The 126,449-nt window shown below is 36.1% G+C and overlaps 1 protein-coding gene, 2 long non-coding RNA genes and 1 pseudogene across 12 annotated transcripts; 1 reads left to right on the forward strand and 3 right to left on the reverse strand.

Annotated features, from left to right (window-relative positions):
• Nucleotides 1-5,960: 5,960 nt before the first annotated feature.
• LOC130052261 (uncharacterized) lies at nucleotides 5,961-78,206 on the reverse strand. 10 transcript variants are annotated; one of them, XR_008800627.1, is made up of 15 exons: nucleotides 77,865-78,206; nucleotides 77,734-77,774; nucleotides 64,565-64,610; nucleotides 59,461-59,575; nucleotides 47,306-47,386; nucleotides 46,974-47,026; nucleotides 45,255-45,420; nucleotides 33,000-33,114; nucleotides 27,224-27,326; nucleotides 21,388-25,787; nucleotides 13,638-13,754; nucleotides 9,789-9,910; nucleotides 6,791-6,906; nucleotides 6,256-6,665; nucleotides 5,962-6,051 (listed from the first exon to the last, which is right to left on the reverse strand). It is a non-coding gene; the product is annotated as an uncharacterized LOC130052261 (long non-coding RNA). The 10 variants fall into 10 exon arrangements; XR_008800629.1 differs by having other exon boundaries at nucleotides 5,961-6,051; nucleotides 6,810-6,906; nucleotides 13,638-25,787; XR_008800620.1 differs by having other exon boundaries at nucleotides 5,961-6,051; nucleotides 13,638-25,787.
• Nucleotides 78,207-90,688: 12,482 nt separating this feature from the next.
• On the reverse strand, nucleotides 90,689-93,450 carry LOC125655961 (uncharacterized). The gene is made up of 2 exons (XR_007362940.2): nucleotides 92,222-93,450; nucleotides 90,689-90,869 (listed from the first exon to the last, which is right to left on the reverse strand). It is a non-coding gene; the product is annotated as an uncharacterized LOC125655961 (long non-coding RNA).
• Nucleotides 93,451-110,851: 17,401 nt separating this feature from the next.
• Nucleotides 110,852-117,264, reverse strand: LOC130051476 (UDP-glucose 6-dehydrogenase-like; annotated as a pseudogene).
• A 480-nt stretch (nucleotides 117,265-117,744) lies between these two features.
• LOC130052262 (transforming growth factor-beta-induced protein ig-h3-like) lies at nucleotides 117,745-121,919 on the forward strand. Its single transcript, XM_056156706.1, has 6 exons — nucleotides 117,745-118,385; nucleotides 118,586-118,800; nucleotides 120,667-120,856; nucleotides 121,230-121,325; nucleotides 121,420-121,533; nucleotides 121,773-121,919. The coding sequence occupies exons 1-6, from the start codon at nucleotides 118,232-118,234 to the stop codon at nucleotides 121,868-121,870; spliced, it is 867 nt and encodes a 288-aa protein (XP_056012681.1). The 5' UTR covers nucleotides 117,745-118,231; the 3' UTR covers nucleotides 121,871-121,919.
• The last annotated feature ends 4,530 nt before the right edge of the window (nucleotides 121,920-126,449 follow it).

Here is a 126,449-nt window from a genome sequence, read left to right on the forward strand (position 1 = left end):
GACAGCATCTCAAAAATACAACAATATAAGGCCTCAACCATGCACAGCTTTTTGTGCACCGTAAATCGAAGATTTTTTACAAGAGGTGGATCTGTAGCTCTCTGTTCCGTCATTTTTTTTTCCAGAGAGCTACAGTTCTGCAGCTAAGTCCTTCCCTCTTATGCAGCAACTTTGAAATGAAATTTCTTGACTGTGAACATATATAGTCAATTTTAAAGAGACAATTCCTGTCATGCTGAGTGTGTGTTGCACTTAATTCAGCATTGCACAGAGTTTGCCATTATTTTCAATAAAGACGCCAAAACACCTGTTGATAGTAATGTTTACTTTCTCTCTAAAGAGGGATAATCGCGGTTTTTAGAGTGTTCCCAACCTGTTAAATTGGGCATTTTCATACAACTGATTTCATTATCTATCATTTGAGATTTTGATTTTATAAAATATCCTACTATACATATGCCTACTTACACATCTATTTCCTTGAAAGATGGTATTTCTTTCTTCAGCAAGCCTACGTCTTCTACTTTGGATTGAGCCGTTAACCAGCGGAGACCTTTTAAGTTGACTTTCAGCAAACTTTCATGATTAAGATTGCCCAGAGTGCCAAGGTCATTTGCCATCTCCTCGTGATCTGCGATTTCTTCGTCAAAAAAAGTGAGCTAAAGAAGACATGAGTTCAATTACGATATTAGACAGTTGTTCATATTCATAACGTATTCCAAGTTTATGAACTAAACTTCTAGTCCAGTCACAAGTCCTAGAAGGGATGTAATTCTCAGTTGAACTGGGAGAACTGCGATTTGGCGAGACAGTACTGTCACTCGATGACTGAGAAGATTCTCTGACTAAACTGGTTGGTTGAGAATCGCATTCAGTCGAAGACTGAGAACTAGAACTTTCCGTCATGTTTACAAAACGTAAATAACATTGTAGCAGAGCAATACCGAAATCAATTGGGCTATATTAATATAACCAAAATATAGCCAAAGAAAACCAAAAATACACCATTAAATACAGACTCCACCCGAGATGACGACTTTAAGCGTGATAGCATTTTCACAACTTCAAACTATGAAATGTTGTTTTTTTTTATCATGTATGCGATTTAAGGTAGTTCAGCTGAGCACATGCACAACTGCGCAGAATGCTATAACAAAATATCCACTGGTTTAATACTAATCCCTGAGGTGCAAACATATTGCACATTTATTACTGAATCCTATCCAGTTGAAAAATTCGTTGTCAAGTCAATTTTTGAAAAGGTTTGGCAGGGACTATATATTTAGGCAGAAGAATTTACTAAAGTTTTAAATCTTCATAATTTCAGTCAATATATCTTCTTTTTTTTTTGTACCTCTAGGGTGGCAGAGTACAGTTTTTTTGGTTTTTCAACATGTGGGAAGGGGGTATACATCTAAGTCAGGTTATGACAGGTTAATGAAAAATCATACTACCCTGTTTTCTCAATATTTGTATTTCATATTAGGGTAGTTATTAAATTAGGGCCCTATATTAAATGTCATCCATACATGCAGGTGTTGCTGCACAAAACATGCCCTGAGTAGGTGCCCCCTTCTTGCTCTGATTTTCTGTCATTTGGGCTAAATCCGCACCACCCCCACACCACCACAGTACCAAGCGAGGGGATATAGATGCTGTGCACAATCAAGAACCCTGTCTGACCTTCTTAAAAATCTACCTTTTATATGGGGCCATCCACCTCCCTCTGAGCTACCTACCTTTTCCTGGACCCTCTAGGTTTTAGTCTGAATTTCTTCAGCTGCTGACCACGTGTCTTAGTTTCGCATTTGCACCCATCTATATACTAGGCATCATGGTGAGTGACACCTACATGTTGCATATCATTTTTTTCACTAAGCACTCAGCTATACACTTGAAATGTATCCTAAAATTATTCTACACATTTTTACACATGTAATATCACTTCAAATATGGGGTTTCTCCATTGTTTAAGAAACTTGACCAGGCCTATAGTGCGAAACTGTCCCCTGCTACCTTTAAAAATCCAGAGATCCCTTCTGATGGACGTCATCTCATATTTTTGAGAAATTTGACTTGTTCCGAGTGAAACTACACCAACCCTGTCACGTCGACTGCCCTAAATCTGTTCGCAATAAACTTTTTTATAAACCCTACATATCTGTGTCTGATGTTGTCATTTTTGAGTGCTGAGAGTGTTCACGATAAGAGCCCTGTGCCTAACAAATTCTGTTACATGTAAATTGTATCTATGGTATAAGTGACCTAACATGTAGTGCTACATGCTGTACATGTAATCATGAGAGCCTGTGTAGAAGAAGATGGACTACAGAAAGATGAAAGGACAGAACTGCTCTAAAAATCTAGAAAATTTCCAACTTCACTGCCTATATGTTTACATATTCTACATGAATGGACCTGAAATAGGCTCTGATTAAGTGACTTACTCTCCAACAAAACTTTCAATCCATTTCATCTTCCTAAATTCTTTTCTAAGCCCTCCTGATGGTGAAAACAAAAGTAGTATGCACAACAGCTAATGGTCAAAGGGAGGTAATTATCAAACAGACCAGAACTAGTGCTCTCACTCAAACTGATTAATATGCTTATCTGAAGGCCTGACTCTGGGAAATGTGTTTTGAAAAGGACAAGTAATGGACATTCTACCTTATCCAGGGGTCAACATTTACGTTTGTCCGCTTGTCCGGTACCAGTGGAAAAACATTTCGGACAAGTGAATATTGATGGGCACTTGTCCGATTGGACAAGTGCTTTTTTATGTAAAGAAGTCTCCAAACAATTTTGTGAGAAGTTTATTGGTAGTTAAGAGTCGGAAGTACATGTATAATGCATGGAAAATGAACTTCGATTGCTTTGTAAACTAGCTGAGTTAAACTCAATTGGGATTGGTGTTCACTTATTGCGTACTACTTTCAATCACTCATTGCAATCTCTTACCAGAGAGCGTTACGCTACACTCCACAATGTAGCGCGCCCTCTGGTGAGAGAATGCATCCATGGATCTTACGAAGTTATTGATTCAAGATGGGAAGTCTAGATAAAATTTCGTTTTTTGCGTTTGTTGTTTTTATCAAGAGAATAAGATAAAAAAAAAATCAATCAAGCAGGTATAAAAATAGACTATATATTAAGTAAATTAAATACAGTTTTCAAGTTGACGATATAATATCCTTTTTAAAAAAAATTCCGGACAAGTGAAGTTGAAGTTCGGACAAGTAAATATCTTTGTCTCTTGTCCAAATGGACAAGTAGGAAAAAAAGTTAATGTTGAGCCCTGCTTATCTCTTGAACAATATTTATACAACAAGATACCTCCCTAACTCACAACTCTAAACAAGAGGCCCACAGGCCTTATCGGTCACCTGAATACTAGTGAAAAAGTATCACTACTTCCATAGGCTATGAAATTTAGAAAAAATTTCCTGTGCTGAATATCTAAGCTAAATTCTAATGTTCAGCAACAGTATAAAACAAGATGTGTTCTTAAAACTTCACTGCCTTCGAAAGTGCATACACTGATGAAAGGCTTTAAATAATAGGTGTATTAACATTAAAACATCAAAACATATGACTAAATTGAACTCATCCTTAAGTCATAACCCTGGGTTTTGATTGAAATTCACCATTTTCTGTCCAGCCTTTTCTGCTATTCCTAAGTATGCATTTAGATTTAATACAGTATCAGCAAACTTAAACATAAAAACTATATACAAAGTGTTGCACCACCCTGGGGTCAGAACCCTTACTCTGGGGATCATCAAATTTACAATTTTGGTAAAAGACTACCTGCTCTATCCATTTACTTTCAATTTAGTATCAACAGCACTAAAGAAGATGTTATTTAAGTGTTTTACACAGAAACACTACATAACAAGTTTGGCCCTGTCCTGGGGTCAGAACCCCTATCCCGGGGATCACGAAATTTACAATTTTGGTAGAGCCCTTCCTGCTCTCCATCACCATGCATTTAGTTTTTCTTACACATGTGCGGTTCTTGAGAAGAAGATTTTTGAAAATTGGTCAATTTTCGGCAGTTTTTGCCCCGCCCCTAAGGCCCCAGGAATCCTGAAATTTAGTTTATGTCCCCCTTGTTCCAAAGATGCTTCATACCAAATATGAAAAGAATTGGAATGATTGTTATCAAGAAGAAGTTAAAAATGTCTATTGTTCACACATTTAATAACTGACCATTTTGGCCCTACTCTGATACCAAAACACCTACCTCTGGGATCATCAAATTTACAATTTTTGTAAAGGACTACCTGCTCTTTCTAAATATCTATTTAGTTTCAATATAGTATCAACAGCACTAAAGAATATGTTATTTAAGTGTTTTACACATGAACACTATATACCAAGTTTGACCCTGCCCTGTGGTCAGAACCCCTACCTCGGGTATCATGAAATTTACAATTTTGGTAGGCCTTCCTGCTCTCCATCATCACGCATTTAGTTTTTCTTACATGTGTAAGGTCCTTGAGAAGATTTTTGAAAAATGGTCAATTTTGGGCAGTTTTTGCCCCGCCACTATAAGGCCCCAGTGGTGCAGGAATCCTGAAATTTACAATTTATGTCCTCCTTGTTCCAAAGATGCTTCATACCAAATATGAAAAGAATTGGAATGATAATTATCAAGAAGAAGTTAAAAATGTCTATTGTTCACACATTTAATAACTGACCATTTTGGCCCTTGACCCTGATACCAAAACCCCTACCCCTGGGATCATCAAATTTATAATTTTTGTAAAGGACTACCTGCTCTTTCTAAATATCTATTTAGTTTCAATATAGTATCAACAGCACTAAAGAATATGTTATTTAAGTGTTTTACACATGAACACTATATACCAAGTTTGGCCCTGCCCTGGGGTCAGAACCCCTACCCCGGGGATCATGAAATTTACAATTTTGGTAGAGGTCTTCCTGCTCTCCATCATCAAGCATTTAGTTTTTCTTACATGTGTACGGTTCTTGAGAAGATTTTTGAAAAATGGTCAATTTTGGGCAGTTTTTGCCCCGCCACTAAGGCCCCAGTGGTGCAGGAATCCTGAAATTTACAATTTATGTCCTCCTTGTTCCAAAGATGCTTCATACCAAATATGAAAAGAATTGGAATGATAATTATCAAGAAGAAGTTAAAAATGTCTATTGTTCACACATTTAATAACTGACCATTTTGGCCCTTGACCCTGATACCAAAACCCCTACCCCTGGGATCATCAAATTTATAATTTTTGTAAAGGACTACCTGCTCTTTCTAAATATCTATTTAGTTTCAATATAGTATCAACAGCACTAAAGAATATGTTATTTAAGTGTTTTACACATGAACACTATATACCAAGTTTGGCCCTGCCCTGGGGTCAGAACCCCTACCCCGGGGATCATGAAATTTACAATTTTGGTAGAGGCCTTCCTGCTCTCCATCACCATGCATTTAGTTTTTCTTACACATGTGCAGTTCTTAAGAAGATTTTTGAAAATTGGTCAATTTTGGGCAGTTTTTACCCCACCCCTAAGGCCCCAGGGGTGCTGGAGAGCTGAAATTTACAATTTATGTTCCCCCTGTCCCAAAGATACTTCATACCAAATTTGAAAAGAATTAGACTGGTAGTTATCAAGAAGAAGTTAAAAATGTTTAATTGTTAACACACAACGGACGACGCACGACGACGGACGACAACCGATTGCAATAGGTCACCTGAGTTTACTCAGGAGACCTAAAAATACAAGCATCTCCCCCATCTGCACAGCACTTGTAAGAAATTCAAGAATTAAACATGAGGACAACAAACACCTATTGAAGAAACCGAGGCAAAAAACTAAGCTATTTCAAGCCAGGACATACCTATTTCCCTCAGCATTCTGACACCCGAGCTGGTGCCCTCCGAGACGTTGATGCACCTGCTAGTTCGAGTACATGTGACCAAAACACAGAGTGGGACCGTATAAGTCTTGATGAATACTGGGATGTTGTGTGTATGTCCACTGAAGATCTCATCCTCCCAACCAAACTGCGACCTGCCAAGCCTGTAAAATCATGTACATGGAATGACGAAGAGGAAATCAACAGCGAGGAAAACATCATTGCTAACGTACATTCCTTAGGCCTACTTCTACAAAATTCTACAGTTCACCAGTGTGCCAGACCTTCAATCACTCTATCAATTTCTAAGAGGCTAGGACTATGTGTGACTGTCAGAGCCATTTGCTTAAACTGCCATTTCCACTCACCAGACATGCAGCTCTACACAACTGTCAAGAAGACTTGAGGACCGGAATCAAGTGCCCTCAATGATGGACTGGTACTGGCTCTCACCAAGTCTAAGATGGGAGTGTCTGATGCACGTTTCCTTATGTGCTGCCTCAACATAAATCCACCTGACAGCCGTGGTCTGCAGCGGAAACTCAATCAGATGTGTGACAGAGTGGAGGAAATCAACGTAGCCTCGATGATCGACAATCAGCGGTATGTCTGACGTGTCAACCAATTTCTCGGTCGAGGAAACGAAGTCCACATCGAGACTGACACCTCTTACAACAACAGGCCACAGCCAGGATTCGAGGCAGCAACCCAGAGCTTCGGTGGAAAACAACACCTCCCGAAAACTGGTTTTGGCCCTCCAAACTGCCAATAAGTTATGCTGCAAGAGGAATTGTGAAAATCATGAACAATGCAAAGAGAACTAGAACTCTGAAGACACCATTGCTTCCAGTGAATCAAAATTGTTAAGAAAAAATTTGGACTTTATTCAAAATCATAACATACTTCAACCTTGTTCCATTACCAGTGATGCCAGTGCTCAGATCCAAAAGACCATAAGGGACTATTCTAGAGAGAATGAAGTACCAATTCAGCACTGCTTCATCCACAAGCTAAGAACCCTGCAAAAAATGTACGAAACATCCGACTAAAAACCATGTTACCCACTGGACAGGACAGAGATGCCTACATGCAGAGACTGGCCACCTGTATCTGAGCCCGGATCCGATGCGAGCTCGTCAAGATTAGGAAACTGTGCCGGACCGACCAGTCTTTCCAGCACCATGCCGAGAATGCAGTCCCTAATGTTCTGCCATGTTTCTCAGGCCTACACGACAACTGTATGAAAATGTCATTTACCTGCACAGCCCATCTCACGGGCTACAGCACCAAGTTCCTTCCGCACGGAAAACATCTGGGCCTTGACTATGCAGACATGGACAGTATTCAGTCTGTCATCTGTAAACAATTCTGGAGAGGTCTGCCAACTCGCCACAACCAACAAATGTGAGAATCTTCACCAGCGGGTCTTCACTTATGCTCCCAAGAACACAACTGGGGCCAGGAACTTTAACGCCATGTGTCACTCAGCAGTCCACTCAGCATCCCATGGGTCTGGCAGAAGTGTTGTCCTGTTGGCTAAGGAGGTGGGCCTGAAATAGAAATCCAGTGGATCATTTTACAAGAACATGTTCAAGAAAGATCAACAGAACAGGTATCACCGTGAGCGCAAACAAACCAACCAATACCGAGCATCTCGTTACCTGACGAGACGACGAAAAACCAACAAAAAACTCAGAGAACTGTCCCTGTACAACAATGCAAGACACTCCACCTCCAACGAACACTCTTATGGTGTAAATGTGTTACCTCACTGAAAGAGACACGGTCTGTGTGCTCCATGACCAATGCATTGCCCCTCGGCGACACAAGACTTCCGCGAATTGTTTACCGACTGCGGTTCCATGGACAAATGTGGTAACTTTATGCACTGTTTGTTATGGCATAAGTGTGATATGTGCATGTATGTGTCAAAATTATCCATGTTATTAATTTAGAAAATAAATCTGTGAACTGTAACCTTAATTTGTTTTCCTCTAAAACTTGGACGATAAATGCCATAGCCATCCTTGTTGACAGCACCTATCCATAAATGACAAAATGGTCTTAACTGTGTTTTTTGTGTAAAAATGTCTTTAAAATGACTTGTTTCTCTGTCTGTAAGTGCTATTTCATAAATATGTGCCATGGTGTTGTGAATAAGTGTGGTGGTTATGATATTCTGTATTGGAGACCTGTATGAGTAAAATCGGTTAATTACATGTACAACATGTAAATCTACATGTAATCTATATATAAAGTATAGAGGGTATATAAAGTACCTAAAATACCCTTATTTTAACCACTAAGCTGATTTACATGTGACTTTTTGTTACTATGAAACTTGACCAGATTCTGGTTTTCCATACTATATGGCTTAGCTTACCCCCTTGACTTAGTTGACAGCTACTGTGACACTTATGAAATACTTGTATTGAAAAAAAACATGGTATCCAATATGTGATACATTTAACTTTCTAAAATTCATAAATTGGCTGAATTCTAGGGGTTTGAAAAAAATATCATTTTCTTAAAGGTGGCAGAGGACAGTTTTTTGGGGGGGGCGGGGGTTCAACATGTGGGAAGGGGGTATACATCTAAGTCAGGTTATGACAGATTAATGATCAGGATATGGGGCTCACGGCGGATGTGACCGGTCAACAGGGGATGCTTACTCCTCCTAGGCACCTGATCCCACCTCTGGTGTGTCCAGGGGTCCGAGTTTGCCCAACTATCTATTTTGTACTGCTTGTAGGAGTTATGAGATTGATCACTGTTCGTTATCTTCACCTTGCATTAATGAAAAATCATACTACCCTGTTTTCTCAATATTTGTATTTCATATTAGGGTAGTTATTAAATTAGGGCCCTATATTAAATGTCATCCATACATGCAGGTGTTGCTGCACAAAACATGCCCTGAGTAGGTGCCCCCTTCTTGCTCTGATTTTCTGTCATTTGGGCTAAATCCGCACCACCCCCACACCACCACAGTACCAAGCGAGGGGATATAGATGCTGTGCACAATCAAGAACCCTGTCTGACCTTCTTAAAAATCTACCTTTTATATGGGGCCATCCACCTTCCCTCTGAGCTACCTACCATTTCCTGGACCCTCTAGGTTTTAGTCTAAATTTCTTCAGCTGCTGACCACGTGTCTTAGTTTCGTATTTGCACCCATCTATATACTAGGCATCATGGTGACACCTACATGTTGAATATCATAATTTTTACTAAGCATTCAGCTACACTTGAAATGTATCCTAAAATTATTCTACACATTTTTACACATGTAATATCACTTCAAATATGGGGTTTCTCCATTTTTTAAGAAACTTGATCGCGCCTATAGTGCGAAACTGTCCCCTGCTACCTAGGCCTACGTGTATTTCATTTTTCATGGCAAAAGTCATTGAGACTTGGAACTATAGTTCAAATGTTGTAATTTATTAATTCGGTTGATATATATATTTTTCCAAACAGAACACAGTGATTCTTAAAAAAAAAAGATAACATACTTTAAATTTTGTATTAAAATTCAGTATCTTGTCCTATAATTTAAAAATTTGATTTATAACCTATGGGGGCATACTTCTGCCTCCTATTTGCAAGTTATTTTTCTATAGATTATGTCGACGTGTAAGATAATTATGTCAACATATGTGCATGCATGCAACGTAAATACAAATATATTTATTGATGCATATTTATTTATTGGCACAAACACATTTAGATTTCTAGATGTTCCGTCCCATTATCAATCTTATCTTAGTCGATTCGATCGTCCCATTACCGATCCGTCCCTAGACTAACCGTTCCCTAGTTAATACATCCCCTAGTCAATCCGGCCCAGAAAAAATAACTATGTCTACGTTTTTGAACTATTTTTCCAAGTGTTATTTACAGTACTGAATTGGTTTAATTCATCTGCATATTTCCTCTTCATTGTGTGTGCCTCTGACGTCTTCTGACATCAGGTGGTAATCCTTTTGATATGCTCTCTGGTATTCATGGCTTGACTGCAGACTATAAGATAACATACTTCATGATGAAACAACCATAACGTTATTAAAGCAAGGAAATATAAATAAAATGGTAAACCTTTGTTGCAGGTACGATTGCCATTTTTTCACTTTTCAAACTCTAATGCTTGTTGCCATGTACAGGGTCGCACCTCCCGGTGACAGTACTGGTATGGAAACTCCATTGTCAGAATGACGGGCGTGCCACTTTGAAGATTGGCTTTACGTAGCTCACTACACTAAAGCTTATACTCTGTATGACACCACGTCACAAGATGGTGATTTAAATGTTTTGTGAAATTATTTGTATTAATCGATTTGTTTGTCTATCATCGTAGCTTAGTGGTTATAGCATTGGGCTGGTGAACCGCAGATCTCAAGTTGAAATTCCCCAGACGTTTTCAATCATGTGTTGAAATAATTTGTTTGAAAATCATGTTTTTTTCCAAATTTGTATATTTTTTGCCTTTTTGGCAAATATACTTATTGTATATCATCTTTTATAATTTAATCAATTGGTACTAATTTGAGAAACTATTTCTGGGTGTAGTGAGCAACCTTGAGGTAATCCTTTATTTTGGTAGATCAAAAAATATTCCTACGCTCTGAGCAATTTTTTGAACTTCTGGAGTTTTGTTAATTTAAAAAAACTTCTAATAGTTAGCAGTGTTTGAAATTAACCATAGACCGAGAGACAATGCCTATATGTCAAATGACACTGGTCTATGCCAATTGTAAGTTAGATAGACCAAATTGTGTATGCCGATTTCTAGATTTAAGCAATTATATCCCATAGGACCCAGCATGGTCAGACGACATCTGATAAACGTTATGAGGAAAGGAAATTCTATGCCAATTTGATGATGTCTATGTCATCTTGTTTTGGCATAGACCTGTGGTCTATACCAGTTTTAAACCAATTTCTAACACTGAGTTAGGTTACTGTAAGCTCGCAATTAATGATCGAAGATTGCACAACAATGCAGTTACATTACAATTGTGTATATAAACTCTAAAATTGTTTTCACTCAGATATGTTTTCATAATGATTAATGCATGGACACACTTTTACATTGATTGCTGTACTAACTTAAATAACAAAGTCTTTACCATAATTAATGAGCACACTTTTTCATAACCAATTGTACTGCATGGTTATCGCACTTCAAACAACAATTATAAAGCCTAAGGGTTGAATTGTACAATTTTATTTACATACCGAACTCCCACAGTTATTTTAATAGTTTGATAACTAACTGCAATATGCATGCAAAACTTCCCTTTTTTTTCTTAATTAAGTAATTAATTATTTATTATATCTTTGATAAAAAAAATTTGGAGGAGCCGGATCGACTAGGCAAAATGGGACAAATCGACCAGGGCACAGACCATCTAAGGACTATAGGGATGGACCGACCGTGGAATGGATCAACCTGATGCCACACATTTACAATAATTGGCAAAGGCCCATTGAACATCATTAGATAATGTTTACATAAATATGTCAACATGAAGAAAAATGTAATCAGATTTTCCAAAATTATCAAATATCACCCACATGACTTGCAACATGGTAGATGCAACTTATATGCTGCGGTGGCCTAGTGGTTAGAGTGTTCTCCCCACATGAGGAAGGCCAGGGTTTGAATCCAGGTCAAGACAGACGTAAGTCGTTAAAACAGGTAGTGACAGTTCCATCGCCAAATGCTCGGCATCGCAGGTGTGAATGTCACAGGTCCTCGGAGATTACCTTAAAAATGGATGCCCCATGTCACAGTAGGTGTGGCACGCTAAAGAACCCTCACTGCTCAATGGCCGTAAGCACCAAGCACATAAGGCCTAAATTTGAAGCCCTTCAATGGTCTTGGTGACGTCTCTAAATGAGTGAAAAATTTTCGAGAGGGACGTAAACAAGATACAATCAATCGATTTGCAACTTATTTATGTTGACGGTGCAACTTATTCTGATGGAGACCAGCAGTTCCTTCCAGACACGGTCAAAAACACCCACGATAACAAGACCAGAGGTTGGCTATGTGACTAGCCTCATCTGCATGGTCCAGGTTGTTTTGAAGGAAAGGACAATTGTGTGTCCGCCAATAGAACATTCCAGGACACCTGGTACTGATCTAGTAGCTCTCTGAAAACAACTGAAAAGACTCAGCTACTAAACAATTCCATTTACAGCATTAGCGCTACTTAATTGTATAGTATAGGGGACTGGTGTTTCATATTACAAATGTAACAGGAAGGGAGAAAATGCAACGGACCAGACCAGGATTCGAACCCGGGCCCCCTGAATTCTCTAGTCAGGTGCTCTACCAACTGAGCTAACTGGCCACCGGCGATCGAACACAGCTGACCGCTACATTCCTCCCTCCTTAAATGTCTTCACACCTGAAGACATCAACCCAGGATCTTTATCCCTTGGCAGGCATTTTCACCTGTCAGTTCTAGGGACTGGTCTACGGCACCAATTTGAAATTAGAATAGGAGAGAGGAAAAAATCTTTGGCTGGACCGGGAATCCAACCCGGGACCCCTGCATTACTAGTCAGGTGCTCTAACCACTGAGCTATCCAGGCCGATATCCACAGTCCATTTAGCCCTCTTTACTACATTCCTCCCTCCTTAAGTTGTCTTCGCCCTCGAAGACACACACAACCCAGGTTCTTTTCGCCCTTGACAGGACCTTCACCTGCAAGACCAGGGGTGGTCAACGGCACCAAATGTAACAGGAAGGGAGAGAATGCAACAGACCAGACCGGGATTCGATCGCCGGTGGCCAGTTAGCTCAGTTGGTAGAGCACCTGACTAGAGATTCAGGGGGCCCGGGTTCGAATCCCAGTCTGGTCCGTTGCATTTTCTCCCTTCCTGTTACACTCAAATGATATAATGTCCTGTAATGTTAATATAATGTTCACTATAACAAAGTAAACTATCACCACATGCTATCTGTCAACATGTATGTAAACGAAGTGGTTGAACTGCTAGAATATCATACATAAACATTTCAATATCAAACGCTCAATATGACAAATTTTACTAGCAAAATGGTTCTGAATCAGATATTTGAATATATCGTAAATACATGTTTTAAACGCTCAACACAACAAATTCAATAATATTGAATATATATACCATAAATACACATTTGAATATCTAACGCTCAACACGACATATTCAATGGCATAATGGTTCAAATGTTGGAGTATCATAAATACATGTGTAGCGGTCAGCCGGGTTCGATTGCCAGTGACCAGATATCTCAGTTGGTAGAGCACCTGACTAGAGATTCAGGGGGCCTGGGTTCGAATCCCGGTCTGGTCTGTTGCATTTTCTCCCTGTTACATTTGGTGCTGTGACCAGCCCCTGGAACTCACAGGTGAAAATGCCTGCCAGGGGTTGATGTCTTCTGGTATGAAGACATTTAAGGATGGAGGAATGTAGCGGTCAGCCAGTTTCGATCGCTGGTGGCCAGATATCTCAGTTGGTAGAGCACCTGACTAGAGATTCATGGGGCCCGGTCTGGTCCGTTGTTCTCCCCGTTACACATGTGTAAATACTAAATTCTCAACACAACATTTTTCAAAATATGACAAGAAGTATACAGTATATCATCACGTTTGCAAATATTGCAAAAATGCTGGATTTACCTGCGATGCTAATATCATGTAACCGAGGTATTACATGATGTAATGGTAAACACAAGGCATAAAAATAATGCCTTACCTTAAATGTGGCAAAGCTTCAACCAAAAAACATAGAAAACAGGTAAACATCTTGACAGGTACAGTGCAGTAGGCCGACTGCTGGACAGGTAGGTAGACAAGGCTGTGTGAGCTGGAGCTGGAAATTGAAAACTTTCAAATTTATTATATTCAGTAACCCCCTATGCAGTTTTAGTAAAAAGTAATCTGGGGGAAAAAAATTAAAATCCTAACTCATGGACTTGAACTCACAATTAAAGGCATAATTAAAACAGAAATTAGCAACTTCCCCCAATTTGATATTATGGCAAAACATTGCAGATACAATATTTTTAGATGTTTCACTTCAAGGTAAAATGAAAATGAAGTTTCAAAAGGTGACACATAAGTCAATTTAAACTATTTCAGAAAATGTTTACAATTAATTTGCCTATTTTTTTTGTTAATATATTTTTTTGTTAATATAAGTATATTTGTTGATCAAAACTTGTTACACATGTATGCTAGGTTAAATTCCAATTTATGATAGGAGTGAAATAAACTTAAATCAACAACAACTTCATTATCAAACCAATAAATAGGAATTAAGAATTTATAGGTGGGACCGTCACATATTTAAAGTTGTAAACATGCCACTGTAGGAGTTGCTTATCCCTGTTTATATATGTATCTGTCGCAATCTACAGATCAGCAGTCGATCGACACATCAACTGACTGAGCTATACCCAGCTTAAGGCAAAATTTTAAAGGAATATAGTATTACAAATATTGCTGATGTTTACATTTTCATTCATGTTTAAAAGATCAGTCAGCCATTATGATGCTGTAGTATACTTCTTAAAGATCTGGGTTAGAATAGGTCCTTAGTACCCCCTTGCTTGTCATAAGAGGCGACTAAATGGGGTGGTCCTTCGGATGATATCGCAAAAACCAAAGTCCTGTATCACAGCAGGTGTGGCACCATAGAGATGGTGATGTCTCCATATGAATGAAAATATTCTCAAGCGGGACATCAAACAATATACATTCATCCTTTCAGAAATGGTTTCAACTACAGATGGACAGACTGACAGAAAGTACCAAAACAATATGCCAAATATAATATATTTACAGTATAGGACTGCCAGAAAATGGCCATTTTCTGGAAGGAGTTATAAACTTGATGAAAAGTTGTACAGAAACATGACAGACACCTGACAACAAACAGTAGAAACACTAAAATCAGCATCATAAAATAACAAAATATTTTTAAAGAATATAATACTTGTAAGTTCAGGTGAACTGAATATGTGGTTTTGTTTTACTAACATTGATCGATACCATGGACACTTTTGGCCATGAGTCCCCCAGCAGCAGGAAACATTAAGCCATTTAAAATTTACGATTAACAAAATAAGTACTAGTATACCATTTTTCTATTTTGTGTGCAAACCATTTGACAACTAACATTTAAAGTAGTTCCATCCTCATGGAACATCAATAGATTTAAGCATGATAAGAACATAAATTTTGTTCAGTCCTTTCTGATAGGTATTGTAAAAAAAAATCTTGTTAAACATCTAAAAATTCTAAGTTATATCCTATATGATATATGGTTCAAAATATTGAATCCAAGGGCAATAACTCTGTTTTCATTCATTCCTTTATCAAGTCCATTATGTGATAGATTTTATTTATTTTTCAGAAACATTCTTAAAAAATATTTTTGAAAAGAAATAGTTTCATGAAATTGATATGAATAATATCATATATATTATTACCACTTTTTATAAAATTTTGAAAATGCTATTTAAGGATAATTACAATTTTCTGATGTTGATATTTACGATTCTGTTTAGGCCACATTTAAAAGAATTCTGTTTTCCCTCCCCCGGCTCTACATATTATGTAGTTTGTATAACAGCTAGACCTGCAGGTAATGTTTTTTTCAACTGGATGTTTGCTAATAATATGGATGTATATGCTTCGACATGATCACACTATCTAAATAGATTTTTTATGCTATCATCAAATTGAATGCATTTAGATCATGAACCCTTTTGCTTTCAAGTGCTACTGTCCAAGAGTAGACTTGTATCATATTATGCTGCATTATGTATGTCTCACATCTTAAAAAGTGCAATAACCTATATATTTTCTTTGACAATTTATTAGTTTTAAAGAGACACTACAGCTCATTTTCCACATTTTAATAAAGTGTTTTTAAAACCATGTATTGATAAAATGATAAATTTCATATCGATACTGACAATTTTGAACAATTGGGATGCATCAATTTACTCTCAACTGCGCTTTGAAGATCGTTCGGAATTCAAAGGTTTCTTCATGCTGATTCGGACTTTTGAATGCTTATTTACATCACGTGGTTTTGAATGACAGCAAAGGTGTTCTGTATAGGAAATTATTTAAATTCCCCTTCAAGGGGGTCCACACTCACCTTTCAAGTATAAGATTATTCCCTGCTCCTTATAATAAGTAATTATAAATCATTATTTCAACAGAAACCTTCCATGTTCCCACTGACCGATGTTTTTACAACTAACACGTGTCGTGTTCAGATAAAAATAGCACTTACTTTTAAACGTGGTGTCTTCGCAGCTAGTCTCAATGGCAGATTTAGGGGGCCAGGATCCCCCTCCCTTTTTACCCCACAGATTGTGAATGAAAATCCAAATTTTGCACTAGAATGGCCGATTACTTTGGCTAATCTTTGACTTTCACACCCCTCTTCGGAAATCCTAGATCCGCCACTGAGTTACATGTGTTTCTCCGAGCTCTTTGTTTTCCAACGGTCAAACTGATACCAAGGTAAATTTTATTTCACGTATGAGTTTTATCTCATTCTAATTTTACCTCTTTTCTCACAGAATCTGTCAAAATTCTAGATCTATCAACTACACTTTCTCTCTCTGGAGGACATGCTGCACTGTTTACTGTCTATGCGCATGCGTCTGAAGATTGAAAGGAGGAGACTCGATATTTTGTGTATAGGCCATCAAAAAGTATTAATTTTTACGTTAAAACGATAATTTTTAACTTTAGATAAGTGCTATTTTCGCAAAGTTCATACTTTCAACAATGCAACAAAAATTGAGAAAGCGCTGGGAAAATTGTCATTTCATGATTTTTGCGCAAAATGAGCTGTAGTGTCTCTTTAACCAAATACAAATAAATTCTATACTTTTATCAGGCAAGTATGGAGTTACCTTAAGGATTCTTTAATTACTAGGTTTTGTTTAAGTGTACACCTTGACAAATATTTGTAGTGTAGAAAAGTGATGAATATTGGACTATGTGAACAGATGTGGATTACTAAGTTTCCTCAATTTAAAAATAATCTGCATGGTATTGTAATCCATTTCCTCATTATATTTCATAATTATGTTTTTTAATATCTATTTATCAATGCAAAAAAGCTTTCCCACATTTTTAAAAAAAATCTTATATGATTTTCATATTCTATAAATAGTCTCTAAATATTTAAACTAACAATTGCTTTATAACGTAAACCCTTTTTCAAATATATTGATACCTAAATTTGCACAAATTCAGTGATATATATAATTACTTTAACATTTGATCTCCAATCAAATCTAATATTAGGTATCAACTAATTGGAAGTTTCCATCAACTGTATTATCTGCTCTTAGGCAGGGGTTTCACCCAGAACCTCTGGGCTCATTGTAGCTCATTTTAAAGTATCCATGTACAGTTACATAATTGCATGGTACATTATAATGAGTAATATAAAATGTGTACTGTACAGAAACTTTACAAACATTGGTAAAAACCTTATCTTCTCACAATATAACTTTAACAAGATTAGTTAAACTTTCACATGACTAATAAATCTTTCCTTCTTAAAATCATTCTCAAACAGTACACATTATGATTCCTTTAACTTAAATTGCTAATCTAATATTAAATAGATGTTTTGGCATGGCACGAATTGCCTCACCTGCAGTAAATTCAAATGTAGGAAATTCATCAAAGTATAGCATTGAATGTGGTATTCAGATTGTATGTTACACACATTTAGTGAAATGAAGATTTCAACAATAAGCCTTAAATTCATATGTTTTAACAGTCATAAAATAAATTAATTAATTTTTCTAGGTTAAAGGGGCACCACTCCATCAAAACCAATGAAAAGGAACAAAACTCAAACTTGATCTGTAACTCAGTAATACACATCTGCATGCAGGCATACAAAAAATCAGTTCAATATCTCACAGCATATAGAAAAAAGTCTAAAAATTTTAAGTTCAAGGGGCACTACTCCATCAAAAATCAACGAACCGGAGCAAAACTCACACTTGATCTGTAACTCGACATCAATATACACCTGCATACAAAACATCAGTTCAATATCTCAAGGCATTTAGAAAAATTTCAGAAAACTGGTCCTAACATTAATTTTTCAAACAGGGCACAACTCCATCAACAAGAGACCCACAAGCCTTATCGGTCAACTGATTACTTGTCTAGTTAAAAGTATCTCTAGTCCCAAGGGATATGAAATCTAAAAACAAAATCCTGTTCTGAATATCTAAGCTAAATTCTAATAGCAACAGTATAAAATAAAATGTGTTCTTAAATCCTCAATGCCCTCAAAAGTGTATACACTGATGAAAGGCTTTACATAATACAAGAGGTCCAAGGGCCACATCGCTCACCTGAGTCACCTTGGCCCATATTTAAAGATTTTCCCTATATATTCGCATATACAACTTTGATCCCTATTGTGGCCCCATCCTACCACCAGGGGCCATGATTTTACAAACTTGAATCTGCACTATGTCAGGAAGCTTTCATGTAAATTTGTACTTTCCTAGCCCAGTGGTTCTTGAGAAGATTTTTAAAGATTTTCCCTATTTATTCCCATGTGAAACTTTGATCCCCTATTGAGGCCCCAACCTACCCCTGGGGGCCATGATTTGAACAAAATTGAATCTGCACTGTGTCAGGAAGTTTTCATGTAAATTTCAGCTCCTCTGGCTCAGTGGTTCTTGAGAAGATTTTTAAATGATGCCACCCTATTTTTGCATTTTTGTGATTATCTCCCCTTCGAAGGGGGCATGGTCCTTCGTTTGAGCAAACTTGAAAGCCCTTCACCCAAGGATGTTTTTGGCCAATTATGGTTGGAATTGGCCCAGTGGTTCTGGAGAAGAAGACGAAAATGTGAAAAGTTTACAGATGGACAGACAGATGACAGAAAATAGGCGATCAGAAAAGCTCACTTGAGCTTTCAGCTCAGATGAGTTAATAATATGCTAGATGAAATCCCTTGCAAACGCGGGAAATCACAATTAAATAATATTGCATAAAGGAAGGACCATATGCATGCTTGAATTGTTGTGCACATGAAATGAATAAACACTATATACTACGTTTGGCCCCACCTTGGGGTCAGAACCTACCCTGGGGATCATGAAATTTACAATTTTGGTAGAAACCTTCCTGCTTTATATCTTTATGCATTTAGTTTTTCGTTAGTACGTGTGGTTCTAGAGAAGAAGATTTTTGAAAATTGGTCAGTTTTGGGCAGTTCTTACCCTGCCTCTAAGGTCCCAGGGGTGCATGCAGGTATCCTGAAATTTACAACTTATGTCTCCCTTGTTCCAAAGATGATTCATACCAAATTTGAAAATTATTAGAATGATAGTTATCAAGAAGAAGTTAAAAATGTCTATTGTTCACCCAATTTAACAACTGACCATTTTGGCCCTACTCTGATACCAAAACCCCTACCTCTGGGATCATCAAATTTACAATTTTGGTAAAGGACTACCTGTTCTTTCTAAATATCCATTTAGTTTCAATAAAGTATCAATAGCACTAAAGAAAATGTTATTTAAGTGTTTTACACATTAAACACTATATGCCAATTTTGGTCAAAACCCCTACCCTGGGGATCATGAAATTTACAATTTTGGTAGAGGCCTTCCTGCTCTACATCATCATGCATTTAGTTTTTCTTACACATGTGCGGTTCTTGAGAAGAAGTTTTTTTTTAAATTGGTCAATTTGGGCAGTTTTTATCCCGTCCCTAAGGCCCCAGGGGTGCTGGAGTCCTGAAATTTACAATTTATGTCCCCCTTGTCCCAAAGACGCTTCAAACCAAATTTGAAAAGAATTGCACTGGTAGTTACCAAGAAGAAGTTAAAAATGTTCAATTGTTAACACACGATGGACGACAAACAATTGCAATAAAAAAGTCCAGAAAACTGGTTGTAAGAGTAATTTTTCTAAGTTAAGGGGGCACAACTCCATCAAAAATCTAGGAACCAGAACAAAACTCAAACTAAATCTGTAACTCATCAATTTACACCTGCACACTAAAAATCAATTCAATATCTCTAGGCATTTAGAAAAAAAAGTCCGAAAGAAGGACGGAAAAGGGTAAACTATATGCCCCAACCATGTTGTGGCGGGGGGCATAAAAAATGATTGTACAGGAAGTTGTTTTTGTTTATGGTTACAAGCCATAGTAGTCATGCAAGTATGAAGAATGTAGTGATATACCAATAATGCACAGTGATTCCTATGCTATCTGTGTATGTAATATCAAAAGCAATTTAACTGCCATTTTGTATCAAAGTTATACGACTGGTAAAGTATGCTTAAGGTAGCTCATTACACCAAAATTTTTATTAATGGTTCTTTAAAACACCTCTTATGAAGCATGATTTCTCTATCAAAAGAGTGAAACAAGCAATTTCGTTGTTTTCTCCCAGGCACGAAAAATTACGATATCTAATCCAACATGAAATTAAATACATCTATAACAAACTCCCTACGTTGCAGTAACAAATGGCCTAAAGTCTTTGTCATAACATTTTTGATGAAGTTTAACATACATGGTCTATCAATAAAATGAATTCACATCTAAAGCCTGGTTTACATAAATTTGTCCTTTGATATTCCCATAGATTCTGTCCATATACAATGCTGTCTGGTTTCCATGCGATGGCTGGTGGCAAATGCGAGATTTTCATCCGGAATTACGAACTCTGTGGCCTCTATGATATTGTTAAGTTTAAAGTTTTCAAAATTTTAAGAATCGTAAGTGCATAGCCTGTGCACATGACGTACAATGTATTCCACAATCTCTCCATGGTCATTTCACAGAATTGCCCTGATCATGGAAATTTTTATTTTCTCATAATTTGCAGTATTCCATTATAGTTTATAATAAACTACATCCAATTTGCATATCCAGTGTAAGCAGTATGTCTAACTGGCAGGACCTATTGTCTTGTTGGTTGGAAGTTTTCAAGAACTGACTTCGCACAGCCTATAGCACGAGAGTCGTGAGGGCTCCATACAATTTCAAAGAGAGAATTGTGGATATCTAGCAGAGACTATTACATAAAATGCACAATGTTAAAATAATTTCCATATAGTCAATGTATGGATTAACCTGACCTCTTTGGAGGAGCTGCAAACAATGTCATGATAACAGATGTCCATATTTAATGTAAACATGAACACCATGGCCTCTTACAATGCTCTATAAATCTCATGGACATTCATACATAAATTAATCGGACGGTCATCGTAGTTAACGTAAACCAGGCTTTAATCACATTTCTTACATATATAGAATAATCTGGATTAAAGACAAAATAGACAAAAAGACTGGAATTCTATTATGAATAAATGCTGATTTGATGGTTACACTTGTATAACTATTGCATTAGGCGAGTACTTCATGTACAGTGTATGCACTGTACAGATATATCATATAACATACAAAACAAATTAAATACCGACTATTTTTTTTAGGTCCATGGTGATCCATTGTAGACATCCATTGTAGTCCATCCAGCTATAGTTTACCTTCCTCCACTGGCTGCTTGTGATTGTTGTTCATGGTCAACTACTATGTACTTGTTGTAGTCTATGGTCAAATCTGTGCAATTAGTGGATGTAGTCTTTGGTCAACTCTGGTCACTGCTTGAAGTCCATGATCATCTCCTGGAGGCTTGTGACTGTAGTTCGTGTTTACCTCAGGACATAAATGAAGCACTGTTTCTGCGAGGTGATGTAGGTTGGTTAGGGTAGTACCTTTTCAATCTTTCTCGGTTCTTTCTTGTGTTGGGTACAATTACATGAATGTGGGTTTTTTGTGTATATAAGGTGAAAATCTGTCCTAGCTTGAGTGGTCATGTTGCTGAGAAGATATTTTAGATAGTGCTGTTTCTGTAAGGGGATGTGATGAGTTTTAGATAAGAGTCTGAAATGTGAGTGTGGTGTGTGGACCAGTGTAGAACAAAGGTACTACAGTACCCGCAACGTTATTCTTGACATTCCTATCGTGCTCTATCGTGCGTGTATCCTATCGTATCGTGCGTGTATCCTATCGTATCGTGCGTGTATCCTATCCTATTGTGTATCAGGTTTTCTGTTTTCTATCATGTTTTGCATTTATCAGGTCTATCGTGTTTTGCGTGTATCAGGTTTTCCGTTTATCGTGAAAATCGTTTATGGTGTAGCTTCGGAAACTATCGGGATCGTATATAAAATCTAATGAAAAAGTATGATACTTTCCGAAACCTTTATTCGTTTTGTTAAAGAAGCTATTTTTAGGAATCGAGGAAAGACGGTATATTTGAAGGAGGACATAAAGTTGTCGATTTTAAGGCAGAAGAAGAGCTACATGTATTTGTCTGTCCAGAGAGAGTGAAAATTTATCACAATTTAATTCTAAGTAGTCTGGAAAGTAGGCAGTGGTCTGTCAAGAAAACCGAGGACAGTAAATCTGAAAGCTCCTTCATCTGAAGTTCATAAACACTTGTTTGTCTAGAAACAATTATTGGTAATTAACACTAACAGAAAAATAGGGAGTTCCGATTTGAAAGGAAAAATCAGTAAATTACATTGTTTATCACATACATGTATATTTTAATAATGGTTCTTTTTCTTCCGATTTTTTTCACTTGTATGCTACTTATACAGCAACTGCTGAACTTGTGCGCGTCCTTATATCTGATTTTGTGTATCACCCGTGTTTTGACAGCTAACATTCTCAGAGACATTGTATTTCACCCATTAGAAGATTAAGTTTTAAAAGGGTGCAAGGGTGTTGCATCCCCCAAAATTCTGCTCAAATGGGCACAATTCCGCTGTCATCGTTGTTTTGTTTTTACTTTGTACATGTACACATGTACCAATAGTCGTACGTGTAGATACTGGAAATTTATGTTGGTTTTGATGATTATTTGAATTTTTTACACACTAAGAGTTTCAAAATTGTGAATTTAAAACAAGCGGGGTTTTGTTTATGCTTTTTAAACAGTTTATTTATGTTTTGTTAACAAAATATCAATTCAAATAACTATGTTCCAATTACTTATGACTATCAATTATCATTCATAGTGTAAAAATATCTAACAGGTGTAGTGCGGTTGATTTTTTTATGAAAATAACTTGAGATGTTGAATGAGCCGTGAACTTAGAGCTTGATGCAAAATAACCCCCTCCTCGCTACACACAAAATATTACTTGGTTTTATTTCATATTCAAGGTAATATACATTAGCATAAGAGAGCTACGGAAGCATGATACCACTACATTATATTACATTTAGTGAATTCCCTGTATAATTTATATATTAAACATTAGGTGACGTACAATATAAGTTTTAGAATCATTGGCTGAGAAAATTCATATAGATATCAAATAATGAATTCAATGCCGTATGCATTTTAGTTTTTTTATTTTAGCTGTGATGGCATAAAAAACATAAATAATAATAATAATAAAAAGTACGACCTTGGGTGAAAGAAATTATATGGTACAAAATCGATCAATGTTTTAAACAAATGTTACCGCGACGGGGACAGGTAACTGATAGTCATCCCGCGATGAGAACGCGGTTTTCCTGAGTTACCTATAGATTTTGCCAACTGCAAGAACGCAGAAAACAAAAAATCTGCATTGTCCGTAATGTAGGTATATAATGAACATTGAAATCCTTCAATATTATTATCAACATAATGTAATTATGTTGTAGGTATCAAAATTTCGTTCTGTCTAACTCGTTTCTAAATTTACAACATTCCTATCAGGTTTTCCGTTTATCATGAAGATCGTTTATCATGTTTTGCGTTTATATCAGGTTTATCGTGAAGATCGTTTATCAGGTTTTGCGTTTATCCTATCGTATCATGCGTGTATCCTATCGTATCGTGCATGTATCCTATCCTATCGTGCGTGTATCGTGCTCTATTGTTTATCATGTCAAGAATAACGTTGCGGATATACTGTACCACTCCACCTACACCCAGATTTCAAACATCTACAAAACTTAATGAGGGCATGTAGATGTGTTGCTGAATGACTTTTGTTACAGGATGTTTTTGTGCTGCTGTAAAAATAGTTATTGTAGTATCTTTTGTGAGAAATTTTTGTATTTTCTTTTTGAGAAAAAAAATCTTCTGAACTTATGGTTAACAGTGTTTTATAGTACAATGAAAACATAAAGGTATAAATAGAAAAACTTTATATCTGAAAGAATGGTGTGAAAATAATGTATATACAGTTAACTCATTGTTAGATGAGAATGGAGATATCATGAATTATAATCAATTCATGGAAATGTATAAAGTAAAATCTCATTTTCTGGTTTAAGACAAGCATTGAAGAAAGCAATGAGAGTTAATGGAATAAACCAGTTTATAAAAGTTCAAGAACCTACTATTCCTCTACATATAGCCCCTTTCATGTATTTTAAAAGAAACAAGAAAAAACTACCAAATTTTTAATTATTGTGAAGAAAAACCTACAGGTCAAAAGAAGTGGGATATAAAATTTGATATCTCTCAAGAAGAGTGGAATACAATTAATAAAAATGTTTTTACTATTACAAAGGATACAGATATCTACAAATGTAGAGGTACAATATCGTATAAATCATAAAATTTTAATCACAAATCATTTTTGTTAAAAATAAAGAAAATAGACAACGATTTATGTTCGTTTTGTGCAAAACAAAAGGAATCAATAGAGCATGTTGTGTATGACTGTGAAAATGTTGTTTTATTTTTCAAGAATGTGCAGTCCTGGTTTAGGGATTTTTTTTCAGTAAATATTGTTGTTGATAAAAAAAACTTTTTGCTGGGTAGCTCAGAAAATGAAATGATCAATTTGATTAATTATTATTTAAAATACTTTGTGTATAGTTGCAAATGTAGAGGCAATTCGCCTTTGTTAAATAACTTTGTTACCACTTGGACAAATGTGTACAAAGTAGAAAAGCATGCAAAAATTATTATGTAGATGTTTTTAGAAGAAATGGAATACATTTCATAAATTAAAAGATTTATAGATTTAGATCATCCAGAATATATAATATGTAATTGTATACATTAGCCTATGTATATCATTGGAAGTTATTATCAATGTCATAACAGTACATCATACATTGACTTGGGTGGTAATGTGTTGCTGAAAAGAATAGTGCCGTTTTGTATGGAGACATGGTGATATACATGTTTCAGATACACAAATTGGAAATGTAAGTTGTGTTCCTTTGGGTAAATATACAATAGCTTGGCATTTGTTTTGCTGAAAAGACTGTTTATATAGTGCTGTTTGTGTAAGGGGATGTAAGAGTCTGAAATGTGTGTGTGGTGTGTGGACCAGTGTAGAACAAAGGTACTACCACTCCACCTACACCCAGATTTCAAACCTTTACAAAACTTAATGAGGGCATGTAGATGTGTTGCTAAGACTGCTGTTGAAAGATACGCTACTGAGAAAAAAGTATTTTTTGTCACCATTAAGATCTTTGCGATAAAGAATATCTGTGATGCTTTTAACATGTAGTTGTTTTCTTGTGTTTGTTAGATAAAAAGTGTGCTGCTTTGAATCAACTTGCTTCTTAGAACAAAGGTACTACCACTCCAACAACACCCCATGTTTAAACTTTCATGAAACTTGTAGATGTAGAGCTGAAATACATGTTCACTTTGTCAACTTTTTAAATGATGACTCCATAATGTAATTTTTTACTGAGCAATGTTTCCAAGATTGTGGAAATACACCTCTCTTTTCCTTCTTCTGCAGTTTAAAAGTTTCACTCTGATCAGGAATTTTTGTTTAGACACTTCATAGTCCTTAAGAAATTCTGGATATTGCTGAATAAAGCTCTTCATTTTATTTTTGACTGTAAAATAAAAGCAAATAGTTCTTGCTCTGATATACTCCCAGCTAAATATGAAATGCCATAATAAACAACCTGTAATAACTTTAAATTTCTAATAAAGTATATGATATGAAGGTTTTTATGAATAATATTATCTAAAATCTCAGCTTGCATTGTCCTTCGATTTTTCATCCAAAATCACAACTAGTCTTCCATTTTCATATATCTTAACACTGCTTTAGTTTTATTTAAATCCAGGTTGTAAAACTAAAATCATCTAAAAATCACTAATTTTTTGATAGACACAAATATTGACCAAAACAAAAAACACAAGAGGCCAAAGGGCCACATCGCTCACCTGAGTTACCTTGGCCCATATCTGAAGACTTTCCATATATATTTTCATGTAAAACCTTAGTCCGTATTGTGGCCCCAACCTATACCCCTTGAGGCCATGATTTTTACAAACTTGAATCTGCACTATGTCAGGAAGCTTTCATGTAAATCTCAGCTCCTTTGTCCCAGTGGTTCTTGAGAGGATGATTTTTAAAGATTTTTCTATTTATTCCCAATTTCCCATGTAAAACTTTGATTCCCTACTGAGGCCCCAACCTACCCCCGGGGGCCATGATTGAACAAATTTGAATTTGCACTATATCGGGAAGTTTTCATGTAAACCTCATCTCTTCTGGCTCGTTGGTTCTTGAGAAGATGATTTTTAAATATTTTTTCTATTTATTCTCATGTAAAACTTTGATCCCCTATTGTGACCCCAACCTACCCCTGGGGGCCATGATTTGAACAAAATTGAATCTGCACTATGTCAGGAAGCTTTCATGTGAATTTCAGCTCTTCTGGCTCATTGGATCTTGAAAAGAAGATTTCTAAAGATTTTCCCTATATATTTCAATGTAAAACTTTGATCCCCTATTGTGGCCCCAACCTACCCGGAGGCCATGATTTGAAGAAACTTTAATCTGCACTATGTCAGGAAGTTTTCATGAAAATTTCAGTTCCTTTGGCCCAGTGGTTCTTGAGAAGGATTTTTAAATGATGCAACCCTATTTTTGAGATTATCTTCTCTTTGAAGGGGGCATGACCCTTCATTTGAACAAACTTGAAAGCCCTTTACCCAAAGATGTTTTTGGCCAAGTTTGTTTATAATTGGCCCAGTGGTTCTTGAGAAGAAGATGAAAATGTCAAAAGTTTACAACGACGCCAACAGACAACGGACAAATTTTGATCAGAAAAGCTCACTTGAGCCTTTGGCTCAGGTGCGCTAAAAACAACAAAAACATATTGAAGTTGAAATGTTTAAATTTGGGGGGCACTGGTTACAAGTGAGGAAAGGGTCAATATGGTAATTTGTTATGCCTAACAACAAGAACAAATTGTATATCATTTAATTTAAGTAAATTCATTCATATGTGAAAAACTAATATTAAAAAGTTTCTTACTGTTTAGTGCTCCCTTATTTCCTTTTTGTGTTCCATCATTTATTTCCTCTGTGAAAAACTGTTACAAGTCTGTCCTCTTTTTCCGTCCAAGTGTGCCGCTGACCTGCATGTGGAGAAGACAGTTTCTTACAATACAAACTTTAAGGATTATTTTCATTTGAAGAAATTCCCAAATGCTTCAAGCAGCACAATATTGCTTGCATACCAATATAGCAAAAGTACAATGTGACTTTTCTATACAATTTACACATAAATTAGAGTTTCTCCATTGATTCTTCATAACACTGTAATGGTTTCAAGGGGGTACTCTACAGTGTCATAATGGTTGACTTCCTTTCAAACCATGAGTGAAAATATGATTATCAGCAATATAAATTTTGTCCATTCATTTCAAAGTTCATCGCCTAGCTCGCATTAGCATGCTGTTTGCTGATCTGTATGTAGACTGCAGGTTCGAAACTAGCTGCAGAAACGTAGCTCTCTGAAAAAATATTTTGACGGAACGGAGAGCTACATATCCGCCCCTTAGAAAAACCTTCGATTTACGGCGCACAAAAAGCTGTGCACGGTTGAGGCCTGATATTGTTGTATTCTTGTGTTGCTGTCTCATAAATTTAGTATCAAAAAATTCTCAACATATTTTCTTACTATACTTGTGTCCAAACACACTTTCAAATATTCATTAAAGGTCATAGGAGACGATTTTCAAAAAAAAAATTGTTTTGCACAAAAATGTGTTAAATTCTTCTTTAATTACTTAACATATGTAAATATGTCATTCACAAAAAATCGTAAGGTAACCGGCGCTACAGACCGTCAAATACTGCTGTGGTGTGAAGTATCAAAATAGTAAGGTGACTTATCTCCCTTTTTTGATGACGTCAAAAGAGACCAGCCTGACGCAAATGTGTATTTGTTTATACTAACAACTGCGGGTTTAGCCGTCAAAATGTTCAATGTGATTACATTCAACTATAATGTAGCAAGTCAGGTATTTCTATATATACTTTTGTCTAAATGATCCTACGTTTAGAAAGATCTGGTACGTGTGAAATCTACACAGAGAACACAGAACTGGAGGTTGTTTGACAATCATTTTACGTGATTACGGGGGTTGATGAGGATCAGTTTCATTATTGTATATACTCTACTTTGGCAAAAACTAATGGGTTTATGAAATTAAATCTTCGACCAGATGCAGTTGTAACTATTTTCGACTACAGACCAACTGCAAGCACGGCTAAGATGAGAAAATCCTGCAAAACGTTGACTGATGATGGTAGTGCAGATATTCATAATTTAGTATAAACATGATCTGATTTGTTTAGAAATGAAATAGTCATATGAAGCTCTTCTGATCAGAATCTTTTTCTCTGAATATATAAGTACATGTAAATAAATTGAAGATGAATAGGTCTAACTTTATATGTTGAAAGTTGCATTATCAGACCCCCCCCCCCCCCCCCCCACTCTTTTCTGTTTGAAAAAATATGTTCAAAGCAAATGGTGGAGCGATATTGAAATTACAAGTTTTTATATTAGGTGAAATAAACCAATTTTTACAGTCATGCAACAGTTGGGGGATGATTTTTCTTCTTCTTCAAACGAAGCACTAATTTGCACGTTGGTTTCCTTATTGGGGTCAAAATTTAAAACAAAAAATAACGTTAATTAAAGGCCAAGGATTTTGAACAACCGGTCAGTTTTCCTCAGGGCGGGACTAATTTTAGGCAGGTGTGAAGCCCCAATCCCAAGGGAACCCTGCTAGCTTGTATATACCTTCCCAAATACACAGGATGTTTTCTGTGTTACCTGCATTACCTGTACGTTTTTGTAAATTCATGGTAGTCATTTTTCTTGACGTGCAGGTTAATCAAAACGTTGATAATTAAATCTAATGAATCAACACATAAAATTAAAGCTCGATAAATTTATTTTGTGTAAATGAGAACTTTGGCCATTGATAAATTAGGCAGATTATTCTTTTTTCTAAGTTTTCACATATCCGTTTGACTGCCTTCGTCGGATACCCAGTATCCGACGATGTATGACTGCAAACATACAGTTTCCAACCGGGGTTCCTGCGTACTGTGGAGATTTTCTGGCTATGTACAGCTTATGAACCAATCATCGTCCCACACCCCACAATGACTCAACATATTCCAAAACTGTTTAGAAAGTTTTATTCTGTTTGAATTAGTTTTTCTGGACCGCACACCTGAATTCTTTGGCTACCTAAAGTTGTCTGTTTGACTTGTCCATAACTCATGGCCTACAAAAACAGTCAGGACATTCGGATTTTTCGACAAATACTTCAATAACTGGTCCAGACGAAGAATTTGTTCTTCCTCTGGCTTCCATGCAGTTTCAACCATTATACGCAAGAAAGAGCCCTTATAGCCAATCTGATTAAAATAAGATCTTTGATTTGCTCCGTTATTTTTATGTCGCTATACACAAAAGAATGTTGTAAAATTGTAAAAGAATGTTAAAGCCATTTATATTTAATATTATTATATTTACCTGCTAAACTAAAATAGCTGCACACAATACTTGTAAAAATCAATAAATTCAAAATACGGCGCTCACGATGTGTGCAAAGGAAATTCTGATCTGGCTATAAAATATATCCAAGTCAGGGTGGGACTTGGACACATAAAACCAAAGGGGGATGAGGGGTGCCCACCTTTTTTGTCAGTCAGCCTTCAATTTGACAACAACAACAACCCCCACCCCCCCTGGAAAAAAACCTGCATCACCGTGTCTGCAAGGGTTAGAAATAGCGCAAGTAATAACTATCTATATTTCTCTTATTGTCATCAGAGAATGTACTCTGAAACTATCATACATTTATCATTAACCAGTCAGTATTATTTCAACCTATTCGTAATAAATAGGACCTTGATCGATCTTCTTGTTCGTCCTCCGATGAAAAATCGTCGATGTGGCTGGTATTTGCATTAATTATGAGTTCAAAGTGATATCCTTGTATAACAAACTATGGTTCCCCATTCAAAAACTCCCCCAGTTGCAAATAAATTGTTTATGGGTGTGCTTCTGTTTTGATTCACAAATCTGAGTGTGGTCTCTTATGACGTCACAAATTCAGGAAATCAGGAACGATAATCGGGTAACGATTTTCTATTCCAACTAACTTTGCATCTCAATTTCTTAGAGTTCATATCGTTATTAATCTTAAAAAGGCATTTTTATGAGGAGGCTATGAAATAAAGTTGATAATTATGGAGAGAAAAGGTATTGTTAAAAACCGTCTCCTATGACCTTTAAAGCCCCATACGACCAGAAAACTCCCTGCTTCAAATGATTTCGTTTGTTGACGTAGCCATGTGAGGTAGCCGGGTCAATTTGAACCCTGTTGTGTTGGTATATATTCATAAAATTCGTTTTAAGTTATATATTCGTTCTTCATTTATTATCAAAACGAATAATTTATAGAAATTGAAAAATATAGTTTTTCTAAAGGTAAAATAAGCTCTTGATTAATGAAAATGCTACAGAAGTTCTTAACACTCGTGTGGCCATGTGACAGGGATGGAGATCGGATCAGACTAATGACAGCCGCATTGCCGTGAGTTTAGCTATTTGAATAATCATTATTTAAAGGAACTAGGATGATATACTATCTAAAATATTTAGCTAAAATATTTGTGGGGATATTAGTTCACATCTAGACATTATTGTGCAAGTATGGAAATGAACTGGGATTCGAACTGACTGGCTACCTAACATGGCTACGTCAACAAATGAAATCATTTGAAGCTGGGAGTTTTCGGGTCGTATGGGGCTTTAATGAATATTTGAAGGTATGTTTGGACACAAGTATAGTAGGAAAATATGTTAAGATTTTTTTTACTACTAAATTTATGAGACAGCAACACAAGAATACAACTATATAAGGCCTCAACCATGCACAGCTTTTTGTGCACCGTAAATCGAAGATTTTTCTAAGGGGTGGATCTGTAGCTCTCTATTCTGTCAAAATAATTTTTCAGAGAGCTACAGTTCTGCAGCTATTTCGAATCCAGCAGGGGTTTTAAATTTTTTCCCAGATTACTTTCTACTAAAACTCCATTTTCTGACTAACTAAAGTAAATAGATATCTTTGTACATATCCTCCACTTTTCATCTATATCAAACCCTGGTGTATTTTTATAAGTATATATTTGAAAGTAAAACTTGTTCCCCTATTGTGGCCCTGGGGTCATCACTTGAACAACTTTGAATCGATGCTACATCAGGAAGGTTTCATGTAAGTTTCATGTTTTCTAGTCCAGCGATTCTTGAGAAGATTTACCTCGTTTTTACTTATTTTTGACTATATCCACTTAAAAGGGGGTATGACCCTTCCTTTGAAAAATAAAATAAACAAGAGATCTTTGTAAAACACATATGCCCCCCATGGTGCAAAATTGAAAAGGATTATACACACACACATCATTTAATTGAGAGTAGTATCATCAATTCAAAATATTGAGCACACAATATCTTCCTATGTCAAGAGTGGATTGACCATGTGACCTAAAAATCAATAGGGGTCATCAACTCCTGAAGATGTACCAGTGTACCAAGTTTGATGTCTGTCAAGCAAAGGGTTCTCAAGATATTGAACGGACAGTATATTCCTATGTCCAATTTGACCCGTGACTTTTGACCATGTGACCTTAAAATAATTAGTAGTCATCTTCTCCTGAAGATGTACCAGTGTTCCAAGTTTGATGTCTGTCAAGCAAAGGGTTCTCAAGATATTGAGCGGACAGTATATTCCTATGTACAGTTTAACCCTTGACCTTTGACCATGTGACCTCAAAATCAATAGTGGTAGTCTTCTCCTGAAGTCGTATCAGTGTACCAAGTTTGATGTCTGTCAAGAAAAGGGTTCTCAAGATACTGAGCAGACAGTATATTCCCATGTCAAGTTTGACCCTTGACCTTTGACCATGTGACCTCAAAATCAATAGGGGTCATCTTCTCTTGAAGATGTACCAGTGTATCAAGTTTGATATTTGTCAAGCAAAGGATTCTCAAGATATTGAACGGACAGTATATTCCTATGTTCAGTTTGACCCTTGGCCTTTGACCATGTGACCTCAAAATCAATGGGGGTCATCTTCTTCTGAAGATGTACTGGCGTACCAAGTTTGATGTCTGTCAAGCAAAGGGTTCTCTAGACATTGAATGGTCAGTATATTCCTATGCCCATTTTGACCCTTGACCTTTGACCATATGACCTCAAAATCAATAGGGGTCATCTACTCCTTAGGATGTACCAGTGTGCCAAGTTTGATGTCTTTCAAGCAAAGGGTTCTCAAGATATTGAGCGGACATTATATTCCTATGTCCAGAGTAGATTGACCCTTGACCTTTGACCTGAAAAACAATAGGGATCCTCTTCTACTCATAACTAACCCACATATGAAATATCTTTATCATCAAGTGAATGGTTCTCAAGATATTGAGCGGACAACACATGGTCTACAGACCGACCGACAGACAGACAGGTGTAAAACAATATGCTCCCTCTTTTTCAAAGGAGGGCATAAATATTGAAGCTTCTTCAGTCAAGGATGCTCTCTACCAAGTTTGGTAGAAATTGACCCAGTGGTTTTGGAGAAGTTGAGAATGTGCAAAGATTACAGATTAACCTCTCAATGGACAACAGACAGAATGATCTATATAGACAATGAGCGATTAAAAAAGCTAGCTCAGGCAAGCTAATTAAAATGAAACAAATGAAATTGTTAAACAAATAGCTTACTTTTAGGCTTACAGGTAAAATGAAGCTCACTGCTTATTTCTTTAATGGCTTCAGGATCAACATCAATTGATGAACCTCATTCACTCTCCTCATCTAGTAGTCCCTTTCTTGGTTTCTGAATTTAAATATGAACTAAAATTGTAACTACACAAACTGGAATTATAGTAAAATTACCTGACAACTTGAAAGAAAACATGAGGAGTGTGGTTCCAAAAAAATTTCTTGATAAGTTATTCATGTACATGTACTCAACTTGTTGTTCATTTATATGACCTTTTCTCAGTACTTTCCTTGGACCATGAAGACCTTTCTTGTCACTATCATATATACTTGCATTTAAGTCAAGTAAGTTTGATTCTGAATATATGTCAAAGTTATCATTGCATACTACTACTGAAAAAAATTTCTTGCTGCAAAATCGCAAAATTAGAAAATTTCAACAATATTTTAAGTTATTAATTTTATGGACCAAGCTAGTCACTCAATGTCATTTAAATGCATTCTTTCCCCATGAAAAATATTTGTGAATAATTACATGCTGTCTTCTGAGTATAAACAAGGATAAATTCAATATAAGAGTACAAGTCTTAACTCTATCATTCCCTACCAACACACTTGTAAAGAGAGTATTAAAGTATTAATTACTACCATGTGTTTGTGTGCTATCTGAAATAGTGAGATGAAATTAATAAGAGGCCCATGGGCCACATTGTTCACTTAGGTCATCTTGGCCCTGTCATTGTTCATGTGTTGTGATTTTTTAAAGATTTCTTTTATCAATCTTTATTCTTATAAAAAAATTTGACCTCATATTGCTTCCCAAACATAGCCCAGGGTTCGAAATTAACTCATGTCCGTAAGTCCGAGACTAGTAGAAAACATGTCGGACTAGTGAACTCTCTATAGCACTAGTCCGTACGGACTAGTGAAAATCCGGAAATCAATTTTGAATTGGTAAAGATTTTAGCAAGATTTGTCTGAGTCTCTTAGATGTTTGAACTTATGGTTGATTACCTGCATGGTCAGGTGTTTGCATGACTATGACAGTCTGATCTTCCAAACACATGGAGTGCGTTTGAGACCGCCGTTCTTCGAACGAGCACACATTGTCAAATTCCTGCCGATTCCGAACGCCGAGTACACATCACGAGAACGTGTTCTAGGTGCAAGAATTGCAAGTAGTGTGGTCCGAGAACATGCACGTTTGTATGCACATGTTCTCGTCATTCGCGACTCTAACACAGTAGTTCATAACACTATAGCTCATGACTTGGTCAATCGAGTGAATTTTATTGACTTTATTGATAAAATTTCGAACTCCTGTGACTCTAAGGTCTGAATACCAAAACAACAGGAACGTCGATCTCGAACGCACTTATGGACGTTTATCAAAGGATTAACTCAATATGGTGGTCTCTTTTTCTTCTATAGGTGTCAGAAATTGAACTGTTTGCAACTGTGATGTGTTTAGTTTGATTAAAATGAAGATCATTTTTTGATATACTGGACGGACTAGTGAAATGCTTTGCGGACTAGTGAACATCAATAGTGACTAGTCCGAACGGACTAGTGCTTGAAAAAGTTAATTTCGAACCCTGTAGCCCCAAAGGCCAGATCACAACATAACTGAAAATGAATTCACATGATACTGGATGCCTCAACACCAATATGACTAACTTGATCTTGCTGTTCTGGATAAGACCAAGGTCACAATATCATGGTATGATATGAAAGACCTTGCCATATGAAATCTATATATATAGAATATGAAAGCTTTATCTTAAATATTTCAGGAGATATTAAATACCCTGGTAGGTAAGATTTTTTCTTATTAAAAGTAGACAACTTCCAAGTCAAGGTCACAAATACATCAAGGTCTGCAAGCCTTAATTACCTTGAATAGTTCAGAAGATATTGAATAGGTCAGGGATTTTTTTTTTAAAGTACAGTCAAACCTGTATTAAGAGACTGTCCAATGAAGAATGGAAAAAAGGTCACATATGACAGGCGGTCTCTTAATACAGGTTGCCTATTTCCGCAGTTAATGGATAAAATTTCGCAAATAATTTGTACAATGGAGAAAATTACTACATCTATTTGGAATTTATCATTAAGAATATCAAGTACGGTTTTAATAGTTGTAAAATAAAATTAATAATACACTGTAGTTAAAAATCTAGAAAACAATGTGTTGTATCATGATTTATTATTCATCAAAAATTACATTTAATCTGTTTAAAAATGATAAACATGCATTTCATATTACACATTTACATGAGATTTAAATCTCATTTACGAACTGCATGTAAATTTTCTAAAACTTATAAACACTTTGTTGTAAAGAGTATTTATGTATAGCCGTCCCGTGGGGATTCGGATTAGAATAGGTCCTCAGTACCTCTTGCCTGTTGTAGAAGGCGACTAAATGAAGGACCTTCAGATGAGACTGCAAAAACCGAGGTCCCGTGTCACACCAGGTGTGGCATGATAAAGATCCCTCCCTGCTCAAAGGCCATAAGCGCCGAGCATAGGCTGAAATTTTGCAGCCCTTCACCAGCTCTGGTGACGTCTCCATATGAGTGAAATATTCTCGACAGGGACGTTAAACAATATTTAATCAATCAATCATGTATAGCCTACTTGTACAGTGTAACTAAAAAATGCAATACTTGTGGTAAGAAAGCAAATGATGAAGTGTTGTGTCTCCTTTTGTACAATACATGCTGGGAATATGTTATTCAATTTGAGAAACATTAAATAAATCAACATATCCATTGTAAATGCACAGCAAATCTTTTAAGCTTTGAACTAATGCAGGCAACTGTCTTGAACTCGGACGTGTCAAATATTCGGGACATCTCGAAGTGAGCCACTAGTTCTGGTCATTATTCTGGAAATTAATTCAGAGGGCCAACTAAACAAGATCACCGCCAAACTATGCGTTATAAAACGAAAGTGTTAGGGGCGATAATTCCCAGAATAGTCGTGCATTTGAAAACGAAAGTGTAGGGGCGATAATTCCCAGAATAGTCGGCTCAACCAAAATCAAAAGTATTAATCGCGTTGTAATGGAAAAATGTACAGTCGTTAAATAAAGGTAAAATTTCGTGAAACTACACGAAAAGGTTTTAAAAATCATGGTCATTGGTCACATCAAGACAGGTGGTCGTTTAATACAGGTACAATATATAGAGCAACTTCTTGGGGGGGACTTTTTATGGTCACATACGACAGTGAGTTGCTTAATACAGTGGGTTGCTATGGCAGTTTTGACTGTAGGTCAAACTCCAATGTCAAAAGATCAAACACCATTGTGTACAAGGTCTTGCCATAAAGAATATATATACAAACTAGATGCGATCTCGTTGCGAGCAATGAGTGGGTCTTCCGTCCAATTTTAGATGTGATGAGATAAGAATTTGACCGAGATTTTCGTTCATAAATAATGATACAAAAATAATGTATAGACGTACAACTTATCTTCGGTAATGTTTTACAAATATTGATCATTTAAGTGTTATAAATTAAAGACTCTCTGCCCCTCTCGACCATTAATGAAAGGGGTCAGCCTTTTTCGAGAAAAAAGTTAATAATATTATTTACTGCAATACAAAATCGACTGATCAGGCGAGTCATGTCGCCCGGAGGCCTTTTTTTTTAATATATCATTCTAGATATATCTCGCAAAACTGAACAAATTTTGTTCTACATGTCCTATCAAAATTTTCTTGAGAAAAGTTATTGATTGCAACATTTATCAGACTGTTAAGGAGAGTCATAAGGCCCATGGGCCTTTTTCTTGATATCGTTTGAAAGATCTTGCAAAACTGAACAACTTTTGTTCTACATGTCTTATCAAAAGTTTCTCCAGAAAAAAGTTATTGATTGTGACACTAATCAAACTGTTCAGGTGAGCCATGAGGCCTGTTCGCCTTTTACATGATGTTGTTCAAAAGATCTTGCAAAACTGAACAACTTCTGTTCTAGATGTCTTATCAAAAGTTTCTTGACAAAAATATCATAGATTGCAACGATAACCCAACTGTTCAGGTGAGCCATGAGACCCGCAGGCCAATTTCTTAACATCGTTAGTTAACGCTTGCGAAACTGAACAACTTTTTTTCTACATGTCTTGTCAAAAGTTTCCCGAGAAAAAAGTTATTAATGTTATTAATTATGATACAAATCCGACTGTTCAGGCGAGCCATGACGCCCAGAGGTCTATTTTTTGATATCATTAGATAGATCTTGCAAAACTGAACAACTTTTATTCTACATGTCTTATCAAAAGTTTCGTGAGAAAAAAGTTAATCATTGTAACAGAAATTCAATGGTTCAGGCGAGCCATGAGGCCCATGGGCCCATTTCTTGATATGGCACGAAAGATCTCAATAAACTGTACAACTTTTGTTATATATGTCTAAGCAAAATATTTACGAGTTAAAAATTCTGATTTAAAACGTGGAAAAAAATTGGGCACTTTTTTAAACTCCATTTTCGACCCCTACTGAGCTTCCATACTAGGCACTTCCGGAAATTTTGAAAATCCAGGTGCACAACTACAACATGTCGTCTAACATCACTGAAAATTTTAGCACTCTAGCTTTTATCGTTTTTGAGATTTTGGCCACACAAAATGATCATCTAAAAATCGATAAAAGGGGGATAACTTTCGACCGGAAGTGAATTTTCAAAAATAAAAAAATATGTATCAGGTTTAGATCATGATACATCATCCCTAAAATTTTCAAAGAAATCCATCCAGCCATCTCTGAGAAATCGTCTGCACAAAATGTGTAAAGAGAAAAATATTAATAATAATAAAAGAAGTGAAAAATCAACAACAGAATAATAGAAGGGTCTTCCGTTGGAGACGGAAGACCCTAAATATGAAGCCCTATCTAACATAGTTCCAAATATATTTAATATGTCATGTTTTCTTAAAAGTAGGTCAAACTCCAAGTTCAAGGTCACAAGGTCAAAAATCATGACATGAAAGGAAAGGTCTTGCCATAAGAAATACAAATACAAGATATGAAAGATCTACTTTAAATAGCTAAGGACATTGTACTACAGTGGAGCCTCGTTAATCCGGACACTTTGGTTCCCAGCAAAATCGTCCGGATTATTGAAGCGTCCGGATAACTGAATTACATATTTTCTATCTTAAATTTACATAATAAGTAACCACTTACTTTATTGATGCGTAGTGAATTAAATACATTCTTTCATTGGATTTAACCATTTGCATTAGTAAATAAATTACGATAACAGGGATTTTTTTAGGGTCTGTAGAGGGCCAAAATTTGGCCCCATTCCCAATGCTGAAAACCAGGTGTTTTTCCCAAAATGATGCCTAAAAATTCCATATAATGGATGCTTTGATGAAAATATGCCATGAGGGGCCATCCAACCTTAGTGCGACTCTGTTGCAAAATAATTGACAGTTTTTTCTCTGCCAAAGACCAGAAATTAAAGCATGCTTAAGCCAGCCACATTGATAATAAAAAATCAAATGGTTAATTTTTTTGCTTATTTTTCTTATTTATCTGTATGAAACAAATTTCCCAATTTCAATCAAATATCTCTGTTTTTCCCAAACTTGAAGGCCCTGGCCCCTGAATTCAAGGGGTAAAAAATCCCTGGATAATGTCAACATTTCCATGCATTAAAAGGAAAAAAAACCATTTACATGCATTTCAAAGCTCTAAAATTGAAATATACATGTGCAGTGTATTTGCCTATATGCTTACATTGTACATAATTGCATATTAGCACTACAAATAAATATACAAAACAGTGTACTGCATGCACTAAAACAGAAAATGAAGCACTATATGTAACTATAAATAATATTTCATCACACTTTTACTTCTTAAAGGGGCCGGTCATTCCGTCTGTCACAATTCACGGATTCAGTGGTCTGTTAAAACTATCTTCATCGTCGAGTGTTAATTTAAGAATTTCATCTTTATCATGTCAGTTGACAACATTCTTTGACCAAAATTCCATCTGCCAGAATTTATATTTCTGATTCTATAATTATCCAGGCCAATATTGGAAGAACAAAATCATGATATCGTAATATTAAGGCGTACTACTGCTTTGATCTACCATACGCACCAAGCATTTTCATCATGCGATATTAATGAAACAAAACTCAGATGAAACCAACATTACGGGTACATACAAAATTTAATTGTCATTTTCCTTAAAATGGTAATTTTCTCACTTCTACCCAGAGTCGAAAAATTTAAAAGCAATGAAGCTCTACAACATCACAACAAGAATCAATCATACATAGGTACACTCTCACATGCCTGACATTTTAAACACTAAAAATTTACTACATGTACATATACATGCATGTGCATGCACATACATGCATATTTCACGCCAATCAACAGTATAAAATCCAGAATCTAGAAGTACATTCTGCACTCTTTAGATTTAAACAAGAATTCTGAGAGTATTGCATGGCAATACATAGTCCCCTACCGCTTGCAAAAATTACTGTACCACAAAATTATTCAAAGTTCATTATGTATGTAGGTTATGGTAAAAGGGAAAATTGGGGAACCAGGATAGGAAATCAACTACTATTTGAGTAGAGACTAGACCAGGGGAAAAAAAGAGAAATTTATAATTAGGTTTATAATTAGGTCTTTAAACTACTAGATATTAATACCTTATTTTGTTTACTAAATCCACATAACCTTGTATCTACAAAACAAACCTGTCTATACATCAGAGACTGTTTTAATGTTAGAAATAAGTTTTCAACAGTTTGATATTTTGTAATGTATCAATATATATGTGTATCTATGTATGGCTAACAACACATTCTTATATAATGTGCTTTAGTGCCAATAAAGAATTGAATTGAATTGAATTAAAGGACGCACATCTCATGTTTTCAAAGTATACAAAATTATATGCATTTTGTCTTCTTTATATGCTTATAGTAATTAATTCTAATAGTTCGTTCACCGAAATTTTGCGATAAATTAACCACAATACAGACTTAAATCTAAGCCCTGATTTCAAAAGTCTAGTTAATTAGGCAGGTAGCAGAGCTGCCAACATTATAAAATGGAAAATAGTAAGGTGGGGGTCAGGGGGCTGCCTAGACCCCCTGCCGCTGGAGATTTTTTTATGAATAAACATGTAACCTGAGCAATTTTAGGCACATTTCAATTCCAAATTTAATGAATTTAGACATACTAATTGTTATACATTTTACAATTTTACTGCAAAAGATCAAATACATCTTTTATTGATTTTACTTTCTAAAACTTGGGTAAAAAATAGTTACATTAGTATATTGCATAATTTTACAGTTACTGTGTCAGTTATTCTGGCAAGTTTTTATATATTATATATATAATTTTAGTTACTGAATCAGTTATTCTGGCAAGTTTTTTTTATGTCATTTTCGCTGCCGTGAGAAATGTTGAAGATTTGTCAAACAGATTGTACACGTATACAAACTCCCCCTTTCTGACTTTGAAACGAATACCGTATTTTGCCGAATATAATACGCAGTGGTGTTTAATACGCACCCCCCACTTTGAGCCTAAAAGTTGGTGAAAAAACGCACTTCGGGTGTATAATACGCAGCAAAAATTTTGACCAAGCGGTAATCTTTATTTTATACTTGGTGTTAATTTTCACTTAATATTTTTGCAGAAATAATGAATTCTAAACAACGCACAATAATTTGCAAACTTTTTGAGATGAGGTCTACATCGCGGTAATCTTCAATGAGAATCTTCAGGGAAATATCAACCCGGACAAGCCTGTTCATTTCAGCAAAGCACGAGATTTTGTAGCATTAAAGTCTTAACTGACTCGATATTTCCTTTGTTGAAACTTAAAATCAATCAAATAGCCGATGTTATAAAAATAAAATGAAACAATTAAACTATCGCTTATTTTACTGTAATCAACACACCATGGTAGGTACAAAGATGCAAATTATCAACTCCTCGTTAACTACGATGACTATTAAAATGTGTGGGAAAAAAAATTGTTAGGTATTTCTTTACCCGGAGGGGGTATCTAACAAAAGCAGTGTACACAACAATGGCTTCGTAAAACACACGCTTTTACGCAAGAATAGTTATTTCAAAGATTCAAATAAGTATTTCATTAAAAATTAGGCCTATTCATAAAACTTACAGTAAACAAACTTTTAGCAAGTGACAAAATTATTTTCCAACAATTTTAGCACGTGTCAAGGCATTATTGTGTACACATGCTTTCAATAATGGCGGCATGCGATGTAATGAATAGTCAGATCCAATGCAATTTGATTGGCTGTTTGTTTCATGATAATTGAATTATTTAGATATTGTAAGTATATATATCACATTTTCTGTAATTTTACGTTTCTGTAGTAATTTTCTTGAGGTCGAATTTTCTACTTAATAAATAGGTGAACGTGAAAAGGCGCGGCGTACAGTATCCGAAGCCTTGGTCTTTGAGTGAAATATTACACTACTTAATCGCCGAGTTTCATCTGGAAAAAAAGGTCAAAAACCTATTGTGGTATATAATACGCACCCCTTTCTACACAAAAATATTCTCTAAAAAAAGTGTGTATTATATTCGGCAAAATACGGTAGATGATTACAGTGTACTTGCATATTGTTCTTTGAATTTCTAGCTCCATTAGGCTTTCTTCTTTGGGGGAGTATTGTTGTTATTTCCATCAACACATGCTTTACATTCAGTAGCAGCTGCCATATTGTTTATTTTAAAGCATTAAAATGATCTAGACTCTATATAGATATAGACTATGCAAACAAACGTAGTAACGACTATAGCTTGCTTATTATAAAAGTAAAAACCAATGACGGACAGCTCTAAAAATTTCAAAATGTCAAATAAGCGAAAATCGAAAGATGTACAGTGAAATCGTAAGTCATATTTTCGGCCCTAAAATCGTAAGCCTTACGCCAAAATCGTGAGGGTTGGCAGCTCTGAGGTAGCCACGTGGTACAGTGACGTCACATGCGCCCTTCAGATTGTGAAAGTACTATGAGGTATTACTAAAAACTCAGATTTTAGGGGCCTAATTTATTCACCATGGGCAACATTTAAATCGAAGTTGACAAATTTCCTGAGTTTTATATCTTATCGCCACCAGTGCATACAAATAGCTCAATGTAAATACCCAAATATAGCGAGGAAAGCAAGTATGAAATCAGCAATATTGCGAGTAAATAATGTTCATAGGGGTCACTGTCTACAAACTGTTCAGTAATGTTATTCCTTTATACATCTGTAATTGGCGCTGTTTTTCTAAAATAAACAGTGCAATCATTATTTATTTTTGGATTAGACCAATTATAATATGTTACATTGTTGACAACTATGCCCTAGGCCAAGCTACTAGCTGTCACAGGTGCATTTCACAAAGAAAGAAAAAGAAAAACAAGAGATGTTTGTAAAACACATATGCCCCCCATGGTGCAAAATTGAAAAGGGTTATACACACACACAAATATAATTGAGAGTAGTATCATCAATTCAAAATATTGAGCACACAATATCTTCCTATGTCAAGAGTGGATTGACCATGTGACCTAAAAATCAATAGGGGTCATCAACTCCTGAAGATGTACTAGTGTACCAAGTTTGATGTCTGTCAAGCAAAGGGTTCTCAAGATATTGAACGGACAGTATATTCCTATGTCCAGTTTGACCCTTGACCATGTGACCTCAAATTCATTAGTAGTCATCTTCTCCTGATGATGTACCAGTGTACCAAGGTCGATGTCTGTCAAGCAATGGGTTCTCAAGATGTTGACCGGACAGTATATTCTTATGTCCAGAGTAGATTGACCCTTGACCTTTGACCATGTGACCTCAAAATCAATATGGGTCATTTTCTTCTAAAGATATACCAGTGTACCAAGTTTGATGTCTGTCAAGCAAAGGATTCTTGAGACATTCAGTGGTCAATATATTCCTATGTCCAGATTGACCCTTGACCTTTGACCATGTGATCTCAAAACCAATAGGTGTCATCTTCTCCTGATGATGTACCAGTGTACCAAGTCTGATGTCTGTCAAGCAAAGGGTTCTCAAGATATTGAGCGGACAGTATATTCCTATGTCCAGAGTAGATTGACCCTTGACCTTTAACCTTTTGACCTAAAAAACAATTGGGGTCCTCTTCTTTTTATAACCAACCCACATATGAAATATCATTACAATCAAGTGAATGGTTCTCAAGATATTGAGCAGACAACTCATGGTTTACCACATGGGGTTAAGACCAGCAGTTTGACCTTGACCTTTGACCACGTGACCTGAAAATCCATAGGGATCATCTACTCCCTTGTACCAAGTTTGGTAGTTATCATGCATAGGGGTCAAAAGTTATTGAGTGGACAACACATGGTCTACCTCATGGGGTAAAGACCAGCAGTTTGACCTTGACCTTTGACCATGTGACCTGAAAATCTATAAGGATCATCTACTCTCCAGGGGCAACCCCTGTACCAAGTTTGGTTGTTATTAAGCAAAGGGGTCGAAAGATATTGAGTGGACAACACATGGTCTACAGACCGACCGACCGACAGTTGCAAAACAATATGCCCTCTTTTTTTCAAAGGGGGGCATAAAAACACAAATCAATAACTATAATCAAATTTAAAGTGGAAATCACATTATTTTATTTTAATAAAGCAATCTTATTATTATTTTTGAATTGCGATCAGGACCTCGATAGGAAGCGGGAGCACAGCATTATACTGATGCACTCTTGAAAGATTTTATGAGTTCAATGAGGAAATAATTTTATAATTATAATTTTAGGAACTACAATAGTCTATTATTTTTATAATTAAAAGTTCAATTATTTTGTATCATTAAATTTTTCGTAAATTTACCAGTTGGTAGAAACTGAGAGCACAAGTTACATTGTATATGTTGTTACAAGGTGAAGGTCAGTTGATCCGAGTGTGTATTGAATTTGAAGACCAAAACAGAATGTATGCTGTAGGCCTACCAGTGCTTATAAGCTTCCATATATCCATTTTCTTGCAGCTTATCTGGGTCTCTGTTCAAGTGGTTTTTGAAAAAGTGATTGGGTGTTTGTTTTGATTTGAATTTCATCGCTTTCAAACTCCAAAACTACGCAAAATATTTCATATAAAACACATTTAAAGTAGTTTAAGGCATGAAAAGAATTAATTTTGATGAAAAAGTTTAGAAACATGCGTTGAGTCCTTTAACCATATCAATAAACTGTGACATGTAGGTGATCAAGAATAATTTAGCTATATTGTTGTATTACTATGCTAGAAGTTTTAATGAGTGTAGTACTCTTTTCTACAGAGATAAGAAACTAGGATGTAAACTAACAATTCATGCTATTTTTTTATGTTCAAGGGCCATAACTTAATGAAAAATCAACAGACCGAGACAAAATTCGAACTTGATCTGTAACTTGTTATGGCAAAGTAAGGTACTAATTATCAAATGAATATCAACTGAAATGCAAACTGAACTTGTATTCCTCTGAGAGGAAGCCTTTGACTAAATATCAGGGCAATATCTGTATCTGTAAATGAAAAAGTCCGGAAAACTGTTTGACCTATTTTTTCCAAAACACAGATCAAGGATGGACCAATCCAGCTGAAATGCACATTGAACTTGTATTCCTCTGAGAGGAGGCCTTTGACTAAATATCAGGGCAATACCTGTATCCGTATGAAAAAAAGCCCGAAAAACTGTTTGACCTATTTTTAGCTGAAAAGTAGTTCAAGGATGGACCAATCCAGCTGAAAAGCAATCTGAACTTGTATTCCTCCGACAAGAAGCCTGTGACTAAATTTCAGCACAATATCTGTATTCGTAATGAAAAAAAGGCCCGGAAAACTGCTTGTCCTATTTTTAGCCCCAAAGTAGGTCAAGGACGGACCAATCCAGCTGAAATGCAAACTGAACTTGTAATCCTCCAAGAGAAAACCTGTGACTAAATTTCAGGGCAACATCTGTATCCACAATGAAAAAAAGCTCGGAAAACTGTTTGACCTACTTTAAGTCCTAATGTACGTCACGAACAGATGAACCAATTCAGCTGAAATGCAAAGTGAACTTGTATTCCTCTGAAAGGAAACTTATGAGTAAATTTCAGGGCAATATCTATCTGTAAGAAAAAAAGTCTGGAAAACTGTTTGACCTACTTATAGCCTTAAAGTAGGTCAAGGATGGACCAATCCAGCTGAAATGCAAACTCACTCTTTCAAAGTTGTATATGCATCTGTTACGGGAAAAAGTCCGGAAAACATGACCCCGGACGGACAGCCAGCCAGTCAGACAGACACATGGACAGCATCATAACATAATACGTCCCGTTCAGTGACCGTCATATAAAAATGTGTAGATCTATAATGGTGGGTGTTTTCTGTAATCAAAACAGTGCCCTTTGTAACATTCTGAAATACTGTATAATGGTATTTTCTGAGGATGTCCATTTTTTGCAGATATAAAAAAATCTGCAAAAATTACAAATGCAATATATATATATTATTACTACAGTAACTTGATCCAAAGAGTCGGATCACGTTGAGTTGACAGGCGCAGATCATCAGATCACACGAGACGCGAAGCGTCAAGTTTGATCTGATGATCTGCACCTGTCAACAAGACGTGATCCGACTCTTCGGATCAAGTTACTGTAGTAACAAGATGTACCGTGAGCAATGTTCACTAAGAATACCCTCCGCTCACCCCAATCTCCCAAAGGGTGTTGTAAATAGGTATAAATTACCTCTTTCCTGAGTGTAAGAATATGGTATGCCTTTGTAGAAGAAAATGGAAGATATAGTCCGAACACAAATCCATGGCATAAACCTATAATTTTGACCTTGAGATCAAAGGTCAAGGTCATAAAGAGGTCATGAATGTACATGACACATAGTCTCTTGGTGATACACCCATGTCTTATGGTATGACTATGTCAAAACCCTATAATCAATTTTGACCTTGAGGTCAAAGTTCAAGGTCATATACAGGTCATAAAGGTACTCCACACATCGTCTCATGGTGATACACTCATGTGTCAAATATGATATGCCTGTGTCAAAGAACAAAGAAGTCATGGCCCTGACACGAATCCATTGTAAAAACCTTTAATTTTGACCTTGAGGTCAAGGTCATATGGAGGTCATGAAGGTACATGACACATCGTCTCATGGTGATACACTTATGTGTCAAATATGGTATGCCTATGTCAAAGAACAAAGAAGTTAAGGCCTGGACACGAATCCATTGTAAAAAACCTTTAATTTTGACCTTGAGGTCAAGGGTCAAGATCATATAGAGGTCGTGCAGGTACTCGACACATTGTCTCATGGTGATCCACCTGTGTGCCAAATATGGTATGTCTAAGTCAAAGAACAAAGAAGTTATGGACCGGACACAAATCTGCAGACAGACAGACAGACGGACGGACAGAAAGACAGACAGAGTGATTCCTATATACCCCCCCAGAACTTCGTTCGGGGGGGTATAATGATAAATTTATCATATACCCCCTTATGCATTTTAAATCCACATTTATAAGATAATAAATGTAATCCAAATTATCAAAAACACAGACATACCATGAAATTATGTTTTGTGTACGCAGTTTCGTTTGTGACGCGGTCAATATTTTCCACAAATAACGTTGCGCTGATGCATTGTGACGGCATCAGTTTCAGAGGATACTGATACGGAATCAGAAAACCAGTATGGTTATCCGGAAAACCAGATCACACGCTGTGAAATCCACAGTATCAAAGAACGATACATTGATGGGTATAATATATATATATATCTCGATACATATAAGTATATAGATAGGTATAATGCAACCACATAAATTGAACATGCATAATTTTAGAGATCCATGCAATTGCAAAAATGTCCACAACAGAAAATACCCATTATATAGTATTGCAATTATTAATTTACCTTTGTGAATTGAAGTGTACAGGAATCTTTTTTATTTCGTTTCCTTTCTGCATCTAGAAAAGATATATTTTCCCCTCATCAATAAAATAGCAATACATAAACAAACAATGACAACATAATCATTGGAATTTTTTGTAAAAATTCAATGACATATTGTCTTTGCATGTTCTCACTTTACATACATGTAACCTTAGGTTGTATGGGTTTCAGCTCAATTAAATTGGTATATGAAAATAATCACTTACATGCATATAAATTCTTGCAACTTCTTTACCAATAAAGACAATTAATTAATGTACATGTAGTTGTGTAAGTATATTCAATAACATTACCATTTGTTGACAAATCCTTTTTCATACTAAAATAGTCACAATCTTTTTCCACTTCTATCATGTCTATATCATTCTCATTATCTGAAAACAAAAACCTGTTTTTTGTGATGAATCCTATAAACTGCACTAAGCATCCTAAATTCATGATTACAAAATCTGTAAGACAAATAATTTTAAATCAATGAAAGGTGTCAAGTAAGTCTGAAATAGAAGGGGGGGGGGGTGGATTGCAACAAAACTTTCCTGATACAGAAACATTGATCTGTATAGAAACATTAACATACAGCTTTTCAGTTTAATAAAATTGTAGTTTTAAGGCAGTGATTGCAAGGTATCACGTGGTTTCTTCATGTATCTATAAAAAGAGACTATTTTCGTATCCGGAATACGTCAATCGCTTAAGCATCAGTAATATTGACAGACGATGGAAACAATTTAAGACTTAATTGTCAGCTATAACCAGACACAGGGTAAAGTGAAAATATGTTTAGAAATATACAAAAAAAAAATTAATGAAAAATCCCTTATGTTTTAATTATCTTTTAAATAAGAGTCATAAGGCCCTAAGTCTCCATGATACATCCCCCCCCCCCCCCCCCCCATGTTAATTTTCAGTCTTACAACACATAAATTTAATTCACAAACCACTAGGCCTATTAAAATCATAATATTATACAATAATATAAATTCTATAACATGTATATGATGTTAGTGCACATAAGTCTAAAATGCTGGCTTTGTAAAATTCAAGGGAAACTAGGGGTGGGACGATACAGCATAAAGCCGATACGATACGTATCACGATACCATAGACACGATACGATATATATCGCGATACTTTTCATGTTAGTAAAAGACTGTAAAAAGAGTTTCAAACTTTCAAATTTAATAAGGGAAAAACAAATTCACATCATAGTTTTGACTAGAAATGAAATAGCACCATAGTTACTTGACTACCTTTGATTTATCTGTGGTTCGAACCCCATTTTTCTCATAAACAGGTAGCCCGAATGAGTCCCAAACCGCAGATTTAGCGCCAGTTGGTATTACTAATTTGACAAAGTCCTGCTTCGTCGCCATTTTTGACAATCATATCGTACTTTTACTTTCACTTTCGAGTGTAAAATAACTGAATTCTTCCGTTCGGATTTTTTTGGATTAAATGGAAGTATCGTTATTTCAGTGGGTGTATCGATACGTAGATCGTCAGAAAAAATATCGCGATGCATCGGTGCACCGATGTATCGTCCCAACCCTAAGGGAAACCCTCAGGCGGAGAAAACACAGGATATGTAAATGCATCATTTTGTGCACAAAATATTATATATTATATTACATATATACACACATGAAACAATGTAGTGTATTTGGGGGGGGGGGGGGGGGGGGTTATTATTCTATATTTAAGCTCGCGGGCTAGAATGCCCATTTATCTATCTCTCTCTTCCCGCGTGTTCCGACTAGTTGGACACCATATCAAGAGTTCAGCAGTATTAATCTGTATATTGTTAGTTTATTGTTGGATCAGTGATTTATTATATATGATTCCCACCTAAAACGATTTGGTTGTTTTTACTGTTTGGGGAAATCACTTCATTGGCGTCGCCGATAGGATATATGGCGATCTTTTGAGACCAAAGCGATGCCTATATAGGGAACACCACGCTGTTTGGCCACATGTAATCAATTTTGATTTAATTCAATTTGATTTTTAAAGCATTAAATGAGTCGTTGTGAATTTAGTATGAGTAAATTTATGCAATTTCACATATTCATTTTCCTGTTGATCTGATCTTGTGCTAGGCCCATAGTACAGCAGTATGTATTTGCATTTGTTTAAAGTTGTCAGGCAGGAACAATATCAGTATGAGCCAAAAGCAATGGTCATTTAGTTTGGGTAGGGGGAGTCCCAGGCTCATGAGTGGCATGGGTGTCCTGGAGGGTAATGTGGCTAGACCGGGTGGTTTGGCAGTACTGTGGTTGGGGAAGTAGATATGTCCATCACCCAAGGGAATCGAATTCGATCTCTGCTATGGGGACAACTGGGAATGAACAAAGCCAAGGGCTGGGAGCTGCACAAGGAAATGATCAGGTCATGACCATGTTGGGGGCATTAGAGACCACTCAGACCATGATGGCATCCAATTTAGCTCAAATGACCCAAATACTTGCGGATTTGTCAGATCTTTCAGGGGGTAACCGCTCCCAGGAACCCAGTTCCAAGGAGGATATCGGTACTAGTAGTAATACTGTGAGCAGCCCAAATATGACTAGCTCGAGTAGTATTACAGGGAATCTTGGGTCGGATGTTCCCATTTATGCAACCAGTATCCCAAGCAACACTTGGGTTGCCCCCTACCAGAGCAGTACAGTTTTCTCACAGGGGTTCAATCAAGACAAGGGACTACACAAGACCCACCCAGAGTCCCTGTTTCTAGTGGGTTTGGCAGTAACCCGGGTGTAGTATCTCCCAGTCAAAGTGTTAGTGGGGGGACACAGTGGCGAGACAGTAGGGGGGGTTGTGCCCTGGGGGAAGCCCCTCTACAGTAATGTGAGTGTATCAAGCCCTGATATGTTGGGCCACCCTATGCACCCAGGAGCACATGTGCACACAAGTACGGAATCCCTCAAGGCCCAGAGCCACCCATGTTCTGCCCTGGGGCAGGGATATAGGGGTCAGCCCACTAGTGGGTCTGTGTCTGTAGTCACTTTCAGAAATCCAGCAGCTGGACTGGGTTCAGTAGGCAGTGAAGTTCCATTTGCACCAGAGATGGGGCGATTACATTGTAAATGTAATTGATTACGATTACGATTACTTTGAAAATCTATGATTACGATTACGATTACGATTACACATATTTTGAAAGTAATTTATTACAATTACGATTACTGTGAAAAGTAATCATGATTATATGCTTTTGAACAAGAAAAACAACAAATATTTACTGGTTTTATTAATAAGAGGGTATACTAGTTCAGATTATTAAGTTTAATTTAAACAGATTTAGACCTTAGTTGCTATTGAATACATGCAAATACTGTAAGTATAATATCATATAGATATGGATAAATCTTATGATGGCACACATAACATACATAAGCTCTAACTGTTATCTATTAAATAATTATTTTAATATAAATATAAAGTAATCATTGTAATCATTATTGTAATCATAAATTACGATTACTTTGCCAAAGTAATTGATTACGATTACGATTACTTTGCTTCAAAAACAAATGTAATCAATTACGATTACGATTACTTAAAAAAATGTAATCGATTGTAATCAATTACGATTACTGATTACGATTACCCCATCTCTGATTTGCACCCCCATCAGTTAGGGAAAGTACTTCTCTGGGGACCTCAGAGAAGTTCTCTGGATCAACGCCCACATGGTCATCTCGTAGTGATTCATCTAAGCCAAGGCGCAATATTCCAGCTGAGGCTAAAAGCCTCAAGTATACTAGTGGCCTTGAGTGGGGTTTGTTCTATGCCAAGTTTAGAACATTAGCTCGCTACTATGGGTGGAATGATGATGACAGCTTATTGGCCCTCAGCGTCTCTGTTGAGGGGCCTGCACTAAGGTATTTTCATCTCCTCTCATCACGTGGGGAGGACATGACATTCCACGAAATAACTGCCCGATTCAAACAGCGTTTTAGTAAAGGCACCCTGCAGGCAGCCTCGCAGGTCGAATTCAACTCCATGATTCAGGCGGCCAAGGAGAGTCTAGAGCAGTGGGGGGACCGCGTCATGGAAACTGCACAGTGTGCTCTAGGGGCAAGGGTCCCTGGTCAAGTGCTCCAGGAGCAGGCAGTCCTGCGATTCGCGATGGGATGTTTAGATGTGCGAGCAGGCCCGAGGTTGATCGACAACCCCCGTTAATATTGATGAGGCTGTTCAGCAAATAAAGACATACCAACTTAGTCGCCAGGCCTTAGCCCACCATCGTAAAGGGGTGCGTTCTATTTCATGTGACAGTCGGTCATCAGGTGGGGAGCAGTCTAGGTCTCCTTCACCAGCTCAACGTAGAGCTTTTTATGAAAGTTGGGGTCAGGCGAGCTCACCCAAATCTGGAGAGGTGCCCCGGGATAGATCAATGCGTGGTAGTGAGAGTAAGGTCACTAAAAGTAGGCAGGGAGTTTTCCCCGAGCCCTCATCGGCGCCAACAGGGGTCTGTACTTGTCATCTGCATGGCTAGCAAAGATGACGCATGCGGATGGGGTTCAATGTTTTGAGTGTCATCAGTCTGGGCATTATCATCGCAAGTGCCCTAACCGACCTAGGTCCGAGTCCCCAGCTCCACCAAACTCCCGCCAAGAGAAGGAGGCATAGGGTAAACGTGCGTTTTTCAAAATCCCCAACTGTTGGGGCTGCAACTAGAGTTACACCATCTGTGAGGTCTGGGGTGGTTGGATGTGGGGAAAGTGCATGGTGAGTACCCGTGTTACGGCACGTTTGGTCGCCTGGCGACGATACGTGCGGCACATTTGGTTGCTGACAACCATTCGTGCCGCACATTTCGTCACCAGCGACCAAACATGCCGCATGTATCATCGCCCAGCAACCGAATGTGCCGTGAGGGTGGACACTAATGGTCTTCAATTTTAGGCCATACCCTAGCAAGAATGGTCGCCATCCAAGCCCCCTGTCCCAAACATCAACTTTGCTTTTGTTTTGCAAAAAGGGTGTGTGTTCATGTGTGTGTGTATTCGTTTGTGTGTGTCTGTGTATTTGAGTGACAGTGTGAGTGTGTGCGTGCATACACGTGCATGTGTGTATATATTTGTGTGCATGCATGCATATGTGTGTGCATTCATGTGCAATAAAGTTTGTTTTGCATTACACACACACATACCTGCACACATTTGTGACTCAGGTCAAGTACGATACAAAGTCAACAAACAAAAAAGCTGGGCATTTCTGGATGGAATTTGATGTGAATTTATTCTGCAAACACACGAGTTGCAACATTTTAGCAACACAATACTCTTCCATACCATCCTTGTGGCATGTCATTTTTACATTTATTCCTCTGAACAGATAACTCACAAATCTTATAAGACATCTTATATAAGATATAAAATATCTTAATATGTTTTTTATACAAGATATCTTATATAGTATATAATATATCTCATAAATTGTATAAGATGTCTTATTAACGTTTTTTGATTTAAGATATCTCATTAACTCTTATAAGATATTTTATAACTGTTATAAGGTATCTTATAAAAGAAATTTTACAATATATCTCATATATTTTATAAGATATCTTGTAAAACATATAAGATATCTTATATGTTTTATAAGATATTTCTTAAACTTTATAAAATATTTTCTATTTCTATAAAATATCTAATAAATGAATTTTTATAAGGTATCTTATAAACTATATAAAGTATCATATTGTTGTGTAATACAGTAAAATATCTGTATCTCGAATATGGTTTATCTCGAATACCCCGCTTGAGTCGAAGTCGACCGCCGGTCCCGGCCGTTTTCCCTATATAAATGATTAAAAAAACTTATATATGATATTTCGAAAACGCTAATCTCAAATACTCCGATTATGTTGAAGTATTTTCAAGGTCCCATACCCTAAATTCACCTGGTTTATCTCGAAGTACAGTCAATTTTATGCTCTGCTTACCATACCTGGCGTCGTTAAGTCACACATTCACACCCGCGGCTACATCAATTATAATCAATTATAATTAATGACCGCTAATCCACGCTCGCCTTTTCCGGGTAAACCCAGGTCGCAATAAATGATTCAACAGCTTGGGTGATTAGTGAAGCCTTTCAACATTACGGCTAAAGTTCACCGCCAATTATGAACTAACACACCCGATTCCAGGGATGTTGTTTTGAATGACACACGCTCTATCATTAACATGTGGGTTAGATAAACGCACGAAATCATCGAAGTACGCTTGAAGGTAATGCTCTTAATATAGATAATGCATTTAATAGTATACGCTTCATCATTAAAACTAGTACAGAGAAAACACGAAAATTTATTTAATAAACATTTAAAAGTTTGATTTTTTTAAAAATCCGTCTTTTTTGTTTCTTACGTGATAGGTTCTTTCATTACAGCGCAATAACTATACATCCCAGTCGAGCCTGGACATCAGTAAACTTAAAGTAAGCATTCAGGCACGATCATCTTAATTTTGAAACACATTGTGAATTCAATTGGATGTTTATATATATTAAAAAAAAATAAAATGTTTGTCTTTGAAATTCCACAATATTAATTTATCAACTTGTATTAAACTATAAGAAACGGCAACAGGGTTTTTGTTTATAATGCAAATCCCATACTATGCATCAAATATCCTCCTTCAAAAAAAATATCCCAGATCGATTTTGGATATCTCGAACCCCCGGATATCTCGAAGTTTTTTCGAGGTTCCTCGGACTTCGAGATAGAGATATTTTACTGTACTTGTACTTAAGAGTGAAATCTGTGACCTAGTTTGTTCTAAAGTTCAATGTTTATCACGTAGTAGAAAGATGACGAACTGTGTCTTTCAAGAATGTACCAGAAAATTTATTCTGATTATATGAATGCAATGTGAATTTAGCCGATAAGCTCTGGTTAGACAAGCACTTTAGGCATTTTGGATTATGCTATAACTGGAACTAGGACTTAGGAATTTTGTTGGAAATTAACAGCCGATTTGTGATTTGTTTTGTATACAGATTCAACTCGGCACGCACATTGTTTATTGTTCACCTATTGTAAGTTAGTACTTTGTTATTATTATAATTTTCTTTCAATAATTGCAAATAAATATCATACTTGTTTGACTGCCTTTGTTAGTAAATTCTGCTGCTGGGTAATTCTGACCCATAACAATATGAATTTACTTTTATAACATGTATAAGATATCTTATAAAACATATTTGATATCCCGTATATTTCATAAGATATCTCATAAAGTTGATGAGATATCTTAAAAAATTCATTTATGAGATATCTTCTTATAAAACATATGAGATATTTTAGATATTTTATAAGATAGCTTAAAAAAAATAAATTTATAAGATATCTTCTATCTTTTACAGATATATCATAAACTTTATAAGATATCTTGTTTAATATACAAGATATTTTATAAAGTTTATGAGATATCTTACAGTCCCTGAAACGTTCTACTTTACCATTTTTCCGTTCGCTCACCGCTCGTTCACCGTTCGTTCAGCTTGCTTTCACCGTGCGCTCTCCATTCACAGTTTTATCTTCCGTGCGGAGGGTGTCGTTATTGCCGAAGGGCTCATGAGCGATGGCATGAATTCTTTGAGGAGGTAGATGATATAGAGCCGCTTACCTCTCTATTCTCAGAGAGTAAAATTTCAAGACAGCTCTATGCCCTTTGTCAAAGAGAAATTGGAGTCTCTATAGCTCCGTCTGTGAACCGGTTTCTTGCAGCTGGGCCGCTCTAGCAGGCATACTCAGGGGTGAACCTCAAAGACGGACGGTTACCGCAAGTATGTATGACTGTTGTGTGCGACTCTCATTCGGCGCTGCAATGTTTGGTTGAGGGCACCATCCAGGATGAAAATCTTGCAGTGCGACAGCTGTCGGGGGACAGTGCGGTTTCCACAGGGAATGGGTCGGATTTCAAGGGTATTTCATTAGCTTCGTACGACCCAGAAGAACTTGCAGCAAAGCAGCACGCTGATCCAGCTTTTCGTTTCCTCATGGACTTTCTAAAATCAAGGTTAACACTGAGGGAAAATGAACTAGTCTTGTCAGGGCCTGAGGAAAAATGCTATTACCTAGAAAGTAGTCAATTCAAGTTAGACGATAAAGGCGTGATATGGAAAGTAAATGCCCCTGACCCAGACCGACTCCTGGTCCCGAGGAGTTTACGTAATGAGGTTTTGTCTTTATTGCACAATATCCCGAGCTTGGGGCACCAAAGGGTGCAACGCACAAAGGGCAGGGCTCGGGATAACTTCTATTGGTGCACTGATATCAAAACCTATGTGTTAAGGTGTGACATTTGCTGTTGGAACAAACGTGGTTCTCTGCCCTTGCGATCTGGGCTCAAAAGTTATCAAGCGGGAACCCCAATGGAAAAGGTTCATTTGGACTTTCTGGGACCACTCCCTCGCACTGAATCGGGTAATGAGTATATGCTCATGATGGTGGATAGTTTCACCAAGTGGGTCGAGTGTGTGCCATTGCTCTCACAGACCGCTGAGGTGACCGCGAGCGGCAATAAAGGAATTTTTTGTGCGGTTCGGGTATCCCATTTGAGATTTTCACCGACCTGGGCTGAAACTTTGAGAGCGAGTTGTTCCGAAAGGTCTATGACCTGCTTGTCATGCACAAGTCACAGACTACGTCATACAGACTCTCGGGCAATAGGCAGGTGGAGCGTTATAACCACACTCTTATGGATGCGGTCGGTGCTATGTGGACAACCACGTTAAGGCTTGGGACAGTCACTTGGGTTTGTTGGCTGGGGCACTGTGCTCCGCAATCAACCGTCATACGGGGTATACCCCCAATCGTCTCATGTTAGGGCGAGAAGTGAACAGCCCTGCCACCCTTGTGTTTAGGCCTCCCCCAGGGGAATCCTTGGTAAATGGGGGGAGGGGTAGTTGACAAATATGTTTCGGGACTTGAGGGATCACTCAGGTTGTCCCATGAAGTAGCACGGGAAAAATTGTGTGCTGCTCAAAAGTTGATGAAAAGAGATTATGACCTCCATCTTCATGAAAGGAAATATAAGGTCAGGGATTTGGTGTATTGGCGGTGGAATGTTGGTAAGGTCGAGTCTGTATGGTTGGGCCCTGGCATGGTGGCTAAAGTAAAGTCTGACACAACTTATTTAATCTGGAGACGTCGCCAAAATAATATTATGCACCATGATAGGCTCAAGTCGTGCAACTTGCAGCAGATCCCAAAATGGATTCGAGACTATAAGGATCATGAGTACAAGGAATCTGTAAGTGGGGAAGCTCAGAATCGGTTGCCGAACAACGCCCCTAAAGCCTCTGAAAAAACGGGAAAAGGGGCTAGTACCAGCGATAGTGCACCTTACCTGAGGACACGAAGTCGAACTGGGGTGGATCGACTTGGAGCGGACTCGTTGAATAAACCCTAGGACTCGGCAGATCAGAGGCGAAAGAGGCCTGGTGCAGTCGCGATATCGGTACTGCCTGTGCAAGTACACAAACCTCCGTGGTTTCATGGTGCAGTGTGAAACTTGCAAAGACTGGTTTCATCCGGCATGCGTGGGGGAGACGGAAAATAACATCAATCAATTTACAAGTTATCACCGCCCTGATTGCAAATTGGTGGGGGTGTAAGGAGGGAGCCATACTGGGGGGTGGTCGTAAGCAGGGATTAGGCAGAGATAAGTCCTCCACTGTAAGTGCGGGGGCATTGTTATTTAAGTTTGTTGGAATGTTTCAGGGAAAGGAAAGAGAAAAGAAAAGGAGGCGCCAGCGGGGTTTTCGTCACTACCTTTAATGACGGTGGACCAGCAGTCCGGCATATACATGATGTACACTGCCCAGCTGGCATTGAGGACCCAGCGAGGATGGTCGAGTTCTTCAGGACCATTGCCCGCTTTCTCCATCTGCCCCAGGAGGGCAGGGATGATGAGCGAGCACTCGATGAGTTAGGGGCGGTTGTCCAGAGGGGCTTCGGGCCTGTATTTGCTGGTTTTGGCACCAGATGGCATGACATGGCCAATAACCTGGCCGAGTACCTTGGGGTGGATCCCCTGACGGCTCTTGACCTAGAGTGGTTACAGCATGTGAGGATATTGGCTCACCCACGCGTCATAGCAGACCTGCTGAATCGCTTGCAGCCAGACATGCGCCAGCCTTGGCAGGATAGACCATACCAGCAAGATGCTGTAACCTAGCCTGCGTGAGGCGCAACAGGTCCTCGACTTCAGTCCCGACTGCACAACGGGCATCCCCGCAGCCATCGGGCAACAGAGTTTACCCATTCCACAGGAGGACTGGGAGTGTGTTGACATCCCGAGTCCTGTTCATCCCATCCAACGGGAGGACTGGGAGTCAGAGTGTGTTGACATCCTGAGTCCTGCCCATGAATGCAAGGCACCTCCAGTCCCAGCAAGGATCCAAGTCATTGATGCTCACTGGCATCCCACCCGAATGTCAGTGAGGATGGACTTGGTTTCCCTTATGGAGGGATTTGCATACCTCCAGATTTCTAAGGATATTCCTGTCCAGGTCATTGGGTGTGTGCTGTCTATGTCGATGGCCCAACACCACCTGCTGATTTATCCCAAGAGCCTGGTTAGGTAACTGCTGTTGGCTTGCACCCGACACAGGTTGCAGCGGTAACGTCTGACACCATTGAGTTGCTTGTGAATCGGTGTATGGAGAGTGACTGGGTGATTGGGGAGGTGGGCCTCGATTACTTTAAGGGGTCAAACTGGGGTCACCAGGTGGGTACTGAGTGAGTTTTGCCGGCTGGTCACTCCTCTCACCCCCTTGGTGCTCCATCTCTGGGGGGCTGCTTCTGACCCAATGGGTCGGGAGCCACTACTGGACTGCCAGAACATCTTGGATCGGACTCGTACCCCCGTGGGTGCCACTGTACCTATATTCTTTTACTGGGGGTCCCTCCCAGGTGGAAGAGTGGATAGCTACAGGGAGGGTTGTATTTTTTGGGGTCAGCGGGCTCATCCAGCACTTCTCCCAGGAGCAACTCCAGGGAGTAAGTCGGATCCCCGCTGATCGCTTATTGGTCGAGACGAACAGCCCACAACTCAGAGTTGGCCAGAGATGACTCCTGGCCAAATCGGGGTAGTTTACCAAAGGGTGGCTGAGGTGCGCCAAATAGGTTTTGGACTGTTGGCAGGACTGGTAATACGAAATTTCCGTATCCTGTTCAGGCAACAGTTGTGGAACATTCCATTCCCCTGATGCTCATTCCATTTGATTATGTGAGCTGCTTAAGTGTTCCAGCGTTCCTGGGTCCAGGAAGGACTAGGCCTGCATGTTGCTGAGGATCGCCTGGCATGAAGCAGTCATTCCAGAGGAATTGGACTTAATGTCTAACTTTTTATCAATCATACCTGAGTTTTATAATTTGGACAGTTAATGTTAAATAAAATTATTGTATTTAGATACCTTGTAAATCACAAGAGGTTTATTATCATTATATTTCATGTAAATGCTTTACATAGATATTGTGTAATGCAAATGGCCTCCACCTTGTTGGGATTGGGACATTCCTCCACAAAATGGGGGGGGGGGGGGGGGGGGGAATGTAGTGTATTGGGGGGGGGGGGTATTCTATATTTAAGCTCACGGGCTCGAATGCCCATTTATCTCTCTCTCTCTCTTCCCGCGTGTTCTGACTAGTTGAACACCATATCAAGAGTTCAGCAGTATTAATGTGTAAATTGTAAGTTTATTGTTGGATCAGTGATTTATTATATATGATTCCTACCTACAGTGATTTGGTTGTTTTTACTGTTTGGGGAAATCACTTTAATAACAATATTAAAGGTGCAAGCAGTAACTCTGGAGCAAGCGTTTCTCAGCTTATAGGCAAAGTTTTATTGACTTATAAGCATATAGATATTCTGAGTGATCTTAACCTTTCCAAAATGACCTGATTAGTGACCTTGGTCCAAAAGATCAATAACTGTAGAAATATTGTTGAAATGAAGGGTTTTTCCCCATATATAAGACATATGTTCTAGGTGACCTTGACATTTTTGAAAAATTAACTTGAGAGACCTTTGTCTGAGAGCCTTTTGCCTGTTACTTATTTGTGTGATATAATATATGATCATTCAAAAATTGTTGACTATTGAAATGAGGATCTTTTTAATTTGATTTAGTAATGCAGTTCTTTATTTATGGAGGATTGTAAACAGCCCTAGGGCAAAGAATATGCTCTCCTGGAATAGGAAGATTTTCCTTGAATAAGGTATGCATTCAAAGTAACCATAACTTTTCAAAATGACCCTACTCCAAAAGTTCCTGTCCCAAGAGAATTTTTCACAATATTATGAAGTTTAAACTTGGCTTGTCAAAAATCAGAAGAAAATTTTTTGCAAGCATGGCACAAGTTTTCTCAATCAAAAGACTGCATATACACTTATAGAAATATTGTGAAAAACAGAAACATATTTACCTGATCAGGATATGGGGCTCACGGCGGGTGTGACCGGTCAACAGGGGATGCTTACTCCTCCTAGGCACCTGATCCCACCTCTGGTGTGTCCAGGGGTCCGTGTTTGCCCAACTATCTATTTTGTATTGATTGTAGGAGTTATGAGATTGATCACTGTTCGTTATCTTCACCTTGCATTCTTACCCGAACATGAATCGATCTTTGAGAGGAACTTTCCTATATTCATCAGTTGACTTATAGCAGGAGGACAATGGTATACATTTTCATTGGTACATCTTGAATGCCGTTTCTGTATAAAAAAGTCTCTGTCCTCCTCAGAAACGCATACATGGGTGTTGATTTTTTTCTTGAAAGATATTCAAATTAAAAAAAAAACTTGTAGATCTTAATTATTTACAAAATCTTTTACCATGGCGAGTAGAAATTTGAAAATGGCGACCAGAAATATTTCTAGGTCGCCATTTTGCGACCTGATAGCAGATGTGACTTGGAGTACTGATATATATTTCTATGTAAAACTATGATCCCCTATTGTGGCCCCACCCTACCCCTGGGGTCCATGATTTTAGAATTCTAGAATCTGTACTATGTCAGGAAGCTGTTCGCTTCAAACAAGTGATTTGACTGTTATACTAACTCTCCATAGAACTATTACTAACGTCTAAGTATGTAAATTCCATAAAATAAACTATATCACTAAGTTTCTGTTCAAATGATGACTTCCATGGCGCAATATTCTATCTCCCGAAATTGAAGAGTTCCAATAGTTTTTTTTTAAATTAGCGAAAGACAAGATGGAATGTGTAGATACAATGTATCAGTAACTTGATAAGAACTAGACCAGACTAGGGCTGTCACGGTTTCAAAAATTTTTGAGTCGAGTCAGTTCAGGATTTTAATTTGGGATCACGTATTGGGTCTATATCGCTGTTTCAAAATCTTAATACATTGTACAAATGTATATGCATTTAAACTCTCCAACACAAAATTTTTATCTGAATAATATCTTAATAGCTAAAACCTATGATAACAGACATGTTGTCTTGCTGGAAACAATCATTTACAGTTAAGTATATCAACCTTAAATGTCTCCCTGTGACATTTCTGTTTTCATTTTTCCTGGTTACAGGACCTTCCAGTCTATCCCAAAAGCACCGGACCATCAGATACAACCAATGAGAATTGATTTGGACCGATGTACTGGTTGGTAAAATCGGTCAGTATGTCCGAAGGTTGTACAACATCGGTTGGGTTTCAAATCTTATTTTCCATATTTTATCGTTTAGACGCTTTCACATGAAAAATCACCGAAGCTCATTTTAGAGAGTTTATTATTTGTTTTGTTTTGTTAAAAAAGAATGTGGTATGCTATTGTTTACAAAATTTTGGAAAGAAATGGATATCAATCTAAGTTTATTATATCTTTCACATTTCAAACAATTTTTGGGGTAAAAGTTAAAATTTAATTGTGACTATATATATGCATATTGAAAATTAAGATGCTTTATTTTACAGAATCAATATTTCACTTGTTTAAATTGTTTGTTTACATAAAAAGACTCGAGTCTTTGTTTACATAACACAGATTTAAGGCTAAAATATTGCTTTTATTCTTGCATTCAGAAGGTCAAATTTTGGCTGTCAACATTAAATAAGTTATAAATATTTTTAATATTTAACATCAAAAATGAAAAATATTTTTATCAAAATTTGTGAACCAGTCCCTTTAACAAACCTTATTTAGGAACGTACATGTGGTTGTTTAGAATGAGAGACTACATTTTATCAACTAGATAAAGCCAAGGGGGTTGACCTTGCCTGGCACTTGCTTTTAAAAACAATAAAGCAGCCAAGAATTTCACAAAGACAACAGCTAAGGCAGAAAGAAAAATTGTAATATCTGTAGACTTGGCCAATTATTCTACAGTTATGATGGATGGGTCAACAGATGAATGAGGATGAATATTTTGAAGACTAACTCTGTCTGAAGAACTGAATTGGATGAAAGCTTGTAATTTCACAAGAGAAGAATCAAGTTCTGTAATTCATTTTATGATAATGATTTTTTTTTTTTTTTTTTTTGATTTTTTTTACAAAATAACAATGAATCACTATATCATGTATATCATTATGATCAATATTAATGATAAAAGTTTTGGACTGGTGAAAATTCATTTAGTCCTGTGTAGTGACATAGTGTTTTCGATTATCTGTTCGAAAGTCCTACATGTAGTTTTATTATACTTTCATGTAAAATACTCGAACCTGATTGGTCGAGAAACATTTGAAAAAACATATTGTTACCCTCTGAGAACAGAAAGCACGCGCCCCAGGGTGATAGTATCTAGCAACGGGTAACAGTACTTGACAACGGGTGATATTATAAAAAATTATCACATGCGTCAAATTTATGCGCATACGGTTCGCCGTAGATTGCTAGACGACGTCGTTTGAGCGTTTGTAATAAACGCGAGTACCCGCATCGAAATACGAAATATCGCACGACAGTGATTGATCAAATGTCAACAGACGTAAGTTTTTCTGCTTTCCAGTTTACATAACATTCAGTATAATAAAACAAATATTGCATGTATTTGAGGGTAACATTGAAATTTTCACACCTCGAGAACCCATTGTGAACCTCGGCTACGCCTCGGTTGACAATGGTTTTCTCGGGGTGAAAATTTTCAATGTTACCCTCAAATACATGCAATATTTATATAATGATGATTTTTCTTTTTTGCAAAGACTGACCTTCAGAACCATTACCATAGGTCCTGTGAAAGTCACAATCAGTTACTGCAGTAATAAGTTTGTTTATCCTACGTGAAATATTTCATGAACTACGAGTCTGCGACTCTTCTGTTTTCAGAGGTAAATTTGCGAGAAATACATTGAGCAGGTGTTTTGGTGTGTTCACGATTGTGCGTGCGAATATGGGTGCAAGGAGGTATGTGTATTATTTACATGTGAAATTGTTAACTACTAGTATTTGTAAATTTGATATGAACTGTTTTTGATACCATTTCACATGGAATTTATGAAGTCATGGAAGTTAGAGATGATGCGTGCGAGATTATATGTGCGTGACTGTATGCATTGCGTAAACACAACAGATGAATAAACTTCGTAATATTCCCTAGTTTGAGCTCCGCCTATATTTTAAATACTGGAACACATCAGAATACTAACCATCACAATCAGTTATTGGGATAAGTACGCACCCTGTGCCATAGTCGCATTAAATCAAACAAGAGGCCCATGGGCCACATCACTCACCTCAGTCACTTTGGTCCATATCAGAAGACTTTCTATATATATTTGCATATAAAACCTTAGTCCTTATTATGGCCCCTGGGGGCCGTAGTTTTTGCAAACTTGAATCTACACTATGTCAGAAAGCATGTAAATGTGAACTTCTTTGGCCCAATGGTTCATGAGAAGAAAATATTTAAAGATTGTTCCTATATATTTGTATGTAAAACTTTGATCCCCCCTTGTGGCCCCATCCTACCCCCAGGGGCCATGATTTGAACAAACTTGAATCTGCACTATGTCAGAAAGCTTTCATGTAAATATCAGCTTTTCTGGCTTAGTGGTTCTTGAGAAGATTTTTAAAGATTTGCTCTATATATTTGTATGTAAAACTTTGAACCCCTATTGTGGGCCCATCCTACTCCCGGGGGCCATCATTTTAACAAACTTGAATTTGCACTATATCAGGAAGCTTTAATGTAAATATCAGCTTTTCTGGCTCAGTCGTTCTCGAGAAGAAGATTTTTAAAGATTTTCACTATATATTTGTATGTAAAACTTTGATCCCCTATTGTGGCCCCATCCGACCCCCAGGGGCCAGGATTTTAACAATTTAGAATCTGCATTATGTCAGAAAGCTTTCATGTAAATATCAGCTTTTCTGGCTCAGTGGTTCTTGAAAAGAAGATTTTTAAAGATTTTCCCTATATATTTGTATGTAAAACTTTGATCCCCTATTGTGGCCCCATCTGACCCCCGGGGGCCATGATTTTAACAATTTAAAATTTGCACTACCTAATAAAGCTTATCTATAAATTTCATTTTTTCTGGCCCAGTGGTTCTTGAGAAGAAGATTTTTTAATGACCCTACCCTATTTTTACCTTTTCTTGATTATCTCCCCTTGGAAGGTGGCCTAGCCCTTTATTTTAACAATTTAGAATTCCCTTTACCCAAGGATGCTTTATGCCAACTTTGGTTGAAATTGGCCCAGTGGTTTTTGAGAAGAAGTCAGAAATGTTAAAAGTTTACAGACGGACGGACGGACGGCGGAATACGGGTGATCAGAAAAGCTCACTTGAGCTTTTAGCTCAGGTGAGCTAAAAATGGTGCACAGAATATTGAAACACTGCGCCGTTGTGGCGCATATCATTGATATACCTAGTCTGAGCTTTTCCCCACTGACTTCGTAGATATACAAATTTTTCAACTTTTGAGCTAATCTCCCACTTAATCTATATCGATTAAGTGCTTGAAAAATCTTCATCGCTGTTAATACTTTAGTAATAGTGTCTAATCAAACAGTAAAAAGTTATCTGATTGGTTAATACCGTTAAAGTGAAATTTTAATGCGCATGGACTGGAGATGCCACAGAATAAAAATTTTTAAGCCTGACAAAGGGCAAACTGACTTTAATTTTTGCCTGAATGATAAGCCAGTACTGGCAGTAGACACTGTAGGAGCAGAAGGAGACGATGACGCACAAACGTCAAAACAGACAATCACGATGAGAATCCTTACTTTAGCAAAACGTAAATTTAACACTAATAATAAAACTAAAGTTACCTATGGCAATGCAGTTTAATTTAGTGTTTTGATTATAATTTACTGATCTCTCAGATTCATCATTTTAAAATGTCGCATAAAAATTTCAATATGACGCATTCATTTTAGAAATGTCACATTGACACTAGCTGGTAACGCGCCATTGTCACATTTAGCAATTTGCTTATCCCAATCACTGCACATTGACAAATCATATGGTGAAACATCAAAGACTAGCCAAGAATCAGAATCCAAAGTTATGTGCTAAAAGGAAATTCTCTCTCATCTCACTTTTATATACTTACCATCCTTTGTTGGCATCCAAGTCGTGTGAATTGAACTGGCTCTGATCTAAATAAATAAAAACAAAATGTATAGAAAATTGTTCCCCTTATAGCGAGATGAATATTTTAATATTGATATGCCTATAAAGTAAATTAATGCAGTCTTCAGGACATTAGGATATCGGTGATTATTGCAGGGTTGTGGATAATCACTCGCCCACTCACAAGTAATATTTGCTGTGGGCGACTAAAAATATTAAAAATCACCTTGCCCACATGATGACCAAATTTTCTCCCAGAACATTTTCATTTTATGATGTACTTTCCTATTGAATTCGATAAAAGTCATACTAAACAAGATTGTGTTGTGTGCAAAGCAGACACTAAGCACAGTTACGTCAAGCATATAAGTGACCTAGAAGAGCCATGTATAAACAATGGGGTTTCAAAACCCCAGGAAAGAAATACTAACAGGAACCATTACTTCCATGAATGTGAAAACAACAATCTAGATCATTTTTGCAGAAAACGCTTAATAATCGGCCATGACTGTTGGACACGGCATGCGGAATGTTTTCACTTTTGTCACTAAAAAAAATTCTTATTTGGTCTTTACTGGTAATTGACATACAATGTGGGCCCTTTGATCAAATTGTGGGCACATAAACTTATAAAAATCAGGGACCCAAAAGCCCCCATGGTTTAAAATGTTTACCACAACCCTGTTATTGTCTGTATGTTTGTTTGAAGTTGAAAACTTCATGTATAAATCCCTAAAAATCACCAGCTTCCAATTAACTTCAAATCAATGAATGCATTTCCTCTGACTTACGGTATTTCCATTGGCACAAATTTTATTTGCTAATGACTATATGCTTATGTGTAAAATGAAGAATCTCAGTATGTTTTTTTTACTGATGGAGAGTTTCATGCTTAAGTCTGTCAACGTTCTTATATCATTAAATTTCTCAGTTGCAACAAATGAATCAATGCAATATTGATCTTTGAAAAAAATACACCATTTATTACAGCAATACAGAAGTAAGATATATGTTCATTATTTATGCACACACATGTACATGCAGTGTATTACCTTCCAATTAGAAATTTCTTTTGGATATTATACATTTTAGATATAAAGTTATGAATAATGATATTCTTTAATATCATCATTAACATAATTGATAAAAGTACAATTCTTGTTGTAGCTAGGGGGTGAAACAATGCATCATGATGCGGCCGAATCGCGATATAGTAGTCTCGATTCGATGTTCGATTTATTCGGGGTCTGTTTCGGTTCGATACGGTTCTAAAATCATTGCACACATTGCTCTTGATAACACGGTTTCTGATTAGCCAATGGAATTGAAAATTGCCCAATCAACATACGAGTAAACTTTGCTGTATCAAAATGGATGCAGTCTAGTTGAAAAATGCACCCCCAATGTTTAAATCCTGAGTATGGCGACATTTCGGCTTTAGGACAAGTGATAAAAGTGTTGCTTTATGTTAAACGCTTTTATATTATGTAGAATTTATTTGCAGAGAGCAATAAATACAACGAAACATAAGAAAATCTTAGCATTATAAAGAATTTGGTACATGCTATTGTATCGAATCGAAAATCATCGAATCGAGACTAAGTATCAAAAATCGAATCGAAAAGGTACTGTATCATTTCACCCCTAGTTGTAGCTATCAAAATTTCGTTCTGTCTAAATTGCTTCTAAATTCACAACATTTCTATCAGGTTTTCCGTGTATCATGAAGATCATTTATCGTGTTTTGCATACATCAGGTCAATCGTGGAGTTTGTTTATCATGTTTTGTGTATATTGTGAAGATTGTTTATCGTGTTTTGCGTTTATCAGATTTATTGTTTATCGTATCATGCGTGTATCCTATCCTATCGTGCGTATATATATATCCTATCCTATCATGCGTACATATATCCTATTCTATCATGCATGTATCGTGTTCTATCATTTATCCAGTCTTCACGAAAACTCAGTGGTCCAAAGACCGAGGCCAGTGAATTTTACGATCGGGTCAGTAAAAATTAAAGATCAGGAAGTCCGATGGGCTTGTAGACTTTTTGTAAGTCACATTAAATATAATGTTGGATTTAGATATTCTAAATGTCTTAATTGCTTAAATTTACTATCAAAATAAAAATAAATTAAAAAACAGCACATAAAGAAAGTGTTTGGACATCGTGGTTTAATGTTTATTTCGTAAAGAACGATAACTATACTTGTCATTGTCAAGATAACTTGTACGTTGATCATGTGAATATTAAATGAACAACTTGTTGAAACAACAAAAATGGCCACATTCTGTATCGCACAGTATACCGGTAATTGCTGCTTTATTGCATTGTCCAATTAAAATGAACTTCATCAAGTGCAGTTATCTCTGATTTTATGCAATTTCTATAGTTTATAGAATTAATCATTTGCATTTGATGTTAGTAGAGTAGGCTACTTTGATGATGGTAGAGAAGGCTACTTCCTAAGGTGCACTCAGGCTGTTTTCATGTTTGTGAAAAATATATGAAGTTGTAGTCTTGTTGTTTGCAGGTGAAGAGAGAGAAAATATCATGTACGGTGTTGTTTTTCTGGAATCGACAGAAAGGATGTCTTAGGGTGGATATAAATATGAGTAATAACCATAGTTTCAGTAAATTAATTGTACAATTTTAAAATGCATTCCATAATGTATGTGATAAACATATGAAAATTTAGGGGGCCAGTGAATTTCACTGTGGGAAAGTAAATTCAGACAGTTCACTGGTCCGACTGGCCAGCAAGTTTTAAATGTTTTCGTGAAGACTGTTTATCATGTTAAGAATAACGCTGTGGGTACTGTATACGGGTAATATCGCTTAACTCTAACACAGATCCACAGGATTCCTCCGATAAAATGTACAAACTTTCACTTGATGTATTCAATCCAAAATGAAGTAAACCTTTAGGCCAAAAAAAAAAGACGTGTTTTTGGTTACTCAACTGACTCCAATTTTCCGGATAAATTCCAGTCCTTAATTTACGTACACTTCATTTCTCAAATAAAAAAATCTAATAAGTTCGGGTTCCATATTCAAATTATCAGAAATTTTCAAACTGGCATCCTGCATGCTTTCTGCTCTTATACATTGGTTAGGTTTATGAATTTGTTTCCTATGGTGAAAGCAAGAAAAAAAAGAATAGAATTTAAAAGCTTAATTAAAATTCAACTTTTTTCCCAGGATAATTGTTTTATTAATATTATTTACAACATACTGTCACAATCGGTGAGAGAGGCGGGGGGGGGGGGGGGGGGGGGGGGGGGGGGGGGGGGGTCCTAAAATGACAAAGCCAAAAAGAGGATGGCACCCACAGCACTTGTTTAATGTTTTTCAAAATAAGTTATAACGATTTTAAAATACATGTGCATTTGCATGAAGTAAATGAACCAGTGGATTCTGACTAGTGATGGGCAATCGGGAAAAAAAATTTAATCAATAATCGGATTAATCGGATGTACCTTTTCGATTGATTAATCGAAAAATAATCTAATTTTAATGATTTCAAATTTATGGCATAAATATATTAAATTTACTTTATGTTTTACCCTAGATATTAAGTTAATTGGAGACGTCCAAAATCATAATTAGAACTTTGAAGTTAATCCATACTTTCGATTTTATTTTCCCAGGATAGAGATAGATCTCTCGACTTTTGTTGTTCTTATGGGATCCTGGTTAGAATAGAGCCTCATTACTCCTTGCTTGTTGTAAGAGGCAAAATCCGAAGCCCCGTGTCACAACAGGTGTGGCACAATAAAGATCCCTCCCTGTTGAAAGACTGTAAGCACCGATCACAGGCCTAAATTTTGCAGGCCTTTACCAGCAATGGTGACGTCTCCATGTGAGTGAGAGTCTCAAGAAAAACGTTAAACAATATTCAATCATTCAATCTTATCGGATGATTCACAGGAGTCGGCAATTTTATCAATAAAGTAGAAATATATGAGAAAAGGGCATAAATACTACCACTGAGCTTCGCGAGCTCGCTACACTCACGAAGCTCATTGGTAGTATTTATGCCCATTTCTCATATATTTCTACTTTATTGATAAAATTGCCGACTCCTGTGGATGATTCGGCTTCGTCAGCCATTTTTGATTTTAGATAAGTCGCCGCAGGAATATTCGTATTATTAAAAAAAAAAATCCGACGTCGGCGATTTTCGATTTTCAAAACGACAATCAATTATTCACATCGTTTCTGTTAGAGCGACCGACAATCGAAAGTCGGCCACAATCGGTACATCACTAATTCTGACCATGACTTCCCATTTCTGCTTCACTTGTACATAAGCCTTTTGAATTTACAAAATGCTGACCTCCTCAAAATATTATTAGATTTACCTGACTTCTATGTTTTTCATTTTCCGTTCCACATTTTGCAAGATCTGTACGTTTCTAGGGGCTTGGCATGAATGTATTCATGTGGCATGATTTTGCACGAAACAATTCTTGCATGGACACAGGACCACATGCAGGCACCTGAATTTCTGTCAATAAGTCGCTCAATAAAGCCAAATATTGAAAACTCCTACCCCTTCTATATATGAATATATATATGCATTCGCATACATGCCAACTTTCCCAATTTGTGCGGGATTCTCCCGATTTGAAGCAACTGAAAAGACAAATCCCGATATCCCGATCGGGATTGCAAAAATACCCCGAAATCCAGATTTTCTAAAAATATCTCCCATTGTACGACAAAAAACCCCCATTTCCAACCGGAATTTGAAATCCCGCGTCATTTCTGAACTGGCCAATCAGAAATCGGGACAATAGTCAGCCATTGCTGTTTACCTGTGTCGCATAGTGTCGGGTTGGTCTGCCTGTGTCGGGGTGTTTATTGGACAGTACGAAGCATGTTTTGATAGTAATTAATCGGGAAGACGGATTTCAAATTGGCATATCCTTTACACAAACGTGAATGACAACGATGATAGTGTCACCACCAAACAATCGGACATTCCCGATTTTTGCCTCTCGCTGACAGCATTCAAAATTTGCAATAAGATACGTCAAATATATATTTTTTCCAACTATTAGAATATAGGTTATCCAAATATATCTGTCTGAAGCGATGTATTATATAATCTATATAGTGTAGTATTCATTAAATATACTTTGTGATGTGTAATTCGCATAAGTCTGTACTGAATTTTATATTTAGCAAGTAGCCTTAATTTACAAGTAAAATCGTATATTTTGATGTGTTTTTTTCCTGGTAATTATTTCAGATGTCATGGGTGCAAAGGTTTTGTTCGCAAACTTCATAGCAAGGCAGATCACTCCTTTTCTGGTTGCAATGCAGATTAACCCACCAGACTCTGCAAGCCCATGTTTACAGACAAGCAAGATTGCCTTTGTAGTCATACCTAAATGCATGTGCTTTAATTCAAATTTTGATACATAGACCAGCCAATGTTTATTGTATGGTGTAAAAGGATGCAACCTAAAGTATTATTTGATAATATGTATGCGACTTGTTGTTGGAGAGAATTTTTTTTGCTGAATAAATGATTTTAATAAAATATTTATGTATATCTTTCAAAGTTTTTTTTTTTTATATAGTTAATGGTCAAACACACTTGATGTTGTATTAATATATGATACATTTACAATGATTTTATTGATATTTTATTTCAAAAGACAAATATTTATTTTCATGCTTTAATGTCATGAATTTTGAGCTTTGAAAAAAGGTTGTCGCGCGCAAAATCTCCCATGGGGATTCTTAAAAGTTGGCATGTATGTATTCGTACTCATTCATATACCCTTGAGTGCCCAGTAGTCGTGCGCTTAAGAAAATATTCGTTTCAAGAAATAGTAAAATGAAATATTAGCTAATCTCACATGATATTTTAACTTACCATGTTAAAATCTTACTTTCTCTTTATTCAAAATATTCCAAAGCAGTTTATCAAATTTATTGTTGAGGCACAAAACAAGTGAAGTTCAACATCAGCCATATTTGTTTAGGACCAGTAGTCGTGCACCCGGATGTAGCAGTAAAATGAGGCTAAGGAAACACATTTTATTGTTCAGCAACGTTTTTACCACATTCCTTTTATGCATTTGCACTTCCATACAGTGAATAGAGAAAAATATTACATTAAATCAAATAAATCCCATAGTGCCCTTCTCCATGTGAACATTTCCTTTCCACGTGAAAAGGTTTGGATGGTGACACTAGGCGTATACTTATTCGCTGCCTTACGGACACTAATGCACACATCCTTGACAGCCAGATAGACATTGATAAGTCGACTAGGACTGTATTGTCTCAACTTAACATTTGATTTTTTTTCTTTGAAGTCTAAAAACATTAAAAGAGATAACTTGTATGGCTATGCACTAATTCCCGACATTTTGAGCAACATTCCAAATGCATACGGACTACCAACTTTTCAATAAACGAACAAATAAAATGTTTGTCCTTATAAACCAATCGAAATACACCACAACCTTCACATTGGATTATGCTAATTAGCCATGTGCTTGGTACGGCCACCGGTTGCGGTTCAGCATGATTAACACGTGCTTTCACAGTCAGGGAAAAAAGCATTAACAAAATGGCGGGTATTTTGGGTGTATAATTGTATTATTATCAATCCTTCCTGTTTGCTTCCCATATTTCACTCATTGTAAAAATATGGATGCTCTCTTTAATTATCATAAAAAATCAGCTCCTCATGACGTAATATTTAGGCATGGGCCCCAACAATGACAACAAACAAAATGGCGCACGACTACTGGGCACGCTCGACTTTAGGACCTTCAGCCATATAGAGGGGGTAGGAGTTTTCGGTTTGCATGGAACGCTGAGTGTTTTGCAACAGAACGCTGAAATATTAAATATCTAAACACATTACCGTAATCTGACCCAACATAATCACTAATCATGATGATTACTTGATCACAGTAACTCTTGGATTCTCGTTCAAGTCTCACCGCCAAACTAAGTTTGCAATATAAGGTATGCCGAACCCGACAGCACAAAACTTGAAATGTTTTCCACTTTGAGATAGTATATAATATCATATGTAATATGTATATATACATTCATCTTTTTTTTTTTTCACTCCAAAGACAATTGCAAAAACAAATTACTTTTCTAAGATAAAATATATATAAATCATTTAGGACCTACAGCAATTTTTTTAGGAGGTGTGAAATTTCACATTTTCTGAATTAGAATAAAACAAAGTGGCGGCTTCAAAGGGATTGAATATTTTCACCAAAATGTCATTATATATGTACGTGTTATTTTGGAATATCTATTTTCCCCCGCAACATCTGTACATCACTGAAAACAACTCCGAGTCAGAAAGAAAAAGTCACAATCTGAGGCCTTATTTAACAGTCGATGTATATACCTATGGCACGCCAAATTCACTAAATGAGCTAAACATAGTTTCTCGACTGTAAGCTATAGTTTACGGACCGTAAACTATAGTTAACGATTCGTTAACTATAGTTTTCATCCGTAAAACTATATTTAACGGTTGTAAACTATAGTTTACAATGCTAATCCAAGTTTATCTGTCTTTGAATAAACGTTAACAATAGATTTTGTTGATAAATACAGATTTACATTTATAAACTATAATTTACATTCGTTAACTAAGTTCACAATTGCTAACCCTAGTTTCACAAATTGTGATACTATATTTATCAAATAAACTATGTTTAACATTCGTTAATTATAGTTTTTGATCGTAAACTATAGCTAACTGCCATTTTTACTCATAAACTATATTAAACAAAACTGTGTTTATCACTTTTTTGTGAATTCGGCGCATTAAATGACTATAAACTTACAAACCGTAAACTATCATTTACATTCGTTAATAATAGTTTAGACTTGTAAACCGTAGTTTACAATCGTGAAACCGTATTTATCAGATAAACTATGTTTTGCAATCGCTAATGATTGTTTTCATTGTTAATTATAGTTTACGCTTGTGAAACATAGATTATCTGTTTACTATGGTTTACAGATGTGAAATATAGATTAACGTCGTTAACTATAGTTTACGGTCCGTAAACTATATAGTTTACAGTCGATAAACCTAGTTTATCAACTGTGAAACTATGTTTAGCTCATATTTGTGAATTTGGCGTGCCATATATACCCCTTTTTACCTAAATTGTAAATTTCATGGCTCCTAATTGCTGTGTGCCCGAGAAGGCCCTAATTTTGGATAAGTCATAACAGAATGTTAAAATTATTAATATGCTTCAAACTTCCATTTTTCTCCTGTAATTGAATAGGAATTGTATGCGTTTTGAAAGATAATAATTTATAAGTGCCCAAAAGACTATATTGAGGCTTATACGAGGGATTCTCTGTATGGGCTTTATGAGTGACTTATTGACAGAAATTCAAGTGCCTGTGACAGGACAAACACTTCATGGACACCTTCTCAAATATATGCATGGAGTAGAAAAGATTTTCTTACATTTGATACATTTTCACCATATGGCCCTATAGCGCCTGAACCCTTGACTATGGATATCACAATTTTAATAGAGGGCTTCGTGTACATATCATAACAATCAATGGCGGATTTAGAGGGGGGCGCACCCTCGTGAAGTGGCGCCCCGGGCCCCGTAACCGCAATTCCTGGATCCGCCCCTGACAATACATAGAAGAGTTGTGAAAATATAGACTTTTCAAGCATATCTGGCCCCGCCCATTAGACCCCAGGGGTGGTAATGTCATTTTCACATTTTTTTTCCCCGGACATATATCCATATGAGTGAAAGATTCTCCAGAGGGGCGTTAAACAATATACAATCAATGCTCTTATGCTAGAGGTGCTTCAAAAATGATAACAATTTCAAGAAGTTATAAAGATGCTTTGTTAACGGACGATGGACGACGCTCGACACACGTCGACGGACGAAGACCAATGTCAATAGGTCACCTGAGCCACTTAAAAAAGAATAAAGTGTCAACATTTACATTTGTACAAGGATTTAAATTTTACTATTAACTCCATGATTTATTTATCAAATCAAGGTACAGCGATTGGTAACCATCTCACACACACACACACACTCTCTCTCTCTCTCTCTCTCTCTCTCTCTCTCTCTCTCTCTCTCTCCGACGTAATCTCTTAGGAAAGAATAGGCACGTGTGTTATCGTTGTAAAGACAATGAAAAGTACTATTTTACGTAGCTATAGACACTCTTATAAAAGTTTACCCAATATTCTCTTTCGAATTTGAGAAAACACACCAGTTCAGGATACATTTGCTGCCTTTTACATTCTGTGCGTTAAGTTTATGGGAGTATCATTTTCTTCATCAAAGTGCACAACGCGAGTCAACACATCATGGCTGACTCATTCCACAAAGTGAGATAAACAATTCAGGAACCTGTGCACTGCAAACGCTGACAAAATTTATGAGATTTAATTCTTGGGATAATTCAGCGACACACATGTTGGGAGGAATGAAAATTATTTAAACTAAACGAAGTTTAATAGGGAGGGGGGGGTGTGTGTTCTATGAATGGTTATTCTTGACGAGGGGTTGAGGTGGGGTGGGAGCAAGCGTGAAATAAAACTTTTCCAACTACATTGTAATGGTTCTCAAGGGGCAGCAAGAAAATACATACAAATGTATACATATATCAACAAAGAAAATGGAGTGATTATACGACACATTATAATTTAAACACTATGTCACTGTTATTAGTTGCATATATTGTTCTAGATAAATTTCCCGATTAGATTCAACATAGGTGGCTTTTCAGAACACAGTATTTGATGATTTTTTCATCAGTAAGCGTATTAAAAATCCGTACAGTTTCTCCTTTAATATCACGAAAGCTTTTCTTTCGTTAAGAAACTTTTTCACATTTAATTTTAATATAACAACAAATAATGAAGTTCCCCTCCTAATGAGCCGGAGTTAATTGCCATATTTCAAAATTAATAAAATAATTGGTTTTATTGTGTGCATGGGCAAAAAGATGAAATGCATGCTTGTTTGAATTTCTTTGCTAAACATAAAAAGTTGGGTGGGTTTTTTTTTCAATTTCTAAAAAACTTTCTTTCTTTTTTGAATTTCCTTCTTTATAAACTGTCTTACTGTTATGCCCTCTGGGCCCAAAATTGGAATAAACCTATCTTATCTTATAGTTCAGATTTAATGTGTACTAAAACTGCCAGATGCAGAAAAAAGGTACCCAAGTACTTATATAATAGGGTGTATATTTAACATGATTGTTCTAGAATCTAACCTCTCCTAGCCTTTTTCGAGACAATGATTTTTGTTTTCTTAACACCAATCATTACAATTTATTTCTGAATATCTATTCTCTGTTGTAAACCTTCTGCTGATGTTGACATATTACTACATCGTCTGCATACATTAAACAATTTAAATTTTCATTTAGAAGTGATACGGTATCTATATACAGTTTTGAGATACAATGGATATTGCATGCTAGCTACTGCATGGTTTTGGTAGAATTTTAGTTCATCATTAGAAATTGATCGAAGAGAAACTGTACACTAATCTATCAGGCAGGATAATTGAAGATCATATTTACTGACAATTAGTAAACGATAGTGAAAACCCATGGATACACTAAAGGATTACCCCCCCCCTTAGGATTTTGAGCTTTGGATTAACATAAGCCTTTTACATGTATGTTTTTTTAGGAGTTACGGGGTGTTGGGGGGGGGGGGGGGGGTGGTACCCAATTTCAACACATCTGAAAAAATCCGGGATCCGCGCATGAATTGCTATAGTCAATCGATTTTGACATTAAATGACCCATTAACGGTTATATACATGTACGTAGCTATGGTCATGCAGTAGATATTTACTTAATAGGAAGATAGTTTGAATTTCTTATCCATAGACAGTATTCACAGATTTTCTAAAGCTTATTAATTGTGTCTGATTCTCATAGTAACATTGACAGTATAATAAGAAATTACTTGATCACATTTTCTATATAGCAATTCGATGGATGTTGAGCTCGTAATGTTCTTCGGGATTTTGATAACTTTTTATCTTGTTCTTTCAAACAACGGTAATATAAATGTGTAACTCGGGATTAACTAAGAAACTATGCTGAGATATGTTACAATGTGAATAAGATAACAAATATTTCATATTTGTTCAGCAAGTGTAGTTTAAATTAAAGTTTCTTCACCAAACTTGGGTCACTAAAGTTTTAAATATTTTTTCTAATAAGATCCAGATTATCAAAACCTATTCTTCACTAGGATGAAGCCATGTTCTATTCTCAGAGCCTCTGTTTTATCACCCTATAGCTCCCCACATGGGCCTCAAACTCCAAAACTTTCTCTCGCCAAGCTCGACAACATGTTTCGAAAAGTATCAAATTTCTTATCAGCACCTCTGTATATTGTGCATTTCGTTCTTGAGCTGATGTATGTGGTGGATCCAATCATTTGTTGCTGAATGAAAAAATTCCTAAAATGTTAACGTCCTTAAAAATAGATATATTTACGTGTATTTAGTCTCTCTCTCTCTCTCTCTCTCTCTCTCTCTCTCTCTCTCTGAAATATGAGCGAGAGAGTTTGGTTTAAAGTAGCAGGGAGCTGAACCCTTTTCTTAGAAGTGTCGTGTACATAGAGGGAATCAGAGTGATTGTTCAGGATTTATAATTAACTGATTCGATTGCCTTCTGTTTATTTTATATATGTCTTCGATGTTACTATATAGACACTTTGGCACATGATAACAGGGATCTCAATATTCTTACTTATTGTATGATCGGAAAAATAAGATTTGTTTTCTACAAAAGATATGCACCAATTACAGCTATATGGTGCTGCAATGGTTGTCTGAAATAGCTACAAGTTTATATCTTAGACTATAGGAGCTTATTTCTAAGCTCTCATAATTATTATAATGCATATTTTCCTAGCTTGAACAACATTATTATGGTTACACAATTCTTTATCATATTGACTTAATTTATAAAATTAAATTTGAAAAGCAAATGTCTAGCTAATAGTTTTCTTTTGCATCCAGCACAGTCAATGTATAATTCACATGCTACCAAATTTTGTGAGATGAACACAAGAGAGCATGAATTTGGGTCTTGGGTGGAGAGAATGTTCTGTGTGAGAGAATCAATTAGGAGCTAGCACCTCGTGAGAAAGGAGAGATCGTGTTTGGCAGTGAAGATGTAAAAGTGATTCACAAGTAGAAATGTAAATAAACTTGTATTAAAATAAAGCGATGGTATATTTTTAACACTGTTCGTTATCTTCAGTTTTTTATACAACCAGCACCGTCATAGAAAGGATCATTGTGACACAATGTCTTGGTGAAAATATACACATGTTATGCTATTGTAAAAGAAATAAGTATTTCTTATTGCATCAGGAACATCCACAGAGGTTTATCCAATACTCCCTTTCGAATTGTAGAAAGAGAGAGAGAGATTTCAGTACGGGCATATCCCCACAGCTAATCAATATATATGGGGAATATAACAGTAAGAACAGAATATTTATGTCTACATAACAGGGCTAACCCCCCCCCCCCTCTCTCTCTCTCTTTTTCTCTGTCACATCAATCAAATTTACAAAGTTGGGACGTTCTTACAATGTTTGTGTGAGGAAAAGTAAAATAACAATGACAAGGGGAGAAATAAATATATTGTTGTTATGGGTAGGTCTGTCTCATAGTGTAATTTGCAGGTAATCAGTTCAATAAATGTCCTCAGTGCATGGTAGGGATTTTCTTCCTTCCTTCTCTCCTTTCTTTCTCTCTTTCTTTCACTTCATTTCATATTCATTGAAAATGTCATCAATATGTAAGATACATTTCAAAAAGTATATTAAATATTGCACGATTTTCCAAAGTGAAAAAAAACAACCCACATTTGTTAATATATAAAATAAAAAGTAAAACGACACTAAACAAAATTAGAATTAAAGATTGCACCATGAGTTGAAAATAGAGAGATGTCCCCCTTTACTCTCTTCATTTCTCTTGCTCAAGTTTATGCGTAGAATGCGAGGAAAAGAGTTTATTAGTTTTAGTATAGCTGTACATGGTTACATGTACAATCATTGATGTCACTAAAGATTACAGATTAAGTACGTGTGTAATTTTAAACTCACCCGATCTGAGTTCTCTGGTTGCTGGATGCTCTTTCTGCCATCTGTAAGATAATAAGCACTTTATCAATTAATATTGAAAAGTGTCGAGAGGACCATCAGATCTGAATATTTATTTATTGAAATTTTCTTACCGTTTCCAGAAATAAAGAAATCCCAATTGAAAAATAAATCACAGAACGAAGAAAACAGCAAAAACAACCACTGATATGTAATTTCACAATAAAAGCACACATATATTAGCACAATTTTAAAAGAAATATATATCCAAACTGAAATATAATGGAAATGATTAGTAAACAAAAGCAAAAATTGTTGAAGACGATCGATTGCACTTGTAAGATGATAGCTTAGAATTTTCACTGCCGTCGCTTTTGGAGCAAATTAAGTGAAAGGTCATTGAATATTTGGAATTTCCTGTTCAGTCACACATCCTCAACGCATGCGCCTTGAATGCATTTGGAATTAAATGATAAGTTAAATCTCCCCCCCCCCCCCCCCCAATCTATCTCCATTTTCAAATTTGTTTTTGGGACTAGCTGTGTTTTCATTTGATATTGCTAAACAAAATAGCATATATCATTTATTAGAGATAGGTTTGCCTTTATATTAGATAACTTTATCCTTTTAGTTCTTAATAGCTGTAACACAATTCATACACTCTAGGCCTATATGTTTCATTCAAAACTAAAATATTATAAACTGTATTTTTCATTTATATAACTTTAATATACGTCCATTATAGACGATATATAGCATGGAGGATCTAGCTGTTATTTCCTCTATCTGCTCGTACTTTGTGAATCAGATAAAGCAGAGTTCTTATTGAGCTAGGATCATAACACTCGGTACATATATCTTTCCCATAACTATGGAAGGTCAAAGGCTATTGTCAAACTTACAGACGGGGATAGTTCTATATCACAAGCACGAAACAAGATAGAAACAGTACTAGCAAGGCTATTATAATTAGACCTGATACACATGTTCAAACATCATAGTCTATATATGCGTCAAATATTAGAATTCTATTAGCACAAAACAGATTGAAACAATACTAACAGGGCTAGAAAAATTAAATGCACCCCCATAGACGGACTGTATGATACTAGTATTATGATTCTCTCTCTCTCTCTCTCTCTCTCTCTCTCTCTCTCTCTCTCTCTCTCTCTGTATGTGTGCGCGCGTGTGTTCATCTACCAGAACATTGTGGGAAGGATAAAAGAGTATTATACAGGCAAAAATAATCAAACCTGATACACATGTCCCTTATGGTGAGAGGAAAATGCCTTAACTTCTCAATGTCAAACTTTCATGGTTAATCGTGGCGGAAAAAGTTAAAGTACTAATGAGACTATGATTACAAAACTTGGTATACATGCTCCCCGTGGTATTATTGCTAAGATTGTATTTTCGCTTCTCAAGTTGTACTCTATTCAATTTAACAAATAACACTGAATGCATTGTACAGGTGTATTTTGCAGCGTAAGCATAGAGTTTTATTTTTAAGGTCTTCCGTCGAAACGATAGAGCTTTCACGTGAGCTTTTCAAATCATAGTTCGACCGTTTGTGAAAAAAGATTTCGATAGGAATACAATTTTGGCTCATGTGATGTTTTTTTTTTTCTTTTTTGAAAACAATCTTAAACTTATTTTCATAATTTCCAACGTTTGCAGTTGTGTGCTTTGTGTTTGTTTTCCAGAAAAAACATTAAGATAACATTGAAATACATGACAAAAAATATATGGTACCCTCCACCAATTTAACTTTGCGTATACGGGAAAGTATTGGATGCTTTATGTTGTTAGCCTTTCTATTTCCGTATTATCATGTTGGTACTCAATGCAACACGTATCTAAATATTAATGTTAATTTTGCGATTATATGAGTCATGGTGATTTCGTACAAAATTAAAATTCAATTCGTTAAAAAATGCACGTATCTAGAAAAAGTTAAAAATATTGTTTCACACTATAACACATAAATATAAATATATATAGGTTTGTGATTGATTGATTGAATATTTTTAACGTCCCTCTCGAGAATAATTCACTCATATGGAGACGTCACCACTGCCGGTGAAGGGCTGCAAAATTAGGGCCTATGCTCGACGCTTATGGCCATTGAGCAGGGAGGGATCTTTATCATGCCACACTTGCTGTGAAACGGGACCTCGGTTTTTGCGGTTTCATCCGAAGGACCGCTCCATTTAGTCAACTCTTACGACAAGCAAGGGGGTGCCGAGGACCTATTCTAACCCGGACCCCCACGGGCTTATACATTTGTGAGTGTAGGTCACAATTTCAAGGTCTTGGTAGGGTCAAAGGTCAATAACGACTTGTTTCTGCTACCGAAACGTTTGGAAGCATAGCCATCAATTAGTGTTTTGAAATACTATTTTGGGGTGGGTGTTTTTTTAAAATATTTTTTTTTCACTTCGCCAAATTTTATAGGAGACTCAATACATACCTAAATCAATTAATTGTGCACAGCAGATCAAAACAATAAAGTTAACGTCAATATTAATTTTATAATTATACATGTGTTATTGTGTGTATGTTAGTGTGTTCGTATGTGTGTGTGTAACACTGGTCTTGTAGACACTCTAGAGGCCATATTTTTGCTTGGTTGAGTTGATACTTTACATGTAGCTTTGTTATCAAAAGAGGTAGAAGACCGTTGATTCTTGGGATCAAAGGTCAAAGTCACCACATAACTTCATAGGAAAAGCTTTTCGACACTCTAGAGGCAACAATATTTTTGCTCGACTATGTAAATTTCTTATCAACACAGGAAAACCCCTATATGATCTCGGGGTCCAAAGGTTAATGTAACTACCGGACATTATGAAAAAAGCTTATAGACACTCATTGAGAGGGGATATACCCCCTCTTGCGGAACTCTTGTTGACCTAGATAATTCTGGAATAAGAGGTCCTTGACCCAACCTGTCAAAAGGACACCTGCATTTCTCTCCGTTCATACGAAACAGGGACAGTTAAGGGGATGTTTTCTACATCTGGATATAGAGGGAAAATAATTGTGTAAGGTTATGGAATCTAGCTCATATTTTTGATGTTGAAAATCCCTTTGTGACCTGCGACTACCTGAAGTTAGGGGAAGTCTTGCTCATGCTTAGTCCTGGGAATATGCAGTTACCTGTTTGCATGACTAACACTCTATATGAGTACTTGATAGAGCTGCTGTTGTTATTTTATATCCTTTTTTTTTTCTTTTTTTTTTTTTTTAATTTTCATTGTATTGAGCGTGGATTGTTCAGCAAATAACCGGATACCTTGTAAATAGTACACATTGACGTGTATAGAATGTTATTCTATATATGATATCTATATACATATGTTTACTGCAGGAGTTTGTTTTATATACCGGTATCTCGCTGTTATTTCTATATTAATGTAAATAATATATATCTAGCATAGATTTTACAATAGAGCATAAACACTTTTCATGGAATTCTGATGGTCTTCATTACAAGAATATTTTTAGATACCTTTACAATATTAAAAATCTGCGTTAAAATTTTACTCTTTAATAGTATTTTTACATTTTTTTCCCGTAAATTTAAATTCTGAAACATTTTTAGAATGATCAATGATATGCAGTTTTTCGCTACAGTCCTCACAAATGGTTTCAGTTAGGCCCTTCATATATACCTTAATGACGTAACTATTATATGTTGGTCATGGGGAAAAAAGAAATATGATAAAGGAGACGTTATTGAATATTACCAACTACACTTATAATCTAGTTTCTTATTTACCGATGGACCAAAAATCGGTCCTATCGAAACCTCTTCTTTCTCAATGTTAGACTTCTTCGTAAAGAACAATTGGGCCAAATTTATCCGAGACACTGAAGAAAAATAAGTTGACACCTTTAATGCAGTTATTTGTCAAAACACAGTGAATGAGTGATGACACAGTAGAGCTTCGATATTTTGATAAATACATGTAATACATACGGTATATATAGTCTTTGGAAATCAGGTCTTTCAATACCCGGTTCGATCTTTTGCTAGCTAAGTTATTTCAATGTTATCGAAGGGCAAAAAAGGGTCCATAAGGCTGTTGCATGAAGGAAGGAAAATTTGAAGTGAATGATGTCTGATTTGTCGACCACAGAGGGTATCATTCATGCATTCACTCGCTGCATCCTTACAGACTCGAAAGGAGGCTTGGAAAGCATTATATTTATATGTTTTTCTCAGAAAAAATGTCTTTGACAAAATCATATCTAAAAGACTATATATACCGTACTTAGCTAAAATTCTGAAATATGTACGGGTGACTGGTTTTAGCTAGACGGGAATGGTGCACAGGTAAGGGTGTCAAAGAACAAAGGAAAATAATGACAGGTAACCTATAATCTGTTTTGTAACACATCACAGGTAATTTGGTTTAGTATTAAAATTGGGCAGTAAAATTCCATTTCAAAAAAAAAAAAAAAAAAGAAAGACGTGAGATTAATTCTTTAGTTTTATACATGAAACACATTTAGAAAAGGACAAGGGACATTTTTGGCCAAAATTGGTCGCGCTTCAAAAACCGATCATATTTTGCAGGTAGAAAGGTGATAATTTTCTCGTTTCATTCATATATAACATGTACCATTTATTTGTTGCTGATATTGAGAAAATAACGTTACAATATTGCATTGTTAACTTTGACGCTGTCTTCCGACGGTCGCTTTTTCGGAACAACGTCATCGACTTCATATGATTCTTCTAGAATATTTTTCTAAAAGTTATAATTCTAACTTTTCATATAAAAATACTAATTGAGATCAAAGACTTAAAAACTGGCATGCTATGGAAAATACATTATGCATTTACATGTAACTTTATCGTGTTCACAATCTAATTAAAATTAGATCTTCCATCCGCTCCCCAGTTTTCGATACGTCGCCACGCGACGTATCGAAAACTGGGGAGCGGATGGAAGATCTAATTTTAATCAGATTGTCGTGTTCATAGACATTTTGCGGCAGAATCTTGTGTTAATTAGAGTGAGGAAAATAATGCGTGTATTTGCCAAAAATTTATGAGTAGAACGCAATCATATTTTCGAAGGCGCTGTTCGATGTCTTCCTATTCAAATGAATTATGGAAAATAAAATGGCTTGGTGATAAATATAAACATTTCGATTGAAAACGTCGATTGAGTCGGATAAAATTACTTGTTATGTCATGTACACCAAGGACTATATATAACAGGTCTGCTTACACGTGTATGTAATATACATGTACATGTTACAATACATACGAATATAATATGTCGGCCTGCATGCTGTGGGTATTTACAAAATACATTGAATAGAGGTACTAAACGATACAAATTTATGTTGCATGAATGGGATATAATTTTCTTGGGTACAGCAAAACACGTCAAATAATATGCATGTAACTTCAGATGGTATATTTTATATAGCAAATATATTTTAAAACCTCACAAAAATGCGTCTGTGTTTATATCGTTACATTCCCCTAAATCGTCAACAAAGAGTAGTTCTCTCTCTCTCTCTCTCTCTCTCTCTCTCTCTCTCGCATTGCGTAGTTTTACTGATGTAAACACATCAAATGTGTATGTATATATTTAGAACATGTATCAGTTATTCTTCAAATGGACCCTGAGAAGTTCTTTCAGTACGTTTATAGACAATGTGGTATATTTAACATAGTCCTTGAAACGTAGGGCGTCCTGGCCATCATCATCTTCCAGCGCCTGAAACCACACATCCTCCACTTGGTGTTCAGGAATCAGAGGGAGAACAGTTGCTCTTCTAACGAAGCGATCTCATAAACTAAGAGAGAGAGAGAGAGAGAGAGAGAGAGAGAGAGAGAGAGTTTTAAAATCCATGGCAGAAGTAATAAACCATTCATGGACTAAACATTTCAATGTTCTTGAATTATTCCATATTCTAGGATGTTCAAATTTTTGTTTAAAGTGTTACATAGTGAAAATCATATTAGAAATTGCTATGATGAATCATATTGCAAATGTGATAGAATGAAAAATTATAACAAATACTGGGCTTATTGTGTGAAAGAAAAATAGTTTGAGATTGGTCTAGGGTAAATATTTGATGTGAACAAGAAAATACTACATTTGATTTGGAAAAAATTGAGTTATATAACTAAGTGAAAGATTTAATTAATTCGTCTTCAAAGTGTATTGTTTACAAGCATGTCATAGATCATTTTTTCTTTACAATATTACCGCGGTGTAAACATATACATAATGATTATTTTATCTCTTGCCTAAATGTATCTTATTCATATTGTAAATTTGACACTTATTCCTATGTTTTATTTTGAGTCAACCTGCCCTTTGTTTACATGCACATTGTACATATTCATAGTGTTTACATTTTGTAACATGTGTGATCCAAATTATTTCAATTGCAATTACAATTAGTAATCATTCCACATTCCAGTTGAATCACTTTTATTTACTGAACATTGTTCATTTCTTGTTTTACACACTTTATTCCTGTCAAAACGTGATCGCCATTTGTAAGTTACAATAATATAAGTGCATATGTACTTATTTTCCAATATCAGCAATTTGAATGTTATATATTTAACCATGCTCTTGTCTCTTTGAAATAAAATACAGTTTACACTAAACATACATAGATAAGCATATGTTAAACCATCAATGAATTACACTATCTTATCCTTTAAAAATATACTTATATTTGTACACCTCTAGACAATGTCATTTATATATTAAAACATTATTTAAATCTTTGTCATTTCATACTGATAAGAAGAGATATACTTATAATATACTGTACATATATGTATATGATTTGCTTTCATAGGCCTGACTGATAATTACAGGTAGCTAGTCTAAAACAGACCATACCCAGGAACCACTCAGGTGTGAAAATCACAGTTTTAGCTAAGTGGGAATAACAATTTCAGAATTTTAGCTAAGTGAGAATGAATCCGTAATAATCCTACAGACAGATGGGCTGACAGACGAATGGACTGGTGATTCCTTTATACCCTCTCCTTATCTAATTAAGTAGAATCTGTCAGAGAACAGATTGTTACAAAATCTAAAAGGAAATGACAAAGTCTATAACTTTAAAAATAAAATACTTGTAAAATAAAAATATCTGTAACTTCATTGAATCTAAATAAAAATGACGGGTGCAAAATTTCTATTATATACTTAATATACATGTATACAAAAAGTTTGAATCAAATCTGTTAATTTTTTAAAAAGATAAATACTCTGGACAATGACATCAACCCCTGAAAATAGAAAATATACATGTATATACATAACAAAATGTGAAGATACTAGTAGTCGGAGCCAATGGAGTATGAACTTTTAGATACTAGATTCTCCAAAATGCATTTTTTTCTGGGATTGTTCTTTGTGTTGTTGTCGAAGAAATCGCTTATTTTTAGCTGGTTTTGTAATATGTTTCTTTTCAACACATCTTTTTAAATCGGATAGTCATGAAAACAAAAATAATATCTAATAAATGGGACACTCACAAATCAGGCATTTTTAGATTATACCAGCGTAGAGAGTCGCATACCCTTATATGTTTCATTTCTTGAATAATTACATTTTCATTGTTTTCGCCTTTGGTATCTTTACAAATAGTAATGATAGCCATTTTCTCGTGAATGCAATGCATTTGTTAACAATGCACGCATGGATTTTGATAAATACAGTATGTCTATTTAACGGCTTGGAATTCCGACAGAAAAAAAAGTGAAATGTAAATAAAGAATTAAATGCTAACATGAAGTATGCCTGTGTGAAGCATCGCAATTCATACCCTCGTGTATTTCCAAAAACTAAATTCATTTCTTGACTGAATCTGGACAGTCTTTTCAAAGACTCGTAATTCACAAACTAAATAAACCAAGAAATCATTGAAGGAATGTATACACACTTCATAAAACGTTCTTCTTTCCCGCTTGAACTCTGAAAGGAAAGCGAACGATGAACGAACACAGAAAGAAGGAAGGACGAATTCTTATATAAACAAGATTTAGAAGAAGTAATCACTATCGAGATAGGCAAAAAGTATAGTGTACCCAAAAATCTGTACTTTATGTAAGAATGATGTTGGAGATACCATGACTTGTTCAGCTTTAAGTGAGAGTAGAAAAAATACTTACATTTTAAACATACAAACAGACCAAATGTCATAAAAGTCTTTACTTTGTTCCCATGTAAAAAGTTATTTATTATGAGTAATCTTACCAAATTCATAAATGCATGTATCATTCACAAGAAAGTTATCCTTCCAGGTTAAAACAATACAAATTGTGCACTCTTGAATGCATATACATTTCATCAATTATTTGATTAACATTGTGTGTATATATGTATCTTCCTTATGGTAATTAGTGCAATATGAGAATAAATTGAATTGAATTGTAAAATGTTCGTTATATAACGACCTAGTTCGTCAATACAAACTATCTTTGGGTCAAATGCTGTCTGACATGTCTCATACCGATTGTTAAGCCGGGTTTTTTTTTTTTGGCACACTGATTTTGACTACGGATAACTCCGTTTACCTGATCAGGATATAAGGCTCATAGCGGGTGTGTCCGGTCGACATGGGATTCTCACTCCTCCTAGGCACCCGATCCCACCTCTGGTGTGTCCAGGTATCCGTATTGGCCCAACTCTCTATTTTGTATTGCTTATGGGAGTCATGAGATTGACTATTCGTTATCTTCATCTTTCATGAAAGCATTTGCACTGACCGTTTATAAATTGTGACCAAGGTCAAAGTTGGTCAAACTCCAAAGTATTTTTCTTTCAGGGTCAAAATATTGCTACTCGAAGAAAAATCTGGTCTCAAGAAATACAATATACACTTGTGAAATATGAAAGTCCTATCATCATCCATTCAAAAGTTATGACCACGGTTTAAGTTTTTGCAAACAAACATGCCAAAAACCGATTACAGGGACAATAAATAGAGACTCATGCAATTTCGTAAGAAAGATGGTACATATGTACATGTACTATTATATGCATTTATATACCTTACGATGTAAATACTGGTTTTTGTTTTTTTGCACTTATGCAAGATAACTTACAACACTGTCTTTTATACTGATGGTAATACTGTTGAATATTTCCTATGCGAACAAAAATAGTAAACAATTGATAATAAGAAAATCAAATGACATGGAAACTTCAAGAAGATGTTAAGCATTGTTTAATGACGATCACTCATAGAAGTAACAAAATTCATCAAATGCCGAAGAGCGACTCGAAGTCACTCTCTGTATCATTTTATATTTCGTCAAAACAATTTTTACTAGTCAATCAAAAAGACCCTAAAAGTTACACTTATTTCATAATTTATTTGCCCCCCCCCAATATATTTCACAATACATGAGAAAGATACAGAGAAAGAGAGAGGTTAATAGATTTGTATAGGACTTTTACTCCTCGTGAAAAAAAACCCCTGTTTGTTATTTTCAAGGCAATTCATTTGTTAGTATCATACCGTTATAAGAATGTTATGGAGGATATGAAACCCTTTCAAAAAAATATTGTATGCACACCTCACATTACATGCATAGGTAAAATAGCAATAAGAATCTTTACTTTCTCTGACTCAGCATAGGCTTAAGTATAAAATCCTTCTTAGAAAAAGCAACATGACAATAGATCTTCAGAAAGCAGAAAACAGCAAAGTCCTCTTATAACAATCATAACTACTTAACATTCCATTAAAGGGTGGTCAATATTAATAGTTTCGGTTTTATTGTACATACAATTTCATTTTTAATCAAGAATACTGTTTACTTAGAGTATCGTTTGTCTTCTATCAAACTGTTTTAGAATTTTATGTCAACGACTTGCTCAAGAACATATTTCCCAATATACCCAATCTAAACAAAGTTTATATTGCAATGTAACATTTCCGTGTATTATATGATGTGGTAAATTCAACACCATCGGTACATGTGAGAAGCATGCACAAATAAAACAAATTACATATATACATGTACTATGCACGCTTTCATATGTACAGATACATGTACATGAAAAAGTAGATAAAAGTACAAGCATAGTATCATATCCTAACATTTAGAATTCTTTGTATTTTCATGATAAAAGAAAATTGTGGAATCATGATGATATCAGATTTTGACTACTGATACATAGATTTAAGATTTTAAAAGTTATTTGATTTTTTTTATGCATGGACGCGTACGCATATTTGAAAAAAATAAATGGATTATTAATCTCGTCATTAGATTTTTAGTGACCTCCAGAATTTAAAATTCACGGTCTCTGCCTAAAGAATATCAGCAATTAACAAACAGTCCAAAGAGTTAAGATATATACATGTACATACACAGTCAACTAACAAAGAACATTATAAGTATCCTGTATCAACACCCCAATTTTGGAAAGTACATGTACAAATAATACCTCCCCCATTAATACAAAGTTATATTGTTCATTTCTAAAATATATTCTACAACCACTATTTGATTTGACCTTCAAACATATACAATCATATTAGTGTTTGTTTCTATATACTGTACTAGTATTTAAAACAGTATGATGCACATATATAATGAAAATGTATAAGAGATTATACGATTAGAAAGTTTCAAAGATATATATTATTCTGCAGCCTAATGATTGCATAGTTTGGTAAACATAAACAGTCCCCTTCCCTTAGAAATTTGAAAAACATTTGTCGTTCGTCCTTCTTATAATCAATTATATCCCCTGTCAGATCATAGTTTGGTAAACATAAACAGTCCCCTTCCCTTAGAAATTTGAAAAAAACATTTGTCGTTCGTCCTTCTTATAATCAATTATATCCCCTGTCAGATAAGTTTAATTGCAAAGCCCAAATTAAAGATGGAAAAAATAAAATATCCCCAACTGCGAGAGAAAAATATGTACCGTAACAGAGAGAGAGAGAGAGAGAGAGAGAGAGAGAGAGAAAGAGAGAGAGAGAGAGAGAGAGAGAGAGAGAGAGAGAGAGAGAGCAATGTTCTTTTAATTAGCAGAATTCTGAAATTACTGTTCTGGATAGGGGAATTGGGTGCAGGTTGAGAACAATAGAATTTATTCATATGCAACGAAAGGTGAAGATAATGAACAATTATCAATCTCATAACTCCTATAAGCAATACCATATAGAGAGCTGGGCAAACACAGACCCCTGGATATACCAGAGGTGGGATCAGGTACCTTAGAGGAGTAAGCATCTCCTGTCGACAGGTCACATCCATCGTGAACCCTATATCCGTAATAAAAATCTGTGTTTTACTAATTACCATGGGTAGTGAGAAATATAGATAAGAGATTTTCATCAAATCGATTTATAAATATTTCAGATTTTCCATATATCGTATACCAACGTATTTTCGTTATTTCCATTTATTTCTAAATTTCTAAACGTTTTGATCATTTACTCGATCTTTGTCAAGCTTTATATATCAAAACATGTTAAGCACGTTTTCTTTCATTTATGGGTTAATCACATCCACCCCTGCAATGCCCGAATATTATTTCTTCAATAGATATGAGTGTTCACGAAATAAAGAAACAGTAAGTTTATGCCTGAGAAATCACATATTGCAGTGTTAAAATCGCAATTTTGGCGAGGTGGTACAGAGATGTAGAAGTTTGGATGTAAAGTTGGAATGAACCTCCATGTATGAATTTATTGATGAATGAGAAAAAATATTATTCGGCATACATGCATTATGTTCAAATTTAAACTCCGTAAACCTGTAAAATTTTAATGATATCGATATCTGTCAAAAGACATTTAAAGCCTTCCATGACAACAAATGAAAAGTGAGTTTAATTAGATTTGGTGTTTATCCTTAATATATTTACAGCTTGTACATTTATAAGATTAAGAAATAGAGCTGATAGATAAAACAGTTAACTGAATGACATTTGTAAAGATATCAAAACGAATTTTGATACAGAGAATTACATATGAATATTCCAAAGTGTGATAGATCTACACCTGCACAGATGTAGTGTAATATCAATTACAATAGAAACGGACGGGCATTAGCCGATAGATCATGTATTATGTCTTTGCACCATAATATAATTATATACATCATGCAATAGTGAGTTTCCCCAAATCGAAGAAAATTGTTCACTACCATTGGATGTAACCCCACATAAATAATATCTAAGATTGATAGTATCGTTTTTTTTCCCAACGAATTCTTAAAGACCAATGTAATTAAAATTAGATCTTCCATCCGCTCCCCAGTTTTCGATACTGTATCGAAAACTAGGGAGCGGATGGAAGTTATAATTTTAATTAGATTGCTTAAAGACGAACTGCAAAATTTATACGTTCAACTGTGATGTACAAAAAACTGGAGTGCTATTCCTTTCTAATCTAGAGTGACTTATATGTCCAATGCATCCGGTGTTTGATTTTGTATTTAATTATAAAATTGTAATTACCATAACAGCATATACCACATATCGTAACAGCATGCACCATTTATGTAGAGAGAAAAAATTACAACAGTCTAGGGGGAGATAACTTATTCCAAATTTGTTGTTTTCTTACATTTTATCATTTAATAAATTTTACAAATGTATTTTGAGTATTTGCTTTCCCCTTTACACAAACGAAGACAATTAAATATTTTCTTAAACTACCTTTATATGCTTTTCAATCGCCACCAGCGTAGAAAACGGAAAAAAGAGTATATTTAGTTGAATATTTTTTGAGAAATATGTTATTGTTCCAGGAACATACAATCATATTTCATTGAATTTTGAGAAGAATCGGCCTTTTTTCAGAAGTAAAGTTCGGGGTCATCATGACCACCAAGAGAGCATTAATGGTCCATGCATGGTTCTGTGATTTAAAAAAAATGGTAGCACTCTTCAAGAAATTCTGAGCGGATAACTATATAATGAATACAATGTTAAAATTGATCATCAGATTTTTATTTTTTATTAAAATAACAGTTTAACAAAAAACGTTCTTGTGGATAAGATGATGATTAAAAGTAGCAACAGAAAGTAGTACAAGATCAGCATGGTTTTGATTGTCAAGACTGATCATATACTTCAATCAATCACCACAGAGTCTTCAAGGAAGGGAACTGCAACCTGAAAAATAAACAACACAATAAACCATTAATCTAAATGCAATTTACCAAAAGTTAAAACATGTAGATTGAGGATATGTCCTTTGATATTTTACTTTGGAAACATGCTGCTACATGTAAACCTTTAGCACCCATGGTTGCCAGAGCTGGAATTTAACTTATCAATTTACAGTGTATAAATAATTCAGATCAAAATACTTCTTACCAGTAAAGGAGAGGGGTGTGGGTGGGTAGAACATTACTGATATATTGATGTTTTCAAATACATACAACATATTTTCTAGAGTATACTTTTCCCAAGAAGTTCAATGGTTCAATTTTGGGGTTTCAATGCAATTAAGCATTAACTTAGCAAATTAATTCTAAATGTAATGTTAAAGGAGCTCAAAATTAATTTTTAGAATATTATGCAAACATCAAGACAAGAGGATAAATTTAAAACGACCAAATAAAGATTTATGAAAAGCTTATACAAATTTATAGCAACATAGTAATGATTGCTCAATAGGGTATGGAAAGTAACTCTTCAGAAAATTTCCTTTGTTTACAATTTATTTTTAGACAACATGTTTACATTCCTTAGCCAGGAACAGCAACTCATTGGAATCCTTTCTTTGTTCTCTCAAAATATTATCAATTCTATTTTTTGTATTATGAGAAAAAATTGTTTAATGATCTTGTGTTATTAAATGTTGAACATTAATTTTTATTTCCGAGATTCTCCTCCATATACTACATGTGCTCGTTCATCATCTTATAACTTGTACGTCTCATGCGGCACTTAAATTAGTGAAATAAAAGTTTTCACATCTTTCTAAAAACTTTAAAAATCAATCTAGAGAGAAAGAATTGGAAAACTGATTATGAATAGAGAAGACTGTGGCTCTTCAAGATAAGCAAGTGTTTTTAAAAAAAATGGTTGTGTGTGTATGAGCAAAAGAGAAAACGCTTGAGATATCATGGCTATGCGTTTAAAAAAATCGTTTGGTAATATGTATTGATTCTTAATGTGCAATATCATTTAGTACTCTTACTGACTCTTCAGTGTAACATAGGAAATATGTGCTTCATGTAACACTGCCAGACTGCATACCAATTAAGCAAGGGTGAAGCACGGAAGTATCTTTTCAATTCCGATTGGGAATTACATAGCGCACATCTACATGTATTATAGATAATACTGAATAAAGATATGTCCTTTTTATAAGTAATTCATTAGTTATAATATCTGATCAAAGAGTAATATCTGCATACAGAAAATAAGTGTAAACAAAGACGAAGGTAGCTGCAGAGAAATGGTGAAATGTAGGTGTTAGAAGGGATACTGTTGAAAAATATTTGATAAATACTTACGATGGCCTGTACATCCATTATATTGTTGTGTTTAAATAATCCTAAATGCTCCACAAAACCAAAGAAATACAGATAATTTCATTCGAAGCGAACACTGTCCGCCATTATTTTCTCTCCGAAATGAGTGACTGACGTCACAAAGTATATATATTGTTCAGATTGCCGATTTTTGTAGCCTCGGCGATAGAAAATCATCGATAACTAAATATCTTCTGCAGAAATCCCGGAGATAAGATCAGAACTTTTAAATGAAACAATCCGTAACCTCATGCACTCTTTCGTTTTTCTATATATACCTACTTTTAAAAAGATAAAGCCAAAAAACCGGTGTGTCGACTTTGTATCTGAGATTCTCAGGTGGATATATATACTTTGAAAAAGGGTCCTCTTTATAAATGATCGATACTCGTTAAAACAAGACCTTTATCCACTAAATTTATGTTTAAATAGTCCTAGAAACATTGAATTTTTATAGAATGATAATGAAATGGCCATTCATAGAGTAATCTAAAAGTTATAGCCATTTAAAAAAGTGCAACGTACAAAGTCGACACGAATGTGTTGACCTTATCCCGTGTCGACTTTCTGCTGGTGAATATCAGGCCTCGTGTTGACTTTATGCGGGATTTTCGTATATATATATATATATATATATATATATATATATATATAAATTGACGATCAGATGGAGTTCAATCACATAACATTTATTTCTCTACAGGCTGTTTCGTGAGGGGATGGTTTCCCCTCACTCGTCGGGAGAAAAATGACATCTAACGAAAAACATCCGCGTGGCTGAGAATATGTTACACAGAAACATACTGGATAGTTGCTAAGCATGATTACACACAGGATTGAGTAAATAGAAATTTATGGGAATGACGGCAAGTGCTGACAAGTTCTGAACGCTTATTCAATGAAGATTTTTCGGGATGACATATTATAAAGAATTTCTCTAGAATACAGAGGTTGCACTTTTTTGAAATGTTTGAGTATGATGATGTTTTTCCTAAAATTTCCCACTTGATTTTGTAGTCAATATTTTTGTCTTTCAATGTCCATATGAATTTGCTGAGCTCGGTGGTATTCTTTTTCGTGGAATTACGGAATGAATGAGTGTGGTTGGCGTATCTTAATTTGAACTCGGTGTCTGCTAGTCCCACGTAGCTCTCTTCTTGTCCATTATCGGCTCTGACTCTAGCTAAATACACAATTCCGTGGGTGCGACATTCACCGTTGAGCACCCACGGAATTGTGTATTTAGCTAGAGTCAGAGCCGATAATGGACAAGAAGAGAGCTACGTGGGACTAGCAGACACCGAGTTCAAATTAAGATACGCCAACCACACTCATTCATTCCGTAATTCCACGAAAAAGAATACCACCGAGCTCAGCAAATTCATATGGACATTGAAAGACAAAAATATTGACTACAAAATCAAGTGGGAAATTTTAGGAAAAACATCATCATACTCAAACATTTCAAAAAAGTGCAACCTCTGTATTCTAGAGAAATTCTTTATAATATGTCATCCCGAAAAATCTTCATTGAATAAGCGTTCAGAACTTGTCAGCACTTGCCGTCATTCCCATAAATTTCTATTTACTCAATCCTGTGTGTAATCATGCTTAGCAACTATCCAGTATGTTTCTGTGTAACATATTCTCAGCCACGCGGATGTTTTTCGTTAGATGTCATTTTTCTCCCGACGAGTGAGGGGAAACCATCCCCTCACGAAACAGCCTGTAGAGAAATAAATGTTATGTGATTGAACTCCATCTGATCGTCAATTTATGTAGCTCCGTGAGGCCACGTCGAGCACTCTAGAAGATTATATCGGAGATTTATCCCAATATATATATATATATATATATATATATATATATATATATATATATTAAATGGGTACGTGATCAACATCATTGGCACTACCACGCTGTAATAAACGCAGCTACAGTAGCGTACAATTTTGGTAACAAAACTATCCCAACTGCCAATCATCTGCGGGCGACGCAGGTACTGGAAAACAGTATTGTGAGTTTTACTCATAAAGGTCGTACAAAACACGAGGACCTTAATGTATTTGGTATGCATACATAATTACATCAGCTAAAATGACTAAATATGTTCAGTGTGATTCCACGGGCCTGCGTCACTCACATACATTGTAAATTAAAGATAATATAATCGATAATCAAGGCTAATATAATCGATGAAGATAATGCAAGATTAATATAAGCGATGATATAATCAATTCTTAAGGTCATCTGGTTATACTCGTCCCCCTGATAAAAGAAATATTCGAGAAGGGAAGATTTCTTCTATCAAGCGCCCGACAGGGGAAATGATAATTGCTCATTCCTCTAACTTGAGACGATACCGACCGGTGATACACCAACTGAGACGCCTATTTTAAGAGGTAATGGTAAGTTACATATTTCCCCAAAACGACTTGATTCCGAGAGAGAACTGTTGAAGAAGTACATGAAGTACAGTACATGAAGTACTGTACATGTACAAAAGAAGTGGCATACATGTAACATGCTTCCGTACAGATCGACATCTACTCGTATTTTCTTCACTTCTATGATCGAGATTCAATTTTTATAATACTGGCAACAGTTGTTCTAAATATACCTAATAACTTTCCAAGTTCTGCTTAATTTTTCTGTTTGGTAAGCTTTAATGACTTTCTTTCTGACGGCAACTGGGATTTCTTCTGATTTGCGAGCTTTGTTCATGAAATAAACTTATACCCAGAAAGTAAGTAACACGATACAAAAATAGCTACGACTACGTAGCCTAAACTCAGGGAATAAATATTCTATTCTATGTATGTGTTTTTTAAACCCAATTTAACAGGGGTGCCAACAGAACTTCCACTTACTGACATGATTTTGTGGTTTGATTGTATTGATTGATTGTATCTTGTTCAATGTCTCACTCAAGAATATTTCACTCACGGAGACGTCACATGAAGGGCTGCAATATTTAGGCCTTTGAGCAGCGATCTTTACCGTGTCCAGCCTCAGTTTCTGTGGTCTCATCCGAAGGACAGTCCTATTTAGTCGCCTCTTAAGAAAAGCAAGGGGTACTGAGTACCTATTCTAACCCGGGTCCCCACGGGACTACTATGATATAAACATCTAATAATATAAATCCAAAACCATACGAAAATAGGCTGGCCAAGTAGGAAACTGTCATGTCAGTTTACAGTGTCGCCTGAGTGGATCAAGTTTCGTGATCAATATACCCCGGTAGAATAACCTTTCAGGTGTGTGAAATACAGGGATTAAGGGAGATTACCCCCCCCCCCCCCCTTATTGACGCGTAGTAATGTTATTCCACTCTTGTAAGTTAAACAAGAGTACCACAAACGGTACAATATACGCCCGTTGGACATTGAAATTCAACATGGAGGCATATTATGCACTCTGAATTGATATAGCACACATTATGAATAGAAAAGCCTTAAAGTGGGTCATTGTGCACCAATCCATCTGAAATGTGAACTGATTATGTATTTCTCTAAAAGGGAGGCTGTGACTAAATTTCAGAGCAATACCTGTGACCATACTATAAAAAAAATCTGGAAAACTGTTGGACCTACTTCTACCCCTAAAGTACTGTAGGTCATAGTGCGCCAATCCAGCTGAAATGTTAACTGCACTTGTCTTCCTCCGAGAGGAAGCCTTTGATTAGATATCAGGGCAATATCTGTATCCGTAATGAAAAAAGCCCGGAAAACTGTTTGACCTATTTTTTCCAAAAACTAGGTTAAGGATGGACCAATCCAGCTGAAATGAAAACTGACCTTGTATTCCTCTGAGATGAAGCCTTTGACTAAATTCCAGGGCAATATCTGTATCCGTAATGAAAAAAAGTCCGGAAAACTGTTTGACCTATGTTTAGCTGAAAAGTAGGTTAAGGATGGACCATTCCAGCTGAAATGCAAACTGACTTTGTTTTCCTCCAAGAGGAAGCCTTTGACTAAATTCCAGGACAATATCTGTATCCATAATGAAAAAAAGTCCGGAAAACTGTTTGACCTACTTTTAGTCCTAATGTAGGTCACAGACGGACTGACCAATCCAGCTGAAATGCATACTGAATTTTTATTTTTCTGAAAGGAAGCTTATGTGTAAATGTCAGGGCAATATCTTTATCTGTAATGAAAAAAAGTCCGGAAAACTGTTTGACTTACTTATAGCCCTAAAGTAGGTCAAAGATGAACCAATCTAGCTAAAATGCAAATTCACTTTTACAATTCTTAAGGGAGATATTGTGACCAAATTTCAAAGCTGTACATGCATCCGTTACGGAAAAAAGTCCGGAAAACATGACTCGGGACGGACGGAGAACCACCAGCCGGACAGACGCACGGACAGCGCCATAACATAATGACGGGCGTATAATAAAAACGACTGAGTAATGTCGAAAATATTTCAATCTTAGTTTTGCCGAGTTACTGCTTCTGACTTCCTCACTTGTAAGTTCTTTGACACACTAAGGTAAATGGAATATGTACCTGTGCATTCATTTTCGGACAGTGAATAGAGTTTAAACAAATTGTCAATGATTTTTACCGCTATAAAACTGTATTTTGCCAGTTGTATAATGTGTTAACGTTACCATATAGCTCTTATATGCGCAGGAATATATAATTTATGTAAACTGTAGGCATGATATAATTTCTAATCAAATCCGTAATAAATTCAATACCTTCATTTGCGGATTTGGAAGTTTTAATAAATAGTGTTTGAATATTGGTTGTATTTATTTATATTATGTTTGTTTTATATTATTTTTGTTTTTTTAGTTTTGCAACATATATTAAAAGGAAAATTAGTTGAAGGGGTATGTTATTGGGTATCATGGGTAAAGGTAAAAACTATAACTGATATGGTAAAGTGATATTATTATGGTGTGTTTGGGTGTTTTGGTGTATATATTTCAGTGGCGGTGGACATGTGTTATAGCCGGGAAACTACAGTTAGCAGAAGTGACTGATACCTGCAGCAGCCATTAAAGGTTAAAAGCAAGGTGAAGATAACGAACAGTGATCAATCTCATAACTCCTACAAGCAATACAAAATAGATAGTTGGGCAAAACGTATAACATTTAGCCACCCTTGTCACCAGAGGTGTTACTTCAAGACTGTCTGACAGTTTGGATGTGACACAGCGTGCTCATGAGACATTTGACACCGGCCAAGGGTTAAGCCCCGAGCCACTGCCAGCACACAAATTCTGACCTGACATAGTGCCAACGACACACAACCACTACGTTGATAGAGGATGATGATATTAATGCAACTAAACTCAAATGTGACTCCTGCTGCGTGAAGTGTTTGTATAAGGTTTGTTCTGTGATGGTTGTGAAGTGGACAGTGTAATAGATAATGGGCGATTGTTTCTGGGACCTAGCAGTGTGTACAATTGTTGCTTGTGTGCCTGGTGTACTGACCCAGATCACCCATTACATGTAGATTGTTTTTTCACCTTTAAGCGTGTAATGATTTTGTCATAGTGAGGGTGTAGTGATATTTGAGCGGTTTTGTGCATGAGTTGGATTTGATTTTAGATATGAGATGGTATTGGAGTTTAGCTGCTGTTTGTAAATGCTGATTATAGAGCGATGGATGGAGCTGTATAAATTTCTCTGACCCCTAGCGATATGTCATATGTGACATTGATATAACCTAGTGCTTGTATGGCAGTGTTGTCGACAGTCTCGTTTCATTGAATGCCGACATGTGAAGGTATCCACTGGAAGTGGGTGTGTTGATTGGATTGTGTGGAGTGGTGAAAGAGGGTGAGGATGGTGTTGAGTAGATATGGCCTACTAGTTTGAAATGATTGTAGTGCACTAAGAGAGTCACTGAGAATTACCGTTCTCCGATATCCCTTATTGTGAATGTATTTGAGTGCAGCAATTAGAGCAACCATCTCCGTCGAGTAGACAGATATGTTGTCCGTGCATCTATACCCCTCCTCTTTGGGACCGCTGGGATCATAGATGACTGCACCCGTTTTGCCTGTGGTGAGTTCTTTGTTTCCATCAGTTTAGATTTTTTGAAACCCTTGGTAGTGTATGTCTATGTATTGTAATGCCATTGCTTTGATATGTAATGGGGTGCTGTGTATTTGTTGGTGATTGCACTGCCGATATTGGTGCAAACTGTAGGAGGAGAAGAAGTCCATGGAGTCATTGGTAGCAATTGTTTAGTAGGTGGCTCGGGTAGCCCATAAGTGTTTTTATATTCCCATGTTTGGTAGTCAAATAGTCCAGTTCTCCTTCCCTCCCCCACCTTTCGCTGGATTTGGTGTCAGTATATGCAATAATGTATTTACAGGATTTGTTTTGTCAGAGGAGACCCTAACCCAGTACCTTAAAGAAAGTTGTAGTTTGCGTTGGTAAAGTGGTAGTTCTCCCCATTCCAAGAGGATTGTACTTTTTCTTAAACTGGTACCCTGTTGACCTCGCTTCTCTCGTGTACAAACGGTAAGAGTCAATTTTTGCCAGCCAGGATTTGGGCTGTATCGTTATCTCACGCGTATGACGAGAGTTCATTTCAAAACAACAACGACGCGAGCAATGACGTCACAGTCGACTACATTACGTTACGAATATATACGGTGAAGTATGAAGCGTGAGATTCGAGAAAGCTACACCGGTGCTACCCAATCTAATTAAAATCAGACTTCATAGATCCGCATTTTATACTCTGCGTAAGAGTATACGACGCGGATCTAAGAAGTCTCTACTATTCGGAATCTCTCCAGTGCGACATGAAAATCAATTGACCAATGAAATCGGCTCATTTGCGCTAATCAAAGTACGACTTACCCGTTGTTTGTGTGTAGCACCAATCAGCGGGGAACCAGTTTATTTTTTTCTGTGCTGTTGTGGGTTCAAAGTGCAATTCGTAGTGCCGATGATTGGATTCTGTCCAGACTTTGAAGATAGGTCTTGCAACCTGAGTTGTAAACCTGGCAACCATAGTCAAGCGTTAATCTGATGAGAGATTTGTAAAGCATTAGAAGAGTCTTTTGTCAGCACCAAACTTTGTGCCTGCAACAATATTTTGCCAGATTTAATTTTGAGTTTTTCAACGTGAGCTTTGAATGTCATGTGTTCGTCGAAAATGACTCCCAGAAAGGTTACTTGTGATTTTACCTTGATGGGTTGATTTCTTAGGTAGAGTTTTAGCTGGGATTTGTAATTAATGTGCATTTGGTTAGTTTTGCGAAATACGATTGCGGCAGATTTTGGTTGCGACAGCTTGAAATCCCGCTGGATGGACCAGTTTGAAATTGAGTCCAGAGTGCTTTGCAACCTAATGTTGATGATTTTTATAGAGCGATTTGTGTGACGAATTTGTGTGTCATCTGCAAACTGGCAGATATCAGCCATTTTGTACGGTTGTTTTTGGTGTTGTATTATGGATGATAAGTCATTCATCATGAGATTGAAAGGTGTAGGACTGATAAGAGAACCCTGTGGTGTACCATTGTCCAAGGTATACAGATCTGAATTTGACTGATTTACAGTGACCTGTATTTTCCTATTTGTGAGAAAAGACCTGATGAAGCAGAGTGTATTACCAGTGATGTGGAACTGATGGCGAAGCTTGTATATCTGTCCATCATACCAGACAAGATCAAAGACTTTGGAGATGTCGATGAAGACTGCTACTGTGCATTGACTGTTGCCATTCCTGTCAATACTTTGGTTTTTAGCTGGACAATATTGACTAATGTACTGCGACCGTGGCGGAATGCACTCAGTGCGGTGTCTAGTGTACCTTGTTTATTCAGAAACCATCTCAACCTGGTATTGAGCATTTTTGCAAATGTTTTGCAAAACTGTGATGTTAGTGATATTGGTCTGTAGAAGTCAGGAACATGGTGATCCTTGCTGGTTTAGGTATTGGAATCACTATGGTATTACTCCAAGATGTTGGAAATTCGTTTATGTAAATAGTTGGTTGTAGAAATGAAGTATAATGATAATAGAATTTGGAGGGAGGTGTTTTGGCACGAGATATGTAATTTGTCCCCCCTCCCCGGGTGCAGTATTTTTGTTATGTATAAGAGTTTGCTTGAGTTCGTGCAATGTAAATAGTAGGTTGAGTGTTCCAGTGTTGGGACCCGTGTCTTTGACTTGGAGTTTGTGTTTGAATTAGTCCCTGACTAGTGCATGTACTGGATCAAGGTTAGTGTTTGAACTAGCTAGTTGAAATGTTTTAGCAATTAAATTTGTCTTGTCTTGTGAGCTGTATGCGTTTTGTATTGTTGGAAGAGTTGACCCAGTGTTTTGCCTAAAAGTGCCTTGACCTTTCTCCAGACTGTTGTGTTTGTACGCGAGTGGAGTGTTGAAATAAAGTTTTGCCAATTTGTTGTTCCTGGAAGATAACATGTTGTGTGTGTTTACATGCTCTATTATATTCTTCCTTGGAGATGTGTCCTTGCTAGAATTCCTTGAAGGCTTCCCTGCTAGCTTTCCTGGCTTAAGTGCAGTTATCTGTTCGCGCGGGGTTAATTGGCCTTGTGACTGTATTACCTGAAGTCCAAGGTATGGAATGTTCAGCAGCTTAATGAATTGTTTTGTTAAGATTGTCTAGATATTGATCTATGTCATGTGCAATTTGATAAACTTGAATTATATTGAAGCATATTTGGCCCGGTTGGCTTTAGCGTTGACCCAAAAGACTTTGGTAATGTTTTGGTTTCCATGTATGGAGTAAGGGAAAAAGTGGAGAGAATTGGGAGATGATCTGATCCACAGGGGTCTTGTACAACTATCCAATCCAATCGGACATGGCCGATATGCGGTAAGATGGTTACATCCAATGCTGAGGTGTTTCCAGTATTTGGATCAATCCTAGCAAGGGAACAATCATTAAGTATGACTAAGTTTTGATAATCTACCCACTGGATGAAGTCCTCTCCTGCTTTGTCCTTGTTGTTGGCTCCCAGGACTGGGTGGTGTATGTTGAAATCTGCTAGGTAAATTGTGTTTTTAGGAAAGGTTTGAGGAAGACGTACAAATGCAGGTTGAAGATGTTTAGTATCATGAGGTGGTATGTATATGTTTAAAGCTGTATGATCCGACGTTTATGTATTATTTTTGTACATAATTACTTTCAAGCAGATTAATTAGTGTCAAAAGTTATTAACTTTTCCTTAATTACTTGCTTGAAAACATTTGATTGTACAAGAATACAGCGAGAAGATTATTTACAAAGTAAACAAGTGTGGTACATATAAAATCATCTGGAACACTTCGGGCTTTTCACCGAAACACGGTATTTTTCGGTGAAAGGCTCGAGGTGTTCCAGATGACGCATACATTATACATTGTTAGGCGTCTATAAATAGCCTTCACGCGTGTCAGGGAAATCCCAACATGATGTATTAACTCAGATGTAACTGTCTAATTTTAAGGCTGAAAGAGCGTAAAGCAACGAATTACTTAGAGGTATTTGATATTTTCTTTCCACTAAACTTGTGACACGGTACTGTTGTAACAAAATACACAGCTTTACACAGATAAGACCACCGATGATATGAAAGTTTGAACTGGTCACGTGACTGTCACTTGAAATAGCAGAGTGATGCGGTTGTTTGTAAAAACCCATTAAAATCGAATACTTTTGGTTAAAACAGGTGCAATAATGTATGCCATGTCATACAGCCTCATAAATACATGCGTGCGATGATTTAATAGCGTTTTTACAAGATGGAAAAATATTGTCGTAATTCGGACCATACAACGTTAAGTTGTTATTGAAACCTGCATTGAGTTTAACTTGTGTGCCTACCACTTCAACCGGATCTAAGTCATAGTTGTTTTGTAGTTTGTCGTAGGCTAGGGTGTTAGATATGAAAGTGATGAGCCCACCGCTTTATCGAAGAGGTCTGTCTTGTCGTAAAGTGTCAAACCCTGGCACGCTCGGTGACTTGAGGTGTGTCTGCAACTCCTCTCCTGTACACCTATGATTGGAGGAGACTTTTCTTAGTTGCTTGAGCATTCCATTGTAAGACACTGAATCCGTCCATTGCCAGGTCTAAGATGGGTTTGGTGTGTCACTAGAGGTAAGAGATCATGATCTCCTTTGATGGTGTACCAGCTAGCAAGGAGTGGTCGAAATTATCTAGCTGCTCCCAGAATTGTGAGCGAGACAAGATGACGTGTCATCCTCTGTGCCCCGAGATCGACCCCTCTTCTTGCCCGGTGTTGGTGATACTGTTTGTGTGGTGAGGTATTGTTTTGGGGTTTGTCTGTGTGTGTTTTTGTGATGGTTCGTTTGGGCCCAGCCTTTGCCCTGTTGCTTGTGGAGGTTTGAGCTGGTGGTTGTTTTGGAGGGAGCTTTAAGAAGGTCTCCAAAATATTAGTGACATTGGGTCGGATCTTATCTGCCACAGCTATTGCTTTGACAGGTTCGACTTCTGTGAAGCCGATTTCCACTCGCTGGATGACCTTTGTCACTAGTTCACCTAGGGGAACAGTGACATTTGTTTTGGCATCTGTTTGGACCGGTTTTTGTTGCTGGTTTACATTTCTGCTAGTATTCCAGGATTGTTTTAGGCAGTCTGCATAAGACTTGATTTCCTGTGCGTGCAAGGTCATTGCCAACGAGTGGACTTTTTGGGCAACCTTTGTAGTATGCAGAGTGGTTGCCTTTGCCGTTTGGGCAAGCTTTAGTCTTGCAAGCACATGACTTGGAGTCATGTTCACTCCCACATTTAGGGCATGACAGTTACAGATACCTGTGTGGTACCTATGACATTTGTTGCACATAGTAAGCTGTGGAATGTGAGTGATGTGTTTTTGTGTTTTGATGTCATGTCTGAGTGTTTGATTTGTGATGGCACTTTCCCATCACACGCAAGTTTGACGTTGTTTTTATTGCCAGACTTTAGGAGCCTGACAATTGTTAATATGTTTGCTTCCGTGTAGGCTTTGTTTAATGGATCCCTGGGGATCTTTAGGTTTTTAGCTTTAGCAACCCCGTATAATTCGATCATTTGTATCGATGTGGTTGACCTATGGCCACTTTGCAATGCCCACCAACATGAAAACTCTCGGGGAGCTTGTCCAGGATGGATGCTAGGTGGACAGTACAACCTTCTTTAACCCAGAGACCCCCCACTTACCGGAAAGGGACACACGAGGGAGCGATGAATCCCAAGCATCTGTAGGAATTCCTTAAGCTTGGGACTAACTTCGGGACCGACCGGCTTGTGGTCAGCCCATGTGATAATTACCTGATATGTCATAATACCAGGTAACCAGTAATTTACACAAGCACTAACTACACGAGGGACAATGCTAAAATAAAAACAATATACAAGGATACTACACAAGACACACAAAGGATATAAGAGGAGACATGGATACACAGAAAACACTGAAGACTGTTGTAAGTTGTGAACTGCAACTCAACTCCCGAATTGGACCTGACCTGACCTGAATGACCATCTTCTGTGTGTTCATGTTTTGTTTATATAGACCCTATATATTCCCTATAATAGCTCTAAAACTTCATTGTTATTTCGGATTTCAAACATTTCGGTTGAGCATCACTGAAGAGACATTAATTGTCGAAATGCGCATCTGGTGCATCAAAATTGATACCGTATTAATTTTTACATTATGACCCCTGGGTCAAGGCCTCTACTGGTGGACTGTTAGTCCCCGAGGGCTCAACAGCCCAGTAGCTAAGTACTTCGTTACTAGCTTGAAAATACGGATGTATATTTAATTGCTGTTATAAAATTTAGAAATTCATTTCAAAATTAAGGATTATCTCCCTCATGCATAGCTCTTATCCTTGGACGAATTTGACTAATTCCACGTTAATGTAGAAATCAATAGTATAACACACACACACACACACCCTTATTTGTATGTTGGTGTCAATACAGCATAAACAAAACAAATCAATCATTATAACAATAAATTCGCACTCATGTCCTCTAACAACTTATAGATATGAAAAGGGGTTGATGCTAGTAAATTGAAAATTAATGACTTTTTTGCACTTAATATACGGAAAAATTCATCAGATGGAATTTGAAAATTCAAAAGAACATACATGTACATATGTGTACATTATACTAGGAGCTTTGTCGATTTTTTTTAAATTGCACATAAATCATAAAGTCTTGGCTTAGAATTTAAGATGAAGCTAAAGAAAGTGAGGTTTATAGATCAAGTTGTTTAATAATTGGTTAAAATGCCGAATTTTTATATAACATTTTGGGTAAATCAATATAGTTTTTTTTTTAAGAATTGGCGTTAAAGATACCATATAAATCAAACAATGAATTTACAACATTTGAATTAGTTAAACAGTCTCTAAAACTTGTATCATGAACTATAAAATTGAAATACATACCTAGGAGTAAAGTTATTGACGATACGTTCGATAAAACAAAAGCTATAAGATCGTGCAAATTCAGATAAATTTTTAAGTCAAAAATTCTCCAGCCACAAACTGTAGTCTTTTAAATTGGAATAGACATTTTAAAAAAATGGATAGGTTCAGTTAGTAAATATATATATATATATATATATATATATATATATATATATATATATATATATATATGGACTAATGGAAGTATTCGATTAGTGCCTACACACTTATAACTGATCATGCGCAATTCAACGCTTCACGAACGTCAACATTTCCATGATGCTAAGATAATCCATGATTAAATCCTACTGAAAGTCCGACTCTCAAAATAGTCAACCAATTGTCATTCAACAGAAAGTTCATTTTTGATTGATTTTAAAGATTTTACACAAGTACATGTACATCTCATTGGTTATAGCTGTTTAGTGTACATCTGCTCTTAACCGGAAAGTTTTGATCTTGCCCCTAAACATATAGATATTTTCCTAGATAATACAACACTTTAACATTTTCTGTGTTTAAAAATAGCTGCACCATTCTAAACACATTACCTCATTTACAATAACACAATGTATATCTGAAATCTCAATATATCTCCAACATATGTATATATTGGATTTTGATTCTTTAAAATGTTTATTTAACTTGGTAGAGAGAGAGAGAGAGAGAGAGAGAGAGAGAGAGAGAGAGAGAGAGAGAGAGAGAGAGCATTTTCTGAATTGTTTAGATCCCAGGGGTTATTTCCCATGCAATATGGGCACAGCGCTAGGCAATGAATGGCTAACTCAGACTTTTGTATAACATTTGCAATAGATGGATTATCTACATGTATTTAATCGTTTTCATTCGAGTAACATGTACGGAAAGAAAAAAGATTGTTTCGAATGTCTTCCAATAATCAGGACTTAATACAGCTGTATAAGACGGCCCTCAAGTGCCCCTATATTTCCTGTCAAACCCTTATCATTTTAGAAATGTCTCACAATCCCTAAATTTTTGACATGAATGGTCCTTTCCCTATACTAGCCCTATGAATTATAATTAATTGGCCGACGCGAATATTTAAATGGTAGTGCTTCTCTATCTGTCTCTTCTTTGAAAACAATCTAAAATATCGTGAAATTACCTTGTAGTTGTACCTGTACATAGCTATTAAATGAATATACCCTCTTCTATCTATCATTTCATATACACCTTATATTAGTTCTTAATGACTCACTGCAGGAACAGCATGGCAAGGCTGTTTTGAAGAGACTGTAGCAAATATTTAAAAATCACCAAATTGAGGTGATTTTGAATGCTGGGCAGTTGTCATAAAATTTCCCAATCTGATGAAGATTAACAAGGGGGGGGGGGGGGGGTGTCTTTGACTGTTCCTTTACTTTGAAGTAGAATTCGAATACCATCACCGTACGCATATCAAGATATTCAATGGAATTCAGTTGAACTACAGATACTTGTAAATTAATTTCAATATTTAATTCTAATAAATTAATTGAATTCAAAAATGGAAAATGTTTAGAAAAATAAATGAAAACTAATATAAAGTACCAGCATGGTTCTTTGCATTGCGAAGATCATTTTCTACATTCAGCAGGTCTACAACATGTATGAACGATGATAGGCTTGTCTGTCTTGCTTTGCTATTTATTTAACCCCCTTCCCCACAATCACGCACTTTAACGCATATACCTTTGCCCCACAATCACGCACTTTAACGCATATACCTTTGCCCCACAATCACGCACTTTAACGCACTTTCAATGCGCAGCTGTTTTTACTGCGTTTTATCGTTGATACAGCGAAAAGTGTTTTTTTTTGTTTTTTGTTTTTTTTTAATATTTTGGGTTGTGAGACAAAGTAATGATAAAATGAGCCATTTGCCAGATTTATTTGATAGTTCCAACAGTAGCAAAGAGATAGATTAGGGGATACACTACTTCAACGCAGCTCCATTGTTTACTGACGGGAAAATCTAACGCGGTATTGTAGAGGAATTATTCATGTTTGGTTTATTATTTTATTTGATTATTTCAATTTATTATAAACCTACAGGGTTATGAATATTACTGATCGTCAGGAAAATGATAATTTTATTTTAAAGTAGCATAAGAAATAAGGGGTGGGGGGTGGAGGTTAAAAATCCAACACAAATTACATCATGAATTTCGTGGTATGCATAACTTATGTATATCAAACAAAGTATTAAAAAAAAGGGGGAAAATATTTTTTAAAAGACATGTATATGTATTCTCCTGCGAGGGTGACACAACAACATTGTTATTTTAAACGAGATATGAAATGTGTGTACATTTTCAATTGGTAATTTGTAGTGTTGATAAAGAGACCCTAGTCAAAACCGTGCCTTTCAAAACTCGGACGCACAGATTACGCAATCTTAAAAAATCATATTACTTAAAAAATGAAGTCAGTAATGGACACGAAATATAACATTTTATTAGATTTTAAATGAAATGATTGGCAAAATGAAGTATATATGTAAGGGGCGAGATTTAAAGATCGATGTCGGATAAAAATCTAAATTCAAATAGTTAGCTTAGGGGGAAGGGGGGGGGGGGATGAAAACTTCTGTAAGTTTCTGTCATCTGACATCGATTACATATTAGTGGAAAGAGAAAAAAAACCAAGTGTCTGGTAAAACTACATGATAATATCACATTTTAATGAACATTTTAAAATAGTTTTAATGTACACTTTCTTTTGTGAATAAACAGTGGAAAAGGTATACAGAGTGTTATTTATACTAGTTTGTCCTTACTTGTTAATCGATTAGTTTCAACAGTCATCATATTTAATTTAGGGGGGGGGGGGGGGGTGTCTTGGTAAAACCTATGTGAACTTAGTTTTTTGTCAGACATTGAACTTTTGATCTCGCCCCATAATCTTTCTATTTGTTCATTGATTTATCGCAGGCTTGGATCTAAGCAATTTTTATTTCATTTTTTTTTTTTATTTTTTTTTTTTACTTTGCAATAAATGAAAGATGAATGACAGAATAAGTAGCAATTCTTAATATAAGAGGGGGGGGGGGCGCCTTCAATTTGGCCAAGTTTCAGGTAGAATTTGCAAATAAACCATGCCGCTTCGAACTGACAATTCCTCGTAAAACCCGTGTAAAACCGGGGGGGGGGGGGGGTGACGGACCTCACACTTTACAAATATATAAAATGCTAGATGAAAACTGAAAATAGCAAAAGTTGTCCTATTCGCATGAAGTGACCAGTCTAACAAACCCGCTTACTCCCCGTGACAGTATACTACCCCCTATATTGGTCAGTATAATAATGGACCAAAACAACTTTATCAAAACACGCTACTATAACGTGAATACATAATTTTCCCGCTTTTACTAGCGAACCGCGGGATAATATAATTATCAAGACTCGGGCGCACTGGTAGGCGGGAAATATTGCGCAATCATACATAGATACACCGTAACAAGGCAAATACACATATGTAAATATTCTATCATTTAATTAAGATACAATTGCCAGTAAAATGCGCATCCTCCAGCGCATAAAATGATTTGCAAACTGAATGGTGTCAAAATAAACACGAGAAGATTCATCGAGAATTTGAATTATTTTTCTCATATAAGTCACTCAATTATGATGATTCATTTATCAAACATCTAAAGACTGGGTTTTGTTTCAGATTTATGTAATCATTACTTTTAACCAATTTTAAGAGTGGGTACACTAGCTAGCTGATATGTATGTTAAATGTAGAGAGACAATATACTTAAATTGCATATAAATTAAGTGTTTCACTGGATCAGTTGTTAAGTATAATGTGTACATGTAAGTATTTATCAAATGATTATTATACCATAAATTTTATATTTTCTTTTATCACAATATGACTGCTTGACATGGGCCGTTTCATCCACAATTTTTATAATAGAAGAAAAATAAGTGTAGTTTTAAATTCATTTTAATAGAATTACAAATGTTGTGATAAGTTATGGCATGTTCTTATAAATTTCTGTTCAGACCAATCATTTTTTCGAGACGTTAACATGTTTGACATACACACATACTATCTAATTAATCGCAGTCGGGCGGAGGTTGAGGCAGTTTTAGTAGATGAACATTCCTCCCCTTCCACGAATTAGGACAACCTCCCCTATTTTTATTTCCTTGTCAATAATTTTAGACAAGACATCTTCGCCCCCCCCCCCTCCATTTTTATGTTGTTGAAAAGACGATGCTACGTGCCTGTAGGCCTCGCACTGACACAGCTCCTAATCCGAACATGCAGGACACCGCAAACACAATTGCAAGGTGGCTACAGTGCATTTTTGTAATTTCTGTTCTAAAGCACACACCCTCCCCCAAAAAAACATAGTTCGCGGCATGTGGATACGGACTGTGTAATGTATAGCAGTGCTTTGCTTTTTTCACATCTTGTTTTGAACATTGAAGAGAATTTATGCATGCGTAAAAAAAAAATTCAGCTACACAGGATAATTCTTATTTACAGAACAAGATGTAGTACTTATATATACTTATATGAATATACTTATATTCGTTTATTTCTATTAAGTAAACTTTGAATCAGTCGTCAGTTTTTTCTTTGAAATCAAGATGAAATTTTATGATAAGATTGTTTGAATCAAAACAAATAATATATACAGAACATATCGAAGGGGGAAAACCCATTGGAAATGTAGATACATGTATATTGATATGATTTTTAAATATACTAGTAGATAAAAAAGTATTAATTGGTGGTATTTCTTTGTTATACAAACATACATGTAGAATAAATAATAAAATAAATAATAAAAAAAGGCAAATTTTGGACAATATATCTTTTCAAAAGAATATCTTTTGTTCCATATTTATCGTAATTTTTCACTTGCTTTCACTCCCGATTCGATAGTCTTAAAGTATGAGCTTTTATCAGAACTATCCGCGATAAACTAACAGAATATATGACAATGGAAAACGTAGTGACGAAATGTGTTAAAAATTCCGAATTTTCACAAATCAATTCTAAAGCGCTGTGGGGAAAAGGGTAACGTCATCATTCAGCGGCGAAAGCAAATGCTACTGTTACGTCATAGGCGGCGTGATAGGCAAAGAGTTTCAATTTCAAATATTCTCGATAGATTTGCCGATTCCAAGCATCGCCGAATTGGACAATTAAATTTTAGAGAACATAAAAATGATGTTAAAGCAACTCACTTCATGTACATGTATATTAAAAAAATAATACCTTTATCGCTAATAATTGCGTTTCATAACAGGTGGAATGAAATTTTTGATTTATGACACTGGTGGAACCAGAGCGCTGTCCTGGACCCCCTGGAGGCATATGGCGGGCCCCATATCCCTAGCAGATATGGTTGTGCCTTCTTTGTTATGGAAGACAAGCTACGCGCTTGCGTGACTTACACGAATGGTTTCAGTAAACAGAAGCATTGTGAGTACTCCTGTGATCCAAATATGGAACATGTTGGTGGGTTTAATGATGTTTAAAACCCAGACTTTGATTTGTACCAAATCTATTTCTTGACATTATTTTGTAATCTTATATGACTCAAAGTTCTGCTAAAACAGTATAACTTTACTGTTTCACGAGCTACACTAAGAACGATAACTCACTTCTATCCCCCATTACAACGTGAAGAAATTTACTCATGTGATTTCATAATTCATAGTGTCAAAATGATAATGAAAATTTGGATTCAATAAATGAATAAATAAAATATGAAAATGTTGATTTCCAAAACTAGAAAAATATGAAGGGACAAATATTGCCCTATGATGATTCCCTCTTTGTTGCCAAAAAAAAAAAATGGTTGTCTTCAAAGATCAAGAGAAAGCATAGATTAACCAGAAGATGCACGAAATAAAAATATCATTGTCAGTACATCTAAAACTACTGGTTCATCAGTATGGTACAATAGTGTACTGAGATTAAATGCAAGACTTTTTGTCCAAATTGTTAATTTTAAATCTGGTTATGTATTGCAATTCTTCCTGCAGAAAAGTGATAAAAGGTACACGCACATACATCTGGGGAAGCTTACTCCTCCTAGGCACCTGATACCCGCCTCTGGTATATCCAGGAGTCCGTGTTTGCCAAACTCTCTACTTTGTATTGCTTGTAGGAGTTATGAGATTGATCACTGTTACAATGTAATTATTTTATCTTTCACCTGTTAATGGATCATCATCTCTGCGACGATGTCGAAAATGATCGATGGACATTTGAGTGATGTAACTTCTTTCCAATGGTCACTACTTGAAAATAAATCTTCATCAAGGCTTCATGATCCAAAATGATTCGACCATCAAAAATGAAAGCTGGCTTAAACATCCTCTCATAGATTTTCGTATATTCCAGTGTTGTAAATTAGTCCCATTCTGTGCAAATGACTAAAGTATATGTTCCTTCCGCAGCTTCATAGGGATCTTTGTATGCTGTGACTAGTTCTTTCGCTTTCTCCGGATCTTCACACAATATAGGTTTTGTCAATTCACGAAATATTTTCTCCTCTGTGACTTTGGGATCATATAATATTCTTAAATCAGCACCCTCATCCATAAGGTTCTTGCAGACATAGATAACTGCAGACTCCCTTGTATCGACAGTGTCTTTCTTGAATGAAAATCCGAACACTGCAATTTTCTTATTGGTCACTGTGCTGAACAGACACTCTATGATTCTGTTAGCAAATCGCCTCTTCTGATACTCAATGATGTTTATAACATGTTGCCATATAATCAGCGACCAAAGGCAAGTTCAAACTTTCACACAGGTACACCATGTTGAGGACATCCTTCTGGAAACAGCTTCCATCAAAGCCTACGATGGGTGTCAGGAACATGTTGCCGATGCGTGTCTGTTCCCACAGCATGGTCCACTTCAGTCACATCTGATCCCATTGTCTCAAAATGGTTGACATGGCATTGATACTGGTAATGTTTTGTGCTAAAAATGCATTGGCTGCCAGTTTTGACAGTTCAAATGACCAGGTGTTCATAGTGATGATTTTTTTCTTTTTGCACCCAGTGTTGATGAATCCAACACAGAGACTCCACAGCTTCCCTTCCTTCCGTTGTCTGATCTCCACCAATCAGAATGCGGTCTGGTTGTAAAAGGTCGCTGACTGCTGTACCATCTGTAAGGAATTCTGGGTTGAATAAGATCTGATATTGCACTCCTGTCCTAAGGTTGGCCTTTGATATCTGAGATATACTCTCTGCTGCCTTTACTGAACTCTTCTCCACGACAATCTTGGACTGATTCACAACCTCTGCGATCGTTCTGGCGGCAGATTCTACATACTTCATCTGCTGTTCTGCCCTTACCTCGTCCATAGTTCTTTGTTGGTGTGTTCACACAAATAAAGATAAGTTCTGCTTTTAGAATGGCTTTCTGGACATCTGTAGACAAGAATGAATTCCTTCCTCGTCTTCCGCATACGATGTCATTCAGACCTGGCTCATAGATAAGGATTTCCGAGTGCCATTGATAAATCTGCTCCTGGCGAAGGTCGGTCACGGTCACTGTGACGTCATGACACTTGTTTGCATTGATGGTACAGGTCGACCCGCCAACATACCCCGTCCAAATACAGCAGATCTTGGACAAGGTCTTGTTTGCAAATTACCTCTCTCACTTGTAGAATAGGAGTGGAGACTTCAATATCATATAATAAGTTTTACTCTTGACTGTCCGAGGGGAGAGCGATCGGACAATTCACGATAGCGTCCTCAGTCCGGTACCTGAGTTAATCATATCCACATGATTTGTATTATTTGTGCGAGAAGAGAGTTGGCTCCGAATCGGCAACAACGAGAACGATTAGCCTCAATTTGGGCTGCCGAAGTGATCGAACCAAACAGGTAGCTGACACGAATAAGAATGTGGTTGTTTTACGAATTGACAGAATAATTTGGTTTCATGAGGTTTGCTTGACGCTAATTGGTTTCACAACTTATCAAAGAAAAATTATAACAAAGAATGTTGATATTTTGTTAAAGTTCTAATGGAATTTCGGATACAGTAAATAATGAGAAAGAAGTGTGTTACGTCACGCTTTAACATGTGAAAGGTGAAGATAACGAATAGTGATCAATCTCATAACTCCTATAAAGGTAAAGATAACGAATAGTGATCAATCTCATAACTCCTATAAAGGTGAAGATAACGAATAGTGATCAATTTCATAACTCCTATAAAGGTGAAGATAACGAATAGTGATCAATCTCATAACTCCTATAAAGGTGAAGATAACGAATAGTGATCAATCTCATAACTCCTATAAAGGTGAAGATAACGAATAGTGATCAATCTCATAACTCCTATAAAGGTGAAGATAACGAATAGTGATCAATTTCATAACTCCTATAAAGGTGAAGATAACGAATAGTGATCAATCTCATAACTCCTATAATGGTGAAGATAACGAATAGTGATCAATCTCATAACTCCTATAATGGTGAAGATAACGAATAGTGATCAATCTCATAACTCCTATAATGGTGAAGATAACGAATAGTGATCAATCTCATAACTCCTATAAGCAACACGTGTGAATTTACACTTTAATTGAAAAAGAGATAGTGTCTTTATGCAATGGGACGTGTTCACGAAAATAATAAAATATGAAAATGTTACTTTCCACAAATAGAAAAGTATTTTGGGGACAAATGTTGTCCTATGATAATTACATCACTGTGACTGAAATGTTGCAAACTGGACTTGAGAAATATGTATCATGATATTACCGCGTAACAAACTGGTCTGTAGAAATCTTTATTACATTATATAATACATAGAGTTGAGTTTTACAATACCTGTTATTGACTATTAAAAGAAAAATGTACGGTTCTGAATGTTATATCCATTGATTGCCGTTTTCCTTGAAAGACGGTATCTTATAGTTGTTATTTCAATTTTTTTTTACCTGATTGTAACTAGCTGCTATTTGTTTCTTACTCTTTGTTTCTTATTTAAAAAAAAGGTTTTTAAAAAACCCAGAAGTGTGAATCCATCTATTCATATCAAAGGAAGACAATTCATGCCCTTGGGAATTCCAATAGACCATTGGAAGACCAAATCACTAAAGACTACGAAAATATCATCAACGAAGGACACCAGCATCATTTTAATATAAATTTCAGAATAATTGTGCGTAAAATCAGAGTGGTGTTTAACAAAGTAATTTTTTGAATAAATGATCACTAGGTATGAATATTTCCTTTTTTGTTGAAGAAGCAACTGTCTATGATGTCAAAAGTCTAGATTTAATATATGATGAGGAATGGTCCCATACAGTGTTGAAAAATCACACGTTTTGATGTTGATGATTTGAGAAAAGTTTTGTCATTTCAAATTTACTAGAAGTTCTTTAGAATTTTTTAGAATCCACATTTAATGTATACCACTTCTGGCATATGTCGTGGCACAGTACGTTTGAATTTTCTCCTTCATAGCTGTTAATATTTTCGTGAGGAGCAAAGATAGGAGCTTGGTAGAACACTTACTGGATCCAGCAATGTATCTTTGTAAGGGTTGTTGTGAAGTTTAGGAATTCAGTATAGGTGCGATAGCTCATATTCATCCGTCCCATTGACTTGGGGTATCAAACTATGTTTAAAACTTAAGCATGATTTTTAAGATTTTCATCTTTTGAAAGGGCCTTTGCAGTATGATTAGGATTACCAAATGCGGAATTGATTCCAAGTTCGTTTAAAATACAGTTGTAATAATGAGCCTTACAAACAAAGATAATGTTACATGTACCAGCTTTGTCAGCTGGAACCCAAACACGTGAACCAATCGAATTCTCTTATCAATTCTAGTTTATTAAACACAAAAGGATAGATGGTAGGCACATTTGCTTTGATGTGTCTAATTCGGGATTTGAATATTCCTCTTTTATTTTTTGGTTCATATTTAGCCTATCATCTAGCATAATTTTCAACAGAATTCATAATAGTAAAGGTATTATTACAGGCATCCTGCTAAAGTGAATTTCCTGTACACAAATGCAATCAAGTGGAACTACATTGTACATCTCGAGCTCGCAGACTTTGTTCTGAGGACAATAATCACTACTCCAGTACATGCTAAGTTTAGGGTTACACAACAGTAGCTACACTCTCTCAGATTTCCATTTGATAATATTAGTGACATGTTTTACTGTTGTAAGAAGGAGAGAAAAAACCCAAAGTAAACAATGAGCTCCAAAGTGATTCAGACCGGATATTACAAATCACCAAAAAAAATAATAATTAAAAAATGAAATAACATTTGTCAATTTATATCATGCTACATCTTAGTAAGATATCTATTAAAAAGATTCCTCCTATATCCACACACTACACGTAATGACATTGCGATGTGGTAAAAAAAACAACTTATTGCATATGTCTGACACAAACTCATAAATTACAAGGAATATCGATGAGCTTTTTGTAAAGACTGAAATCAAATCCGGCCCAATAAGTTTTTACCACTCTTTTTGTTACCCTGAATTGATCTTCATAAGGATACAAAAACTGGTAATGTTATGCAACATCAGGTGTATATTTATTACATTTCGCTTCATAACAATTTATAATGAATTATCAATTTTAAAATCAAATTAATGATTCTGCATTTTAGATATGTATTTGCATTCAAGTCCAAACTGATAGTTCACCAACTGTACTTTACAGGCACGTATCAGTAGGAAGGGGGCTACCCCCTTTTAATTTAGCTGACTTGAGCTGAAAGCTCAAGTGAGCTTTTCTGATCACCCGTTGTCCGTCTGTCTGTAAACTTTCATATTTTCGACTTCTCCAGAACCACTGGGCCAATACGCAACTTCCGAGATATCAGCTTTTCTGTGATGGAGGTACGTTTAGTGTTCTGTTGAACGCTTGGGTGGGTACAAGATGTACATGTATACATATACTATAGACTAGCTATGTAAATACGGATAAAAGTAATGGAAGTGTAAATTTTGTTTATATCAGAAGTTGGTATACATTAAACTGACCATATCAAGAACAATATTTGTTTGAATTAGGCCATTATTTAAATTAAATATGAAATTATTTTTTATTTCCTTCTCTGCACGAGTGATATTTTAATCAAAGAAAGATGGTGATAATCTATTTTTGTTTGAAACTTACTAATATTGTGTGTCCCTCTAGTTTGGGTGGTTGCATGATGTCTGATAATCGGCCTTTAGGCAATATATGAAGGCAGCGATAAGCATTTGTACCCACCGCGTGTGGACGATTAGATGTTTTGCGTCTCATTGTGCGTAAGAGTTCCACAAAGGGAAAGAACTATTGGGCAACTCGGAAATTGCGTATTTCAGCCAAACTTGGCACAAAGCGTCCTTGGGGCAAAGGGATTCAAGTGTTTTTAATGAAGGGCCACGCCCTTCTCCAAGGGGAGATAATAGCAAAATAGTAAAAATACATTTACAATTTTAAAAAATCTTCTCCAGAACCACTGGGCAAATTTCAACGAAACTTGGCACAAAGCGTCCTTGGGTGAAGGGGAGTCCAATTTTTTGTGATTATCTTTCCTTTGTAAAGGGCATGGTCCTTGATTTGCACAATCACAAAAAATGCAAAAATAGGGTGGGATAATTTAAAAATCTTCGTCTCTAGAACCACTGGCCCAGATGAGCTGAAATTTACATGAAAACTTCTTTATATAGTGCAAATTCAAGTTTGTTAAAACCATGACCCTTTGGGGTAGGTTGGGGCCAGAATAGAGGGTCAAAGATTTACATGCGAATATATTATGTAAACTCTTTGAAAATCTTCTCAAGAACCACTGGGACAGGATAGTACAGATTTACATGAAAGCTTCCTGGCATAGTGCAGATTCAAGTTTGTTAAAATTGTGGCCCCCAGGGATAGGATATGACCACAATAGGGGATCAAAGTTTTACATAGAAATATATATTAGGGAAAATCTTTAAAAATCTTCTCAAGAACCATTGGACCAAAGAATTTTACATTTACATAAAAGCTTCCTGATATAGTGCAGATTCAAGTTTCTAAAAATCATGGCTGCTGAAAGTAGGTTGGGGCCACAATAGGGATCAAAGTTGTACATGCGAATATATAAGGAAAATCTTAAAATATGGGCCAATGTAACTCAGGTGTGCGATGTGGGCCTTGGGCCTCTTGTTGAAAACATACATATTAAGTTACCCTTACATGTAAAGTTCGTTATTTTCAAACACAAAGTAAGATTGTTGTATAGCAGTATTGATTGGTAGTAAGCTTGAATAGATTAAGGATTTTGAAACTTAACTTGGTGGGGAAAGTACTTCGTTGAGATAAGCTTTTCAAGAACTTTTACACAATTGTGAAGACAGAATGCTCCATTTTAAACAATGCGCGCTGATTAATAGTGAAACTCATCATCTTTCGTCTTTCTCTTTCATTGATATTGTTTGGCTTGAAATTTGCCTGCTTAGTTCCAAGGGATGATGCCTAGGCTTATGGGCTTCCAAAGTGTTTGCAGTGCTTCACGTGATTACGTCATGGTTTCTATTTCATACCGTGCACATAGAATCATACCTCTCGACCAAGAGTGTACTCTTTTATCCACATTGCATCCATCTAGTTTTACTGATGCCAGGCAATGCTATCTCCCTCATGATTAGATATAAACTACAAAGCTGCCTCAATCACCAGCAATAGTGTTGTCTGCATGAGAGTGAAAAATTCTCGAGCGGAACGTTAAACAATGTACTACTAACGAATCCACATGCATCGCAGCTTAAGGTACGCCAGCCACAAATATGTAGGATTTATCGGTATCACACATTTCTATTGTTGCAAAATGAATATATATGCTACGCATAACGAAGAAAAGCCAAAAATTAAAAACTGTAATAAGTGCATCTCGACAGAGTCGCAAAAGTCTCTTGGCAGGACGCGCAGTAGTCAAACTGACACAAGCCTTTAGACATCGGAATTTTATTTTTAATATTTGAATATCAAGGACATAGTAACACACCTACGCAGTAATATTGGAAATAGGACAAATCCTGCACGATTAGGGACTTTATCTCCTGTTTTAAGATTCGAAAGGCATTCATACAAATGTTTTGGGCCTTTGAGATGATCCTATGATGCTGCTGAGTGCAGCCATGACATGGTTAATTAAAAATTCTACAATTCACCTTCTAATCCGCGGTGAATTATACAGTGATGCATGTTATTCATGTATCTTTAATTGCTAAATTTGAAAATAGCTTACCAAATCGTGCTTAGTGAAATGTGTATGTCTTTTCAAGTACATGTAGTTTTAAAGTTTCTAGATAAGGATACAGTATATGTTTTGAAACGTCGCTTACGGAATAACAAAACAATAATAATTATAAAATGCAAGCTTACTTCAAAGATGAAAGAATATGTCATGTGGGCAAGAAATGGAATGGCTGAGATATTTGATAACTGGACACCATAAAATTCGGTAAGGCGTATATTACCAGAGATCGTGTTCCCTTTGTGAGATTACAGATATGGTCTTGTTATCATGATCACTCCCTGATAGTAGGTCTACAGGCACTCGATCGTTGTCATGTTGGTTCTCTTAATTTCGGTTTTGTCTCTTCAGACTCTTGTTCATTGTCAACTGGAAAATCTGTTTACTTCCCTACAGAACAATGGCAACTTTACGACATTGGTTAGATTGCTGAAGGATTCAGGCTTGGCGGGAACATTAGCCACGTCAGGTTTGTCCCAGGTTTATACTTCTTGTGGATGTCTAGAAACAGTGTATTCTTTTATGCATTCGAACTTATGAAATTATAAACACAAATGTTTATCAAAAGGATTTTAAAACACTTTCCTGAATTGGATCAAACTGTTGAGTCATACTCTTAACATTTACAACCGTCCTGGTTAGTGAAATTAGATATTGGGTCTACTTTAGCGACACCGCTGACAGTATTTGCACCAACTGATGCTGCCTTTGCGAAGTTACCCCAGAGTGTGTTGGACCGCTTGAGCACAGACCCACAAGCTCTTGCGGATACCTTGAAATTTCATGTGACAAGTGGTATCGTCATATCGCCCATGATTCAAGAAGGAGCTGTTTTCACAATGCTTTCAGGGCAGAATGTGACCGCTCATCGTTATGACAACCAGGTTGGGAGCTTTATATATATATTATAGGATTAAACATTCTTTTTGAAGAATTTATCGATGTGTAAACTCCGGACATTTTACTCACAAACTGAATAAAAGTGCGAAGCACTTTTATGTTAAGTTTGTAAGTAAAATGGCCGGAGTTTACACATCGATAAATTCTTCAAAAAGAATGTTTGATTCTTATAATTCCAATTCATTCACTTCATTAACAATCGCAAAAATTTGAATAGTTTCCCCGCACTATGCTATTTGTTTTCAGGCGTGTATGAATACATCGCGTTTTCGGATTTATTGATGTATAAACTCTTGTTCAGCTTTATTTTTGTCCAATCAAAACACTTGTAATAAATAACATTGGAATTATATATATATATATATATATATATATATATATATATATATATACTTTCATGAACAATATACAAAGACGTTATTCAACTACATGTATAAATCAACTTCTGTTCATAGTCCAATTTATATTGGTGTATCGTTACCGGATCCGTCTGCCAGTCTTTATTCTTCGCGTAGTTCGAAAACAACACTATGTCAAGACTGGACGAAAATTACACCTCCATTTTTAAGACCTATTTTTGCCGTCAAAATATACGGGGGTATGTTAGGGCAGCACCCAGACTATTTTTGCTTTAAACTACATATCCTTTGGAAAAATGTTAATATCCTAGATAAGCATAATCATTGACACTACAAGAACTATTTTGAAACGTGTGTGTATTGACAAAGTGACCAAAAGCCTCCATAGTGCGACGTCATCAAGTGACCTTAGTGCCATGATAAAAAAAAAGTACCGCTGGAGTTTGATATATCTCCGTATAAAAGCGTAAATAAGAAAATGTCCCAAGTTAATAATAATTGTTGCTACATGTAGAATTGTAGCATTTCCCATAAGAAATAAGTATTAAATATCTTTATATAAAACACTTCTTAACACTTTTGCACTTTTACGACGGTAATCAAGAGATGTCCATAAAAGTGTACACAATTCTAACAGCACTTTTTAAAATTCCAATACCACATGGCGCGGGTTCGAATCCCGCTCGCGCCGGTAAGTGAGAAAGTTTCCCAGTTTACTTTCGGAAGGTCGGTGGTCTCTTCCCAGGTACATTGTATCTGGGTTCTCTCTTCCACCAATAAAAACTGGGCACCACCAGATAACTAACAAATTGTTGAGTGTGGCGGAAAACAGCAGAACAATTAATCACATGGCGTGATATTAATCTTATGCAGTTTTAATATGACAAAGAAAAGGTGAACCGAATTATATATAAGCTGCAGCTTGTCATCGTTTGAGCGCACACTTGATAAAATAGATCCCCACTCTTATATTATCTATGTTCTTTACATAATCTCATTTTACCTGTCTAAATAAACTTAATTCCGTAATTATTTTTTTTTACACTGGCTTGTTACGTTTTTCATTCGTTTACAATTAACACTCGACACAGTTTTGACGTTATCAGTCAAACTTTGCACGTAGTGTTACACGAACGTTTGTTTACGGTTTTTCATTCACTTATAATGAGACATCACCAGCTGTAGGTGTAAAACATGACAGTCACAGCTATAACAATGATGGTTCTTTATCATACCAGTGCCTGCTACGACACGTGACCATAGCTTTTTAAAGTCTCATCCAAGAGGACCGCGACTCTCACTTCTAAATCAACAAAACAGCCACTACCTATTCTATGTGTCTTTGGTTTTAAGTGGCTACGGTATTAGCGGGACTCCCAGCACGAAGCACTAAGTATTTGCTCTGACCACTATTCGATGAGGTAATGCAATCATATGTATAAATACCAAATAGCACCTCGTATAATGTATGTCTTTCCTCCATTTGTTTAGAACTATGTTGTCCAAGGTGTGAAGATTGAGTCCGGGGACAAGATTGTGCTGAATGGTGTGATTCATCAAATAGACAGTGTGTTAATGCCCTCTGATAAGTCGATTTCCGAGTACCTCGGGACACACGAGACTCAGTTTTCCGACCTGTATGCCGCCCTTGTACTAGAAGGACTAGAACAAACTCTCGAGTGTAGGTAACTTTTCAACGCTCAGTCTCCATATTACATGTATATAATATTTTTAAAAAAATGGATCATGTATCTAAACTAAACACGGTTTGGTCCAAACTAACACATATGGATATATATCCTTTCTGAATATCAATGTTGACAATATGCGTTAACGTATTTGATTACATGAATTACTGTCATCAGCTACTTTGTACACGTGTTATATAACGGTCATAAAAAAATAGCAGCTGGCCTGATCGGTAAAAATTTTACATTCACGATTTCCAACGATTGTCTATTTATCAGCATTACTTACGATGATGATTAAATGCACAGTGGTGTACACACACATATATACGTAAAAGGAATAAAACATACCTCATACTTTTTCAGCGGGAACATACACTATTTTCGCTCCACAAGACAAAGCGTTTTCCCAGATATTAGCTAATTTACCCAGTATCACAGCCGATGACGAATACTTTAAAAGTTAGTATTTTCCCATTCTACTTCTTGTACTAAAAACTAGTATTTGGTTTTATTTCTCGGAGAGTTATGATGAAAATATCATGCTATATTCTAGAGATCTTGCTGTATCACGTGGTTCCTGGGGTGTGGTTCTCCGCCGGATTGACGGATGGAATGTCACTTCCAACATTATCCGGAAAAAACATCACAATTAATCTATCAGGATCAGGTATTTTCTTTAAAGTTTCTAATTATCATTATGACTGCTTTCGATTTTCATACACAGAATATTTATTTTGTTATAATTCAAAAATAAAAATGAATCATCCTATCTAGTAATTCGTATTCCAGACGAAATAAGGTAAAATATCAATCCAAATCGATTAGCATGGTGCCTTTTGAATTGGTTAAAAATAAGTATAATCATGTTTCAGTGGAGAATAATTTAAAGTTTTTGTCCTATTGTAGGTGTTTTTGTGAAGACTGCTCAAGTCATGGAAGCCGATATCCCACTTTCAAATGGCTGTCTTCATGTGATTGATGATGTACTCTCGCCTCCAAATTAAACCTTCATGTTCTCATATGCTATGAAGTAAAGTTTATGTAATTTCAAAATGGCTTATTTCTTATTCGGAAGACAAAAATCTAAATTTTGTTGAAACAGATTCAGCTATTTAGCGATCATATAGATAAATCAAGAAGGAAAATATCTATACGTAAAGTTATCTTTTTTCATTTAACAGTGCTTTTGAGCTAAGGATCATAAATAGAATCAAGAAATCCTCTAGAACGAGAGAGACGAAATATATCACATTTATATATTGCTCTAGAAATGGACCTCGATTTGGTAATGGTCATATCTTATCAAATGAAATACACGTACCTAACAGAAAAATCAGTAAACTACTGTGGCCATTTTCACAAAAAAATCTTGACTAAATTAGATTTTTTGTCTCTGTCTTATACCGAGCGAAGCTCGGACGGGCCGAAGGCCCGTCCGCGAAGCAAGACTCTAAAGGTAACACGTATGTAAAAGAAAAAAGTCAAATTCAGCAAAAGAAAAAGAGATAATCTCTATATACGTTCACTGAAATTTTCGTGATCCATATGGGCGCCGCCATTTATTTTTTCATTACCTGCTTCAACAGTTATTCGTGTTTTATTTTGAATGCCAATGAAGACTCTGACGTGCAATTCGTAATTTAAACACTCAGTTTGTTCAAAGTGAATAGCATAATTATCATTATAACAAGTTTTAGCAAATAATTACATATAAAGCCGTAATACGACTAAATAGATGAACGCGTTCATGAGTTTCTTTGAATAAGAATATCAATCTCTACCCAGAGTTATCGTTCCCGCTACGCTCCACTAATACCTCTGTTAACGTCTAAAAATCATATCAAAACATACTAAAACTAACTTAGCATATCAAACTGTAATGATCATATCTAAGCAAATCAAACACTTGTCTGAATTTTATAAATGCAGAAGCTGGTAAATATGAGACACCTGAGCGAATTAAAAGGTTTTATATAAATATTCATTCATCCAGTAATACTAGAATAATCACGGAATTCGTTGTTTTTGTGAACTTACTGTAAGATTTTAAGCTTAACACTAAAACTTGTAAAATCATACTTTATAATTCAATAGGTAGAAATAAGTTTTGCCAAGAATCTTGACATTCAGACGTTGACAGAGGTGTTGTAGCGTAGCGTATTACGCCCTCTGGTGAGAGATTGTAAGAATATACGATAAAATTACGGTTACTTTTTTTACCATTTTGAATTTATTGGTTAATTTTGTTTAGTTTTATAACGGCCTTTTTCATTGCATACGGAATGTATTATTGTTGTTTATAATATGTTTGCTTTGAAAAAGAGAAAAAAGTCGAGGCTAAATGTGACGTCACAATGCACAGTTGACGTCGCCTTGCGTTTTATTTCCTGCGTTCAATGAATAGGCGGATCCTGTATAACTGTTCTCCCCATATAAACCCCTTGAATATTGAGATCTTACAGGGTTTTTAGCGCAAGGAAAATTTCATTAAAAATATATATTTTTAAATGAATCATAATCTACCGTACTTAACGGAATTATGATTACCACTTGGGACACTCCAATGACCATTACATGCTTCGCTCGGTCCAACGGTCACACCGTATACATATTACTCAATTGAATGCAATTATATCCCGAGTAAGAATACAAGTATTATTATCAGTATATATGCTTAGTTTGGGCATTTAGAAATATTTGAGTGAACAATTATAAAAGAATTACAGTAGTTTGAAATTTTTATCTTAATCGTAAGATGTTTTGTGAAAAGGACCATAGATACATAGTGCGGCTAATTTTCAAAAAGTTCCATGTTTTCGTCGGGTTGTTTCGTTGTGGTATGTTGAAACTTTGTACATTTTTAAAGTTCTAAATTGATAGAATATGTATGCACACAATATTCATGAAGAGTGAACTACTCAAAACATAACGATTCTACAAAGTACTAGCATTTGTTTGAAAAGGAGAAAAAGACACATCTAAAGCTATACTAAGTATCAGTATTCTCTTAACACTAAAGAAGAAACTCGCAGATTTGTCAAAATAAAATTCTCAGTGCGATATATTTCTAGAGTATTAATTTTTTTACATAATGATTGTACAAACTATATGCCATGTACAATAAAGAAAGAAGTCTTGTGTCATGAATATTCATAAAATCATTGCAAAAATTGCACGCGACGTGACGTCATAAGTTTGGGGTTGATACAAGATTCGACATGGAGATCGGTGACACTGACATTTTCAAGTTTCAAAATGATTTGGATGACATTATCTCGTATATGCAGATAGTATGAATGGGTTATTTTTTTTTTTTTAAAAAGCGCGGATGGGGGATTGGGCATAATAAGTACATGTACATACATGTATGTATGACGCAGACTTTAGCTACATATAACACGTGCTCTTTACAGTCGAGAATCATTACCTATGTATTACAGCAATCTCTCACCAGAGGGCGTATTACGCTGCGCTACAACACCTCTGTCAACGTCTGAATGTCAAGATTCTTGGCAAAACTTATTTCTACCTATTGCATTATAAAGTATGATTTTACAAGTTTTAGTGTTAAGCTTAAAATCTTACAGTAAGTTCACAAAAACAACGAATTCCATGATTATTCTAGTATTATTGGATGAATGAATATTTATATAAAACCTTTTAATTCGCTCAGGTGTCTCATATTTACCAGCTTCTGCGTTTATAAAATTCAGACAAGTGTTTGATTTGCTTAGATATTACAGTTTGATATGCTAAGTTAATTTTAGTACGTTTTTATATGATTTTTAGACGTTGACAGAGGTATTAGTGGAGCGTAGCGGGAACGATAACTCCGGGTAGAGATTGGTATTACAGATGTGCGAGTGGCGGATTGAGAGCCCCCCTCCCCTTTCGCCACATTTACAAGGCATTATTGCATGCCTTATATAGATGATAAGATTGAAAACATTCAAACCACGCACAGAACATATTGAAATCAGAAATAATGCGAGTAAGACTCTAGATTTGGCACCCAAAGTGGCTAAGTATTTTTTCTAATACCCCCCCCCCCCCGAAATCCTGGATCCGCCACTGTGTGTTAATTGAACACATCAATTATGCTTAATTTATTTATATGTTGCATTTCTTATGTTTTCATCATTGATTAATGTTACAAAATTGTTGTTTTCTAGCAATTTGCATAGTTTGAAAGTTATAGAAAGGTTTCGTGGAAGTTATTGTACAGATAAGCTCCGCCCCCTGGAAGTTATTTTACGTTGGATTTCTGCCAAAGGTTTGTAAAAAAGAATTCGGTATTTGATACAGTAAATACATCCAATAATAAAAGTCAAGAAACACAAAACTCGAATAACATTTCACTGTTAGCGCTTCGGCTTTAATGCCTCTTCAGAAAGTTATAAAAATATATAACTGTATATAATATATAACTGTATATAATATATAACTGTCTGAAGAGGCATTAAAGCCGAAAGCGCTAACAATGAAATGTTATTCGAGTTTTGTGTTTCTTGACTTTTATTATTGGATATATATATATATATATATATATATATATATATACACACATCTATATATGTGTGTGTGTGTGTGTGTAGATAGATAGATCAAAGAAAAAACCGCATAGTAGTAGTTTTTGACTGAATATATTCAAATAATCTCTCTTTTGAGTCGCCTGATTACTCCTTGTTACACCTAACAGATAGATATTCTGTATAATTTGAGGACAGAAAAAACGTGTCTCTCACTCTCGCTTGTTGTAAGTTCCCAAAGCACGTGATTCGGGCATCAGTAATCTATATAATGTTCGAGTTCTCGATTTTTTAAATGTATTAAACGCCTTTTGAGAAATGCTGTGTCTGAATGATGAACAATGCCGACTGGACGAAGATGTGTCACAATTTTGAGTTGCAAGAGGTTTTAATTTTTTGCACAAAGCACCTTATTTCGCCTTTGGACAGATATCAACAGCATGGTTCAACTGTATGACTTCATCATTATACCGTTAAAGTACCTTGTATTTGAACCAATGCTGTTCTGCCTGTATAGGATATTGCTACCCACATCATAACACTAACCCCTCCAAACCGGTCAGCCTCCTGGAAGGATGTTTTTGTGCAAAACGTTGATTTGGCGCCTATATACTCTGAATCTTTCATCAGGCATCTGCAGTAAAAATCGAGAGTCATCGCTGAACCAAACTCCGCCAGTGTTGCCGCGACTATATTCTGTGAGTCTGAGACCATTAACAGTTCAATATCACAAACTTTCAATATCTAGTGTGCCCAGGCATAGCATGCATCCAGTACCTATGTCCATCCATTTAAGTCAACCTCCATCACCCCTACTACCATATAGGGATTTGAAGATCGGCCAAAAAGCACATGGCGTGTTTTTCTTCTTTGTTATTTTGTTTTTGTTTTGGTCAAGAAATTTAGGCATTAGAGAAGTCATCTTTGGTACAGAAAGTGTTGTAAATAGATATAAAAAGTTTGGAAAGGGAACACCATATAAAAAGAGCGCCGAAAATTATATAATTTTCAAGATATGGAGCGGTAGGTGAGATCGTTCAATATGTTTCCAACG

This window comes from Ostrea edulis, chromosome 2 (assembly GCF_947568905.1).
Source record: "Ostrea edulis chromosome 2, xbOstEdul1.1, whole genome shotgun sequence".
Lineage (NCBI taxonomy): Eukaryota > Metazoa > Mollusca > Bivalvia > Ostreida > Ostreidae > Ostrea > Ostrea edulis.

What these genes read in the sequence shown, in the direction of transcription:
- LOC130052262 (XM_056156706.1), top strand. Translation starts at nt 118,232, where the DNA reads ATGTTGGTTCTCTTAATTTCGGTTTTGTCTCTTCAGACTCTTGTTCAT. An exon ending in ACTAGAACAAACTCTCGAGT is followed by an intron (nt 120,857 to 121,229) that starts GTAGGTAACTTT and finishes ATACTTTTTCAG; the next exon opens with CGGGAACATACACTATTTTC. An exon ending in AATTAATCTATCAGGATCAG is followed by an intron (nt 121,534 to 121,772) that starts GTATTTTCTTTA and finishes GTCCTATTGTAG; the next exon opens with GTGTTTTTGTGAAGACTGCT.